This window comes from Anabas testudineus, chromosome 1 (genome assembly GCF_900324465.2).
Source record: "Anabas testudineus chromosome 1, fAnaTes1.2, whole genome shotgun sequence".
Taxonomy (NCBI): domain Eukaryota; kingdom Metazoa; phylum Chordata; class Actinopteri; order Anabantiformes; family Anabantidae; genus Anabas; species Anabas testudineus.
The window spans coordinates 19,232,589-19,376,767 of record NC_046610.1 but is presented as its reverse complement, the minus strand read 5'-3'; the positions used below and the strand labels follow the sequence as shown (position 1 = coordinate 19,376,767).

At 40.3% G+C, this 144,179-nt stretch overlaps 6 protein-coding genes, 2 long non-coding RNA genes and 2 pseudogenes across 9 annotated transcripts in view; 1 reads left to right on the top strand and 9 right to left on the bottom strand.

Moving 5' to 3' along the window:
* LOC113161865 (tektin-4-like) overlaps positions 1-4,088 on the bottom strand; it is a 6,607-nt gene extending 2,519 nt beyond the window's left edge. Inside the window, exons 1-5 of the mRNA XM_026359678.1 lie at positions 3,526-4,088; positions 3,292-3,378; positions 3,041-3,176; positions 2,804-2,958; positions 2,588-2,712 (exon numbers count right to left, since the gene is read on the bottom strand). Of these exons, the coding sequence (XP_026215463.1) occupies positions 2,588-2,712; positions 2,804-2,958; positions 3,041-3,176; positions 3,292-3,378; positions 3,526-4,088 (1,066 nt within the window). The remainder of the gene's footprint in view (positions 1-2,587; positions 2,713-2,803; positions 2,959-3,040; positions 3,177-3,291; positions 3,379-3,525) is intronic.
* On the bottom strand, positions 2,383-4,205 carry LOC113162447 (annotated as a pseudogene).
* Positions 4,206-17,869: 13,664 nt separating this feature from the next.
* LOC113162461 lies at positions 17,870-18,020 on the top strand. The gene is made up of 2 exons (XR_003298824.1): positions 17,870-17,920; positions 17,962-18,020. It is a non-coding gene; the product is annotated as an uncharacterized LOC113162461 (long non-coding RNA).
* A 19,408-nt stretch (positions 18,021-37,428) lies between these two features.
* Positions 37,429-46,693, bottom strand: LOC113161860 (tektin-4-like). The gene is made up of 5 exons (XM_026359674.1): positions 46,511-46,693; positions 38,029-38,216; positions 37,863-37,949; positions 37,575-37,747; positions 37,429-37,529 (listed from the first exon to the last, which is right to left on the bottom strand). The coding sequence occupies exons 1-5, from the start codon at positions 46,691-46,693 to the stop codon at positions 37,429-37,431; spliced, it is 732 nt and encodes a 243-aa protein (XP_026215459.1).
* Positions 46,694-51,591: 4,898 nt separating this feature from the next.
* LOC113162440 (polymeric immunoglobulin receptor-like) lies at positions 51,592-94,000 on the bottom strand. Its single transcript, XM_026360573.1, has 6 exons — positions 92,914-94,000; positions 92,296-92,625; positions 91,679-91,999; positions 88,703-89,026; positions 87,671-87,991; positions 51,592-52,116 (listed from the first exon to the last, which is right to left on the bottom strand). The coding sequence occupies exons 1-6, from the start codon at positions 92,954-92,956 to the stop codon at positions 51,764-51,766; spliced, it is 1,692 nt and encodes a 563-aa protein (XP_026216358.1). The 5' UTR covers positions 92,957-94,000; the 3' UTR covers positions 51,592-51,763.
* Positions 70,109-73,802, bottom strand: LOC113162445 (annotated as a pseudogene).
* On the bottom strand, positions 74,445-83,714 carry LOC113162454 (CMRF35-like molecule 3). 2 transcript variants are annotated; one of them, XM_026360585.1, is made up of 5 exons: positions 83,662-83,714; positions 81,495-81,824; positions 75,673-75,765; positions 75,312-75,563; positions 74,445-75,203 (listed from the first exon to the last, which is right to left on the bottom strand). In XM_026360585.1, exons 1-4 carry the CDS (start codon positions 83,702-83,704, stop codon positions 75,412-75,414), a joined length of 618 nt encoding a protein of 205 aa, XP_026216370.1. In that variant the 5' UTR covers positions 83,705-83,714; the 3' UTR covers positions 74,445-75,203; positions 75,312-75,411. The 2 variants fall into 2 exon arrangements, 1 of the variants encoding a protein (XP_026216370.1); XR_003298821.1 differs by lacking the exons at positions 81,495-81,824; positions 83,662-83,714 and adding an exon at positions 77,882-77,922.
* Positions 94,001-96,556: 2,556 nt separating the features above from the next.
* On the bottom strand, positions 96,557-134,182 carry LOC113161859 (polymeric immunoglobulin receptor-like). Its single transcript, XM_026359673.1, is given in 6 exon segments — positions 96,557-96,909; positions 106,282-106,602; positions 107,349-107,669; positions 131,477-131,794; positions 132,000-132,335; positions 134,121-134,182. Coding segments are annotated over 6 exon segments (1,692 nt in total). The 5' UTR covers positions 134,164-134,182.
* LOC113162459 lies at positions 98,375-99,216 on the bottom strand. The gene is made up of 3 exons (XR_003298823.1): positions 99,106-99,216; positions 98,538-98,608; positions 98,375-98,414 (listed from the first exon to the last, which is right to left on the bottom strand). It is a non-coding gene; the product is annotated as an uncharacterized LOC113162459 (long non-coding RNA).
* On the bottom strand, positions 113,973-116,545 carry LOC113162457 (tektin-4-like). Its single transcript, XM_026360590.1, has 8 exons — positions 115,904-116,545; positions 115,330-115,400; positions 115,063-115,206; positions 114,897-114,983; positions 114,654-114,789; positions 114,402-114,556; positions 114,090-114,305; positions 113,973-114,007 (listed from the first exon to the last, which is right to left on the bottom strand). The coding sequence occupies exons 1-7, from the start codon at positions 116,426-116,428 to the stop codon at positions 114,092-114,094; spliced, it is 1,332 nt and encodes a 443-aa protein (XP_026216375.1). The 5' UTR covers positions 116,429-116,545; the 3' UTR covers positions 113,973-114,007; positions 114,090-114,091.
* Positions 134,183-144,179: the final 9,997 nt, after the last annotated feature.

The window sequence follows — 144,179 nt, the reverse complement described above, 5'->3', positions numbered from 1 at the left end:
GACAGGTGAACACTAAACGTCAAACATCAATTCAGTAGCTTTAAATGACCTTTATCTTTCCTGATTTTAATCTGTGTTTTACTTCTTATATTCTTACCTTCAATATGTCCATCCATCCATCCATTTTCCACCGCTTATCCGGGGCCGGGTCGCGGGGGGAGCAGCTTAAGCAGAGATGCCCAGACTTCCCTCTCCCTAGACACCTCCTCCAGCTCTTCCGGGGGGACACCGAGGCGTTCCCAGGCCAGCCGAGAGACATAGTCTCTCCAACGTATCCTGGGTCTTCCCCGGGACCTCTGCCTGGTGGGACAGGACCGGAAAACCTCCTCTGCAAGGAGTCCCGGGGGCATCCGAAACAGATGCCCAAGCCACCTCAACTGGCCCCTCTCCTCACCCTATCACTAAGGGTGCGCCCAGCCACTCTGCGGAGGAAACTCATTTCGGCCGCTTGTATCCGCGACCTTGTCCTTTCGGTCATGACCCAAAGCTCATGGCCATAGGTGAGGGTAGGAACTTAGACCTGACCGGTAAATCTTTTTCACCACGACAGACCGGTACACCGACCGCATTACTGCTGCCGATGCACCAATCCGTCTGTCAATCTCGCGCTCCCTTTTTCCCTCACTTGTGATGATCCTGCGGTCCCCAAACCGGATCCCCTCCGGCCCCTGGCTGCGCCTAGAAATCCTGTCTATAAAAGTAATGAACAGGATCGGTGACAAAGGGCAGCCCTGTCGGAGTCCAACGTGCACCGGGAACAAGTCTGACTTACTGCCGGCAATGCGAACCAAGCTCCTACTACAGTCATACAAGGACCGAACGGCCCTTAACAAAGGGCCCCAAATCCCGTATTCTTGAAGTACCTCCCACAGGATGCCACGAGGGACACGGTCAAATGCCTTCTCCAAGTCCACAAAACATATATAGACTGGATGGGTGAACTCCCATGAACCCTCGAGCACCTTGGTAAGAGTATGGCTGGTCCAGTGTTCCACGGCCAGGACGAAAACCGCATTGTTCCTCCTGGATCCGAGGTTCGACTAGCGACTACCTAATTCTCCTCTCCAGCACTCTGGCATAGACTTTCCCAGGGAGGCTGAGGAGCATGATCCCCCTATAGGAGGACAGAGTCCCCAGGCGGACCACCTTCCAGTACCCCTTCCAGAGACCCAATGAAAGCCGGGTACTCTACACTGCTATTTGGCCCGTAGGCACAAACAACAGTGAGAGACCTATCCCCTACCCGAAGACGCAGGAAAACAACTCTCTCGTCCACCGGGTAGAACTCCAACACATGGCAGCTGAGGTGGTGGGCTATAAGCAAACCCACCCCTGCCCGCCGCCTCTCACCATGGGCAACTCCAGAGTAGAAGAGAGTCCAACCTCTCTCAAGGAGTTGTGTTCCAGAGCCCAGACTGTGTGTGGAAGTGAGCCCAACTATCTCTAGCCGGTACCGCTCAACCTCCAACACAAGTTAAGGCTCCTTTCCACCCAGTGAGGTGACATTCCATGTCCCAATTGCCAGATTCCTTGTCCAGGGATTGGGTTGTCGAGGCACGTCCACACGGCTGCCACCTAATCCACACTGCACCGACCCCCTATGCGCCTTCTTGCGGGTGGTGGGCCTACGGGAAGGCGGTCCCACGTCGCTCCTTCGGGCTAAGCCCGGCCGGGTCCCGTGGGAAAGATCCCAGCCACCAAGCGCTCGTCTACGTGCCCCAACCCCAGGCCTGGCTCCAGGGTGGGGCCCCGGTGACGCCAATCCGGGCGACGTAACCTACCTTGATGTTATCTTCATCATAAGGGGTTTATGAACTGCTCTTAGTCTGGCCCGTCGCCTAGGACCTGTTTGCCTTGGGAGATCCTACCAGGGGCAACATAGCTCCTAGGGTCATTCGGACACGCAAACCCCTCCACCACAGTAAGGTGGATGTTCGGGGAGTTCGGGCAGTTCACTATGTACAGATTAATTATTTGTACCCTCAAAGTGTATCGAAGTTGTTTTCTGCTGCTACCTTTTTATCAACCATACAGAACATCACAAACTTTAAAGAACTCTTGTTTAGATTTAGGGTAATATCTGATTTTATGCAATAACAAGATGCAGGAGGAGTAAGTTACAGACTTGAATACAAGAAGTAAATAACCAGCAACAGAAAACCACTTAAACAGGCTCAGGACAGTAGAATAAGGAAGAGAAATGACTCTTAATATTGCTCATTTTATTGAAGTATAACAAGTTTTGTCTTTGTAACACTCTCTGACAGACAACTACCGCAAGTCCAAAGTTATGAGGGAGGTTCAGTGTCCATCAATTGTTCATATGAGCTCAGGACCAGAACAACATGAAGTATATCTGCAGAGGAAACCAGTCGTCCACGTGTCTGCAGCAGGTAGATTTACTACAGACACTGTAGATAATCAGAAAATGTGATCAGTGATGATGACGTACAGAGAACATAATTTCGTGAAAACTCATCATCATGCTTCATTTACCTTTAGTATCCTGACAGTGTGGAGACTGTTGGGTATCGTTTACGGTGAGTCATGCACTTGTCTCTATCAATGAACAGTGAGTGAGTTTTACAGTTAATGTCTTTCTCTAGAGCCATGCGTGACTCCTCCAGGTGGGACAGGGAGCTTCTGACCTCGCTCAGCTGCTGGTTCAGAGACGTCAGAGTGGCATCAATTTGTCTCACCTCCCCCTCCAAACTAGACAGAAGCAGCAAGACAGGAGATGAACAGGAAGGTGAGACAGCACATGTTTTCAGATCTGTGTGTGTGTGTGTGTGTGTGTGTGTACCTGAGCTGGGGTTCATCCCTGCAGAGCTCCATGTTGGGTCTGAGAGAGCGAAGGTAAAGTCTGGACTGAGCTACTCTCAGTGGAGCCTCTTTGTTGTTGATGGCCTTCTGTAGAACCAGAATATTCCTCTCCTGGACCCCGATCTGCTTCAAGATCTGTACACACATGGTCACACAGTTAATAACCAATCAATAAATCACTCTGACTGACTGACTGACTGTCTGTCTCTCTGTGCACCTTTGTAAGCTTCATCTCCAGCTGAGTCTTGGCCTGTACCAGCTCCACACAGCGCTGGCTGAAGGCTTGGTCCACCTTGGAGCACTGGACTCTCAGATCCTCAGTGGTGTCCTGCAGCACCTGCTCCACCAGCAGTCTGACACACAAACAGCTTAATTAAGTTCACTGAAAACTTGAAATCATTTACCACAGTGACGCTTTGAGCTCCCATCACACTGATCTTCATCATCATTACTCTGCAGCACTCTGACCTGAGACTGTTGGTGGCCTGTTCCTCCTGCAGGGCCTTGTTCAGGTTGTCCTGGCTGAACTTCATCCACGACGAGCGGTTACACACTCTGCATCAAACCAGAAGACACAGAGTGTAACTGTATTATTGTGTAATTGCAGATTCACAGACTCATTGCTCACACTCACTGGTCCTGCATGGCAGCTGAGCCTGGGTGGTGCTTTGTGTGATTAAATATCGTTCAAGTTTATAACACTTCACTTCTCTAATGTTCACTGTCCTGTCAATGTTCACCTTTATCAGCTCCTCCTCCACTGTGTCCTGTACCAGGTCTGGTCCCAGTCTTCTTGTCCTGCAGTTCAGATTATCTGTGGTGATGGCGTACGGAGTCTCTGTGGCGTCCAGCGCCTTCTCCAGCCGCGTCTTCAGTGCCAGCAGTGTCTCTGTGTCGGTCAGCAGATGGTCGATGTGCCGCTGCAGCTCAGACTTCCAGTAGTGGATGTCTTGTAGTCTTTCTCCCAGAAGACGTGTTCCTTCAGCCTGGGTCTTCAAAGTGGCTTCCTCTGTGTCCTGGTACAGAGTTCTGGACTCTCTCTGGATACTTTGAGCCTCGTGGTGGTCAGTTCCAGCCTGTTGGAGGATACTGTGATAGTTGGAGAACCACTCAGCTGGGGTGTATTTAGCAGAGCGGTACCCCGTTGTACCTGAGCCTGAGGAGGACTGCAGGACCTCCAGTCCTACATGAGACTCTTTCAGGACCCCCTGAGCCACAGCTCTGCTGTCATAGTGTGGCCGTGAGACTAAAACCTCAGAGCTCATTTTATGACAGCTCAGTTACTGACACAAAGCTGACGACCTGCTTTAAGAAGACTTTAGTGCACAGTGTCAACAGTCCTGCTCCAGAACAAGTGGTGTGTTTGTTTGGTGTTGCCTGGTTACACATGTTGGCAGCAGCAGCTCCAGCAGCAGCTTTGTCTCAGGTGACTAGTTAACAAAAGAACCTGTGAATGAATCAGTCACATCAAGATCTACAGACAGATGGTTGGTTCAGTGTGGAACAGCAAGATCAGTTCATTTGTGTTTTCTGTGCACTGAAGACAAAAATCAGTAGAATAACTGAATCAATAGAGGAGGAATGAACCAGAGATGAATCCTAAAGTTCATATATTAACTTCACTGATACATTTTTGAACATCATGAAACTTGATTTGGGGAATATCTTAGAGTAGAAATAAAAGAACAAAGTATAGTTTAAATTCATATGAAACATTGGCATTATGTTCACATTCACTGCATTCAAACTGCTGGATACAAGTAAATGTTAATTCATTATAATGATACACTGATCAAATGTCTAATACATAATTTACTTAAACAGCAGCAGCAGCTCCCTTTGACACGTCAACTAAAGGTATGATCTCTGTTTAATGTATCAGCCCGTGTGTTTTACAGGAAGTGGTCAAGATCAGAGATGTTCTGAAAATAACTACAGTACAGCTCAGGTTGTCGAGCAGATCTAGTCAAACTCTGTTAAACTCCCTGATGTGAAAGATAAACCGAGCAAACATCTTGATTGTAATGCAGATCCTGATCATTTGGGGGCAAAAAGTAGAATGAATGATTCAATGGGATAACAATGGACATATGTACATCTGTATCAAGTTTTTGAAGAGGTTATAATATTACTTTACTAATGTGGAGTAGATGTCTTCTGTTGCTCTGAGGCTTTGGTACACACTACGGTCATATTCAGGTTCTTTATCATTCTTATGATTGTTGCTCTGCTGCTCATACAAACCCAGCTCTGAACCAGATAAAGCTTCTGAATTAACATGAATCTAAAGAGAAAGAATTGTTTAAATGAATGAAACAGCACAGGTACACAGAGGAGGTTGTATGACCACAGTCTGTTTTTCAGTTTGTGTGATCCAGAGTTTGATATTCACCTTTCTCATTTCTTCAGTCATAGCTCTATTGAGTCTAGTGTCCATTAACACTCACAAGCAAGACTTCATGACTTTATGAATTTCTTACATAAAATAAAAGAACTCATAACTATTACAGAAAGAATTGATCAGATCCTTCGTGCGAACGACATGGATTTACTTATGGATTTATTGTATGCAAGTTAATGTATCTGAATGTTTCTTAGACCCCATCCCAACAAGACTGCTCAAAGGTGTCTTACCTTTGATCAGCATGTCTATATTAGATCAGATTAATCTATCTTTACTAATAGTCTACATACCACAGGCTTTTAAGGTTGCTGTAGTTAAAACTCTAATCAAAAAGCCTACTCTAGCCAATTATGGACCAATTTCTAATCTGCCCTTTATCTCTAAAATTTGAAAAGCAATTATGTGACCACCTGCATAGGAATAATTTGTATGAAGATTTCCAGTCAGGATTTAGAGTACATCATAGTACAGAAACAGCACTGGTAAAGGTCACTAATGATTTTCTTTTAGTATCAGACAATTGACTTCTCTCTATACTTGACTTAAAACTTTCCATTTTTATAAAATGGCTAAGATGAACCATCTCTTATTTATGCTGCTGTATTTTAGTCATCTGGGGGACCTCTACTGATACACTGAGCTCATCTTCTCTCTCCTCTCCTCTGTCCATACAAATGCCACCATTGCATGTCATTAACTTTTGTGTCCTTTCTCTCCCATATTTGTGCTTCCTCTACTCTGTCTGTCTCTCTCTCTCTGTACTTTTCTGCAGGTATCCTCAGTCTTGGAGCTGTATATCTCCGGAGTCCAGTTACTGTTCCTACCGACCTGCCCAATGTTTTTGTTGCTTGTTGTTGTTTTTTGTTGTCCGTTGTTCTTTTCTCTCTCCTCTTTCCACTCTTCCCAACCAGTTGAGGCAGATGACCGCACATCCTGAGCCTGGTTCTGCTGGAGGTTTCTTCCTCTAAAGGGAGTTTTTTCTTTCCACTGTTGCCTAATGCTTGCTCAAATAGGATTGTTTGGTTTTCTATGTATTTTCTTTTATTCATTTATATACTGTAATGTGCCTTGAGATGATTTCTGTTTTAATATGGCGCTATCCAAATAAAATTGAATTGAATTGAATTAGTGAGTGTAACATCTGAAAACATACAGAAAGCACAATGGATATCTGTTATCACCATCTGAAGAACAAAAAGGAGAAGAATCAGCAGACTGTGTGAATTCTTGTTTCATTTCCTGTGTCACTGACACCAACACGTTAACACACAAACCGTTGATGTGTTTACTTGGAATATGTGTTGTTTGTGATTCAACCTGTTTCACAGTGATGGTGGAGATCAGAGATGGGCTTGTCTTCTGTGGAAAGACTATCAAAACAACAAAATTTTCTTTTTTGTTTCATATAAGTGTAAACATGTTTTTATACCATATGACATATGTATAACAGGATATAAAAGGAGAAACAGAGATGAGCAAGGCTTTCCACATTGTGGTTTGGCCATGTCCCCTACACATAGACAATCTCTTGATGATTGTCATCTTTTGATGACATTATGTACTATAAACATTTATATATATAGGTTTTTTCCTAAATTTGTTCTTATGAACAGTTCTAAGAAAAATGTAGTTCTGAATCTTATAATTTTCCTCATACCTCTCTTCGTATAGTTGATAATTCTCATTGTCCTCGTAGTTGAGCTCTATTTGTTACTATTAAGCATAGGTAAATGCTCCGTCGGTGCACATACAAAATGCATGAATCTGAAGGGCCACGTGTACAAACGGGCTCTCAAACAGAAATCAAGAAGGGAAGTGAATGTGATGTACACAATGTGAACTTTTATGTTTCATCTTTTTAAAATGAGTATTTACATTTTTTTTGACAATGCTAATATACTAATGATGTTTAAAATCTTCACCGTCTTAGTTTAACATACTAACATTTAATTACCACTAAAGTCAGATAAAATGAGACTCAACTGTTCAGACTGAGGTTGCATTGTAAAACATCTGATACGCATTTGATTTAGGAACATATGAAGGTTGCTCAGGTCTGATTTTAAAATACATCAATAAAAGAATCACATCACATCTTTCAATAGATAAAAGGGCCCAGATCAGTTTATTTAGTTTTGGAACAATGGATTCACAGAGAAATGAAGGAAAAGGTCGAAGAAGTATAGGTGGAGAAGCATAAGAACAAGGAAGGGCAATGAAATTTGAGCCACTTTATTTGACCATGTCCTTGTCCATTGTATGACTATGAGGGACGTTCATCATTAGAACCTTCAGAGTGCTGTACTCTGCTGTGACAACATATACTGTACACTGTTGCACTCTGCTACCAAAAGTAATTATTTTAGTAACTTAATCATCTGATTTGAGACTAAAATCAGCCTCTCTGATAATTCAGTTATTCTGTAATAAAATAGATTTTCATAGTAAAAATGATAATGAAATGATTTTAAAGTAAATATAAGAGAAAATATTTCTTTAAAATGTCCTGTTGTTGATCCAACACCTGAACCAACCATCAGAGAGAGCAACCGCAGCCCCTTGTTTCAAAATCTGCAGCCAATTTGGTCTCGCAAGTTTATCATGGATTAGTGTACATGACGTCAGAGAAGGTCGGGATTATGTCGAACAGAAAACTAGACTAACCTAATTATGCACTCCGCACCAACCACAGGCAATTGAATCTGCATAGAACATGTTTATCTCAAACAAGCCTTTATATACGTTAAACATCTGAATACAGCTGCACACATACAGTATGACAGTAAATGTACTCTGTTTCTCTCCATCCTTCTCTTTTAATCTATTAAAGTATGGAAGTGATATTATTATTATATTTTGGATATTTAGCTGAACACTGAAACTGTTTGTCTTAATAAGTGTAAAAGTTAAAGTCAAAGGATTAATTATAGGTTGCAGCAAAGGATATGAAAGAGATAAATATATTTTATTCTAATTTTAAAACACAGATCTGAACACATAAAGACAGGTACAAATAAAGAGAACAAGGAAATTGAACCACAGTGGTTTTTATGGTGTGTTGATCATCTGTTAATGATAAAGAAGGAAAACTGTGACCCAACAATAACATTTGTAGATATTGTTCATCTCTTACAGACACGACTGTAAACTTCATTACAGTACATATATTCTGTTGTGTTAAAGTTTCCATACATCTCGTTCTACTGGACTGTTTCGTCGTACTGGCTCCAGGTGCTCTGCTGGTTGGACGTCCTTATCTTTGAGTAAACTACAACGTCATTATTTTCAAGAGTCTAAAAAAGAATAAAGAAAATCAGTGAACTTAGTGTCAAATCAGTGTCATTTCATTTGTTATGTGTTTCATAGGAAGACGTCCTGTAAAACACAGATCAGATTACTGTGAAGTCCAGTGAAACTGTTCATTATCCAGATCAAAGTCTAAAGCCATGCTTTTAGCATATGCTAACATCTTCATGGTAAAATGCTCACAGTGACAATGCTAATATACTAAAGATGTTTATCATCTTCACTATCTTAGTTTAACATACTAACATTCACTAATTACCACTGAACACAAAATACATATGAGGCTGGAAAGACATTAGTTGTACAGGACTTTTTGGTTATAAGTCACATTACAGGACAAATGAAAGTTTTAACATGATGATAACACTAAATGTATTATACTTCATCCTGCTGAGACTTAAATGACTGTTCAAACTTTAACAGCAGTAGTTGTTAAGACATTTGAGACTGACACTGCCATCCATGTAGTCAAGCTGCTGACATGACTTTTATATTTTCAATTTAAAGCTACTTTAGAGTTTCCTGCAGAGATTTATAGTAAACAGAGAAAAACACTGGTCATGTCTCTGATGACCTACTGAGTTTTCCTCTAATGACATCACCAGGATTAAACATCCACTTGTTTCTGAGAAACATGAAAATCTGATGTTTGTATGTTTATAATATTTCCACCAGTTGAACTTGTTCACACTTCTGATCTTTCCTCAAACACCACCAGGTAAATCTAACTTGTAGACAGAGGATTATTCAGCAGACTGCAGTGAAATGTGCTCAGCACCGTCACAGTCTTAAACTAACCCATTGATTTTGATGATCCCACTGTTTGTACAGTCCTGATCATTGGTGCCTTATTCTTCCCCACATATTTGTAATGTGCACAACATTAAATCCATCTGGTGGCTTTAATGATGGTCACCATTGACAGTCTGACCAGTCTATAGCTATGCAGCTCCACACACAGCCAGCTGTGATGCACTGCACATTGTGACACCTGTCAATCACGGCAGCATCGCATTTTTCCATGCTGAAAATCACCAGGTGGATTTAATGCTGCAGCTGATCAGTGTAGATTGTAATGAACATTTCAGTCTTGTGTGTCCACTAGCAGTGGTTTTGACTTTGATTTTCTTACATCAGCTTCTTCTTCATCTGCGGCTCTGGTGGTTGTTCTGTTCTCTCTGGCTGCAGTTCCTGGAAACAGCACAGTACAAATGTAAAGTTTGTTTATATTCACATGTATGTGCATTGCCTTTGTGTATGTGTTCATGTTTCTGTTTGTGTGCATACATTTGTACTGTATGTAAAACATACCTTGCACTTTGTGACATTTGTATTTATAAATTACAACCAGGGCAAATATCAGTATGAACATCAGTGCAGCCGGTACAATGAAAACCACAGGGTTAAAGACCACATCTGTAAAAAAAGATAATGTAAAAATATCCTTCCTGATAACTCAGAGTAGCAGCATGTTCCTCATTTATCTGATGACATTTGTTCTATTATTCACACACAGTAGCAGAAGTAACACCACATATGAGAAATGTAGCATCACTGACTTAATTAATGTGTGTTTTAATACAGCTGCTAGTTTATCACAAATACACACAGGATCAGTTTTGTTACTCAGGTGGACGATATGATCATTTACACTCATTTCCTGGACTACTTCCTGAATACATACTGGATCCCCACACTGTGACCATACCCACTACGTGCATTGTTTGTAGGTCAGCTGGTTGTACTGCTCCCTCATATAATCAGCTGCATTGTAACTGTGTTGCTCTTTTACCTAGTGACAGTTGAATCTTGGTGTAGTTTCCAAAAGTCCACTGTGAGTCTGAACCACACCAGTATGTCCCAGCATCACCTGCTTTCAGCTCTGTGATGGTCACTGAGAAAGAACTGGAAGAAACATCATCTAGCAGAGTGAACCTGACGTCAGTCTGTCCTGAGCTGTTTTGACTGGTCATCATGTCTGTACAGTTTCTGTGGTGGTCTCCCTTACAGAGGAACTTCCTGTTTGTCCCATGTTGTGGTGGATAGGGACACTGCATAGTTAGTGGACGTCCCACAGTGCCGCTCAGTTTGTTGGACTTCACACAGCACCACTCTGTGAGACAGAAGAGGCTTTGAGCAAAATGACCTAATAAAACATCAGCTTTCAAAGTTTAGTGATGAACAAACAAAAACTCCATTTACTTTATGTACATTTCTATTGATGTGAAACAACAGTGACTCAACTTTGTGATGAGGTAGATCTGTGACCTCTCACCTCTGACCTCCAGATCAACAGCAGAGAAAACATCCAGTCCTGTGTTTCTCTTTACTCCCCAAAGGTAGAACCCAGAATCCTTTTGGGTCAAACTGGTAATGGTCACTGTGAATTTTGACTCTTTGTCATCAGTCAGACTGAACTGTGTGTTTTGTCTGTTGTTAGAGGTGATTAGTGCCTGCTGCAGACATGAGGACGGCTGGTTTCCTCTGCAGATGTACTTCGTGTTGTTCTGGTCCTGAGACTCATATGGACAACTGATGGACACTGAACCTCCCTCATAACTTTGGACTTTGGTGGAACTGTCACAGCAGGTGTTTTCTGACATTAACAATAAATAAAGAAAGCACATACTGTTACAAACACAGAAGCGAGCCAGATCCATTAAATCTCTGTCAAACAGGAGAGATGAGCAACATTTTATCCTTTAAATAATTATTTATTAATTATAAGTATTTTCCACATGACCTAAGTGTGGAATCTTTGTCATCTTTTGGTCCTTTTGTCTGCTTTAAACTGTGACCTCTCACCTTTGACTTCCAAATCAACAGCAGAGAAAACATCCAGTCCTGTGTTTCTCTGGACGCCACAAAGGTACGACCCAGAATCCTTTTGGGTCAAACTGGTAATGGTCACTGTGAATTTTCTTGACACCTTGTCCTCAGTCAGACTGAACTGTGTGTTTTGTGTGTTGTTAGAGGTGATTAGTGCCTGCTGCAGACATGAGGACGGCTGGTTTCCTCTGCAGATGTACTTCATGTTGTTCTGGTCCTGAGACTCATATGAACAACTGATGGACACTGAACCTCCCTCATAACTTTGGACTGTGCTGGAACTTCTGCAGCAGGTGTTTTCTGACATAATAATAATAAATCACTTAGGAGACAATAATGTACAGACAAATTCAGCATTTGCACCTCCCAGAAACAAGTCTGAGCAAAATATATAGATATATATTAACACTGATAGAAATGTATGCATGTTATGTTTAATCTTTACTTTAAATATTTGACTTATTTTGACAAATCATGCAAATTATGCCGTCATCACTTTTAAAGTGTGACCTCTCACCTCTGATTTCCAAATCGACAGCAGAGAAAACATCCAGTCTTGTGTTTCTCTTTACGCCACAAAGGTACGACCCAGAATCCTTTTGGGTCAAACTGGTAATGGTCACTGTGAATTTTCTTGACTCCTTGTCATCAGTCAGACTGAACTGTGTGTTTTGTCTGTTGTTAGAGGTGATTAGTGCCTGCTGCAGACATGAGGACGGCTGGTTTCCTCTGCAGATGTACTTCATGTTGTTCTGGTCCTGAGACTCATATGGACAACTGATGGACACTGAACCTCCCTCATAACTTTGGACGTTGGTGGAACTGTTACAGCAGGTGTCTGTCAGAGAGTGAAACAAACAGACAGTATTTATTAGTATTTTTTCTTGTGTAAAAGTAACAATTGTAATATTTATAACATTTTATTAAAATACAGGGGTATTAGTTTAAAAAGTGTTTAGTAACTGCAGGCACAATAACATCAGTGGATTATTGTTACTAGTTATTATATATATAGATAGTGGTTAGTGCCACTGACTTCGGTATGGAAGGGTGTGGGTTCAATCCCCGTTTAGGACAATATCCTATATCCTACCTGTCTACCTCGTATAATGAGAGTTAGAAACACAAAAGTCAAACTGGCTCGGACGTCGCACGGGTCAACAAGGTCCGCGTCAGGTGTTGGGGAACCAGGGCAACCTGATAAGAAGTGGGCTACTGGAACAAGGATAAGACATTCATGGACAAGAGATGAGAATAGGGAACTCTTGTAGGTAGGAATGCTACAACACAAGTAACCCTAGTGAGCGGGGCTACATGAAGAGGATGTGGGAACTATGGTCACTCCTAAACCCATCATCTAGACTAACACCAGACTAGTAGCACAGTGCTCTAACATCCACAAGAAACACCTCGTGTCACAACTAGAGATTGATAAGGTACAACACAAATGCTACAGCAAGGGGGAGCCAGGACGACAGGTCAGCGGGGAGATATTACAATCATCCTCCCCACAATCAGAGTTAGGGTTCCAAGCCCCAATAACAGACCTTAATGCAAGGGCAGCTGACCTAAGATTGAAGATCATGGCTAAGATGGACACCTGGAACCCTCGAGTCCAGTTACCAAGAATTAGTGAAGTACCTTCTGAAAGTCTGCTAGAAGATGTGAATGCAGCACTACAAACAATACCAATTCTGACCATCACTGAGACCAATCAGCTGATATAAAGCACAGGAACTGTGATCCTTGAGGTACTTGGCTATAAGATCAACGCAAGCCACAAGGTGCATTATCCTCCATGGAAACGGAGATTGTAGGCTAACATCAAGGCAACACGGAGAGAAGTTAGCCAACTATCAGAACCACAGAAAGGCATCATGAAGAAGAACCAGGTTCTTAAGGAGTACAGTAACATTACCATACCTGAGGCCTTGGAGACTGCCAAGCACACAGCCCTGGCTACCCGGCTGAAGAGATACACCAGAGAAGTTGAAACCAGGAGAATAAACAGGATGTTCTCCACTGAGTCATCCAAGGCGTACTCACAGTGGCAGGGTAATAACATGAGAGCAGACCCACCAAGGCTGGAGACTGAACAATATTGGAAAAACATAGGGGAGAAGGAGGCATCACATAACAGCAATGCCCAGTGCCCATTGGGGTTGTAAGGAGGAAGCTCCTTACAATGCACGCAGGATTTCACCCCTAATCCAGCACCCTGAGACTGTACACTAAGTGGAAGGAAGGAGGCCAAGGATTAGTGAGTGTCAAAGCCACTATCCAGGATGAAACAACTAAGCTCCATGAATACATCAGGAAGATGGCTCCAACTGACGGCGTGTTTAGCGAATACCTCAGGCAACAGGCTCCAGAGGAGCAAAGTAAGGAAGAGGAGTAACCCTCATGGAAGGACAAACCCCTGCACGGTATGTACCACCGGCAGATAGAAGAAGTGGCTGATGTCGACAAATCCTACCAGTGGCTGGACAAAGCTGGACTGAAAGACAGCACAAAGGCACTAATCCTAGCAGCACAGGAGCAGGCTCTGAGTACAAGAAGAAGAGATAAAAAATGTGATGTGTAAGGTGAAGGCCTAAGTGGTACCTGTGGTAATAGGCACACTGGGGGCTGTAACTCCCAAGCTGGGAGAGTGGCTCCAGCAGATCCCAGGAACAACATCAGAGATCTCTGTCCAGAAGAGTGCAGTCGTAGGAACAGCTAAGTACATCACATAACAAATTGGTCATGATATCACTATTTGATATCACTATTTGTTATTATTGCATTAAATATCTAAAAATAAAAGTGATCCACACTACCAATTAAAAGCTCATTATATATAAATAAAAAAAAAAAAATATATATATATATATATATATATATATATATATATATATATATTTATCTATATATATTTATCTATCTATCTATATATATATATGTATATAGATAGATAGATAGATACACCCATTATATATATATATTATATATATATATATATATTTTTTTTTTATTTATTTATATATAATGAGCTTTTAATTGGTAGTGTGGATCACTTTTATTTTTAGATATTTAATGCAATAATAACAAATAGTGATATCATGACCATCCAACAAAAGCTCAGTCTTTCTAAGTAAAGATGAGCCACAGGTTATTACTTTCTGACAACCTTAGTGAGAAAATTGTCAATGAGCTCAAAAAGAATATTTCTAAATGTAACATTATAAAATTAATTATTAAAATGTTAGCCTCAGTCCCAACTTTTTAAAATTGATTAATCTTTACAAAAGACAATTTGAGTAGATCAGTAAAAATACTAAAAATCTTCTCTTTGTACTTTTATCGCATAAATAAAATTAAAAGTTTTAATTGTAATGTAGTAAAACATCCTAACTTCTCTAGAATGGGACTTTGTACAATATTAATTTACAAAGTAAATACATTTGTCACATCAGTGTAGTGGAGGAGACCATGTCTTATCATAGAAGTATATTTAACAAAGAAGTGTCTCATTACAAATACCTAACATTGTAGATAATTTAATTTATTATTCTGTGATCCCATACTCATAATAAATTATAAGGTCAACCAGTGAAAAATGGTTGTGGTGTTGATTAACAAAATAATGAATTTTAATTGACAACAGTATAGAAATTTGATATGGAGTTTATTTACCTCTGACAATATTAAGACTGACTGACATTTTTTCCACACCATTTTAAATACATATTACAATAACATAACAATTTGTTATTACCTTTCTCCACCTTCAGTTCGACTTCAGAAGGGTAGTAATCATATCCGCTCCTCGTCACCCCACACCAGTATTTCCCAGCATCGTTTTGATTAAGATTAGAGATGGTGGCTGTGAAAACCCGTTTGTTTGTGTCATCACTGATGGAGTATCTGTTGTTGTGTGTTTGTGTTGTTGTGATCAGAACATCATCATTCCTGCTGCATTTGTATCTGCACAAGTACTTCTCATAAGACTCATATCCTTTGTCATAAGAGCAGGAAACTTGAGCTTGTTTCTCTTCATATCCGAACACATGGATAATCTCTGCTGCACCGGTCACTACAACAAAAAACAATGTGAACTTAAAAAAAAAAAACCTGATATTTTTTAAAATTTTAGGTTCATGAATATTCTTATAATCTGTATATATATGTATAAAGACACATAAAAAACTAAAATGAAGGCACTATTATTCTAAATAATGTTTGTAAAAATACAACTAAAGGTATTTGTTCAATTCAAAGAACTTACTGAAGAGTGTGAGAAGCAGAATTTGAAGGCACCACATCTTCATCTTTTGTGAGCAAAGAGAAACTACAAAAATAAGTTATACTAACATAGAAATGTTCCACCCACAACTTGTGTCAGTGTGCCATGTAAATGCTGAACTGTCTCACTAGTGCACTTTGATCATCAGAGTGTTTTTAGAGATGCATTCTCACAAACTCACATCCTGAACTCACTTCCTGAGAAATTATAACAGTCATTTCATATCAGTCAAACCGACTGAGGTGGTACAAAGAAAACAAACTCACCTTCATTAGAATCCACTTAGACTATAGTTAATAAATATAATGTTTATCACTGCAGGACGTGAAAGATGATGATGATTTTCAAGTTAAACAGTGCACATATTGTACATGTTATAATGCCTCTTTATGCAAGAGTTCATCTGGCTTCAAGACCAGAGATGGTGGCTGTGAAAACCTGTTTGTGTCATCACTGATGGAGTATCTGTTCTTATGTGCTTCTGTTGTTGTGATCAGAACATCATCACTTCTCATAAGACTTGTATCCCTCGTCATAAGAGCAGGAAACTTTAGCTTCTTTTCCTTCATATCCAAACACATGGATAATCTCTGCTGCACTGGTCACACAACAGAGATAAACTACAACAAGAAAACAACACGAATTGTAAAAGGGTTTTAGGCTTTACATTAATTAAGCTTGTTTACAGTTGTCAGTGAACATACTGTATGTATATGTCCATATGTGTATATACATACTGCATATGTGTATATGTATACAGTATACTGAATACACTGTTCGAAAAAACGTTTTTAAACACTTTTTTATCAGAGATGAAGCCAGTTAAACTTCAGTTTCAGTTGCTTTGACGTTAATGAAAGAAACAACAGGTGAACTAAAGGGGCAATGTGACAATCCCCTTAGAGGTTGCACAGGCAGTTCAACTCCTCCAGGACAGCACATAAATATTGTAGCAGCCGAGAGGTAAAGCACATATGTTCTTTGGTGTTTGATGCTGCTGTTCCAGTTGTTGCTATTATGTGTTGTGTGGTTCTCTTGGTTGGTTCTTTTATTGTTTAGTGTACATAGTTGAGGGACATCAAGTGTACTTGGGGGGAGAGTTGATAGGGGAACACCAGGAAAAAGAGGCAGGAAGACAATGATTTCCAGGCTGTGAAATACTGAACTGAGATCTGCTGTCACTGTCTTGTGTTTGAGAATAAAAAAAAAAAAGTTGTTCACTCAGAGGCTCATTGGTCACATTGGTGTCAGAAGTGGGATATTTAACCTGCTTTGTTAGACCGGGAAAGAGTGAGCCATGGAAGAGGAACTGTGGGAGCGAGCTGTGCTGGAAAGCAGCATGCTTCTGGATAGGCTAATGTGGGGGAGATCAACGCGGGGCTCCCACGACCCAGCGGCTCCGGCTTCACTTACACACAACGAACAGAGCACGTCAGTCGAGTGGAACAGATTAGAAAAGTCACTTTATTTTATAATTATTATTTTTAATAATGTTGCAAATTGTATTTATTATTGTTTAAATTTAATTTAGCATTTGTGAATTTTATCTTATTGAGCAGTTTTCATTTGCACTTTGTTTGTCCCTTTTGGGGATATGTATTGCTGCACATCGCCTTTTATGTACCTACTTAGTTTCCGTACCTCCGGAGTCTCCGTGTCTCGTCCCCCTCCCCCTTCCCTCACACTGCCGCTGGTGTGTAGGATCGCAGGTGGTGCTAGTTTGCTAATTTCTTTATAGAATAAGTTATTTATTATGGTGTTTCGACTGTATAACGTTTGCTTTTAAACTTAATATGACATTGAGCAATTTTTGTTGAGTTTTGACCGCAAGGATAAGTTTTATAAACGTTTTTGTTTTACTCTTTTGGCTCCACTAGCAGTACAGCAGGCCGCCATTGTTGTGTGTCGCAAAGTAGCTATGTAGCGTTTTCATTGTATTTCTCACTGAAAACTTTATTTTTGTACATATAGGGGTCAGATGTGCAGGACAGGCCAGAAAACTATTTGTTTTATTGTCTTCTGCAGGTATGTTTCTTTCCATTTTGTTTTTATGTCTGTTATTTATATCCCGTCATCCAACCACATGCAATTCTTCGTTTTGGTAATAGTTTAGTTTATCTGAGTGTATTTTCATGGTTTTTCCATACAATTGTGAAGAAAATTGTTAATATTTGTAATATTTGGTTTGCAGAATATAAAGAAAAAAATGTTTTCTTTTGTAATCAGCTGCTTTTGATTATAAATATACTATGTAAAGTATAGATTGCAGCATTGTATAGAGCCTGTAATAATTGTTGGAAATGTATTTTATGAGAAAAGACCCCCTTTCCCTCACACTGCCGCTAGGCATCGCTGAGGGGGTCAGATGTGCAGGACAGGCCAGAAAACAATTTGTTTTATTGTCTTCTGCAGAGTGAATAAATCAAAGGAAAACAGAAATCATCGTAGCTATCGTTTGTATCGTTTCCATACTCCGTTTCCACCGCGGGGAAGACAGCGGCTGCTTCTACTGTGGTGAACTGGGATATTTTGCCCTGATTGCTGAGAGCCAAGGCTGAGCCACGGCAGGGAAACGGCAGTAGAGTGAGGCAGTGAGGGGGCACTCACTCCAACCATTACACCCCTCCCTGGGAACTTTCACACAGTGGGTTGCTGTGGATTTATTAAAGGACTGTATTTAGCGGAGCGGTGCAAGTCTGGGAGCATAGCAGAGAGATCAGCTACAGGAGTTGTTAGCAGAGTTTTTGGACATTTTTGCTACACGTGATGAAGCCACAACATCAACACCGGTCAGGCCCAGCCCATCCGCCTACTGCCCCTGTCCAAGCGCCAATCGGCAGCGGAGCTAATCACCGCCATGGCGTCATGCTTTCACGATCGGCCAGGGACTGTGGCAGTTCTGGGTCATGCCATTGGCCTCATAATGCTCCCACCACCTTTGAGTGCCTCATGGAACAAATGCTGAAGGACATTTCCTGTACCTGGACCATCTGCTGGTGCACACCAGAGACTTTGAGGGCGAGCTTGCAAACCTGCGGGAAGTCTTCACTGTCATCTGTCAGGCTGGCCTCTGGCTGAACTCGGCAAAGTGCAATCTGCTGGCCAGAGAAACTGCGTTCCTGGGACACGTGGTCAGTGCACACGAGGTGTCCACAGATCCGGCCAAGGTAACTGCAGCGGGCTGACACCCACCTACTGGCTGTGTTTACTCTGCGCAAGATTACGACTTTGAGGTTCAACATCGACCCCTTCCTGAACTGCCACCTTATTGTGGTGGAGGGGTTTGCGTGTCCGAATGACCCTAGGAGCTATGTTGCAGAGGGCTTATACCCCTGGTAGGGTCTCCCAAGGCAAACAGGTCCTAGGCGACGGGCCAGACTAAGAGCAGTTCATAAACCCCTTATGATAAATACAAAATCAATGACTGTTACGTCACCCGGATTGGCGTCACCGGGGCCCCACTCTGGAGCCAGGCCCGGGGTTGGGGCATGTAGGCGAGCACTTGGTGGCCGGGATCTTTCCCATGGGACCCGGCCGGGCTTAGCCCGAAGGAGCGACGTGGGACCGACTTCCTGTAGGCCCACCACCCGCAGGAAGGAGCATAGGGGGTCGGTGCAGTGTGGATTGGGTGGCAGCCGTGTGGAGGTGCCTCGACAACCCAATCCCTGGACAAGGAATCTGGCAATTGGGACATGGAGTGTCACTTCACTGGGTGGAATAGAGCCTGAACTTGTGTTGGAGGTTGAGCGGTACCGGCTAGAGATAGTTGGGCTCACTTCCACACGCCGTCTGGGCTCTGGAACACAACTCCTTGAGAGAGGTTGGACTCCCTTCTACTCTGGAGTTGCCCATGGTGAGAGGCGGCGGGGAGGGGTGGGTTTGCCTATAGCCCCCCTGCTCAGCTGTCATGTGTTGGAGTTCTACCCGGTGGACGAGAGAGTTGTTTCTCTGCAGTTGTTTCTCAGGTCTAAGTTCCTACCCTCACCTATGGCCATGAGCTTTGGGTCATGACCGAAAGGACAAGGTCGCGGATACAAGCGGCCGAAATGAGTTTCCTCCGCAGAGTGGCTGGGCATCTGTTTCGGATGCCCCCGGGACTCCTTGCAGAGGAGGTTTTCCGGTCCTGTCCCACCAGGCAGAGGCCCCGGGGAAGACCCAGGATACGTTGGAGAGACTATGTCTCTCGGCTGGCCTGGGAACGCCTCGGTGTTCCCCCGCAAGAGCTGGAGGAGGTGTCTAGGGAGAGGGAAGTCTGGGCATATTTACTTAAGCTGCTCCCCCGCGACCTGGCCCCGGATAAGCGGAAGAAAATGGATGGATGGTTCAACATCCACCGGGGCAACAGCACAGCAACGCTGACGCCCTCTCCTGATGACCTTGCGCTGCAGAGGAGTTTCATCACTGCCAGTGCCAGGAGGAGCGGGAGTGGGGTCCTGAGGCACCCAGGCCCCATTTGGGAGTAAATAGTGCAGAGGCAGAGAAGCCGTTCACTGAGGAACAGTTACGTCACCACCAGAGGGCTGATCCTGTACTGGTAATGGTGAGAGGCTGGGGAGGGGCCCGAGGTGAATATCCTCCACTCCCAGTAGGGCAACTTGGAGCTTCACGACGGCGTGCTGTACCGACGATGGCAGGTGCCAGACTGGGGGTCGGACCAACTGCAGCTCGTGGTTCCTCGTGGTGCTCCAACTAGTCCATGGAATGGGGGAGGTGGTCTTCTGGGTACAGGTGCCTGGTCAGAGGCGGAGGGTGGTGCCGCAGCGGGCTTGGCACATTACCACCCGCTTGCCCCGACTGAGGATGATGAAAAGGTCTCCCCTGGTTACAATGACAGAGACATTGCCAGACATTAGGGGTGAAGATCATGAGATACCAGTGCGTCAAATGCGCCTGCCTGATCATTTAAGGGACTTTGTAGTATGGACTGTGTCATGGTTCTGGCCTCATCCCCATTCTGTTGGCATTTTTTGTCTCGCCCTGGTGTTTCCCTCGTCTCCCTTCCTTCAGTCTCCAATCACTGGACTCCTAATTGACTCATTCATTTCACCTGTGTGTTTCTTTGTTCTATAAGCTTCCTTCAGTCTTCTGTTCAGTGCTGGTTCGTTGTATTGTGTTGTGTTGTGTTTCGGGGAGGAAATATGGAAACTGGTTAGTTGGTAAAACTGTTTGAACCATCTCACAACATGTCTGGCTTCTTTGAAGGCCTTTAGTGATGCAAGAGAAGAAGATGGTTGGAATTGTCTTTAGAAAATATCCAGTAATGTGAACAGTCAGGGGAAATTAAGCCAAAATCTCCCGCCCTTAAAGTTCAGATTCACGTTTATCATTCAACACTTCCATAAGTTTGACATAAAGAGAAATTGAAGGTTGTTCTATTTGTTATCCTCCTGGATGTAAACAAGACCAAATTATGGTGAACATTTGAAGATTTTAAACTGCACAAGCTGGGGACAGTGTTTCAACCCTATCACAGGATTTGTGCACCATTTCCTGTTTTAAAAACATACAGTCCACCAAGTTTACCACAGACATTAACACATTAACAGTGATGACTCTTAAACATTTCGAGAAAATGTTCAAAGCTGAACTGTTTGAAACAGGGGTCCCATTAAATCTACCAAACACAGAATACCACTAAACTAACATCATGCCTGTGGTCGAACGTGGAGGTGGCAGTGAAATGTTGTCGGGATGCAAACAAAAGAAATCAGGACAGCAACGTAGACCTGGACATGTCCCTCAGTTACATACAAACCATTTTGAACGTTAAACTTTTACAGCTACTCTGGTAGTGTCGTGTCAGTACAGGAAGTTCTGATGGGAAAAATATCAACAGGTATACACTCGAGGTACTCACATCAACAGTGGCAGCACAAAGTGTATGGGATTCTTGCATCGCAATTAAGCAGAAGGCTGTCATGGAGGCATCTGAATCTGTACCAAACACATCACCCTACACACGTGCACATACACGGAAACATGTCAGAACCATCATGATCACTACTATCATCATTATTAAACACTTCTATGTAGTGTTATTGATTTTGTCACAGGCTTTTGTTTAACATTGAGATAAGATACTTAAAGAATCAGTGCATGCACAGCTCTCATCTCTCTGTAGGACACCCCTCCTAGTTCTCTAAACATGCCATTAGGTTGTTGGGTGTTGTGAATCAGAATCGTGACAGCATCCCAGATAAAGTCATTCTCCACTGGCACCAGACTGTTTGTCCTGCAGATCTTTGGATCCACATCGTATGTGAGCAGCTATTCTCCACCATGAACTATGTTAAAAACAAACTCCACTCACGCCTCACAGACGACAGCTTACAGTCCTGCATAAAGATGAAAGGGAAATTCGTACAGCTCCAATATGCAGACGCTGTGTCAGAGGTTCAGGAGCAGAAGTCCCATTAACCATGTAAAAGAAATATTTATGTAGAATGTGATGGCCGCACTGGCTGCCACACAAGTGAACTGTGGGTAACCTCAGGTATTGGTTTAGATTTATATACTTTAACTACCATCTCCAGTTTATACATTTAGAAAGATTAAGTGTATACACATAGAAAGTAAATGAAGACAATAGTCAAAGTTTATTTAATATACTTTATTTAGTTTGTTTGCCAGTACATTAGTTTCTATTTGTAGTGCGCACATTTAGTTATCTTCTGAACTGTCATCCTATGTTTAATAATTCTTGCCTGTGTTAATTTATATTGGTTTTGAGTTACCAGTGCAGAGGTGGCCGAGGCTAGTTGCTGCTGTTGCTGCTGCTGCTGCTGGTCATCTCCTCAGGCCAAGGGCAAAGGACGTGGCCCTGAATACAGACCTGTTTTATACAGGAAGATGGCTCATTGGACTGAACCATAGCCTACCACCTGTGAGGGGGATTTAAGTTGGCATGTTGTATACTATGTTGGTCTATGTTAATATTAGTCCTTTGAGGGAGTTGCTTTTGATTAATTTTTTAATTATTTACAACTGAAAAGAATTACTGTTATGTTAGTGGGTTTTTGGTAGTACTAGTTGTTTGTAGTTACCCCCTGTGTGTGTGTCAAATGGTCTGATCAGCCATTATATATGTTCCCTCGTGTGTTTCTTTAGGTAGGTCAGTTGGTTTTTGTTAGTCTGTTTATTCAGTTGAAGTTATGTTTGTCTAGTCTATTTAGTTATATGTGGTTTCTTTTGTTGACCTCTTTTATGGGCCCTAAGAGTTCTTAAGTACCTTGCATAATTTTCCTTTCACATTTTTGGATGAATAAATTCCGTTTTTTGACAATCCACCTGTGTTTCCTCTTGCCTGGCTGCTTGGTCCCTTACATAGATAGATATTTTCCAAATATTTATTTTTCATTATTTAGTGACTTAGGGCATAGTGCTATTTCTTAAATTCAGGTCAAGGCTACGCTACACGCTCCAAAAGCCCGAAGACCATATAAGGATGACGGCTCACAGGATTTTCTGTTTGCTATATGGTTAATTTAAGTTCTGCTTTTTTAATTTAATAAAATTTTCTCTGTAGCACTTCATAAATGTCATAAGAAACACACTATAGTTGTTCATACAAAGTGTAAAGGCAAAAAAAAAAAAAAAGATCTTCATTTTAGATATCAAAAAATATTTGCTCCCACTGTTTTCTTTTCTGTGGTAACTAGGTCCAAATGGCTCTTTGGGTGTTAAAGGTTCCCGACCCCTGTCCAAAATAAGACAAGACAGAGGTTATTTTGTTTAGGCCTAAAAATCTCAGAGACACTATGTCTAATTGCATTCTTACCATAGATGACTTAGTATTGGCCTCAAGTAATACTGTAAGAAATCTCAGAGTTACCTTTGACCAGGATATCTGGTCAAAGGTAACTGCCTTTTTCCACCTGAAAAATATTGTTAAAATTAGGAGCATCCTGTCCCAAAGTGATGCTGAAAACTAGTTCATGAATTTGTTACTTCCAGACTGGACTATTGTAATTCATTATTAATAGTTTGTCCCAATAACTCATTAAAGAGCCTCCAGTTAATCCAAAATACTGCAGCCAGATTTCTGACTGGAATTAGCAAGAGAGATCATATTTCTCCTACGTTAGCTTCTCTCCATTGTCTCCCTGTAAAATCCAGAATTTGATTTAAAATTATTCCCCTTACTTACAAATCCCTTAATAATCAGGCTCCATCTTATCTTAAAGACCTCATAGTTCCATATCTTCCAAGCAGAACTCTCCGTTCTCAGGCTGCAGGTTTACTTGTGGTTCCTAGAGTTTCCAAATGTAGAATGGGAGGCAGAGCCTTTAGCTATCAAGCTCCTCTCCTGTGGAACCAGTTCCCAGTTCAGCCCTTCTCCCACCCCTGTTTTCTCCCCCTGAATCCTCTGGACTTTGCCCCTCTGAACTTTCTACCCATGAGCAGTGATTTTCTGTTGTACTTTGGGTACTTGTTTGCTACTTTGTCTCCTGCCGTTCAGGTAGTTTTACGTTGTTATTTTGTTTTTGTATGCAGCCCGTTTTTGTCATGTCCTCTGACTTCCCCCTTAGTTTCCTGCATTTTGTGTTTACCCTTTAATAAATCTGGTTTCCAATTTCTTTCCCTTAATTGTGACATAAACCTTACACTGTAAAGTGCCTTGAGAGGACCTCTGTTGTTAATTGGCGCTATACAAATACAACTGAATTGAATTGTCAGACCTTCCGCTTTTGTGGTGGGTCCTAGGTTTATCCTAGGTCACAACAAGGCCTGTCCTCATGTGGCGAGAGTATACAGGCACGTCCTGGAGGGTGAAGAAAATGATACTATTGACTGGCCCCCATGCTGAACTGATCTAAATCCAATACTTCTTGGACACTATATTTTATACCAGGTCGCACCTCAGACTGTCCAGGAGCTCGGTGAGGCCCTGATCCAGATCTGAGAGGAGAAGGCCTAAGACACCATTCATCATCTCATTAGGAGCATGTCCTGATGTTGTCAGGCATACAACCATGATGGGGCCATACAATCTACTGAGTACCATTCTGAGTTGCTGCAATAAAATTTTAACAAAATGATCTAACCTGCCACATCATCTTTTGACTTTCACTTTCAGATTAGTTTTTGCATTCATGCCTCTTTATTTTGTTCATTTTTGTTTTCATCAAATATTGTTGCATTCTTTCATTCCTAAAATAATCAGTATAGATATCCAGCATGATTTTTTCATATTGATATCTGATTTTTTGACTAGCATATTATTTGAATTTGCATATAGAAACCTGATAAATTTACTAGTTCTGTTTAAGAACTTACTGAAAATGATGAACAGCTGGATCTTTTCTTTGAGAGGAAATTACAAATAAAAGGATTCTTTTGTTGTAGAAGAAAAATGTTCCACCCACAACTCGTGTAAGTGTGTAATGCAAATGCTGAACCATCTCACTTCTGCATTCTGATCACTGAAATGTTATTATCTATGAATCTATACTGACAAATTAATTTCCTGATTGCTGATCTGGGTTTCTAAAAGTGAAAAAGTATGATGGTTATGTCTGTTAATGTTTATTTTACAGCATCGGTGCAGGGTAAACCAAACCCACTACAAAGAAACCACTCCCCCAATCTATAAGTGCCCACACCTCAATCAAGACCACACACCACTCTACTACAGCTCCAGGTGCCACAACGAACACTTAATGAGAAAAATCACACATGGTCAGAATTAAAAATTAGCCAGGCTAAATACCAGGCTTTCAAGTCCACCCAAAAATCGAGCAGCATGGTTTGTGCCTTTCCCGGGAACATCTCTGGACTTACAAGTCAATATACAAACAATAAAACATTACATCAATCAACCAGCACTTAATTAAATAAAAATTTTATTAAATGTTATGATATACCTCAGCACTCAATTCAAGGAATCAACTATCCTATACAATTGAAACAGCTTCTCTATAAAATTCCATCAGTTGTTTTTAAAATTGTTTAAAATACAAATACGTATAAACAATAATACTCAAAGCCTCCACTTACCAGAGACACCGTTACGCCCTATATACAGGGTGCTGTATTGAACCAGCTTCCCTGGATTTCTTACTAACACATGATAATGAGGCCAACTATCATTTGACACATGAAGGTATAGTTGGTAGGTATAGTATGAATTAACACAGATTAATTTATTACTTAATCTATGTTGACTAAGCTAACAATGTAGAACCATTGTCCATGAAACCCCAGCAGCATCCACAGCATGAGGAGGTCTCTGTATCTCTGTGTTTGGTAGGTGTCCTCCCTGTTGTTCATCCTATTGATCCCACACACCATGACACCAAGGGAGAGACATGCATCCTTCGTGGTCACAGGCTATTCAAACACAGTAGCAGAAGTAACACCACATATGAGAATTGTAGCCAAAGCTCAATGAACTTGACAGTGGTTTAACCTATTGGCAGACCAGAGACCAGTCTTCAATGCTATAATTTTTCATGGGTGCAGAGAAGTGGCAAGATAATAAGGGGCAAGGGTGCAGATTTTGATAGTTGTCAGATTTCTGGGACAGGATGGTGTCAACTTAAACCATGAACTTCTTCTTGGGATCTGAATGTTCATAGATAAACTTGTAATAATGCTAGTTAAAATACCTTTTGGGCCAGGGTTTATGAGGAGCACCAATAGCCAGATTTCTGACTGGACTTAGCAAGAGAGATCATATTTCTCCTACGTTAGCTTCTCTCCATTGTCTTCCTGTAAAATCCAGAATTAAATTTAAAATTCTTCTCCTCACTTATAAATCACTTAATAATCAGGCTCCATCTTATCTTAAAGAACTCATAGTTCCATATCTTCCAAGCAGAACTTAAGGTAGACAAAGACAATCTCATTCAACATATCTCCCAAAACCCAAATGTAGATGGGAGGCAGAGCCTTTAGCTATCAAGCCCCTCTCCTGTGGAACCAGCTCCCAGTTCAGGTTCGGGAGGCAGACACCATCTCTATTTTTAAGACTAGACTTAAAACTTTCCTTTTATATAAAGCTTATAGTTAGAGATGGATCAGGTGACTCTGAACTATCTCTTAGTTATGCTGCTATCGGTTAGTCTGCTGGGGGAACTCTACTGATAAACTGAGCTCCTCTCCTTTATCCTTTCTTCTATATCAATTCAAATGCCACGATTGCATGTCATTAACTTTGTGTCTTTTCTCTCCAGTAGTTGCGTTTCATCCTCTCTGTATTTTTCTGCATTTTGGGTATTTAGCTGAACACTGTAACAGCTTGTCTTAATAAGTGTAAACGTTAAAGCCAAAAAAAAAAATTACAGGGAGTGCAGAATTATTAGGCAAGTTGTATTTTTGAGGATTCATTTTATCATTGAACAACAACCATGTTCTCAATGAACCCAAAAAAAAACTAATTAATATCAAAGCTGAATATTTTTGGAAGTAGTTTTTAGTTAGTTAGTAGAGCTATTTTAGGAGGATATCTGTGTGTGCAGGTGACTATTATTGTGCATAATTATTAGGCAACTTAACAAAAAACAAATATATACCCATTTCAATTATTTATTTTCACCAGTGAAACCAATATAACATCTCAACATTCACAAATATATATATATAAGTTTATTTTGGCATTCAAAAACAAAACAAAAACAAATCAATGACCAATATAGCCACCTTTCTTTGCAAGGACACTGCCATCCATGAATTCTCTCAGTGTTTTGATCTGTTCACCATCAACATTGCGTGCAGCAGCAACCACAGCCTCCCAGACACTGTTCAGAGTGGTGTACCGTTTTCCCTCCTTGTAAATCTCACATTTGATGATGGACCACAGGTTCTCTATGGGGTTCAGATCAGGTGAACAAGGAGGCCATGTCATTAGTTTTTCTTCTTTTAGACCCTTTTTTGCCAGCCACGCTGTGGAGTACTTGGACACGTGTGATGGAGCATTGTCCTGCATGAAAATCATGTTTTTCTTGAAGGATGCAGACTTCTTCCTGTACCACTGCTTGAAGAAGGTGTCTTCCAGAAACTGGCAGTAGGACTGGGAGTTGAGCTTGACTCCATCCTCTCCATCCTTTTCTTGACACCTTGTCATCAGTCAGACTGAACTGTGTGTTTTGTGTGTTGTTAGATGTGATTAGTGCCTGCTGCAGACATGAGGACAGCTGGTTTCCTCTGCAGATGTACTTCACGTTGTTTCTCTCCCCCATAACTTTGGACTTTGGTGGAACTGTCACAACAGGTGTCTGTCAGAGAATGACAATGAGGCAATATCAATTCAATATCCAATATCAAATTAGTTCACCATGAGGTCACTTTGAAAACACTAGCATTCATAACTGTTCACTAAAGTCAGCACAGCTTGAGTTCAGTTAACACACAATTCCCCAGGTGAAACACTCCATTCAGACTGCAGGTCTTAATGCTCAATTCAGATTTTTTTAACTGACATCCGATTTGTGCAAATTTATGGGTAAAATGTGACATATAAAAGTATATAAAATATAAAAGCTTAGAGTGCACAGGTGGCACATGAGCATCTATCTTCAATGGAGAGAAACATACAGAGAGGCAGAGGAGGAAGAGTTTGTGCAAGAGGTGGTGGATGAGGAAGAGCAAGAACAAACATCAGTGATGAAATTTGAAGGATGGGATGACAATGAGAGGAGCAGGACAAAGAGTCCAACCCAGTTTAAGAAGGTTCTCTTTGGCCGTCATCATCAAGACATTCAGAGAAGAGAACAGGTTTCAATTGTTTCTAGCTGTACAGCATTTGACATACAGCAAACTACCCTGTCCATAGAAAGTCACACACTCTAATATTTAGCTTTAGTAGTCAGCAGACCTCATGTTTTGGACACATAATGTTGCTGAACCTGGACCTGACCAACTGCAGCAACCCCAGATCATAGCACTGCCCCCACAGGCTTGTACAGTAGGCACTAGGCCCAATGGGTGCATCACTTCACTCTCCTCTCTTCTTACCCTGATGCTCCCATCACTCTGGAACAGGATAAATCTGGACTGATCAGACCACATGTCCTTCTTCCATTGCTCCAATCCAATCTTTATGGTCCTTAGCAAATTGAAGCCTTTATTTGGTTTTCTTAAGGCTAAACAACTGTTTAGTTCCAATCCCTTAAGCTCCCTTCGCACATTGTGCGTGTGGAATTGCTCTTACTTTCACTATTAAACATAGCCGTGAGTTGTATTGGGTTTTTTTTTATGTTTAAGTGATTCAAGATTTTTTTACTGACCACATTTCCTCCTCAAAGATGGTGGTTGCCCACTATCCTTCCAGTTTTTCGTAATGCATTGGATAGTTCTTAACCAAATTTTAGTAGTTTCATCAATCCCCTTAGATTTTTTTTGTTTATTTGTTTTTTTGCTTGATGCATGTCTATAACTTGACCCTTCTAAAACAGATGGTGCTTCAAAATAATGCCATCCGAGTCCATGAGATCCAGCAGAGAGTGACTGACACAGTGTGTCTCTTTCAACTTGACCATGTTTTACAACGCAACAGACTTTACATGAAACAAGTGTACAGAGTACCCTTTGGGTACAACTCTGCAAGAGTCAAATATCCCAGTATGTGCAAGTAAGAGTAACCTACACACACTTCAGAACTGATGCTTCCAGTGCAATTTTATGCTCACAAGCCCACTGATCCTGTAGGCTAGTAATTGCAGTTGTTACTTTTGCAGATGTCTATCTTCATCTAGTGTACTAAACTATTTATCTATTTCTATAGAGTGATTGAACTTTATTCCATGAAAAGGTCTCATGAATACATTTTCATAGTTGAAGCAGGGTTCAATCTGGTCCAAGGAGGTAGAGAGGCCGGCACAAGTCCCTGGCCAACGTGGTGGCAATGTCACAGTTTGTGCTGTCATAAGTAACTGGGAGGTTCTCCATAATCATGCAAACCTGGGGCCATATATGAACATCTTATATTTCTGGGTGGTCTGCAGGATATTATGGCTGCATGTGCAGTGGATCCTGTTTACGTCATAGTTTGGGACATAATACACGAGTGGTTCACCAACAACCAGCACTTCAAAAAGATTTTCCTTCAACCTTACAGCCTCTTTCTGAATCCAATAGAGGAGTTTTTCTGTGCATGGTGGTGGAAGGTCTGATGACATATCTGCTTAAAAGCTGGATTCGGCACACCAGAGTGTTTCCCCCCTGATGTCTGTGATATGGATGAACTCCTCTGGCCAAACCCTGCACAATGATATGATGTTGCAGAATGACTCTCAATTACAGTGGTTGTGCAGTAATGTGGTTTGTGTGTTTTATTAGTAAAGAGCTTAATGTAGATATCGCTTTAACTGTGAAAATTGTTTAGGTCGAAGAAGTATAGGTGGAGAAGGTTGAGAACAAGGAAGGGCAAGGTTAATGAAATTTGAGCCACTTTATTTGACCATGTCCTTGTCCATTGTATGACTATGAGGGACGTTCATCATTAGAACCTTCAGAGTGCTGTACTCTGCTGTGACATCATATACTGTACACTGTTGCACTCTGCTACCAAAAGTAATTATTTTAGTCACTTAATCATCTGGTTTGAGACTAAATTCTGCCTCTCTGATAATTCACAGTTATTCTGTAATAAAATAGATTTTCTTAGTAAAAATTATAATGAAACGATTTTAAAGTAAATACAAGAGAAAATATTTCTTTAAAATGTCCTGTTGTTGATCCAACACCTGAACCAACCATCAGGTGAGAGCCAGGCGTTTCCCATCATACCCTGAGGTTTTGCAGTTGGTGGAGAGCAACTGCAGCGCCTTGCTCCAAAATCTGTGGCCAATTTGGTCTCACAAGTTTATCATTGATTAGTGTACATGACGTCAGAGAAGGTCGGGATTATGTCGAACAGAAAACTAAACTAACCTAATTATGCACTACGCACCAACCACAGGCAATTGAATCTGCATAGAACATGTTTATCTCAAACAAGCCTTCATATACGTTAAACATCTGAATACAGCTGCACACATACAGTATAAAAATAAGTGTACTCTGTTTCTTTACATCATTTTATTTTTAATCTATTAAAGTATGGAATTGATATTATTATTATTATTATTATTATTATTATTATTATTATTATTATTATTATTATTATTATTATTATTATTATTATTATTTTGGATATTTAGCTGAACACTGAAACTGTTTGTCAAAATAAGTGTAAAAGTTAAAGCCAAAGAATTAATTATTGGTTACAGCAAAGGATATGAAAGGAATAAATATATTTTATTCTAATGTTAAAACACAGATCTGAACACATAAAGACAGGTACAAACAAAGAGAACAAGGAAATTGAACCACAGTGGTTCTTACAGTGGAATAAATGTTGATCACCTGTTAATGATAAAGAAAGAAAAATGTGACCCAACAATAATATTTGTAGATATTGTTCATCTCTTGCTGACACGACTGTAAACTTCATTACAGTACATATATTCTGTTGTGATGACGTTTTCATGCATCTCGTCCTGCTGGGCTCCACCAGCAGGACGCTGGTTGGACGTCCTTTTCTTTGAGTACACTACAACGTCATCATTTTCAAGAGTCTAAAAAAAAATAAAGAAAATAACTAGTCATTTCATTTGTTATGTGTTTCAGAGGAAGACGTCCTGTAAAACACAGATCAGATTACTGTGAAGTCCAGTGAAACTGTTCATTATCCAGATCAAAGTCTAAAGCCATGCTTTTAGCATATGCTAACATCTTCATGGTAAAATGCTCACAGTGACAATGCTAATGATGTTTATCATCTTCACTATCTTAGTTTAACATACTAACATTCACTAATTACCACTGAACACAAAATACATATGAAGCTGGAAAGACATTAGTTGTACAGGACTTTTTGGTTATAAAGTCACATTACAGGACAAATGAAAGTTTTAACGTGATGATAACACTAAATGTATTATACTTCATCCTGCTGAGACTTAAATGACTGTTCAAACTTTAACAGCAGTAGTTGTTAACACATTTGAGACTGACACTGCCATCCATGTAGCCAAGCTGCTGACGTGACTTTTATATTTTCAATTTAAAACTACTTTAGAGTTTCCTGCAGAGATTTGTGGTAAACAGAGAAAAACACTGGTCATGTCTCTGATGACCTACTGAGTTTTCCTCTAATGACATCACCAGGATTAAACATCCACTTGTTTCTGAGAAACATCAGAATCTGATGTTTGTATGTTTATAATATTTCCACCAGTTGAAATTGTTCACACTTCTGATCTTTCCTCAAACACCACCAGGTAAATCTAACTTGTAGACAGAGGATTATTCAGCAGACTGCAGTGAAATGTGCTCAGCACAGTCACAGTTTTAAACAAACCCATTGATTTTGATGATCCCACTGCCTGTACAGTCCTGATCATTGGTGGATTATTCTTCCCCACATATTTGTAATGTGCACAACATTAAATCCATCTGGTGGCTTTAATGATGGTCACCATGGACAGTCTGACCAGTCTATAGCTATGCAGCTCCACACACAGCCAGCTGTGATACACTGCACATTGTGACACCTGTCAATCACGGCAGCATTAAATTTTTCCATGCTGAAAATCACCAGGTGGATTTAATGCTGCAGCTGATCAGTGTAGATTGTAATGAACATTTCAGTCTTATGTGTCCACTAGCAGTGGTTTTGACTTTGGTTTTCTTACATCAGCTTCTTCTTCATCTGCCGCTCTGGTGGTTGTTCTGTTCTCTCTGGCTGCAGTTCCTGAAAACAGCACAGTACAAATGTACAGTTTGTTTACATTCACATGTATGTGCATTGCCTGTGTGTATGTGTTCATGTTTCTGTGCATACATTTGTACTGTATGTAAAACATACCTCGCACTTCGTGACATTTGTATTTATAAATTACAACCAGGACAAATATCAGTATGAACATCAGTGCAGCCGGTACAATGAAAACCACAGGGTTAAAGACCACATCTGTAAAAAAAGATAATGTAAAAATATCCTTCCTGATAACTCACAGTAGCAGCATGTTCCTCATTTATCTGATGACATTTGTTCTATTATTCACACACAGTAGCAGAAGTAACACCACATATGAGAAATGTAGCATCACTGTCTTAATTAATGTGTGTTTTAATACAGCTGCTAGTTTATCACATATACACACAGGATCAGTTTTGTTACTCAGGTGGACGATATGATCATTTACACTCATTTCCTGGACTACTTCCTGAATACATACTGGATCCCCACACTGTGACCATACCCACTACGTGCATTGTTTGTAGGTCAGCTGGTCGTACTGCTCCCTCATATAATCAGCTGCATTGTAACTGTGTTGCTCTTTTACCTAGTGACAGTTGAATCTTGGTGTAGTTTCCAAAAGTCCACTGTGAGTCTGAACCACACCAGTATGTCCCAGCATCACCTGCTTTCAGCTCTGTGATGGTCACTGAGAAAGAACTGGAAGAAACATCATCTAGCAGAGTGAACCTGACGTCAGTGTGTCCTGAGCTGTTTTGACTGGTCACCATGTCTGTACAGTTTCTGTGGTGGTCTCCCTTACAGAGGAACTTCCTGTTTGTCCCATGTTGTGGTGGATAGGGACACTGCATAGTTAGTGGACGTCCCACAGTGCCGCTCAGTTTGTTGGACACACAGCACCACTCTGTGAGACAGAAGAGGCTTTGAGCAAAATGACCTAATAACACATCAGCTTCAAAGTTTAGTGATGAACAAACAAAAACTACATTTACTTTATGTACATTTCTATTGATGTGAAACAACAGTGACTCAACTCAGTGTGTGATGAAGTAGATCTGTGACCTCTCACCTTTGACCTCCAGATCAACAGCAGAGAAAACATCCAGTCCTGTGTTTCTCTTTACTCCACAAAGGTACGACCCAGAATCCTTTTGGGTCAAACTGGTAATGGTCACTGTGAATTTTCTTGACACCTTGTCATCAGTCAGACTGAACTGTGTGTTTTGTCTGTTGTTAGAGGTGATTAGTGCCTGCTGCAGACATGAGGACGGCTGGTTTCCTCTGCAGATGTACTTCATTTTGTTCTGGTCCTGAGACTCATATGGACAACTGATGGACACTGAACCTCCCTCATAACTTTGGACTTTGGTGGAACTGTCACAACAGGTGTCTGAGAGTGTAAAAAACAGACAATATTTATTATTTATACTTAAATAAATAATTAAATAATTATAATATTCATGACTTTTTTCTAAAATACAGAAGTATTAGTTAAAAAGTGCTCAGACACAATAACCGTATCAGTGGATTATTGTTACTAGTCCATTTATATATAAGCAGCTTTTAATTGATAGTGTGGATCAGTTTTAACAATCTTTAATTTGATAATTCAATAAAAACTATAATATGTGATTTGATATTTAGCTTGAACCTTTGTTCATCAGAGAAAAGAATAAATATTAACATTGTATTTGTATAATATACCTCAGTAACAAATATAAAACATTTTAGGATAGACCACATTAGACAGCTTAGAGAGGTTTATAAAATTAAAAAGATGATTCCAAAATTGATAACAAATGGTGACATTACGACCATCCACCGAGAGCTCAGTCTTTCTTATTCATAATAGCTGGAGCTTATTACTTTCTGTCAATATTTGCGAGAGATTTGTCAATGAGCTCAAAGACAATAAATATGCAATATTACGAAATGAGTAGTTCTTTTAGATTCTAAATTTCATTATAATGTAAAGAATCAGGGGCGAAGGGGCAGATACCTCTATTGAATGTGCTCGACCTGCGTTAACGTCTCAGCTGCTGTTGTATAAAGATCCATCGTGCTATAATGTTGAATACAGTCACATACAGCCAACCTGAAACTCTACTGTGTAAGGATGAAGCTGTACATCAACTCTATTCAGAAACAAGTTCAAAGAACAAGACCATCCAGACTGTTGTCAGCTAAAGATGAAAGTCTTTTTAAAACTGATTCATGTTTACAAAAGACAATTTGAGTAGATCAGTGAAAACACACAAAAAAAAAAAAACTAACTTCAATATAGAGTTAAATATGACATAATTTCTAATTACCTTTCTCCACCTTTATTTCGACTTCAGCAGGGTAGTAATCCTTTAGGATTCCACTCCTCATCACCCCACACCAGTATTTTCCAGCATCGTTTTGATTAAGATTAGAGATGGTGGCTGTGAAAACTCGTTTGTTTTTGTCATCACTGATGGAGTATCTTTTTTTACGTCCTTGTGTTGTTGTGATCAGAACATCATCATCACTGCCACAGTTGTTTCTGCACAAGTACTTCTCATAAGACTCGTATCCTTCATCATAAGAGCAGGAAACTTTAGCTTCTTTTCCTTCATATCCAAACATATGGATAATCTCTGCTGCACCGGTCACTACAACAAAAAAAAAAGTAAACTTTAATTTATTGAATTTTATTCTATATAATGCTTCTGTTTGCATAGATACAAATAAAAGGTAATTGTTTAATTCAAAGAACTTACTGAAGAGGATTAACAGCAGAATTTGAAGGCACCACATCTTCATCTTTTGTGAGCAAAGAGAAACTACAAAATAAGTTATACTAACATAGAAATGTTCCACCCACAACTTGTGTCAGCGTGCCATGCAAATGTTGTCTCACTAGTCTACTTTGAGTCTTTTTCGAGTTGCATCTCTCAAACTCACTTCCTGATTTCTGATCTCTATGTGTGAAATAGAGAAATTATAACAGTAATTCATTCTCATATTCTCATATCAGTTAAACTGACGGAGGTGGTACAAAGAAAACAAACTCGCCTTCATTTGAATTCACTTACACTATATGTTACGGGCCCAGGAATGGTACCACAGCAACAATGGCCGAGACACAATCTGGAAAACACAGGAAAGTTGTAGCAGCAATGAAGACACAGAGCGCTCAGTTCATCCTCCAGACTGCATCTTTATCAAATAGTCAGAACAGTTACATTCTCCACAGTACATACAATATTTGTGTCTTTTCCATTCTTTATAACTGAAATTTGTGCTCACACTGTCCATAACCTCATTTCTTGACATTTTCTTGTATAACCCATTTTATTCTAAGAAATATTCTTTTTCAGTTAAACAAAAGTGCACACCATGACTAGTGGTTGAGGACATACTATCATCACATAGTAGAATTCACAGTGTTACTTGACTGTACTTAAGCATACTACCTACACATGCTTGACTTTACTGGACTAAAGCACTTATTTTTTGACACAAGTATCACTGATGGAAACGTAAAACCTCTCAATACATTCACAGAAACTGAACTCTTAATTGTAATAAACTATACATTTATATACTTCCATAAATTCTCAAAAAGTAGAGCATTGTGAGTTTATAAGACTTTTCCCACGTCAGTAAGTGAACAGGAGCCGAATCCTTACACAGTGCACAAACCTGCCTGCAAGACAACGCTCAGGTACACAATACCCTGTAGTGCCACATAACTCTCCAAAAGTAACCTTAAAACAACGTAATTACACAAAATAAAAGTTTGAGACGTAGTTTCTGTCTGTTTTCAACCCAATACTAACCTGGAAAACACGGAGCACTCAGTTCATCCTCCAGACTGAGGGTGAGCGGAGGAGTCCCCCGAAAACAAGCGAGGTGCAACTGCTCCGGTTTACAAAGGTTCCTACCTGAGGTGCTGCTCATACTTATTGTTTTAATACACAATAAATATGAAAACCCTGTGTGACATAATTATCACTACTCCTTTTAAAGTGACCAAATCATTTAGCTTAAAAAAAAAAAAAAAAAATTACCAAAGAAGTGGTCACACAATTTTGGGTGCAACACATATAGTTAATAAATATAATGTTTATCACTGCAGGATGTGAAAGATGACGTCAGCTTCTAGTTGGTATATTGTCAAAGTAGTTCAGTCATCAAATGTTTTTTGACATTTCTGCCACCAAGGGGCGCTCCAACCTAATGTCTTTACACTGAGAGGTAAATAGTACATGAGTGCAATGATAAATGGATTATAAAGTCCATACAGTATCTTGTATGTTTTCTTTGTATATATGTTTACATTAGTAAGTTATTAACATAATGTTTATCTAAATGACACAGTTACTACTTGTAGTGCCAGAAACCCATTTGTATGCCTCATGAAGTAAATTAGTTAATATCTTAAAGTGACCACATTATGCTTATTCAGGCTCTATCTCTGATTCTGGAGCTTCACTGATACAGAATTATATGATTTTCAAGTTAAACAGTGCAAATATTGTAACTTTTATATTGATAATCTTACAGGAGTACAACATGTTTTTTTCTTTGTAACACTCTCTTACAGACAACTGCTCCAATGTTTCCACTCAAGTCCAAATTTATGAGGGAGGTTCAACAACAGTAAAGATAAAAAACCACAGCTGACCCCACACAAACTGACTCATTTGTTCTTTTCAGTATCCTGACAGTGTGGAGACTGTTGGGTATCGTTTACGGTGAGTCATGCACTTGTCTCTATCAATGAACAGTGAGTGAGTTTTACAGTTAATGTCTTTCTCTAGAGCCATGCGTGACTCCTCCAGGTGGGACAGGGAGCTTCTGGCCTCGCTCAGCTGCTGATTCAGAGACGTCAGAGTGGCATCAATTTGTCTCACCTCCCCCTCCAAACTAGACACAGAAGAAGCAAGACAGGAGATGAACAGGAAGGTCAGACAGCACATGTTTTCAGATCTGTGTGTGTGTGTGTGTGTGTGTGTGTGTGTGTGTGTGTGTGTGTGTACCTGAGCTTGGGTTCATCCCTGCAGAGCTTCATGTCTGGACTGAGCTACTCTCAGTGGAGCCTCTTTGTTGTTGATGGCCTTCTGTAGAACCAGAATATTCCTCTCCTAGACCCCGATCTGCTTCAAGGTCTGTACACACATGGTCACACAATTAATAACCAATCAATAGATCACCCTGACTGTCTGTCTGACTGTCTGTCTCTCTGTGCACCTTTGTAAGCTTCATCTCCAGCTGAGTCTTGGCCTGTACCAGCTCCACACAGCGCTGGCTGAAGGCTTGGTCCACCTTGGAGCACTGGACTCTCAGATCCTCAGTGGTGTCCTGCAGCACCTGCTCCACCAGCAGTCTGACACACAAACAGCTTAATTAAGTTCACTGAAAACTTGAAATCATTTACCACAGTGACGCTTTGAGCTCCCATCACACTGATCTTCATCATCATTACTCTGCAGCACTCTGACCTGAGACTGTTGGTGGCCTGTTCCTCCTGCAGGGCCTTGTTCAGGTTGTCCTGGCTGAACTTCATCCACGACGAGCGGTTACACACTCTGCATCAAACCAGAAGACACAGAGTGTAACTGTATCATTGTGTAATTGCAGATTCACAGACTCATAGCTCACACTCACTGGTCCTGCATGGCAGCTGAGCCTGGGTGGTGCTTTGTGTCTGGACTCCTGTTACTGTGTCTCCCACAGTGGTCATCAAAGCTGTAGGCCTGGTACTTATCAGGTTCTTTATCATTCTTATGATCGGTGCTCTGCTGCTCATACAAACCCAGCTCTGAACCAGATAAAGCTTCTGAATGAACATGACTCTAAAGAGAAAGAATTGTTTAAATGAATGAAACAGCACAGGTACACAGAGGAGGTTGTATGACCACAGTCTGTTTTTCAGTTTGTGTGATCCAGAGTTTGATATTTACCTTTCTCATTTCTTTGGTTTCCTCAGTCTTTGTTATGTTTCTGTTCACACTGACTTCTAAACCTATCACTTTACATTTGTAAACTATGACTAGAACAAATGTAAACCATCATGTTAGTGAGTGTAACATCTGAAAACACACAGAAAGCACAACAGATAACTGTTATCACCATCTCAAGAACAGTGTACAAGACAGTGTGAACTCTCTGATGTCAAATACACACTAACCATTAATATGTTTATTTGGGATATGTGTTGCTTGTGATTTGAGCTGTTCCACAGTGATGGTAGAGATCACAGTGCTGGTCTTATGTGGAAAGACTGTGTCAAAAACAACATTTGTTAGGACTGCTGACTATTGGAGCAAATTCACTAAAGACTACATCTTCACATTTGAGACTTTTCAGTTTTTACCCTGTTCAACATCAGAAAGATCAGATCCTACTTTTCGGACTATACAACACAACTCATTGTGCAGGCTCTGGTCATATGTCGGCTCAATACTGCAATGTCATACTGACGGTGTTACCAGGATGCACCATCAAACCCCTCCAGATGATCCAAAGTTCAGCAGTATGTCTCAGTTTTGATCAGCCTAAAAGGACACATTACACCACTTTTCAAATCTCTGCACTGGCTTCCTGAAGCTGCCCGCATCAGATTCAAAGCCCTGACCTTTGCCTACAAAGTGGTCAACTTAACAGCATCAGCTTACCTGAACTTCCTGATCCAGGTCTACAATCCCTTGTAGACAGACACTTGTCTTGTGTTCACCTCACCTAAGAAAAAAGCTCCCTGGCAAAGCTTTTCAGCTCAGTGGTTCCATGATGGTGGAACGACCTGCCCTCTTCTGCACACTCAGCTGCCTCTCAACTTTAAAAAACTTGCTGAAAATAGAACTCTTCTAAATCTTTCTCTCCACTTAAATCTGTCTCTGCACTGTCCTTACCGTCCTGTCAATTACTGTTATTAGTTGCACCTCTTCTCAGCCTCCCTCAGTCAAAAAGTCCTCCCCCCCCCGTCACATGGTGATTGCCATATTGGCTTCCACCATTTTGTATTTCCCAGTCTTCAACTCCCAGAGTTCCCTGTATCCCCATGTCTGGTTCCTGTATCGTTCTACCATCACTTTTGTTACAATAAGCTCCTTTAATCTACTTGTATATGGCATTTAGTGGTGGGCAAATGAAGCCTCAAGAATCACTGAGGCTTTCCTAACAACTGTGTCGAAAAAGGTTCAAAGCTTTAAGGCCTCAGTGACGGTGGCATCTGGTGGACAACTGAAGCCATAGCATCCTCTGGTACTGTTTCAATCCCACGACAGCAATAAAAGTTCAGAAAAGTCTGTGTGGTCATTCAAGTGTTTTGTTCATTCATACCAAATACTGATTATATAGTCATTATGCTCTCTCTCATACTCTAAAACACATTCCACATTAACCCAAAGAATCAATGCAAATTAAAACATGGGTTAAATGTTGGTCAAGGGTTTATTAGGGTTTATTATCCCTATCAGCATTAGAGATCCTTCCTACTCTGCAAATAATCAGTGTTTGAATTCAGAAACATTGTTTATTTTTTTGTGTGTTTTTATAGAAAACCTGTAAAGATAATAGTTTGTCAGTTAAGGACTTGTATGGTTGATTTGAAAGGATTATTTACAAAAGCAGAAGCAGTTAGTTGTCTTCACAGGTTTTTATTGAGAAATAGAATTTTTTCTACACTGCCACACTGCAAGTGTCAAAATGATCCCAAACTTTAGAACATCTCTTATTGGTGGTACTCGCCATGAAACTTGCCAAAATACTCCCACTCTCCAAATCTCTGTCTCCTCACAACCTCATTTGAAGCATAATGAAGCATCTTAAATAGCTGGTATAGCACCAAACACTCAAATCTGTAACACCTGTCCAGCTGTCACTGGATCAGAATGTATTGAAATACACTGAAACACAATGAGCCAATGAAACACAGGTGTTTCGATACAAGCTCCGATACAGTGATTCGAATCACTGCGCTTCAGGAAGAGTGACACAAGCTCCGAAGCCTCGGTATTTTTGCCCATCACTAATGGCATTATAATTGTGTCCACTAAAACCAAAATTATGTGTTAATTGTATGATTTTTACACAAAATTATTTGGTATAGGAAAAAGCAGGTGTGTTCTACAATAATAATAATAATAAACCATTTAGGAGACAATAATGTACAGACAAATACAGCATTTACACCTCCCAGAATCAAGTCTGAGCAAAATTATATAGACATATATTAACACTCATAGAAATATATTCATATTATGTTTAATCTTTACTTTAAATATTTGATTTATTTTGACGAGTCATGCAAACGTAATTGTCATGGTGTTAGGATCAGACTCCATGACCAGAGAGGACTCAAAAGACAGGATTAGTTAAGAGGGCTTATTACAAAAGAGAATATAATTTGAGGAGCTCCAGTGATGTCACAGCTGAAGAGGGGTGACTTCAGATGTAGGTGGAGGTCTATGAGAGGAGACAGGGTTAGCCGGAGTAACACAGTAGAATACTGATGTAATGAGAAGAGTTTATGACCTGAGTGAGAGCGGCGAGGTGAACCGGGAAGGGAGGAGTGGCGATGATCCAGTAGCTGTGTAGACGTGAGAGGGGGGAGTCAGACAGAGACAGGTTACAGGTCAGGCAGGGTTCATATCAGAAAGTATTCTGAAGACAAGTACTGATTAGTCTCTCACGTCAATGTGAGACTCTCTAGCAAACTGGCAGACCTGCTAATAAAGGGACAGGGCAGACACAGGTTCAGGCAATCTGCAATCAACAGGTCACCTGACAGAGGAGGGAGAAAACAAGGAAATCAGGGGCAGACAGGCAGGAGGAGCTGGAATCATGACATTCTTAGTCTGTTTTTGGGTCAAACTGGTAATGGTCACTGTGAATTTTCTTGTTATCTTGTCATCTTGTCATCAGTCAGACTGAACTGTGTGTTTTGTCTGTTGTTAGAGGTGATTAGTGCCTGCTGCAGACATGAGGACGGCTGGTTTCCTCTGCAGATGTACTTCATGTTGTTCTGGTCCTGAGACTCATGTGAACAACCGATGGACACTGAACCTCCCTCTTAACTTTGAACTTTACTGAAGTTTTTCATTACAGTTCATTCTATTGTAAAAAAAAAAAAAAAAAATCAGGGGCTGGAAGGTTCAGGATCAGAAGATAAATCTCTGTGTGTAAAGGGAAGATGCCACTAATGAATGTGCTCGACCTGCGTTAACGTCTCAGTTGCTGTTGTATAAAGAGCCTAATCATGCTGTAATGTTGAATTCAGCCACACAGGCTTGGGAGGAATAAACCACTGAAATGCAACCTAAAGCTCTACTGTGCAAGAATAAAGACATACATTAACTCTATTCAGAAACAAATTCAAAGAACAAGACCATCCAGACTGTTGTCAGCTGAAGATGGAAAAAGTCAACAGTGCTACAACAGAGTGGCTCCACAAACACAGAGAGTCTGTACTTGACCGGCCTGTCTGCAACAAGCCTCATTCCCAACTTTTTAAAATTCATTCATGTTTACAAAAGACAATTTGAGTAGATCAATGAAAACACAAAAAATCTTCTCTTTGTACTTTTATCACATAAATAAAATAAAAAGTTTTAATTGTAATGTAGAAAAATAGGTGCCGAGGTGCCATTATTCTATACAATGCTTGTGTTTGCATAGATACAAATACATGTAATTGTTTTTCAATTCAAAGAACTTACTGAAGAAGATGAACAGCAGAATTTTAAGGCACCACATCGTCATCTTTTGTGAGCAAAGAGAAACTACAAAATAAGTTATACTAACATAGAAATGTTCCACCCACAACTTCAGTCTGTCAGTGTGTCATGTAAATGCTAAACTGTCTCATTTGGCACTTTGCTCATTTTTTTTTAAAGTTAAAACTCACTTCCTAATTTCTGATCCTTATGTGTGAAACAGAGAAATTATAACAGCAATTCATTCTCATATTAGTTAAACTCACTGAGGTCACTGCTGAGTTTGCTAGGAATACCCCTGGAATACCCTATGGTTGTTGGCATGTTTGGCTGGAAAAGCTTCCACACACTTTGACTACTACTATCACCAGGCAGTATCTTTTCCTTCTGCTTGTAATAGCTCTATAAAATCCATTATGAGGTGTTAAAATGGTCTTTCTGTGTGCTGCTTGTTGTGTGTGTGTGTGTGTGTGTGTGTGTGTAATTTGTCCTGCATTGTGTGTAGCACAGGTCATGCAAGCTTTACAGTGTTTTTTTCTGCATACACAGAAAAGCCTTTTGTATACCAATGTTATGTGAGTGTTTCTAGGATCCCTCCTTTTCACACGCGGTCTAACCCATGTGTCAATTTAGCAAAATGTGGAAAAAAGGGAAAGAATGTGGAGTTAATGTCTTCTGTTGCGTTGTGATTTGACCAGTGATGTTGAGAGCTCACAGTGCTGGTCTTCTGTGGAAAAACTGTATAAAAAACAACAGCATTCCTTAGGACTGCTGACTATTTTGTTTCATATAACTTTGTAAGCATCAGAGCTCGATTTTTTCTGATACAGCTTTTGAATTAACATGAATCTCAGGAGATAACATTGATCAAGTGAACAAAACAGCACAAGTATACAGAGGAGGTTGTACAACACATTTACCATCTCATCATCTCAAGTGGGAAATCTTGTTGTTTGTTTATGCTTTTTTGGCTACTTCAGGCTTCCAGTATTGTGTTTTGGCCATGCCCCCTGCACACAGACAATCAGACCCATAAAAATGCATGAATCCGAAGGACTGTTTGTACACACAGGGCTTTCACACAGAAATCAAGAAGGGAAGTGAATGTGATGTCTACATTGTGAACTTTAGTGTTTATTCGTTTTAAAATCCCTATAACGTTTTGTAAAAATATTCAAGAATGACTTTACTTTCAAAAAACATGATTTTAATTCTTGCAAGACAACTGTAGAATCAATGAACATGAAATAGACAATTATTTTGCACAAGCATGTTGGCAAACAAAATAGTGGTCTTGAGTGTGCATAGATGTTGTTTTTACCTAAGAACAAATCCCAAATAAAAAGCATTTGTCATCAGAATCTTCATCAAAAACTGTGTAAGTGGGCTTTAGGAAGACATTTATTTTTAAGAACACTTTAATACTGACAATGTTTGACACAATTTAATAACTTCTAGATGCAGCTTTTCAAACATTAGTGAGTCTCTGCTTTACTTCTAACGATCTGACTCTCTAAGAAGCGTCTATTCTACCTAGTCATGTTACTGACAAGTTGCCAGTAATTCTAACTAGCTGCAAAATGTTCTTCCAGGTCTACTCAGTACCACTCCTATTACCTTTCCAGTCTTTTTGTTGTCTTTGTCCCCAACATCTGAGATGTGTTGCTGTCATCAATTTCAAATTCTCATCAGTTGTTTTAAAATGATACACCTGTTGATTGATCTACAGTACTTTTGAAAAAAATCTGAATGTCACCGTTTCGGCCTGGCACCCGGCCAGCCTTGGATTTTTCCCTCTCCCTCTGGACTCCGCCCACTAGCCACTTCTCCCCCTCTGCTCCCCGTAATCAGCTGCATATTGACTCCACCTGTTTTTCCCTCACTCTACAAAAACTCTCCTCAGGCTTTTTCCCCCATGTCAGATCGTCGTCATTCCCCTGCCAGCTACTTAACCTGCCAGCTAAACCCTGCCTGCTCTCAACCTGCTCTCAGGCCTGCTCTCAACCTGCTCTCAGGCCTGCTCTCAACCTGCTCTCAGGCCTGCTCTCAACCTGCTCTCAGGCCTGCTCTCAACCTGCTCTCAGGCCTGCTCTCAGGCCTGCTCTCAGGCCTGCTTCTGCTCGTCCTCCTCACCCCTGTCTGCTTCCCCCCTGTATTCTCTGGACTTTGCCCCTCCTCTGAACTTTGGCCATTGTTACCTGGTCTTATGTGAGTGTTTTCCTGCCATTGAGCAGTGGTTTTCTTTTGTACTTTGGTTTCTGGTTTGTTACTTTGTTCTCTGCCATTTTGGTAGTTTTATGTTGTTACTCTGTCCTTGTGTTTCTGCCTGTTTTTGTAGTGTCTGTTGACACCCCCCTTAGTTCCCTGTTGTTGTAGTTTTCTCTAATAAATCTTGTTTTCAGTTCATACTTGCCTAGTCCCTTTCCCTTAAACTGTAACAGAACGATCTGACCATAACGCAGCCATGGATCCCCGTGATCCCTTAAAGGGCCGACCAAACCTTCCCCCCTGTCCCTGTTTCAAGCGTTATGGGCTTTTTCCCAAGGCGCTGGGGGCAGAGTACTTAGACCTGCGTGGTGCAGCGGATTATTTGTTTAAATGCCTGGACTCAGCAGGAAGGCTAGAGCTTGTCACATCCATCACCAAATGTCTCTCGTAAAGACACCAACAAACAGCCTTGGATAGATGTCAGTATTTGTAGTTGTAAAGCTGAGTGTAGGAAAGCTGAGCGGAGATGGAAGAAAACTGGACTTCAAGTGCATTGTGAAGCTATGAAAGAAGCATTACTCCACTACAATACAACAGTAAAGAATGCAAGAGCTAAATACTTCTCAGACCTGATCACTGCTCACTGCCATAATCCTAAGTTTTTATTTCAGACTGTTGACAAGTTATAAACCCAACCCCTCCTAGCATCCCAGCTGAAAGTGATGCAGATTGTGAGAAGTTCTTAACCTATTTTAATGATAAAATAGAATAAATCAGAGCTTCTGTTATCCCCAACTCCTCACCAGTCATAGTCTCACACCCTTTTAGAGAATGCACTTTAAGCCAGTTTCCTCCCATGACCTTTTTTGAGCTACTACAAACTCTCTAAAATGAAACCATCTTCCAGCCCAGTTGATGTCATCCCAATTAAGTTCTTAATCTCGATCATTGATTCGCTTGCTCCCTCTCTCCTGATTATTTTAAATATTTCTCTGTCCACTGGGACTGTGCCAGAGTATTTTTAAATTGCATGTGTGCAACCTCTTCTGAAAAAAACCTGGTCTGGATCTCTCATCCCCCGAAAACTACAGACCAATCTCCAAACTACCCTTCATATCAAAGATTTTAGAAAAGTACGTGTCTAAACACTTATTTCTAGCTGCAGACAACTATAACATCTTTGACGAATTGCAATCTGGTTTTGGCAAACACCACCATGAGTGTATAAATGAGATAAAAAAACTTGATGTCTCAAAATTTCCTGCAGCTGAATTCTGACAAAACAGAAATAGTTGTTATCAGTCCACAACGTGTAGCCAAACACATTCTGCCCTGCACAGATTCTCTCTTAGATAATTCAAAGCCCACTGCAAAAAGTCTTGGTGTTTGGTTTGATAGTGAACTTAACTTTGAGCTTCATGTCACAAAGCTTGTCCAGGCATGTTTTTATCATCTTAGAAATATCTCCAAAATACGTTCAATTCTTTCTTTTCATGACACTGAAGTAATCTTACACGCATTTATTTCCTCACGCCTCGACTATTGCAACAGTCTGTTCACCTGTCTCAGCCAGAAATCTATTAATCAGCTCCAGATTGTTCAGAATTCAGCTGCAAGACTCTTACCTAGAAAAAGAAAATACGATCACATCACTCCTGTATTAGCTTCCTTACAATGGCTGCCAGTATGTTTTAGGATTGATTTTAAGACTTTATTAATAACTTTTAAAGCTCTGCATGGTCTTTCCCCCAACTATTTATCCCAGCTTTTAAAGCCTTATGTGCCTGCACGTAGCCTGAGATCCTCTGGTAGAAATCTTCTGTATGTCCCTGATGTCAGAATGACTACTAGAGGTGACAGAGCCTTTTCAGTTAGAGCCCCTAAACTCTGGAACAGCTTACCCGAGGAAATAAGATCAGCTGACTCAGTAACATCTTTTAAAACTCTCCTTAAAACATACCTCTACCGGCAAGCCTTTTGCGATCTTCTGTAAGCTAAAACAAATCTGTCCTTGGGAAGACTCTCCATTAGATTACAATGTCTTTACGTTGGAACTGGTCTTCCCAAGGACCAATGTGGTAGTTGTTTGTATTATTGTTTTGTTTGTATAGCTGTTTCCTGCTCCCCAACCGGTCGAGGCAGATGGCTGTTTAACTTGAGCCTGGTTCTGCTGGAGATTTCTTCTCGGCCGCTCAGGCTCCAACTTCAGCTCCTGTTCCTGTCACCTGTCCTGTTCCGGCCACCGCTTCAGTTCCTGATTCAGTGCCTGTTGTGGCAAATGCACCAGTCCCTACTGGCACCACCACCACAACAGCTGTCTTCCTGCCGTTGGAGCATCCAGGCGTCTGCTCCAGAGCTGGCTCTCCAGGCGTCCGCTCCGCATTAAAGTCATCCAGCTCCTCTGCCATGTGGGCTGACAGTTTATTTAGCTAGTTTGTGTGTTAATACTGTGTTTCAAATGAATTACTATATTACTGCATTAATAATTTCACTAAAGACATATACTGTCACTATTGTAGAGAGCTGTGTGTACCTCCTAGTATACAGTAGTCAAATGTAGGAACTGGGAGCAGGGGGTCTATGCTCCTCGGGCCGACACTTGATGGTCTCTGGTCTATCACATCAACAAGGTTATTAATAGCGAAATCTGTTTAACAGCAGACATCTGAGCTAAAAGCTAAAAGAAAAGTCAGTACAATCTGTCTCACTCTCTCTATAATGAAGTATGGCAGGATGAGTCCACTGACTGTACAACAAGATCTGTCTGAATAATACACACTAGTTCACATATCAAACACCCCAACACCTTCCATTGAATACTACATATTTTTTTATGGTCATCTCTGTATTCAATCTTTATTATTTTACTCTACATTATTATACAGTGACGTTGTTTTTTGTTATAAGGTAAGTATTCAAAATGAATTTGGACCGACGTGTCCCTAAAATGTATTTAATTAATTGAGTACAGTGTCAAGAAAAACTTTGTGAACCTTTTGGAATTGTATGGTTTTCTGCATTTATTTGTCCTAAAATGTGCTCTGATCTTCATCTAACTCACAACAATAGAAAAACACAGTCTGCTTAAAATAATAGTACACAAACGTATGTTTTCATGTTTTTATTGAACATAACATGTAAACATTCATAGTGCAGGGTGGAAAAAGTATGTGTGTATCTAGCCTAATGACTTCTCCAAGAGTTAATTTGAGCCAGGAGTGGGCCAACCTTGAGTCCCATCAGTGTGATGATATTGGATGTGTTGCTGAAAGCTGTCCTGCCCTTTAAAAACACACACCAGTTTTGGGTTTACTGGTTTCAAGAAGCACTGCCTGATATGAACCATGCCTTGCAGAAAAGAGCTTTCAGAAGACCTACGATTAAGAATTGTTCACTTGCATGAAGCTGGAAAGGATTACAAAAGTATCTCCAAAAGTCTTGATGTTCATGTGTCCACGGTAAGACAGACTATCTACAAACCAAAAATTTGTTGTTGTTTGGAAAAAACACACAACACTATTTGCGGAGAAAAAAAGGCACAGCACACCAACATCAAAACCTCATTCCCACTGTAAAACATGGCAGAGGGAGCATCATGGTTTGGGGCTGCTTTGCTGCCTCAGGGCCTGGACGGATTGTTGTCATTGATGGAAAAATGAATTCCAGAGTTTATCAAGACATTTTGCAGGAAAACGTAAGACCGTCCGCCTACTGAAGCTCCGCAGAGGATGGGTGATGCAACAGTCACAGACAATGACCCAAAGCATACAAGTAATTCAACAAAAGAATAGCTTCAACAGAACAAAATACACCTTCTGGAGTGGCCCAGTCAGAGTCCTGACCTCAACCCAATTGAAATGCTGTGGCATGACCGTAAGAGAGCGATTCACACCAGACATCCCAAGAATATTGCTACACATGAAACAGTTCTGCTACACATACAACCAGATCGTTGTGCAGGTCTGATCTGCAACTACAGGAAATGTTTGGTTGAGGTTATTGCTGCCAAAGACGGGTCAACAAGTTATTACGTGCAAAGGTTCACATACTTTTTCCACCCTGCACTGTGAATGTTTACATGTTATGTTCAATAAAAACATGAAAACATATATCTTCTTTTCTTTCGGCTTTTCCCATTAGGGGTCGCCACAGCGAATCATCCTTTTCCACCTAACTCTATCATGGTCATCTTCTACCCTCACACTAGTCAACTTCATGTCCTCTGTTAACACATCCATATATCTCCTCCTTGGTTGTCCTCTTGCCCTCCTGCCTGGCAGCTCCATCTCCAACATCCTTCTATCAATATATTCACTATCCCTCCTCTGCACATGTCCAAACCATCTCAGTCTGGCCTCTCTGACTTTGTTGCTAACGCAGGCAACGTGAGCCGTCCCTCTGATGTGCTTGTTCCTTATTCTGTCTAACCTCGTCACTCCTAAGGAGAACCTCAACATCTTCATCTCTGCTACCTCCATCTCAGCCTCTTGTGTCTTTCTCACTGCTACCGTCTCTACTCGCCTCTTCACCTCTTTTCCACACTCTCCATCACACTGAACTGTTGACCCCAAGTACTTAAACTCCTGCACCTTCTTCACCTCAGCCCCCTGTAACCTAACATTTCTACCTTGATCCCTCTCGTTTAGACACATGTATTCTGTCTTACTACGACTGACCTTCATGCCTCTTCTTTCCAGAGCAAACCCTTCACCTCTCTAGCTGTTCCTCTACCTGCTCTCTACTCTCACTGCAAATCACAATGTCATCCGCAAACATCATTGTCCAGGGAGATTCCTGTCTGACCTCATCTGTCAGCCTGTCCATCAACATAGCAAACAAGAAGGGACTCAAAGCTGATCCTTGGTGTAGTCCCACCTCCACCTTGAACTCCTCTGTCTGACCTACAGCACATCTCACCACCGTCATACTTCTCTCATACATGTCCTGAACTACTCTGACGTACTTCTCTGCCACTCCCGACGACCTCATACAGTACCACAGCTTCTCCCTCGGCACCATGTCATACGCCTTCTCTAAATCTACAAAGACACAATGCAGCTCCTTCTGACCATCTCTGTACTTTTCCATCAACATTCTCAAGGCAAAAATGGCATCAGTGGTGCTCTTACGGGGCATGAAACCATACTGCTGCTCACAAATCTCCACCTTCTTCCTAAGCCCGGCTTCCACTACTCTTTCCAACAGGTTCATTGTTTGGCTCATCAACTTTATTTCACTATGAAAACATATAATATAATAATATTATAATACTATTATTTTAAGCAGACTGTGATTTTTTTATTGTTGTGACTTAGATAAAGATCAGAGCACATTTTATGACAAATTAATGCAGAAAACCATAAAATTCCAAAAGGTTCACAAAGTTTTTCTTGCCACTGTATATAATTAATTAAATACATTTTTAATTACATGACAGTATTAATCTCAAGATGAAGATGAAGAGTAAATAGATCATTTATATTTTGGGTATTTAGCTGAACAGTTAACAATAACATAAATTTGGATCATCAGTGTGGACGTTGTTCATCTCATCATTGTTGACTGTAAACTTCATTACAGTAAATATCTTCTGTTCTGTTGAAGTTTTCATACATCTCGTCCTGCTGGGCTCCACCTGTTTTGTCGTACTGGTTGCAGGTGCTCTGCTGGTTGGACGTCCTTTTCTTTAAGTACACTACAACGTCATCATTTTCATAAATCTAAAAAAAGAATAAAGAAAATCAGTGAACTAGTCATTTCATTTGTTATGTGTTTCAGAGGAAGACGTCCTATAAAACACAGATCAGATTACTGTGAAGTCCAGTGAAACTGTTCATTATCCAGATCAAAGTCTAAAGCCATGCTTTTAGCATATGCTAACATCTTCATGGTAAAATGCTCACAGTGACAATGCTAATATACTAATGATGTTTATCATCTTCACCATCTTAGTTTAACATACTAACATTCACTAATTACCACTGAACACAAAATACATATGAGGCTGGAAAGACATTAGTTGTACAGGACTTTTTAGTTACAAGTCACATTATCGACAAATGAAAGTTTTAACGTGATGATAACACTAAATGTATTATACTTCATCCTGCTGAGACTTAAATGACTGTTCAAACTTTAACAGCAGTAGTTGTTAACACATTTGAGACTGACACTGCCATCCATGTAGTCAAACTGCTGACATGACTTTTATATTTTCAATTTAAAGCTACTTTAGAGTTTCCTGCAGAGATTTATAGTAAACAGAGAAAAACACTGGTCATGTCTCTGATGACCTACTGAGTTTTCCTCTAATGACATCACCAGGATTAAACATCCACTTGTTTCTGAGAAACATGAAAATCTGATGTTTGTATGTTTATAATATTTCCACCAGTTGAACTTCTGATCTTTTCTCAAACACCACCAGGTAAATCTAACTTGTAGACAGAGGATTATTCAGCAGACTGCAGTGAAATGTGCTCAGCACAGTCATAGTTCTAAACAAACCTATTGATATTAATGATCCCACTGCCTGTAAAGTCCTGATTATGATGATGATGATGCATTATTCTTCCCCACATATTTGTAATATGCACAACATTAAATCCATCTGGTGGCTTTAATCATGGTCACCATCGACAGTCTGACCAGTCTATAGCTATGCAGCTCCACACACAGCCAGCTGTGATGCACTGCACATTGTGACACCTGTCAATCACGGCAGCATTACATTTTTCCATGCTGAAAATCACAAGGTGGATTTAATGCTGCAGCTGATCAGTGTAGATTGTAAAGAACATTTCAGTCTTATGTGTCCACTAGCAGTGGTTTTGACTTTGGTTTTCTCACATCAGCTTCTTCTTCATCTGCCGCTCTGGTGGTTGTTCTGTTCACTCTGGCTGCAGTTCCTGGAAATAACACAGTACAAATGTACAGTTTGTTTACATTCACATGTATGTGCATTGCCTGTGTGTATGTGTTCATGTTTGTGTGCATACATTTGTACTGTATGTAAAACATACCTTGCACTTTGTGACATTTGTATTTACAAATTACAACCAGGACAAATATCAGTATGAACATCAGTGCAGCCGGTACAATGAAAACCACAGGGTTAAAGACCACCACATCTGAAAAAAAGAAAAATGTAAAAATATCCTTCCTGATAACTCACAGTAGCAGCATGTTCCTCATTTATCTGATGACATTTGTTCTATTATTCACACACAGTAGCAGAAGTAACACCACATATGAGAAATGTAGCATCACTGAATTAATTAATTAATGTGTGTTTTAACACAGCTGCTAGTTTATCACATATACACACAGGATCAGTTTTGTTACTCAGCTGGACGATATGATCATTTACACTCATTTCCTGGACTACTTCCTGAATACATACTGGATCCCCACACTGTGACCATACCCACTACGTGCATTGTTTGTAGGTCAGCTGGTCGTACTGGTCCCTCATATAATCAGCTGCATTGTAACTGTGTTGCTCTTTTACCTAGTGACAGTTGAATCTTGGTGTAGTTTCCAAAAGTCCACTGTGAGTCTGAACCACACCAGTATGTCCCAGCATCACCTGCTTTCAGCTCTGTGATGGTCACTGAGAAAGAACTGGAAGAAACATCATCTAGCAGAGTGAACCTGACGTCAGTGTGTCCTGAGCTGTTTTGACTGGTCACCATGTCTGTACAGTTTCTGTGGTGGTCTCCCTTACAGAGGAACTTCCTGTTTGTCCCATGTTGTGGTGGATAGGGACACTGCATAGTTAGTGGACGTCCCACAGTGCCGCTCAGTTTGTTGGACTTCACACAGCACCACTCTGTGAGACAGAAGAGGCTTTGAGCAAAATGACCTAATAAAACATCAGCTTTCAAAGTTTAGTGATGAACAAACAAAAACTCCATTTACTTTATGTACATTTCTATTGATGTGAAACAACAGTGACTCAACTCAGTGTGGGATGAGGTAGATCTGTGACCTCTCACCTCTGACCTCCAGATCAACAGCAGAGAAAACATCCAGTCCTGTGTTTCTCTTTACTCCACAAAGGTACAACCCAGAATCCTTTTGGGTCAAACTGGTAATGGTCACTGTGAATTTTCTTGACACCTTGTCATCAGTCAGACTGAACTGTGTATTTTGTGTGTTGTTAGAGGTGATTAGTGCCTGCTGCAGACATGAGGACGACTGGTTTCCTCTGCAGATGTACTTCAAGTTGTTCTGGTCCTGAGACTCATATGGACAACTGATGGAAACTGAACCTCCCTCATAACTTTGGACTTTGGTGGAAATGTTGCAGCAGGTGTTTTCTGACATAATAATAATAAACAATTTAGCAGACAATAATGTACAGAAAGATACAGCATTTGCACCTCCCAGAAACAAGTCTGAGCAAAAATATATAGACATATATTAACACTCATAGAAATGTATGCATGTTATGTTTAATTTTTACTTTAAATATTTAAATTAATTTGACAAATCATGTAAATGTTAAATCTTGGTCTCTTTTTGTCAGTCAAATTTTAGCCCTGTCATCACTTTTAAACTGTGACCTCTCACCTTTGACTTCCAGATCAACAGCAGAGAAAACATCCAGTCCTGTGTTTCTCTTTACTCCACAAAGGTACGACCCAGAATCCTTTTGGGTCAAACTGGTAATGGTCACTGTGAATTTTGACTTCTTGTCATCAGTCAGACTGAACTGTGTGTTTTGTGTGTTGTTAGAGGTCATTAGTGCCTGCTGCAGACATGAGGACGGCTGGTTTCCTCTGCAGATGTACTTCGTGTTGTTCTGGTCCTGAGACTCATATGGACAACTGATGGACACTGAATCTCCCTCATAACTTTGGACTTTGGTGGAACTGTCACAGCAGGTGTCTGTCAGAGAGTGTAACAAACAGACAGTCTTATTTATTATTTATACTTATATACTTTATAATGTTAATATTCATGACTTTTTTGTAAAATACAAAGGTATTAGTTTAAAAAGTGTTCAGTATCTGCAGACACAATAACATCAGTATCAGTGTATTATTGTTACTAGTGCATTTATATATAATCAGCTTTTAATTTTAGTGTAGATCAGTTTTAACAATCTTTAATTATATCATGCAATGAAAAACTATAATATGGGATTTGGCATTTAACTGGAACCTTTGTTTATCAGAGAAAAGTATAAATATTAACAGCGTATTTGTATTTTATACATCAGTAACAAATATAAAACATTTTAGGACAGACCTCATTAGACAGCTTAAAGAGGTTTATAAAATATTCAAGGATGTTTCCAAAATTGATAAAAAAAAAATGTGACATTTTGACCATCTACCAAAAAGTCTTTCCAATTCATAATAGCTGAAACTTATTACTTTCTGCCAATATGCTTAAAGAGAATAAATGTCAATGCAATATTACAAAATGAGTAAGATTTTTAGATTCTAAATTTCATTATAATGTGAAGGATCAGGGGAGAAAGGGCAGATACCTCTATTGAGTGTGCTCAACCTGCAGCTGCTGTTGTTTAAAGAACCATGGTGCTATAATATTGAATACAGTCATATACAGCCAACCTGAAACTCTACTGTGCAGGGATGAAGCCGTATATAAACTCTAATCAGAAACAAGTTCAAAGAACAAGACCATCTAGACTGTTACTGTTACACAGTATGAAAAAGTCAACAGTGCTACAACAGAGTGGCTCCACATCCACAGAGAGTCTGTACTAGACCGACCTGTCTGCAACAAGCCTCAGTCCCAACTTTTTAAAAATGACTGATGTTTACAAAAGACAATTTGCATAGATCAGTGAAAACACTAAAAACTAAGTTCAATATAGATATTTTTTCCACACCTTGTTAAATATGAAATAAATATGAAAAATTTCTAATTACCTTTCTCCACCTTTATTTCGATTTCAGCAGGGTAGTAATCATATCCACTCATTGTCACCCCGCACCGGTATTTCCCAGCATCGTTTTGATTAAGATTAGAGATGGTGGCTGTGAAAACCTGTTCGTTTGTGTCATCACTGATGGAGTATCTGTATTTACTTCTTTGTGTTGTTGTGATCAGAACATCATTATCCCTGCCACAGTTGTTTCTGCACAAGTACTTCTCATTAGATTTGTATCTTTTGTCATAAGAGCAGGAAACATTAGCTTCTTTTCCTTCATATCCAAACACATAGATAATCTCTGCTGCACCGGTCACTACAACAAAAAAAAAACATGAGAACTTAAGAAAACAAAAAATGAATTTATTGAATTTTATTCTATATAATGCTTGTGTTTGCATAAATACAAATAAAGGTCACTGTTTAATTCAACAAACTTACTGAAGAGGATGAACAGCTGAATTTGAAGGCACCACATCTTCATCTTTTGTGAGCAAAGAGAAACTACAAATTAAGTTGTACTAACATAGAAATGTTCCACCCACAACTTGTGTCAGCATGTCATGCAAATGTTGAACTGTCTCACTAGTGCACTTTGATCAGCAGGGTTTTTTTAAAGATGCATCTCTTCTGACAAACTCACTTCCTGATTTCTGATCTCTATGTGTGAAACAGAGAAATTATAACAGTAATTCATTCTCATATTCTCATATCAGTTAAACTGACTGAGGTGGTCTTGAGCTCCTTCACGATCACCCAGTCTCCAGGTTGGAGAGAGTGCAGTGGTAATAACTCTATGAAATCCATTATGAGGTGTTCAAATGGTCTTTCTGGTGGTGGGTGTGCTGCTTGTTGTGTGTCTGTGTGTGTGTGTGTGTGTGTGTGTGTAATAGGTCCTGCATTGTGTGTAGCACAGATCATGCAAGCTTCACAGTGTTTTTGTGCATACACAGAAAAGCCTTTTGTATACCAATGTTATGTGAGTGTTTCTAGCATCCCTCCTTTTCACACGCTTTCTAACCCATGTGTCAATTTAGCAAAATGTGGAAAAAAGGGCGAAGTTTGTACCCATGGGCCTGTAAAGGAACAAAAGTCATCTTAGGTTAGTTAGTGGGTCCTGATTTCTCTTCCACACTCTCAGTAAATGGTTTAGTCGGGTCAGGTAGTCCTAAGCTGGGTGCAGACTGGAGAGCTATTTTAAGGTCAGAAAAAGATTGTTTAGCCTCAGGGGTCGACTATGACGTGGTTAAGGGTGTGTGGGCTGAAGTAGTGAGAGCCCCTCTGTGCAACAATTTTTATCAGTTCTGCCTGCCACTTTCCCGCCATCATCTTTTCTACCTGCCTCTTTGTTAATTCTTTTTCTCTCTTCTCTAATCCTTCTTTATGTATTTTCAACTCCTTGAGGCCCAATGAACATCCACTAGGAAACTCAGATTTGTTGTTGTCTTCTGTTGTTCATTCAGACATTCCACACATTCATCACCATATTTTCTCATCATAAGATTTTACAATCTCACTCTTTGTAACATCTTCCCTTGTCTGACCTGACTCCATTTCTGTGGAGCCTCCCTTGTATATATACTAAGATATAATTCTCAGAATAAATTCCGCAATCAGAATGAATTCCATACCATTTACTAATTAGTTTTGTGCTTAACAAAACTAATTCTTCAGGTCTTCACAGATCGAAGAAAAGACCAAAGGATTTACACAATATTACACAGTATGAAATGTGTGAAATGCACGAAAAACAATATTTTTTCTCCTTATCCTTTTTTTCTCTCTTTCTTGTTTATTTTAACTCAGACTTCAGTCCTTTAGGGTTTGTTGAATGTTGCCAGTAGACAACCTTGTGCGGAGTGAAACAGTCCCCCCTTTGTTTTGTCCAAGGCAGGTGGAGGCTGGAGACTCTGATCTTCAGGGTATTCACCCCCGGTTCACTCTGTTCAGGCGCTCACTCGCGACATCCAACTTCTGACACCAAATTTGTGGAGCAACTTTTTTAATTCATGCTGATTTTTGTTCAAATAATGATGAGAAAAAAGTCTGCTTGTCTTTCTTTATTTGTCACCTGGGAAGAGTTGCACACATCACATTCTGCATGACAACTCTGAAACGGTGTGTGCGCACGCTTCTTTTCTTTGTGCACTTAAGTGCTTGAACAGATTCTCAAAGTCAGATTTCCTAATTTTGCTCTTACTTGTGCATTGTTGCAGGAAGAGGAAAGTTCACTTGTATATCTTATTAACCAGACAATGGGTGCTACTGCTCATGTGATGCCCACTAATGTGTGGTCACATTTATGTGATTATTAATGGATGATGTGGGGTTTTCTTCGTAAAGACCTATTTTCTTACAAGGGGTTAAGTGGTATAATGTCAAGGCAATGTTATTTATTTTGGCAGTGTGAGTCTGTGGTTTACGTCAAAGACCGTAGCCTCTAGCGTGTCTTGCGCCGTCTTCCTCATAATGGCGGAGAGCTCAGCGGAGGAAAGCCACATCTCCCTGTCTCATCAATTCTTTCCTGTATTTCAGGATTGTAAGGTGTATAAGTTTTGCAAAAATTATGTTAATAAAGAACAAGAGATTATTTTGATGAACAGTTTGTTTGCATTTGTGAGAACGGTATCTGCCGCGAGTAGTGACAATAGCGGCCGTATTTGCTAGCAAGCATGCTATTAGGGGATAAATGATTAGCTTGGGCCACATTTCTTCACTAATAGTTGTGCATCTACACAGTGACTCCGACTCCTTATATACAGTACATTCATTTTCATGTTTGAAATCAGTTGAGTAAAGTGTGAATTTAACAGTTTGAACTTGGTTAAGATTTGTTTATTAATGCATAGTACATGTCCAAGTAATACTGAATAGTATTTTTGTTGTAGTGCCTGTAGGAGGTAAATAGAACCAAAACCTTAGTTGGATAGCTGAGAAAAAAGAAGTGGGAAAGTAAGATAAGATGAGCTCCACATGGAGTTAGTATTCCATTGTGTTTGTTTTGTGAACGTGTATAAAAACACAATGTGCAGTGATAACACTGAAAATTGATAAAATGTACAGTATTAAGTGACAAAGTTGCATGAATTAATTGTGCTCAACAAAGAAAAGCCAGATCTCCGTGTCTCATCAATTCTTTCCTGTATTTCAGGATATGTATAGCTGCTTACAGGTGCTGCAACCTTGTACCCGTAACACTCACAAATTTGTTTTGGTTTGTATGTGGTTCTGTATTCCCTTTACAGAGGTGGTGGATATAATATTACCACAAATCAATTTATGTGGAGTAAATGTCTTCTGTTGCGTTATGATTTGTTCTGTTCCACAGTGATGTTGAGAGCACAGTGCTGGTCTTCTGTGGAAAAACTGTATCAAAAACAACAGCATTTCTTAGGACTGCTGACTGTTTTGTTTCAAAAGAATTGAAAGAATTGTTCAAGTGAATAAAACAGCACAAGTATACAGAGGAGGTTGTACAACACATTTACGTATCACCATATCAAGAACAAAAAAGTGTGAAATCTTGTTTGTTTATGCTTTTTTGGCTACTTCAGGCTTCCAGTATTGTGTTTTGGCCATGTCCCCTGCACACAGACAATCAGACCCATAAAAATGCATGAATCTAAAGGACTGTTTGTACACATGGGGCTCTCACACAGAAATCAAGAAGGGAAGTGAATGTGATGTCTACATTGTGAACTTTAGTGTTTATTCATTTTAAAATCACCATATTTTGTAATATTATTCAAAAAAACATAATTTTAATTCTTGCAAGACAACTGTAGAATCAATGAAAATAAAATAACCAATTATTTTGCACAAGCATTTTGGCAAAGAAATTGTTGTCTTGAGTGTGCATACACAGCAAAATCGCCAGTGTCAAATTAACTCTGACAGTGTTAAATTTAACACTACAAAAGTGTCTATATGTGTCCACTCTTTTAAGTGTTAAATTAACCCTTTCAAAAGTGTTAAATATTTCACACTCGCTCAGTGTTCTTTCAACACTGTATGGAGTTAAAAATTAACACTGACTAACACCGAGCAAGTGTGGACAAAATTTAACAACAGTGTTAGTGTTTGAATTTAACACTAAGTGTTAATTTTGTGACACCAATACTAGGGTAACTGTAACTATTAACTTTGAGAGTATAGAATGCTGTGGACAGCCAGTGCCCCCTACAGCCACCCCACATGTCTATCAGTTACAAAAAAATACAATACAACAATGTACACAAAAATATTTTGTATTTAAATATCTAGGTACACAACAACTGAACTGGTAATGGGAGTTAAATAAAATTACACCATGGGACAATGTATATTTTGTCATCATGGCCATGTGAAAATTGCCTATCATAAGGGCTGTAGTACACCAGGTCATCCACACAGATCAGTCTGAAGGTGTCTGCTTGGTCCTCAATACTAGAGGCATTGAAATGATGATCATCAAAATACATGTTACAAGTTAGAAGGTAAGCATTGTCTTCTCTAACAATTATGTTGAGAATTCTAAAGAACAAAGGCATCCCATTTTCAACACCAAAACATACAGACATGTACATACACACACACACAAAAACACATTGCAAAGCATATAAAGCAACCTTAAGCTGCCAGCAAGTCATGTTGTTTCTTACCAAGCCTGGTGTATCCAGGAATCTTGGAAAATTGTCTAGGATGGTACAGACTGTAGCTGGGTCTTGAACTATCTTTTGCCTGTGCTGAAATTTTGCCCTCATTTTGTCCTTGACAAGCTTCATGTCAGTTAAATGCCTTATCACTGACATAGCTTCTTTGCATTCATCACCTGACAACTGCTCCACAATTAAACGCATGCTGCGAGGCGTTTTCGGGCTGTCTTGAAGAGTGGACCTTAATGTCTTGATCTCTGCAGCTGAGTTGTGCTGGACAGTTTTCAGCCTCCATGCCAGGTAACCAGAATCATCATAGAAATGTTCCTAATAATTAAAAGCAGGACAAAATAGTATTATTTTATTATCATTACCTAAAGGAACAATGATGAAGTGACATTTGCCTGAATGACCCGGATAAACCTCATGATGACGCCAACAACTTCACTGTTGGATAAGAAAGCAGCAGAAATAATCCTTTCAGCATGGCTGTACCTTAAGGTCAATACTTACATAACCATTCTTTGAATCTGGGTCCTTCAAGCTGGGGACAAGGTTGTGATGCCATTCTCTTTAATACAAAGCAAAGCTAAAGGCTGCTAGTATTAAGTGTGGCTAGCGAAGCTATTGCTACACCTGAAACTACTCCACCAGCCACTACCTAAAGTTCTTTATAAGTTACAAGGAGTTATCCATGTATTCTACTTGCCATTTTTAACCGACTCTTAAAGCCGTTATAACTTAGCACACTCACCTATTCTCTGTCCAACCCGCTTGCTCCTCTCCTCGTAGCTTCCAGTTTGTAGCTTCCAAGTTCACCATAGGCTTCGGCGTTTGCAAGTGAAGAACAGAAAACTTGTATTGTATAGTGTATATTACTTGTATTATTATTAACTGCTTTCATTACGATGCCAACATCGACTTAAATCTAAACTTTGATCAAATAAAACTTACCGCAGCAGCAGCAGCAGCACAAAACCTTTTAGTTTTTACCTAAGAACAAATCCCAAATAAAAGGCATTTGTCATTAGAATCTTCATTAAAAACTGTGTAAGTGGGCTTTAGAAAGACATTTCTTTTTAAGGGGTTCATAAACCCCTTATGACGAGTGAAAGATCAAGGTCGGATACGTCGCCCGGATTGGCGTCACCGGGGCCCCACCCTGGAGCCAGGCCTGGGGTTGGGGCACGTAGACGAGCGCCTGGTGGCTGGGATCTCTCCCACGGGACCCGACCGGGCGCAGCCCGAAGGAGCGACGTGGGACCGCCTTCCCGTAGGCCCACCACCCGCAGGAAGGCGCATAAGTGGTCGGTGCAGTGTGGATTGGGTGGCAGCCGTGTGGAGGTGCCTCGACAACCCAATTCCTGGACAAAGAATCTGGCAATTGGGACATGGAATGTCACCTCACTGGGTGGAAAGGAGCCTGAACTTGTGTTGGAGGTTGAGCGGTACCGGCTAGAGATAGTCGGGCTCACTTCCACACACAGTCTGGGCTCTGGAACACAACTCCTTGAGAGAGGTTGGACTCTCTTCTACTCTGGAGTTGCCCATGGTGAGAGGCGGCGGCCAGGGGTGGGCTTGCTTATAGCCCCCCAGCTCAGCTGCCATGTGTTGGAGTTTTCCCCGGTGGACGAGAGAGTTGTTTCCCTGCGCCTTCGGGTAGGGGATAGGTCTCTCACCGTTGTTTGTGCCTACGGGCCAAATAGCGGTGTAGAGTACCCAGCTTTCATAGGGTCTCTGGAAGGGGTACTGGAAGGTGCTCCGACTGGGGACTCTGTCGTCCTCATGGGGGATTTCAACGCCCACGTGGGCAATGACAGTGATACCTGGAGGGGCGTGATTGGGAGGAACGGCCTCCCTGATCTGAACCCGAGTGGTGTTTTGTTATTGGACTTCTGTGCTAGTCACAGCTTGTCCATAACAAACACCATGTTCAAGCATAAGAGTGTCCATCAGTGCACGTGGCACCAGGACACCCTAGGTCGGAGGTCTATGATCGACTTTGTGGTTGTGTCATCTGACCTCCGACCATATGTCTTGGACACTCGGGTGAAGAGAGGGGCTGAGCTGTCAACTGATCACCACCTGGTGGTAAGTTGGATCCGATGGCGGAGGAGGGAGCGGGATAGACCTGGCAGACCCAAACGTATTGTGAGGGTCTGTTGGGAACGTCTGGTGGAACCCTCTGTCAGAGAGGTCTTCAACTCCCACCTCCGGGAGAGCTACAATCAGGTCCCGAGGGAGTCTGGAGACATTGAGTCCGAGTGGACCATGTTTTCCACCTCCATTGTCAATGCGGCTGTTCGGAGCTGTGGCCGTAGGGTCTCTGGTGCCTGTCGTGGCGGCAATCCCCGAACCCGGTGGTGGACACCGGAAGTAAGGGAAGCCGTCAAGCTGAAGAAGGAGTCTTATCAGGCCTGGTTGGCCTGTGGGACTCCGGATGCAGCTGATGGGTATCGGCAGGCCAAACGTGCCGCAGCCCGTGCGGTCGCAGAGGCAAAAACTCGGACCTGGGAAAAGTTCGGCGAGGCCATGGAGGAGGACTATCGGTCTGCCTCAAGGAAATTCTGGCAAACTGTCCGGCGCCTCAGAAGGGGAAAGCAGTTTCCCGCCAACACTGTTTACAGTGGAGGTGGGGAGTTGCTGACTTCGACTGGGGACGTTGTAGGACGGTGGAAGGAATACTTTGAGGATCTCCTCAACCCCGTCGTCACGCCTTCTGTTGAGGAAGCAGAGGCTGGGGACTCGGAGGTTGATTCGTCCATTTCCCTGGTCGAAGTCACCGAGGTAGTCAGTAAGCTCCTCGGTGGCAAGGCACCAGGGGTGGATGAAATTCGCCCCGAGTACCTTAAGTCTCTGGATGTTGTAGGGCTGTCTTGGCTGACACGCCTTTGCAGCATCGCGTGGAGATCGGGGACAGTACCTCTGGACTGGCAGACCGGGGTGGTGGTTCCTCTTTTTAAAAAGGGGGACCGGAGGGTGTGTTCCAACTATAGGGGGATCACACTCCTCAGCCTCCCTGGGAAAGTCTATTCCAGAGTGCTGGAGAGGAGAGTTAGGCCGCTAGTCGAACCTCGGATCCAGGAGGAACAATGCGGTTTTCGTCCTGGCCGTGGAACACTGGACCAGCTCCATACTCTTGCTAGGGTGCTCGAGGGTTCATGGGAGTTCGCCCATCCAGTCTACATGTGTTTTGTAGACTTGGAGAAGGCGTTTGACCGTGTCCCTCGTGGCATCCTGTGGGGGGTACTCCGGGAATACGGGATTCGGTACCCTTTGTTAAGGGCCATTCGGTCCTTGTATGACCGGAGTAGGAGCTTGGTTCGCATTGCCGGTAGTAAGTCAGACTTGTTGCCGGTGCATGTTGGACTCCGACAGGGCTGCCCTTTGTCACCGATCCTGTTCATTACCTTTATGGACAGGATTTCTAGGCGCAGCCAGGGGTCGGAGGGAATCCGGTTTGGGAATCACAGGATTTCATCTCTGCTTTTTGCAGATGATGTTGTCCTGTTGGCTTCATCAGACCGGGACCTCCAGCAGGCACTGGGGCGGTTTGCAGCCGAGTGTGAAGGGGCTGGGATGAGAATCAGCACCTCCAAGTCCGAGGCCATGGTTCTCAACCGGAAAAAGGTGGTTTGCACCCTCCAGGTTGGGGGGGAGATCCTCCCTCAAGTGGAGGAGTTTAAGTATCTTGGGGTCTTGTTCACGAGTGAGGGAAATAGGGAGCGTGAGATTGACAGACGGATTGGTGCATCGGCAGCAGTAATGCGGTCGGTGTACCGGTCCGTCGTGGTGAAAAAGGAGCTGAGCCAAAAGGCAAAGCTCTCGATTTACCGGTCAGTCTACGTTCCTACCCTCACCTATGGTCATGAGCTTTGGGTCATGACCGAAAGGACAAGGTCGCGGATACAAGCGGCCGAAATGAGTTTCCTCCGCAGAGTGGCTGGGCGAAACCCTTAGAGATAGGGTGAGGAGCTCAGTCACCCGGGAGGAGCTCGGAGTAGAGCCGCTGCTCCTCTGCATCGAGAGGGGCCAGTTGAGGTGGCTTGGGCATCTGTTTCGGATGCCCCCGGGACGCCTCGTAGGGGAGGTTTTCCGGTCCTGTCCCACCGGGAGGAGGCCCCGGGGAAGACCCAGGACACGTTGGAGGGACTATGTCTCTCGGCTGGCCTGGGAACGCCTCGGTGTCCCCCCGGAAGAGCTGGAGGAGGTGTCTAGGGAGAGGGAAGTCTGGGCATCTCTGCTAAAGCTGCTCCCCCCGCGACCCGGCCCCGGATAAGCGGAAGAAAATGGATGGATGGATTTCTTTTTAAGAACACTTCAATACTGACAATATTTTTGACATAGTTTGATAACTTATAGATGCAGTCTTTTACAGATTAGTGAGTTTCTACTTTACTTCTAACAGTCTGACTCTCTAAAAAGCTTTTATTCTACCCAGTTATGTTACAGACAAGTTGCCAGTAACCCTAATTACTGTAGCTGCAAATGTCACAAATTAAGGGGTATGGCAGGTATGAACTGAAACAGGATTTATAATAGAAAACTACACAAAAACAGGTAACTAAGGGGGGTGTCAACAGACAGAAAACACAAAAAGTCCAGAGTACAGAGGGGCAGAGTCCAGAGGATCCAGGGCGAAAAGAAAACAGAGTTGAGGAAGATGGCTCGGAGCAAGGCTAGGAGCAGGACTGATAGCAGGAGCAGTACTACATCTACTACAGAAACAGGTAGATTGCAGGCTGGTAGCTGGTCGATAGCTGGTCGATAGCTGGTTGATAGCTGGCAGGTGAACGACAACAATCTGACAGAGGGGAGAAGACTGAGGAGAGTTTACGTAGAGAGAGGGAGACACAGGTAGGGCCAATGTGCAATCAATTACTGGGAGCACAGGGAGAGAAGTGGCTGGTGGGCAGAGACCAGAGGGAGAGGGAGAACTGGAGAAAATCCACAGCTGGCGAAACGGTGACAGCAAAATGTTCTTCCAGGTCTTCTCACTACCACTCGTACTACCTTTTCAGTCTTTTGTTTTTTTTTGCCCCCAACATCTGAGATGTGTTGCTGTCATCAATTTCAAATTCCCATCCGTTTTTTAAAATGGTACATTTTCTCAGTTTAAATAGTTGATAGACTCCCCATTCTCATTATCACTGTTAACACTGTGTTTGAAATGAATTACTATATTACTGCATTAAAAATTTCACTAAGGTCTTATACTGTCACTACTGTAGAGTGCTGTCTGTACCTCCCAGCATACAGTTGTCAACTGTAGGAACTGGGAGGAAGGGGTCTGTGCTTGTCAGGCTGACACTTGATGATCTCTGGTCTATCACCTCAACAAGATTATTAACAGCAAAACCTGTTTAACAGCAGACGTCTGAGCTAAAAGCTAAAAGAAATGTTTAAATTCTCTAAATTAGAGAAATGTGTCTCACTCTCTCTATAATGAAGTATGGCAGGATGTGTCCACTGACTGTGCAACAAGATCTGACTGGTTCACATATCAAAAACCCCAACACCTTCCACTGAATACTGCATATAATTTATTGCCATCTCAGTATTATAATTAGTATTACTATTATTTTAATTTTTTTAATTTTTTCATTATTTTACTTTACATTATTACACAGACAGTGACATTGTTTTTTTTTTGTTATATTCTAAGTATTGAAAATTAATTTGGACTGAAATATATTTATATGCTTTCACAGATAAAATGTAACTATGTGAATAATGACAGCATTAATCTCAATAGATAAAGAGTAAATAGATCATTTATATTTTGGGTATTTAGCTGAACAGTTAACAGTTTGTTATATTACCAATAATAATAAAACAAGTTTGGATCATCAGTGTGGACGTTGTTCATCTCATCATTGTTGACTGTAAACTTTATTACACTAGATATCTTCTGTTGTGTTGAAGTTACATCTCGCCCTGCTGGGCTCCACCTTTTTTGTCGTACTGGTTGCAGGCGCTCTGCTATTTGGACGTCCTTTTCTTTGAGTACACTACAACATCATCATTTTCATAGATCTAAAAAAGAATAAAGAAAATCAGTGAACTAGTCATTTCATTTGTTATGTGTTTCAGAACAAGACGTCCTGTAAAACACAGATCAGATTACTGTGAAGTCCAGTGAAACTGTTCATTATCCAGATCAAAGTCTAAAGCCATGCTTTTAGCATATGCTAACATCTTCATGGTAAAATGCTCACAGTGACAATGCTAATATACTAAAGATGTTTATCATCTTCACTATCTTAGTTTAACATACTAACATTCACTAATTACCACTAAACACAAAATACATATGAGGCTGGAAAGACATTAGTTGTACAGGACTTTTTGGTTATAAGTCACATTACAGAACAAATGAAAGTTTTAACATGATGATAACACTAAATGTATTATAGTTCATCCTGCTGAGACTTAAATGACTGTTCAAACTTTAACAGCAGTAGTTGTTAAGACATTTGAGACTGACACTGAAAATCACCAGGTGGATTTAATGCTGCCGCTGATCAGTGTAGATTGTAATGAACATTTCAGTCTTATGTGTCCACTAGCAGTGGTTTTGACTTTCATTTTCTTACATCAGCTTCTTCTTCATCTGCGACCGCGGTGGTTGGTCTGGTCACTCTGGCTGCACATGTATGTATTGCTTGTGTGTATGTGTTCATGTTTCTGTTTGTGTGCATACATTTGTACTGTATGTAAAACATACCTTGCACTTTGTGACATTTGTATTTACTAATTACAACCAGGACAAATATCAGTATGAACATCAGTGCAGCCGGTACAATGAAAACCACAGGGTTAAAGACCACCACATCTGAAAAAAAGAAAAATGTCAAAATATCCTTCCTGATAACTCACAGTAGCAGCATGTTCCTCATTTATCTGATGACATTTGCTCTATTAGTCACACACAGTAGCAGAAGTAACACCACATATGAGAAATGTGTGAAACTAATTAATTAGTCAAACGTCAAGCATGCTTAAAAGACACAAAGGCCTGGATGTCCTCCAATTTCCTTCTCCTAAATCCAGACAAGACAGTTTGGGCCTAAAAATCTTAGAGACATTATGTCTAATTACGTTCTCACCCTTGATGACTTAGTACTGGCCTAAAGTAATACTGTAAGAAATCTCAGAGTTACCAGGATATCTCCTTCACTTCATACATCAAAGAAATCTCTTGAACTGCCTTTTTCCACTTGAAAAACATTGCTAAAATTAGGAGCATCCTGTCCCAAAGTGATGCTGAAAAACTAGTCCATGCATTTGTTACTTCCAGACTTGACTATTGTAATTCATTATTAGGATAGGATGTCCCAATAACCCATTAAAAAGCCTCCAGTTAATCCAAATGCAGCAGTCAAAGTTCTGACTGGAATTAGCAAAAGATTATATTTCTTCTACGTTAGCTTCTCTCCATTGGCTCCCTGTGAAATCCACAATTGAATTTAAAATTCCATCTTATCTCAAAGACCTAATTTTCCCAGCAGAACTCTACGTTCTCAGGCTGCAGGTTTACTTGTGGTTCCAAATGTAGAATGGGAGGCAGAGCCTTTAGCTATCAAGCTCCTCTCCTGTGGAACCAGCTCCCAGATCAGGTTCGGGAGGCAGACACCGTCTCTACATTTAAGACTAGACTTAAAACTTTCCTTTTTTATAAAGCTTATAGTTAGAAATGGATCAGGTGACTCTGAACCATCTCTTAGTTATGCTGCTATAGGTTAGCCTGCTGGGGGAACTCTACTAAGCTCCTCTCCTCTAGCAATGAAAATGCCACCATTGCATGTCATTAACTTTGTCTTTTCTCTCCTGTACTTGTGTTTCCTCCTCTCTGTCTCCCTCTCTCTGTACTTTTCTGCAGGTATCCTCAGCCTGGAGCTGCACATTTCCAGAATCCAGTTGACCTGCCCAATGTTCTTGCTGCTTGTTGTTCTTTTCTCTCGTCTCTTTCCACTCACCCCAACCAGTCGAGGCAGATGGCAGCCCACTATGAGCCTGGTTCTGCTGGAGGTTTCTTCTTCTAAAGGGAGTTTTTCCTCTCCACTGTTGCCTAAAGCTTGCTCAAATGGGATTGTTGGGTTTTCTGTATCATTTTTTGTATAATTATTCTCTGTAAGGTCTTAAACCTTAAACGCTGTAAAGTGCCTTGAGATAACTTCTGTTGTGAATTGGCGCTATACAAATAAAACTGAATTGAGATGAATTTAATTGAAATGTAGCATCACTGTCTTAAATAATGTGTGTTTTAATACAGCTGCTAGTTTATCACATATACACACAGGATCAGTTTTGTTACTCAGCTGGACGATATGATCACTTACACTCATTTCCTGGACTACTTCCTGAATACATACATTCCAAAACTCCACCGTGAGTCTGAACCACACCAGTATGTCCCAGCATCACCTGCTTTCAGCTCTGTTATGGTCACTGAGAAAGAACTGGAAGAAACATCATCTAGCAGAGTGAACCTGACGTCAGTGTGTCCTGAGCTGTTTTGACTGGTCACCATGTCTGTACAGTTTCTGTGGTGGTCTCCCTTACAGAGGAACTTCCTGTTTGTCCCATGTTGTGGTGGATAGGGACACTGCATAGTTAGTGGACGTCCCACAGTGCTGCTCAGTTTGTTGGACTTCACACAGCACCACTCTGTGAGACAGAAGAGGCTTTGAGCAAAATAACCCAATTGTTACTAACGAGCTAACTAGTGGACCCAGTTGCAGAACGACAGCAGAACAACAGAGAGTGATTTCCCACAAAAGATTTATTAACAGGAGTAATACAAATAAATGCAGAACAGACGTGATGTAATAAAATAAAAATAAAAAAAAAAATCTCAAAAGGAGAATCAAACTAAAAAACACTGCAAAAGGCAGGCAAACTAGGAACTCACTAGTCTAAATAATAAACAAAAACAGCAAACACTATACTAAGGAAATTGAAATCACAGCAGAAGCTGGAACTACGAGAAACAAAAAACACAGCAAAATGCTGGAACAAACTACAAAGCAAAACCTATAACTAACAAACAGACTGACTTCACTAACAAGACTTACGAACCATGGTGACCAAAGCTAGAGGTCAGAGAAAAGGTAAATGGAGGAGGCAGGGAACAGACGAGGTCGACAGTAGTCACACTAGTAAATGACAAACACACAGACAAGGACTTAAATACAAGACACACTAATGATTAACACAAAACACCTGCTAAAAACACACATCTGTTGCCACTCAAACCAGCCAAGACATGTCCCCGGAAGTGAGGGAAACAAACAGAAAACAAAAACAAAGATACAGAGACCTCCGGGGACACTGCCTCAGCTGGCCGGAGGAGGGAAATGCAACACTAATAACACATCAGCTTTCAAAGTTTAGTGATGAACAAATAAAAACTCCTTTTACTTTATGTACATTTCTATTGATGTGAAACAACAGTGATTCAACTCAGTGTGTGATGAGGTAGATCTGTGACCTCTCACCTCTGACCTCCAGATCAACAGCAGAGAAAACATCCAGTCCTGTGTTTCTGTGGATGCCACAAAGTATTATTTCTCAATATGCAGGCACTGTCACGGTCCCAACTCTCAACTGTGCGTGTGTGTGTGTAAATTTAACATTACAATAAAGTTAGGTTTTTCATTACAGTTCATTCTGTTGTGAAAGAAAATTCAGGGGCTGGAAGGATCAGAGGAGAAATCTCTGCGTGTAAAGGGCAGATGCCACTAATGAATGTGCTCGACCTGCGTTTACATCTCAGTTGCTGTTGTATAAAAAACCATCATGATATAATGTTGAATACAGCCACACAGGCTTGGGAGGAATAAACCACTGAAATACAAACTGTAACTTTACTGTGCAAGCATGAATCCATACATTAACTCTATTCTGAAACAATTTCACAGAACAAGACCATCCAGACTGTTGTCAGCTAAAGATGAAAAAGTCAACAGTGCTACAACAGAGTGACCTTTATTTCGACTTCAGCAGGGTAGTAATCTTTTCCACTCCTCGTCACCCCACACCAGTATTTCCCAGCATTGTTTTGATTAAGATTAAAGATGGTGGCTGTGAAAACCTGTTTGTTTGTGTCATCACTGATGGAGTATCTGATTTTATGTGTTTGTGTTGTTTTGATCAGAACATCATCATCAATGCCGCAGTTGTTTCTGCACAGCAGGAAACTTTAACTTCTTTCCCTTCATATCCAAACACATGGATAATCTCTGCTGAACTGGTCACTACAACAAAAAAGTGAACTATTGAATATTATTCTATATAATGCTTGTGTTTGCAGAAATATAAATAAAAGTCATTGTTTGATTCAAAGAACTTACTGAAGAGGATGAACAGCAGAATTTGAAGGCACCACATCTTCATCTTTTGTGAGCAAAGAGAAACTACAAAATTTAGTTATACTAACATAGAAATGTTCCACCCACAACTTGTGTCAGTGTGTAAATGTTGAACTGTCTCACTTTGAGAGAGTTTTTTTAGTGTTGCATCTTTTCTGACAAACTCACTTCCTGATTTCTGATCTCTATGTGTGAAACAGAGAAATTATAACAGTAATTCATTCTCATATTCTCAAATCAGTTAAACTGACTGAGGTGGTACAAAGAAAAAAAACTCACCTTCATTTGAATTCACTTAGACTATAGTTAATAAATAGTTGGTATATTGTCAAAGTAGTTGCAGTCATCAATTGTTCACATTTCTGCCACCAAGAGGTGCTCCGACCCAATGTCTTTACACTGTGAGGTAAAAGTACATGAGCGTAATTGTAACTACCTTATACACTCCATACAGTATCTTGTATTTGTTCTCTCTGTATATATGTTTACATTAGTAAGTTTTTGAATGTTTATCTAAATGACACAGCTACTTCTAATGACAGGAACCTATTTGTATGCCTCATGAAGTAAATTTGTTAATATTATACATATTAAATCCACATTATGCTTATTCAGGTTCTATATTTGATTCTGGAGCTTCACTGATACAGAATTATATGATTTTCAAGGTAAACAGTGTAAATATTGTACTAACTCCTAACCCTTTGCATGAAGTTTATTTTCATAAGATCCATCGTGGCACCTCCTCACACTCTCTCTAAGAACAGAGACTGAGGGCAGCTCCACATTTAAAACAGGCAAGATATTTCCATGTGAATTTACAATCACAGATTACTGTATAGTAAATTACTGTTTAGTAAATAACTGTATAGTAAATCCATGATTAGTTTCATTTGAGAATATGTCTTTATTTCTCCTTATTTTGATCATTCACAGCTATTTACTTTTCAGTCCAGCTTAGCAAAGAAAAGACATGAAACATATTGTAAGATGAGATAGATGGTCTTTAAACACGTTTTACACAACTTTAAAATCTACAGCATACAAAGTTATGTTAATATATAACTAATTGTAATGTTTACTAACTGAAAAATAATCCTACACTGGATGTTTCTGCTGCTTTTGAGGTGGAAGAGATTCACTGTAATGAGATGTGACAGGAGATGAGCTAGTGAGACTCAATAGCTCGCTCTAGTGGATTAAAGCATTACGACAGGTGAATGCTAAATGTCAAACATCAATTCAGCAGCTTGAAATAACCTTTATCTTTCCTGATTTTAATCTGTGTTTTACTTTTTATATTTTCACCTCCACTATGTACGGAATTAATTATTTGCATCCTCAAAGTTTATCAAAGTTGTTTCTGCTGCAACCTTTTTATCAACCAGGTGATCGAGAAGGTCACAAACTTTAAAGAACTTGTGTTTAGATTTAGGGTAATATCTGCTTTTATGCAATAACAAGACGCAGGAGGTGTAAGTTACAGACTTGACTACACAGTCACATCAAGATCTGCAGAACAGGGAGGCTAAGAAAGAAAAAGAGAGAAAGATACAAACATGAACAAAGCGTGAAATAAAACTAGAACATCTAGTGTATTCAGAAAAAGTCTCTTCTGCAACAATGAATTCACCTATTTGACAACACATACTGTTTGTGACTCAAAGGAAAAAGCTGCAAATAAACACATTTACTGCAACTGCAACATAAATATATTGCACTTTTATAAGTATGAGGGATTTATAGGTAAATATAGAATTTGATGCAGCATGACTGAAGTAAAGTTGTTTAATGTGGCTAATATGATCTAATAACAACAATCCAGTACTACAACATTGATAATGCTGCAAACACTGAGCACTTTCACTTTTTCACCACATTTAGCCACTACAGGCACTATAGATAATCATAAAATATGTGCTCAGTGTACATAAATGATGAAGTACAGAGAACATAACTTCATTAAAACTCATCATCTTGCTTCATTTACCTTCAGTATCCTGACAGTGTGGAGACTGTTGGGTATCGTTTACGGTGAGTCATGCACTTGTCTCTATCAATGAACAGTGAGTGAGTTTTACAGTTAATGTCTTTCTCTAGAGCCATGCGTGACTCCTCCAGGTGGGACAGGGAGCTTCTGGCCTCGCTCAGCTGCTGGTTCAGAGACGTCAGAGTGGCATCAATTTGTCTCACCTCCCCCTCCAAACTAGACAGAAGCAGCAAGACAGGAGATAAACAGGAAGGTCAGACAGCACATGATTCAGATCTGTGTGTGTGTGTGTGTGTGTACCTGAGCTGGGGTTCATCCCTGCAGAGCTCCATGTTGGGTCTGAGAGAGCGAAGGTAAAGTCTGGACTGAGCTACTCTCAGTGGAGCCTCTTTGTTGTTGATGGCCTTCTGTAGAACCAGAATATTCCTCTCCTGGACCCCGATCTGCTCCAAGGTCTGTGCACACGTGGTCACACAATTAATAAACAATCAATAAATCACCCTGCCTGTCTATCTGACTGTCTGTCTGACTGTCTGTCTCTCTGTGCACCTCTGTAAGCTTCATTTCCAGCTGAGTCTTGGCCTGTACCAGCTCCACACAGCGCTGGCTGAAGGCTTGGTCCACCTTGGAGCACTGGACTCTCAGATCCTCAGTGGTGTCCTGCAGCACCTGCTCCACCAGCAGTCTGACACACAAACAGCTTAATTAAGTTCACTGAAAACTTGAAATCATTTACCACAGTGAAGCTTTGAGCTCCCATCACACTGATCGTCATCATCATTACTCTGCAGCACTCTGACCTGAGACTGTTGGTGGCCTGTTCCTCCTGCAGGGCTTGTTCAGGTTGTCCTGGCTGAACTTCATCCACGACGAGCGGTTACACACTCTGCATCAAACCAGAAGACACAGAGTGTAACTGTATTATTGTGTAATTGCAGATTCACAGACTCATAGCTCACACTCACTGGTCCTGCATGGCAGCTGAGCCTGGGTGGTGCTTTGTGTCTGGACTCCTGTTACTGTGTCTCCCACAGTGGTCATCAAAGCTGTAGGCCTGGTACTTATCAGACCAGTCCAACTCTAACATGTGCTTGGCCTCTCTGTTCAACCTGACACACACATCAAAGATAGATAGATACTTTATTACAGCCTGGTCAATTCAGACGTCTAAAGGACATTTTATGAATGACGTACATGTCAGGAAATGTACGTTTCTGTAAAGAGACACTCACTTGATCTGAGTGACAACCTGAGCTGTAGTTCTCTTCAGAAGGTCCTGGACGCTCCTGATCAGGTCCACTTCCTGTAAAACACAGTCCCACTGAGCCCTCTGCTGGAGCTGCTTTACTGTAACACTGAACTCAGTATGAGACACTTGATCCAGAGAAAATTACTGTGAGCACACAACTGAACTGTTGTTGTAAAGACTGCAGGTAATTGTTCATTATTATTATTATTACACCAGTTTAATGTGTTTATTTTATAATTTTCTCACCAAAAAATCGACTTTACTATAACCTTAACCAAACCATTAAAGGACAGAGGGATACTGTCTTGTGTGTGTTTCTGATCAGACTGAATCTTACATCTCTCTATTAAATATCAGCGGATCTCAAACATTTGTTCATTTGGACTCAGTTAATTCATCATCAGAATAGTTGCACATTAATCTTCTGTTGACTGACAAGTGGAAAGTTGAATTGTTTCATCTCTTATATTATTTAGTTCAAGCAGTTGAATGATTAATTAAAGTCTTTATAAGTTCATAGATTAAATATTGTGTAAGTTTATAACACTTCACTTCTCTAATGTTCACTGTCCTGTCAATGTTCACCTTTATCAGCTCCTCCTCCACTCTGTCCTGTACCAGGTCTGGTCCCAGTCTTCTTGTCCTGCAGTTCAGATTATCTGTGGTGATGGCGTACGGAGTCTCGGTGGCGTCCAGTGCCTTCTCCAGCCGCGTCTTCAGTGCCAGCAGTGTCTCGGTGTCGGTCAGAAGATGGTCGATGTGCCGCTGCAGCTCAGACTTCCAGTAGTGGATGTCTTGTAGTCTTTCCCCCAGAAGACGTGTTCCCTCAGTCTGGGTCTTCAAAGTGGCTTCCTCTGTGTCCTGGTACAGAGTTCTGGACTCTCTCTGGATACTTTGAGCCTCGTGGTGGTCAGTTCCGGCCTGTTGGAGGATACTGTGATAGTTGGAGAACCACTCAGCTGGGGTGTATTTAGCAGAGCGGTACCCCGTTGTACCTGAGCCTGAGGACGACTGCGGGACCTCTAGTCCTACAGGAGACTCTTTCAGGACCCCCTGAGCCACAGCTCTGCTGTCATAGTGTGGCCGTGACACTAAAACCTCTGAGCTCATTTTATGACAGCTCAGTTACTGACACAAAGCTGACGACCTGCTTTAAGAAGACTTTAGTGCACAGTGTCAACAGTCCTGCTCCAGAACAAGTGGTGTGTTTGTTTGGTGTTGCCTGGTTACACATGTTGGCAGCAGCAGCTCCAGCAGCAGCTTTGTCTCAGGTGACGAGTTAACAAAAGAATCTGTGAATGAATCAGTCACATCAAGATCTACAGACAGATGGTTGGTTCAGTGTGGAACAGCAAGATCAGTTCATTTGTGTTTTCTGTGCACTGAAGACAAAAATCAGTAGAATAACTGAGTGAACATTAAATAAAAGAACAAAGTATAGTTTAAAATTCATATGAAACATTTTGAACCTGGCATTATGTTCACATTCAGTGAATTCAAACTGCTGGATACAAGTTAATTTTAATGTATTACAATGATACACTGATCAAAGGTCTAATATATCATATATATATAATATATATATATGTAAACATATATCAGTCCAGGTGTTTTACAGGAAGTGGTCAAGGTCAGAAGTGTCCAGGATGTTCTGAAGATAACTACAGTACAGCTCAGGTTGTCGCTAAGATCTAGTGCGTGTCAAACTCTGTTAAACTGCCTGATGAATTCTTATGTTTGCTGAGTGTTTGTGTCTGTAAACTCGTATTCACATTGTGGAGACTCAGCACAAGAATGGACCTAAATATATTTCTTTACACTAGTTTATATATTCTTTATTTGAAAGTTGAGACAGTAGAGAGTAAGAAAAATGCAAACAGGAAACAAACCATGATGTCATGGTTTGGTATGTGTCTAATCATTCAGCCACCAGATACCCACAAATGTGTGTTACAATGCATGAGATTGAGGTTAAGAGGGAACTACAGAACCAGTCCTCTCACAGATTTACACAGATTGTTGCATTTGTTTAATGGAATAAGAAGCAGTTTTATTAACTTGTGGTGAAAATAAAAAATAAAAACATGGCTTGAGATGCTTCATGCTTCTATAAAGTGAACAGACTTTCCTACATTTTCTCTGTCACTCAGCAGACAGACAAATACTCATGTATTCAGTCTTTGTTGTAGAAGTATTTTTCCTGCAGTGAGTCAACAACACATTCATGCAGTGCTGTTTGGTTGGAGAGAGTTAGATGAGGTTAAAGTGGAGATTGATGCAATTAATTACTACACTGATTGTGTATGTAGTGTATTTTGATAAGCCTTTGTTTAAAGCACATTGGCTAAAACCTCAGTATGTAGAGCAGCAGCCCAGGGGAGAAACATTCAGAACTGGTAGCTGCCCAGTATAACCAGTCTCACACAGTTATACAGCTGCATGTTCCCTGAGCATCAGTAATTTGCCTCTTCAGGTTCAGTTCAACTTAGTTAATCTATTTAGCTTGAAATCACAACAAAAATCATCTCAAAGCACTTTAAATTTTAAGGTTAAGAGAGAACATTGATTTTCCAGTAACCCTGCTTTTCCAGAGGTAGTGGTTATAATTATTACTTTGCTAATGTAGAGTAGATGTCTTCTGTTGCTCTGAGGCTTTGGTACACACCATGGTCATATTCAGGTTCTTTATCATTCTTATGATTGGTGCTCTGCTGCTCATACAAACCCAGTTCTGAACCAGATAAAGCTTCTGAATGAACATGAATCTAAAGAGAAAGAATTGTTCAAATGAATGAAACAGCACAGGTACACAGAGGAGGTTGTATGACCACAGTCTGTTTTTCAGTTTGTGTGATCCAGAGTTTGATATTCACCTTTCTCATTTCTTCAGTTTCCTCAGTCTTTGTTATGTTTCTGTTCACACTGACTTCAGGTCCTGGAGACACACATGCAGCACAACACACTGAGTCACAGTTAAGTGAGTTTGAATGCTCGTGCATTTTGTGTGTGATACAAACCTTTCACTTTACATTTGTAAACTGTGACTAGAACAAATGCCAGCAGCAGCAGCAGCAGCAGCACAACAGTGGACACAATGTAAACCATCATGTTAGTGAGTGTAACATCTGAAAACACACAGAAAGCACAACAGATAACTGTTATCACCATCTCAAGAACAAAAAGGAGAAGGATCAGCAGACAGTGTGAACTCTCTGATGTCAAACACACACTAACCATTAATATGTTTACTTGGGATGTGTGTTGCTTGTGATTTGAGCTGTTCCACAGTGATGGTAGAGATCACAGTGCTGGTCTTCTGTGGAAAGACTGTGTCAAAAACAACATTTGTTAGGACTGCTGACTATTGGAGCAAATTCGCTAAAGAATACATCTACACATTTGAGACTTTTCAGGTTTGGAACCCTTTTTTGTATCATGTGGTTTTTAGTCTTTTTTAAACCTTTTTAAATATATTCTGACAGGACACAAAAGATCAACAAAGATCCACTAAAGCTGGATGTTAGGTGAAAATGTTGCATACTATGCTTCATGGCTTCTCAACCTCTAAATCACCAATAGCACAAAGGTGATTTGTTCAGATGTATGTATTTGCACAGCCAGTAGCAAGGTGCTCCTAAACCTTTTTTGCGATTCATTATATTGCTAAAGCAGCTGTCAGACAGTAATGGTAAATAAGTTGCACTTATATTGCGCTTTTCTAGTTTCCTTAACAACTGGTTTCTCATTCTTGTTCCATCCATTCAACAACAGGAGTCAACAACAAGCACAAACTGAATAAGAAAACAAAATACCTGCTGATGTTTAACTTTCCACCATTATGACACAAACACATTAGCACTGACAACACACTAAGAAGGTGAAGACTATCATTATCACAAATATGATTTCATTCATTTGAATTCTAACAATGAAACAATGTGTAGATTGTTGTGGGCCACACAACAAATAAACTCCACAAGGGAACTGGATAATTTAATAACAGAAAAGAGACTGACTAAAGACAAACTAAACAAGAACATAAAGTAATTCAGGACAAAGCATAACTGAACAGTAGAAGTAGAAAAACTGGAGTAAAGATCACAATGAGTAAGGTTTAAATAACTAGAGGAAATATTTAAGAACTACAGTCACAAAACACAAAACAGGGAAATAAAGATCACTCCATTAGGAAGAAGAAACTAGACAAATAATATGAGGCAAATAAAACAACACAAACTGAACAGAAATACTTCAAGTACCAACAGACTGAAAGGAGGAGGAGCGTGGAAAGAAAAGTGGGACAGTGGCAAAGTTGTGGATCATGACAGTCAGACACATTAACACTGTAGAATTCATACCATTTTAACTTTGTGACACACCAGCACGTGCCAGACATATTTATTTTGATGTTTCTCTCCTTTAATCCTAGAACATCTGAGGTGGTGGACCAGTGATGGGGACAGTTTACTACCGCCCCCTTCATCTGGCCCTAAGATCCCTGCTTCCCCCACAGTTTCTCTCTCCTACTGAGCCAGAGCCAGAAACTCCCCTGCTCTGCCTCCTCAGCTTATCGTGGCTCTCAGATTTGTGCCTCTGATGACTTAAGACTCTAAGAGGCTGATCTGTTCTCTCCCTCGTTGTTCCCTTCCCTGCTCGGACTGTTTCGACCTCTTTAGTGTTCTGACCTGGATTGTCTTTCTGTTGTGGATTTTGCCTGCCAGACCTCTATTGTACTGTTTCACTGTGTACTGTATGACCTGGATTGCCCCTGACCTCCAATATTAGCCTGTTGGATTTATTGTTTGGACTGCCTTTGTACATCAACCAGGACTGTTTTCTCACACTGTGTTTTGGACATTGGATTTCATCATATTCTGTGTTAAAGATTGGAATGTTTTCTTATTGTGCTTCTGCAATGCTCTTGTTGCTCTCCTGGACACTCTCCACCATTTGTCAGCTGCCATTCCTGACATTCACCATCTCCATCCTCCTCTGTTCCACGTGCTCCCCATTGGTCGGCAATCTTGTCCTTCCCTTCCCGTCACAATTACTGTTATTAGTTACACCCCTTCTCAGCCTCCTTCAGTCATCAAGTCCTTACCTCCCGTCACATGGCGATTGCCATATTGGCATGACACATGGTGTCCATGCACCATGTGTCATGTCTGGTTCCTGTATCATTCTACCATCATTCTTCTTACAATAATCTCCTTTAATTTACTTGTATCTGGCATTATAATTGGGTCCACTAAAACTAAAATGTATTTGTTAATTGTGTGATTTTTACACAAAATTATTTGGTATAGGAAAAATTTTCTGAACGTGCAATTTTTAAAAATAAATACACATTTCTCATAGTAAGACTCATACTGAGGTAGAAAAAGAAATCCTCTCAGACTGTGTCTTGAGAGGATTAACAGACAACAAAAATGTGACCTCTCACCTCTGACCTCCAGATCAACAGCAGAGAAAACATCCAGTCCTTTGTTTCTCTTCACTCCACAAAGGTACGACCCAGAATCCTTTTGGGTCAAACTGGTAATGGTCACTGTGAATTTTCTTGACACCTTGTCATCAGTCAGACTGAACTGTGTGTTTTGTCTGTTGTTAGAGGTGATTAGTGCCTGCTGCAGACATGAGGACAGCTGGTTTCCTCTGCAGATGTACTTTGTGTTGTTCTGGTCCTGAGACTCATAAGGACAACTGATGGACACTGAACCTCCCTCATAACTTTGGACATTGGTGGAACTGTGGCAGCAGGTGTTTTCTGACATACAAAATGAATAATCACAGATTCTTACAGACATGGAGTACTGTATAGAAAGATTCAGGAAATATTTTGAAACTTAATATCTGAGCAACACATTTTTAATAATGAATGTATTTTAACAAATGATGTAATTGTGGAATCTTTGTCAGTTTTTTATTATTCATTTTTTTCTGCTTTAAACTGTGACCTTTCTGTCACCGTTTCGGCCTGGCACCGGTCAGCTGTGGATTTTCTCCAGTTCTCCCTCTGGTCTCTGCCCACCAGCCACTTCTCTCCCTGTGCTCCCAGTAACTGATTGCACATTGGCTCCACCTGTGTCTCCCTCTCCCTATATAAACTATCCTCAGTCAGATTGTTGTTGTTTCCCAACCTGGTGGTGGGCAAATTGTGTCGAAAAAGGTTCAAAGCTTTAAGGCCTCAGTGATGGTGACATCTGGTGGACAACTGAAGCCATAGCATCCTCTAAAGGGCATGACTGAAGCTCTGGCACTGTTTCAATCCCATGACAGCAATAAAGGTTCAGAAAAGTCTGTGTGGTCATTCAAGTGTTTTGTTCATTCATACCAAATAATGATTATATAGTCATTAGAATAAAATATGCAGATGCTCTCTCCCATACTCTAAAACACATTCCAGATTAACCCAAAGAATTAACCCAAATTATAATATGGGTTAAGTGTTAGTTAAGGGTTTATTAGGGTTTATTATCCCTAACAGGATTAGAGATCCTTCCTACTTTGCAAATGATCACAATGTTTGAATTCAGTGTTTTTACGTAAAACCTTTAAAGATAATGGTTTGTCATTTGAGGTTAATTTGGAATGATTATTTACAAGAGCAGCCAAGTTAGTTGTCTTCACAGGTTTTTATTGGGAAATATAATTTTGTCTACTGTCGCAGGCTTCAGTCGGCTAATGCCTGGCACGCAAGTGTCGCAGTGTCTATGTTATGAGATCAAAATGATCCCAAACTTTAGAACGTCACTAATTGGTCGTACTCGCCATACGTACTTAGAAGAGCAGCGTCTCTACTTCCTGAGGAAGCTGAGGAAAGCCCATCTGCCGCCCCCCATCCTGACTACATTTTACAGGGGGACCATTGAGAGCATCCTGAGCGGCTGCATCGCTGCCTGGTTCGGGAACTGCACCGTTTCGGATCGCAAGGCCCTACAGCGGATAGTGAGGACAGCTGAGAAGATCATTGGAGTCTGTCTCCACTCCATCACGGACATTTACACAACACGCTGCATCCGCAATGCTACCTGCATTGTGGATGACCCCACCCACCCCTCACACCCAATCTTCACACTTCTGCCATCAGGGAAGAGGTTCCGGAGCATTCGGGCCCTCACAACCAGACTGTTGAACAGCTTCTTCCCTCAAGCCATCAGGCTCCTCAACACACACACAAAAAAACTGAACTGAGCACACACATACACACACACACACTTGATTTGACATGTTCAACTTGCTGTTCTTGCACATAATTTCCACCATCGTTTTTATAGTACCTCAGATATAAATTGTACGTCTTCAGACGTCTGTCTGCACTTTTTCTTTGTGTTCTTGCACTGTTTACACTAGGTTGCACAGGATGCACTTTATGTGGCTAGGACTACTTAGCAGTCCTCAGCCCCATGTTCTGTCTTGTTAATGTCTTACGTGGCACCATGGTTCTGGAGAAATGTTGTCTCATTTCACTATGTACTGCTTCAGCTATATGTGGTTGGAATGACAATAAAGCTTGTTGACTTGACTTGACTTGACTTGAAACTTGCCAAAATACTCTGACTCTCCAAATCTCTGTCTCCTCACAACCACATTTGAAGGATAATGATGAATCTTATATAGCTGGTATAGCACCAAACCACTCAAATCTGTAAAACCGGTCACTGGCTCAGAATGCATTGAAATGCAATGAGCCAATGACACACACTGAAAGACTCTGAGCCAATAAGAAGCTTAGAAACATTTTCAAGGAACGAAGCGCAAAACGAAACAGCAATGACGTTCGAAGCTTCGAACGTGACTCTGGTGTTTCAATACAAGCTCCGATACAGCCTCTGTATCATTTGCCCATCACTACAACATGCTCCCAACCTGCTATTGCTGAAAACAGAACTCTTCCGCATCTTTCGTTGCACTAAACAAAAAAAAACAAAACAGTTTTGGATAAAACTGTAAGTCGCTTTGAATGAAAGCGTCTGCTAAATGACTAAATGTAAATGTAATGTAAATGCTATCAGCTCTGCTCCTGCTACCAGCCCTGCTCCTAGCCATCCTCCTCAGCCCTGTTTTCTCCCTCTCTGAACCCTCTGAACTCTGAACTTTTTGTGAGCTGTCATTCCTTTCGCCCCTGTCAGATCATCGTCGTTTACCTGCCTACTACAACCTGCCTTCTCTAACCTGCCTTCTCTCAACCTGCCTGCTCTCAGGCCTGCTCCTGCTCGTCTTCCTCAGCCATGTTTGCTTCCCCCATGGATCCTCTGAACTTTGGACATTGTTACCTGTTTTCAGTGAGTTGTTTTCCTGCCATTGAGCAGTGGTTTTCTGTTGTACTTTGGTTTCTTGTTTTGTTACTTTGTTCCCCGCCTCACTGGTAGTTTTATGTTGTTACTTTGTCTTCGTGTTTTCTGCCTGCTTTTGTAGTGTCTGTTGACACCCCCCCCCCCCCCCCCCTTAGTTCCCTGTTTTGTGTAGTTTACTGTAAATAAGTCCTGTTTCAGTTCGTCCCTTTTCCCCTTAAACTGTGACCTCTCACCTCTGAACTCCAGATCAACAGCAGAGAAAACATCCAGTCCTGTGTTTCTGTGGATGCCACAAAGATACGACCCAGAATCCTTTTGGGTCAAACTGGTAGTGGTCACTGTGAATTTTCTTGACACCTTGTCATCAGTCAGACTGAACTGTGTGTTTCGTCTGTTGTTAGAGGTGATTAGTGCCTGCTGCAGACATGAGGACGGCTGGTTTCCTCTGCAGATGTACTTCATGTTGTTCTGGTCCTGAGACTCATATGAACAACTGATGGACACTGAACCTCCCTCATAACTTTGGACTTTGCTGGAATTGTCACAACATGTGTCTGTCAGAGTGTGTAAATAAGGCAATATTAATTCAATATCCAATATCAAATTAACAATAAAAAAACTGATATTTTACATTGACAAATATAGTAAAAAAAAACACCATCAGTACTGCATCAAAAATGCTATAAAACTTAAATCTGTGATTTGTCAGTTTGCTTGAAGATTTTCTTATTTGACAAAATATAAAATATTTCTAATTACCTTTCTCCACCTTCAGTTCGACTTCAGCAGGGTAGTAATCTTTTCCACTCCTCGTCACCCCACACCAGTATTTTCCAGCATCGTTTTGATTAAGATTAGAGATGGTGGCTGTGAAAACCTGTTTGTTTGTGTCATCACTGATGGAGTATCTGTTCTTGTGTGCTTCTGTTGTTGTGATCAAAACATCATCACTGCTGCAGTAATTTTTGCACAAGTACTTCTCATAAGACTCGTATCCCTCATCATAAGAGCAGGAAACTTTAGCTTCTGTCTCTTCATATCCAAACACATGGATAATCTCTGCTGCACTGGTCACACAACAGAGAGAACCTACAACAAGAAAACAACATGAAATTGTAAAAGGGTTTTAGGCTTTAAATTAATTAAGCTTGTTTACAGTTGTCATTGAACATGCTGTATATATATGTACATATGTGTATATGCATACTGTATGTGTGTGTATATATATATATGGACTGCTCAAAAAATTAAAGGAATACTTTTTAATCAGAGTTTAGCATCAAGTTGTCACCGTTTCGACCTGGCACCCAGCCAGCCTTGGATTTTCCCCTCTCCCTCTGGACTCTGCCCACCAGCCACTTCTCTCCCTCTGCTTCCAGTCACTAATTGCACATTGGCCTCACCTGTGTTCCCCTCTCTCTACAAAAACTCACCTCATTCCTTTCACCCCTGTCAGATCGTCGTCGTTTACCTGCCTACTACAACCTGCCTTCTCTAACCTGCCTTCTCTCAACCTGCCTGCTCTCAGGCCTGCTCCTGCTCGTCTTCCTCAGCCATGTTTGCTTCCCCCATGGATCCTCTGAACTTTGGACATTGTTACCTGTTTTCAGTGAGTTGTTTTCCTGCCATTGAGCAGCGGTTTTCTTTTGTACTTTGGTTTCTTGGTTGTTACTTTGTTCCCCGCTTCATTGGTAGTTTTATGTTGTCACTTTGTCTTCATGTTTCCTGCCTCCTTTTGTAGTGTCTGTTGACACCCCCCTTAGTTCCCTGTTTTTGTAGATTTCTCTAATAAATCCTGTTTGAGTTCATACCTGCCTCGTCCCCCTTCCCCTTAATTGTGACACAAGTCAGTTAAAGGGGGGGTTGTTGATCAGTATCAGCTGCTTTGATGTTAATGAAATAAACAACAGGGGCAACATATTTTCTGACTGTTTTTTCACTAGTTGTGCATTTGGATAGGATCAGTGTCACCACTGTAGCACGAGGTGATACCTGGACCCTACCGAGGTTGCACAGGCAGTCCAACTCCTCCAGGATGGCTCATCATTATGTGCCATTGCCAGAAGGTTTGCTGTGGCTCCGAGCACCATCTAACCAATCAGCAGAAGTGCTAGAGTCCTATAAAATTAGCTCCAGCAGGCCACTGGTGTGAATGTCTCTGACCAAACAATCAGAAACAAACTTCATGAGTCTGACTTGGAAGCCCGAAGTCCTCTAGTTGGCCCTGTGTCCACTGACTGGCACTGTGGAGCTTGATAGGCATTTTCCAAAGAACACCAGAATTGGCAGGTTTGGATGAAATCCTTGGACCTATTGTCAGACCCTACGCTTTTTGGTGGGTCCTGGGTTTCTCCTAGTTCACAACAAGGCCTGTCCTCATGTGGCGAGAGTACAGGCACTTCCTGGAGGGTGAAGAATAATATTGACTGGCCCCCATGCTCAACTAAACCAACCTAAATCCAACAGAACTTGGACACTATATATTTTTTGCACCTCAAACTGTCCAGGAGCTCAATGATGCCCTGGTCCAGATCTGAGAGATAAAGGCCTAGAACACCATTTATCATCTCATTAGGAGAATACCCTGATGTTGTCAGGCATACAACCACGTTGTGGCCATACAATCTACTGAGTACCGTTCTGAGTTGCTGCAATAAAATTTTAACAAAATGGACTAACCTGGCACATCATGTTTTGACTTTCACTTTCAGGTTGTTTTTGCATTCATCCCTCTGTATGTTGTTAATTTTCATTTTCATCAAATAATGTTGCATCCTTTCATTACTAACATAATACCCAGTCCATATCAGTATAAATATCCAGCATGATTTTTCCTCATTGAGATCTGATGTGTTTTTGAACAGTGTATTATTTGTATTTGCATATAAAAACCTGATAGATTTACTAGTTTTGCTAAAGAACTTACTGAAAATGATGAACAGCAGGATCTGAAGGCACCACATCTTCATTTGTTCGCGAGGAAAGAGGAATTACAAATGAAATGATCCTTTTGTAGAAGTTATTCTAACAGAAAAATGTTCCACCCACAACACGAGTCAGCGTGTTATGGAAACACTGACCCATCTCACTTCTGCATTCACGGAAATATTATGTACGTATCTAAACTGACAAATTCATTTCCTGAAAATGAATTTAAAAGTGAAAAAGTATGAGGGCTATGTCTCTTAAAGTGAACAAACTCAAGCTCATTTGAATCCAGTTAGACTATAATAGTATATATAGTTTATGAATTTAATCTATACATCACTACAGGACATGAAAGACTAACCTCCTTTAGTTTAGTTGCTATATTGTCAAAGTAATTCAGTGATAGGTACTACAGTGATGCAGTGGTTAGTACTGACATCTCACAGCAACAAACATGTTTTATTTTACTAATTTGAGCTGTCACCAGTCTGGAACAATGTGTTGAGTGTAGTGGACCAAAATTAGAAGATTAGAAGTGAGGTAAAGAACACAGAGACAGTTCACAAGGGAACTGGGTAACACATTCATAACAGAACAAAAAACATCTCCTTCTCTTTTGAAACTTAGAAAAAAGGTTTTAATGAAATCGATGGCAGCAACACAAGTCCCAACAACAGGGTGTGACAGGGCTATGTTTACCAATGTGCAGCACCTGAACTCTTTTGCTATGAAGCCGTGCTACTGTCATAGATGCCATACGGACTTCAGCATTGTCCTGCTGAAATATGTAAGGCCTTCCCTGGAAAACATGTCATGTGGATGGGAGCATATGTTGCTATTGTAGCCTTAGTGTCCCCCTAAACCCCCTCATTATTAAAATCAGCAGAAGCCAAAATATCCAGTTCAAGTTAAAAGCAAATTTTACTAATTTCTAAAAGTAACTTTAAAGGAAACCACCTGTCCTGTTAACCTGAATAGAATAGATAATAGAAAACACTTAAGAGGGACAGCACAGTATGAAACCAGAAGCAGGGTAAACCAAACCCACCACAAAGAAGCCACTCCCCCAATCTATAGGTGCCCACACCTCAGCCTCACTCCACTACTGCTCCAGGTGCTACACCAAACATTTCTGTCCTAAGTACACCCACTGGCCAACAGGAAATCCTACAGGAGACAGAGGGACCAATTGTGGTAATTTAAATAAAACAAGATAAAAAGAAACCAGAAAAATTGCACATGTTCAGAATCACAAATTTGTCAAATACCAGGCTGTCAAGACCACACAAATAGAACTTGCACTAGCACATGACAATGAGGTCAACTACGCCTCATGTGAGGCCTCTTATTACCTAATCTGTGTCAATTAAGCTAATAATTCAGAACCATTGTCCGCTGAGTTGGGAGTAATACTCACAGCTTTAGGGGTACCTGCCTTTGAATATTCCCCTGCACTAGGTTGGAATAAATGGGGCACGGGTGGTGGGGAGAATTTGTGTGCTGTACCTACATTTCTGCGTCTTGTTATTCTTATGGGTTGCCCACTAGCTTGAGTGCTCACTGGTTCCTCCATTGTTGCTGGGTATTGGCTGACTTGTAGAAGGAAATATGAATGTACAGCTTTACTAGGCCAAAGGGGACTTTGCGATGACGTACCTGTCTCATAGGTTAGCAGGCTGTCCGGGTTTATGCTTGTGAACCACAACAATTGGTGCCGTTTCCTTTTGCTCACTGTCTAGAATATACTCTGGAAGTCCCTAGTCCACTGTCATTCCAATATTTTGTTGTTCAGCAAAGCGCTGTTCAGCTCTGAGTTTTTGCTTTGCTCTCCATTCACCTTTCAGAGAGACAATGGTGTAAACTAAACTTTATACAACGTAGGGTCCCAAAAATCTTGAATTTTCCAGTGCCCTCTCTTGCTCCTATCCTTCCAAGGATGGGCCCATGTCTTTGACCTTACTATTATGCATCTCAGTCTTGTAATCTACAGCTCTTTGAAGTTGTTGTCGTGTTCTCTAGTAGACCACTGTTATTCTCTCCTCGTGATTTGCTATCCAATCAGGTAATGCTCCTTGTTCTGGTTCCACGAGTCACAGCATGATGTCCAAAAGTAGATGTGAACATTGTTGGCATTAAACAAGCACTAAACAAGGCCCAATTACAGGGTCAGCAGCCTGAAGGGCTGCTACAGTCTCTTTGGAATACACTCCTGATCCGTTTTTCGCAAGCCTCGGCTAGCATATGCAATTGGTCTAACTGCCACATACACATAACCCTTCCATTATCTTCCTGAGACAGGACAGATAGTAGCTAGCATTTTTTTATAGTATAACAGGCTTGAGAGGTTTGTATAAGCCAAAGCAGGGGCTGTAGTAAACTTTTGAAAGGCACCTTCGCAATCCTCTTTCCAATGATCCTTTAGCATCAAGGTTTAATTTGAATTATGGTGCAACAATGAGGCTAAACTACATAGCACGACCATAATTTTTGCGAAGCCTGAAACAAAGCGTTGATAATCGTTTGCAAAGCCTAAAGATACTTTGAGTTCTTTGATGCTGCTGGGCACCTTCCAATTTTATCAGGGTCTGTGGAAACTCTGTGAGATGACACCACATGACAGATATTTAACTTCCTTCTGGAACAGGCAGCATTTGTTCAATTTCACCCTCAGGTTCTCACTCTGGAGAAGCTGCAATACCATATCCAGCCTTTGTGAGTGCTGTTCAAAAGAGGATGAAAAGACTCATCCAGAAACATAAGACTGTTACAAAGACCAAATGGAATGCCACTAAATAAAAAAAATACCAAAGGGGGTCTTTTACCAACCAAAACAGTACAAAATGCATATGGACTACAACTTTCTCTGGTCACTTGTGTCATCCAACAATTGTTGTATGTGCTTTTTCTCTTCTTATATTGAGAGGGTGGAATGTCAGTGGGGGCTTTCTCAGTGGGATCTCATCTGATAAAGGAATATGATGTTCTATAAATTCAGCTGGGTAGTAATCCTTTCTACAGTATATCTCTTCACCCCACACCAGTATGTCCCAGCATTCTTATGATGAAGATTGGAGTCACTGTTAAGACTCTTTCACTTTGCAAAAATATAAAGGAACTTCCCCCAGAAAGAAACAGGTTCTGAAGGCTCAGCATCTTGAGTACTTAAAGAAAGGGCTGATGTTTTGTTAATTTATGCTACTCTGCGAATGTGTACACTCAGTATGTGTGAACAAACTTTACAGATAATAAAATCACTCAGTTCCTCATTCTCATTATCCTGTTGATTCATCTACTTTTATAAACCTGATAATAATATGTAATTAATATGAGTTCTTCAAATTGACTGTTCAAAAACCGCCAAGGACGACCTGGCTGGTTGCTCTGTGCACTCTGGCTGCAGTTCCTGAAAACAGTACAGTACAAATGTACAGTTTGTTTACATTCACATGTATGTACATTGCCTGTGTGTATGTGTATATGTTTCTGTTTGTGTGCATACATTTGTACTGTATGTAAAACATACATTGCACTTTGTGAAATTTGTATTTATAAATTACAACCAGGACAAATATCAGTATGAACATCAGTGCAGCCGGTACAATGAAAACCACAGGGTTAAAGACCACCACATCTGAAAAAAAGAAAAATGTCAAAATATCCTTCCTGATAACTCACAGTAGCAGCATGTTCCTCATTTATCTGATGACATTTGTTCTATTATTCACACACAGTAGCAGAAGTAACACCACATATGAGAAATGTAGCATCACTGTCTTAATTAATGTGTGTTTTAATACAGCTGCTAGTTTATCACATATACACACAGGATCAGTTTTGTTACTCAGCTGGACGATATGATCATTTACACTCATTTCCTGGACTACTTCCTGAATACATACTGGATCCCCATACTGTGACCATACCCACTACGTGCATTGTTTGTAGGTCAGCTGGTCGTACTGCTCCCTCATATAATCAGCTGCATTGTAACTGTGTTGCTCTTTTACCTAGTGACAGTTGAATCTTGGTGTAGTTTCCAAAAGTCCACTGTGAGTCTGAACCACACCAGTATGTCCCAGCATCACCTGCTTTCAGCTCTGTGATGGTCACTGAGAAAGAACTGGAAGAAACATCATCTAGCAGAGTGAACCTGACGTCAGTCTGTCCTGAGCTGTTTTGACTGGTCACCATGTCTGTACAGTTTCTGTGGTGGTCTCCCTTACAGAGGAACTTCCTGTTTGTCCCATGTTGTGGTGGATAGGGACACTGCATAGTTAGTGGACGTCCCACAGTGCCGCTCAGTTTGTTGGACTTCACACAGCACCACTCTGTGAGACAGAAGAGGCTTTGAGCCAAATGACCTAATAACACATCAGCTTTCAAAGTTTAGTGATGAACAAACAAAAACTCCATTTACTTTATGTGCATTTCTATTGATGTGAAACAACAGTGACTCAACTCAGTGTGTGATGAGGTAGATCTGTGACCTCTCACCTCTGACCTCCAGATCAACAGCAGAGAAAACATCCAGTCCTGTGTTTCTCTTCACTCCACAAAGGTACGACCCAGAATCCTTTTGGGTCAAACTGGTAATGGTCACTGTGAATTTTCTTGACATCTTGTCATCAGTCAGACTGAACTGTGTGTTTTGTCTGTTGTTAGAGGTGATTAGTGCCTGCTGCAGACATGAGGACGGCTGGTTTCCTCTGCAGATGTACTTCATGTTGTTCTGGTCCTGAGACTCATATGGACAACTGATGGACACTGAACCTCCCTCATAACTTTGGACTTTGGTGGAACTTCTGCAGCAGGTGTTTTCTGATATAATAATAATAAACCACTTAGGAGACATCAATTTACAGAAAGATACAGCACCTGCACTGAGCAAAATTATTTAGAAATCTATTAACACTGATAGAAATGTGTTTGTTATTTTTAATTTTTACTTTAAATGTGTGACTGTTTTTGACAACTAATACAAATGTAAAATCTTTGTCATCTTTTAGTCCTTTTTTCTGCTTTAAACTCTGACCTCTCACCTCGGACCTCCAAATCAACAGCAGAGAAAACATCCAGTCCTGTGTTTCTCTTTACGCCACAAAGATACGACCCAGAATCCTTTTGGGTCAAACTGGTAATGGTCACTGTGAATTTTCTTGACTCCTTGTGATCAGTCAGACTGAACTGTGTGTTTTGTCTGTTGTTAGAGGTGATTAGTGCCTGCTGCAGACATGAGGACGGCTGGTTTCCTCTGCAGATGTACTTCATGTTGTTCTGGTCCTGAGACTCATATGGACAACTGATGGACACTGAACCTCCCTCATAACTTTGGACTTTGGTGGAACTGTCACAGCAGGTGTTTTCTGATATTAAAAAAAAACAAAAACAAAGATCCTCACAAACACAGACATAGAATACACACGTAAAGGAAAAATTTGTAAATCTCAAACAGGAGAGCTTAGCAACATTTTATTCATTAAATAATTAATGTATTAAGTGTGGAGTCTCTGTCCGTTGTCTTATAGTCCTTTTGTGTTACTTTGGCTCTAAGATCGACTTTTCCTTATGACATCCTCTACATTTTCCATTAATGCTGTACATTGGTTAATTAGAATGTAGGGTGTGTTTTGGATTTATTCTTAAACAATATGACAAACGTTTGCTTCCTAGTGTTTTTAATTAGGAATACTGACTATTGACTTCTGAGGCATCAGAGTTTCGGCAGGAGGCTGTCTTGCACTTAGTTTAGGCTCAGTACAGCTTTTTCGACTATTATATTTGAAGTTGCATTATTGACAAGTTAAATTTTTGGATCATAGAAGTTTGCAGGACATTCCTGTGCATTATCTTTTTGTGTTTTTCCGTCGATATGCTGTTTTATTGTGAAACAGGAGGATTGTTCAGTGTTCCCTTGAAGTCAAATAAAACATCATCTACAATTCTGAGTGGATCAGTGAGTAACCTCTTAAGTTGAAAAGGATGCACAGGATTTGTAATGAATAGAATCACGCTAAGAACACAGACAAACTAACAAGGCAACCAAAAAGCTGGAATGCTGGATAAGATACTGAAGCATCTCCAAGTTGCCTTTCATCTCTAAAAATCTGGAGAAAATTGTTTATGCACAGTTTAAATCTTTTTTAGTTGAGCAAAATCTTTTAGAGGTTTTTCAATCTGATTTTAAAACCATGCATAGCACAGAGTCAGCATTGCTAAGGGTTTTTAATGACATTCTCCTGACAACTGATACTGGTGATTTTGTGACCCTTGTTTTGCTGGATCTAACTGCTGCTTTTGATACTGTGGACCATAATATTTTATTATCTCGGCTGCAGCATCTGGTGGGCATTCATGGTACCGCTTTGGAATGGTTTAGGTCCTTTTTGGCGGACAGAACCAAAAGTGTGAACATTGCTGGTTCTGAATCAACTTCAGCTTCCCTGTTATATGGAGTTCCTCAAGGGTCAATTTTAGGGCCTCTTCTTTTTTCCCTTTACCTTCTTCCTCTGGGTTCCATCCTGAGGAAGCATGGTATTTCTTTTCATTGTTATGCTGATGACAGTCAAATCTACATGCCACTGAAGAAAAGTGAGGACTTCTGTATAAATTACTTCTGTCTTGCATTGATGACATTAAGGAGTGGATGGCCCTACATTTTTTAAAGTTTAACAATAAAAAAAACCGAGGTGATGTTAATCGGTCCAAATGGCTTCGGTAAACCCTCCCTGGTTGACCTTGGCCCTTTGGCACAGTTTGAGAAGCAGATTGTGTCAAACTTAGGTTTTAAGATGGACTGTGATTTCAAATTGGATCGTCAAATTAGTACAGATGTAAAGTCTGTTTTTTTCCACCTTAGGCAGCTGGCTAAGGTAAAGCCTTTAGTTACTCGGCAGCACTTTGAAACAGTAATCCATGCCTTTATTATATCACGGCTGGATTACTGTAATGCACTGTATTTCGGAGTAAATCAATCTCCCCTTCATTGTCCATTTTTAAAACTTACTTGAGGACTTATTTTTATTCCCTGGCTTTTAATTCAGCATGAAAACTCTGTGTTTGTTCCTTTGTTTTATTCTTTTGTTTTTATTGTCGTCTTATTTATTTTTCATTGTTTTAAGTATCGTCTTAATTGCTTGTTTTTCTTTTGACTAGCTGTGTACAGCACTTTGGTCAGCTAAGGCTGTTTTTAAAGGGCTTTATAAATAAAGGTGAGATGAGTTGAGTTGGGTTGAGTTGAGTTGAGTTGAGCTAAAGGTTGATGTTAAAGCTGATGGAAGGTTTGCCTTTGGAAAGTTGACAAGGACTCAATAGCGGATGGCTCAGAAGCTGCAGTTAGCAATCTCTGGTAAACAGGATAGCTGAGCTACATTTGACTCCTTAAACAATGTATCCTACCAAATGATATGCAGTAAGTGTGGAATCTTTGTCAAACGTTAGCCCTGTCATCACTTTTAAACTATGACCTCTCACCTCTGACCTCCAGATCAACAGCAGAGAAAACATCCAGTCCTGTGTTTCTCTTTACTCCACAAAGGTACGACCCAGAATCCTTTTGGGTCAAACTGGTAATGGTCACTGTGAATTTTCTTGACAACTTATCATCAGTCAGACTGAACTGTGTGTTTTGTCTGTTGTTAGAGGTGATTAGTGCCTGCTGCAGACATGAGGACGGCTGGTTTCCTCTGCAGATGTACTTCATGTTGTTCTGGTCCTGAGACTCATATGGACAACTGATGGACACTGAACCTCCCTCATAACTTTGGACTTTGGTGGAACTTCTGCAGCAGGTGTTTTCTGATATAATAATAATAAACCACTTAGGAGACATCAATTTACAGAAAGATACAGCACCTGCACTGAGCAAAATTATTTAGAAATCTATTAACACTGATAGAAATGTGTTTGTTATTTTTAATCTTTACTTTAAATGTGTGACTTTTTTTGACAACTAATATAAATGTAAGATCTTTGTCATCTTTTAGTCCCTTTTTCTGCTTTAAACTCTGACCTCTCACCTCTGACCTCCAGATCAACAGCAGAGAAAACATCCAGTCCTGTGTTTCTCTGGACGCCACAAAGGTACGACCCAGAATCCTTTTGGGTCAAACTGGTAATGGTCACTGTGAATTTTCTTGACACCTTGTCATCAGTCAGACTGAACTGTGTGTTTCGTCTGTTGTTAGAGGTGATTAGTGCCTGCTGCAGACATGAGGACGGCTGGTTTCCTCTGCAGATGTACTTCATGTTGTTCTGGTCCTGAGACTCATATGGACAACTGATGGACACTGAACCTCCCTCATAACTTTGGACTTTGGTGGAACTGTCACAGCAGGTGTCTGTCAGAGAGTGTAAATGAGGTAATATCAGTATTATACTAGCAATGTAATATGTTTAAATGTTTTAAAAGTATCACACAGAAATATATGAAAAAAGCCAATATCATTAAGCAACTTTAAATTGTTAATGTGGATCAATTGTTAATGTGGATCAATTTTAAAGACATAATTGTAAAAAAATAAAATAAAAGGTCTAATATCTGATTTGTCAACTTGCTTGAAGCTTTTCTTATCTGATGTTACAGAGTCAAAGTAAGACTGATGGTTTATCAGTGATGAAAATTACTTTTATTTACCTGTCACCACCTTCAGTTTGACTTCAGCAGGGTAGTAATCATATCCGCTCCTCGTCACCCCACACCAGTATTTCCCAGCATCGTTTTTATTAAGATTAGAGATGGTGGCTGTGAAAACCTGTTTGTTTGTGTCATCACTGATGGAGTATCTGTTTTTACTTCCTTGAGTTGTTTTGATCAGAACATCATCACTGCCACAGTCGTTTCTGCACAAGTACTTTTCATAAGACTCGTATCCTTCATCATAAGAGCAGGAAACTAGAGCTTCTTTTCCTTCATATCCGAACACAGAGATAATCTCTGCTGCACCGGTCACACAACAGAGAGAACCTACAACAAGGAAACAGTATGAATTGGTAAAAGGACACTTCCTGAAAACTGATCATGCTGAATTTTCTAATCTCAGATTTATGAAGCCTTAAAAACTGGATACAGTGTGTGCATTTTAAATGTATATTTAATGTGCTGTTTTCTTTTCTTATGTCATCTTGAGTCCATAACACTTTTATTATGCTGTTGTAAAACAGGTATCCACTTATTAATAGTATAATATTCTGCCATTTACTGTTTGTGGTTGCATATAAAAAGCTGGTAAGTCTAATAGTTTAAAGAACTTACTGTAAAGGATGAACAACAGGATTTTAGGCCACCACATCTTCATGTTTGTGAGGAAAGAGAAACTACAAAACAAGTTATTCTATCAGCGAACCCTTCCACCCACAACTTCAGTCTGTGTGCCATGCAAACACTGAACCTCTCACTTCTGCATTTTGATCCTTTAAGTTTTTCTATGATTTCATGCATCTATTGTGACAAAGTCATTTCCTGATTGCTAATCTATGTTTCTAAAAGTGAATTATGAGAGTTGTGTCTCTGAAACTAACTGAGGTGTGAAGAAAACAAACTCACCCTTATTTAAATCCAGTCAGGCTGTAGTTTGTATATTTAATGTACACATCACTAACTTACACTAACTAAAGACTTACCTCCTTTACTTTTTCACTGGCATATTCTTAAAGTAGATCAGCCATCAAGTGTTCACATTTCTGCCACCAAGGGGCGCTCTAACCCAACATATTTACACTTGCAACTGCAGAATAACTAGTGTAACGGGGGTTCCGGGCCATAAATTCATTTCTATGCCTCATATGATGGTTAATATTTAAACATAAATAATAATTATAGTAGTACTATACCTATAGTTTTCATATAGTTCCAGTCCTACACACTAAGAAGTAACGAGACCTTACTTCAAGTATAACTTCCAGCACCACTTCCTGTGAAGACAGCTCTCTCAAATATTACGGTTTTACTCTTAATACTCGTACAATTGCCCCCCTGTGGAAATCAAACACACTTTCAACCTAAAATATTGCACCACCTTTTAAAACCAGCGTCCCCACCCTGTCCAGTGCATTATAAAATGCCAATGGTGGTGTATGTGGGTGTAAGCGTGCGTGTGAATTTTTCCTGAGCTCAGCCATTCCCTCGACTCCCGCTGACTGCTCAGCTGTGCCTCTCACATACTGCAGCACAAACTGTATCTCACACACTCTCATGAGGTTAACATCAGGAACTCTTTGCAGAGGGATGAGTGTGTCCTGAATCAAGGGTGGGTCGCCATGATGGGTTAGACCAGGGGTGTCAAACTCAATTGCACAGGGGGCCAAAATCCAAAACATATTTTAGGTCGTGGGCCGAACAGGATAAACATTTATTGAACACACTAAAACTTTTAAAACTTAACAAAAACTTATTTTGCTCTCTATAAAAACATATCCTGTCTAAATTATACAAGTTAGAAATGAAGTAAACATTAAAAGAACAAACATTAAAAAAATGTCTTCAATCTTATGTCATTTTATATAAAAAATAAACTTAAATTTTAAATATCCCAAAAGATTTTGCTCTCCATAAAAAATATATCCTGTCAAAATTATACAAATTCAAAATATGAACATGCTGCATAACAAAACCTGGAAATATAAATAAAATTTGTGCTTTTCAGCAATAACAAATCAAATCATTCAGTCTTTGCTCTTCAGTCATTTTATCAGAGCTGCATCTGTTTTTGTCAACAAGTTTGTTTATATTTGTTGTGAGGTTCTGTGTTGTGGAGATTCTCAGGATGGACTGTAGGTTCTCACCAGTGAGACGACTCCTGTGTGCTGTTTTGTTAGTCTTCATCACTGAGAACAGCTTCTCACTAAGATTTGTTCTACCAAACATAAAGAAGGTTCGAGCCTCATGTGGACGGAGTTGGGACATTTCTGCAGGAATGGAGTGAATAAACTGTGCGGGTCCTGCAGTGTCCTACTTTACCTTCAGTCATTACACTGCAGCTCAATCAGCTCCATCTGAATCTGCACAGGTGCAGTTTACACATAAACAGCAAATGTGTTGTGAAGCAACTCCAAATTCTTTTCTTGTTCGACAAAGTCACCAAAGCTCCGTGAGAACTCAGTTTATCAGCAAAGTGTGTATTTGAGAACATCGTTGTAACGATATGGTTCAACATTACTTGGCATCTTGAGGACCAGCTTCATAACTTTAAGCATCATAAACTAGATTTGATTAACGTGGAATGTGTTCAGCAAGGCAGCTGAAGCGCTGCATTATGGGATCTGTAATTTAATGTGTTACCAGCGCTTCATGTCGCCGGGCCATTAATAACAATAATATAGAAATGATCTCGCGGGCCGGATATAATTACACGCCGGGCCGGATGTGACCCGCGGGCCGTGAGTTTGACACCTATGGGTTAGGTGTTGCTATGGTGTGTTGGGTTTTCTGCTGTAGGGCCTGTTTGCATGTCGACAGTGTGCAGGACACGTGTGCTGTGATCGTCTCAAGCTACAACCCAAGACACACACACTCACACACACACACACAATCTAGTATCTAGTGTGAGTGGGGGCACTGTTATATATAGGCGACCTCTCAAGTGTCCAAGGTCTTGACTTCGTTAATGTCTCCTACTGTATCTCACTCTTCTGGCTTTTTCTTTATTTATTCATATAAATACAGAAGCATTACACATATCACGAAAACAAATTCAAATTAACTAAATGAAGTAAAACAACTATGACTAAAGGTTTTAATACAAAACCTATCTCACAGCGAGAGGCATGAGTATCCAGCCTGGGAAGGATTAACCAAAAAAAACAACAACAAAAAAACAGGATGATGAAAGATCAAGTTTTGATGTTTGGCTCCTACCAGAGACTGAAGGTCGCCACAGTGCAGCTGCTTCAGTTTTGACCAGTCTTCTTTAAAACTGCCTCTTTTGAATATTACCACATTAATGGAAGTGCACATGGGTTTGAAGCTCTTTGCTGCTGCATGTGTCTCACTCCCTGTAGTGTTGGCGTTAGTAGTAATGATGTAGCACTGCAGTGTGTGTGTGTGTGTGTTTAGGAAAATTCCATCCATTCTTGTTCTTCCTGAGGAAAGAGACGAAGCAAACTATCACACACCCTCCTTACTGCTAACAGTGCTTCTCAGCTCTCCAACTGTTAACAGACAGCTTTCTTCTGCTGTGAGGCTCCATCACTGCAGTGAGTGTTCTGTCATTTAGTGTATTGTTTTATCTTTAAACTGTTAAAGTTTACATGAACTTCTTTTCTGAAACTAAAAGGAAAACATTGGCTACTGAACTGGACCTGGATGTCTTCTATAATTGTTTCCTTCTTCTCAACTCTTTTTCAATGGCACGTTCACACACACACACAAAGACAGGGAATTAACTGGACAAATCGTGATAAACACAAAAGCAGGTCAAAGGATTGCTTTTTATTTTCTGTAAATAAAAAGAGACCCTCTCAACTCGTTAGCAAAACATACAAACTTCAGAAATAAAGACTCACAGAGCTGCATACTGTACACTTCTGTCAGAAGACTCCTTAATTTTAAAACCAAGCTTTTTACAAAGCAAACTTTCATTTGGAAAATGATCACACAATCATTATCATCGAAACAGTAAAAACTTGAACTAATTAGGCACATTTCTAATTTGAGCTCCTGCGTCTCTCCTTCGTTCATTGATTTGTAGCCATTTCCTCACACAGTATACAAGTCCAGTCAAATGGGGACATTTCAGTTTAGGCAGATCACTGACTACTAAAATGTTCCAGTCGTCTTCTCTGTTGCAAAGTAAAGAGCCCACAGAAGTAGCGTTTAATAATGAGCAGCGTCTCTGACAGCCTCAAAGCTAATGTTGCATTGTTTGTAGGTCAGCTGGTCGTACTGCTCCCTCATATAATCAGCTGCATTGTATCTGTGTTGCTCTTTTACCTAGTGACAGTTGAATCTTGGTGTAGTTTCAAAAAGTCCACTGTGAGTCTGAACCACACCAGTATGTCCCAGCATCACCTGCTTTCAGCTCTGTGATGGTCACTGAGAAAGAACTGGAAGAAACATCATCTAGCAGAGTGAACCTGACGTCTGTCTGTCCTGAGCTGTTTTGACTGGTCACCATGTCTGTACAGTTTCTGTGGTGGTCTCCCTTACAGAGGAACTTCCTGTTTGTCCCATGTTGTGGTGGATAGGGACACTGCATAGTTAGTGGACGTCCCACAGTGCCGCTCAGTTTGTTGGACTTCACACAGCACCACTCTGTGAGACAGAAGAGGCTTTGAGCAAAATGACCTAATACCACATCAGCTTTCAAAGTTTAGTGATGAACAAACAAAAACTCCATTTACTTTATGTACATTTCTATTGATGTGTAACATTACAGAGAGCTGAGGTGAAGAAGGTGCAGGACTTTAAGTACTTAGGGTCAAAGAGCAACAGAGAGTGTGGAAAAGAGGTGAAGAGGCGCTTTAATAAAAGAGCATCAGTGAGAACAAAGGAAAGGTGTTGAAGAAGGTGGTGAGACTAGCGATGCTGTACATGAGACAGTGGTACTGGAGAAAAGACAGGAGGCAGAGCTGGAAGTACCAGAGCTGAAGATATTGAGGTTCTTATTCGGAGTGATGAGAATGGATAGGATCTGCACTGAGTCCATGAGAGGGACAGACCACGTCAGATGTTTTGGGGATACAGTGAGAGGTCAGATTGAGGTGGTTTGGACATGTTCAGAGGAGAGATTGTGAACATATCTGTAAACGGATACTGAGGTTGAAGCTGCCAGACAGAAGGTGTAGAGGAAAACCAAAGAGAAGCTTTATGGATGTAGTGAGAGAGGACGTAAAGTTAGATGGTGTGAGAGAAGAGGACGCAGAGGACAGGAAAGGGAACAGCTCAGTCGAAAAGAAGAAGATAGTCTGTACATCAAAGTCCTCACTCCCTCAATCTTAACCTAACTGTACTAACTCCTAACCCTTTGCATGAAGTTTATTTTCATAAGATCCATCGTGACACCTCCTCACACTCTCTAAGAACAGAGACTGAGGGCAGCTCCACATTTAAAACAGGCCAGATATTTCCATGTAAATGTACAATCACAGATTACTGTATAGTAAATAACTGTATAGTAAATTATTGTATAGTAAATAACTGTATAGTAAATAACTGTATAGTAAATTATTGTATAGTAAATAACTGTATAGTAAATAACTGTATAGTAAATTATTGTATAGTAAATAACTGTATAGTAAATAACTGTATAGTAAATCCATGATTAGTTTCATTTGAGAATATGTCTTTATTTCTCCTTATTTTGATCATTCACAGCTATTTACTTTTCAGTCCAGCTTAGCAAAGAGAAGACATGAAACATATTATTAGAAGAGATAGATGGTCTTTAAACACGTTTTACACAACTTTAAAATCTACAACATACAAAGTTATGTTAATATATAACTAATTGTAATGTTTACTATCTGAAAAATAATCCTACACTGGATGTTTCTGCTGCTTTTGAGGTGGAAGACGTTCACTGTAATGAGATGTGACAGGAGATGAGCTAGTGAGACTCAATAGCTCGCTCTAGTGGATTAAAGCATTAGGTGAAGGCTAAATGTCAAACATCAATTCAGCAGCTTGAAATGACCTTTATCTTTCCTAATTTTAATATGTGTTTTACTATTTATATTTTCACCTCCACTATGTACTATTTATGTATGTACTTATCAGACCAGTCCAACTCTAACATGTGCTTGGCCTCTCTGTTCAACCTGACACACACATCAAAGATAGATAGATATTTTATTACAGCCTGGTCAAGTCAGACGTCTAAATGACATTTTATGAATGACGTACATGTCAGGAAATGTACGTTTCTTTAAAGAGACACTCACTTGATCTGAGTGACAACCTGAGCTGTAGTTCTCTTCAGAAGGTCCTGGACGCTCCTGATCAGGTCCACTTCCTGTAAAACACAGTCCCACTGAGCCCTCTGCTGGAGCTGCTTTACTGTTACACTGAACTCAGTATGAGACACTTGATCCAGAGAAAATGACTGTGAGCACACAACTGAACTGTTGTTGTAAAGACTGCAGGTAATTGTTTATTATTATTATTATTACACCAGTTTAATGTGTTTATTTCATATTTTACCATAAAACCATAAAAGGACAGAGGGATACTGTCTTGTGTGTGTTTCTAATCAGATAGAATCTTACATCTCTCTATTAAATATTAGTGGATCTCAAACATTTGTTCATTTGGACTCAGTTAATTCATCATCAGAATAGTTGCACATTAATCTTCTGTTGACTGACAAGTGGAAAGTTGAATTGTTTAATCTCTTATATTATTTAGTTCAAGCAGCTGAATAATTAAAGTCTTGATAAGTTCATAGATTAAATATCGTTCAAGTTTATAACACTTCACTTCTCTAATGTTCACTGTCCTGTCAATGTTCACCTTCATCAGCTCCTCCTCCACTGTGTCCTGTACCAGGTCTGGTCCCAGTCTTCTTGTCCTGCAGTTCAGATTATCTGTGGTGATGGCGTACGGAGTCTCGGTGGCGTCCAGCGCCTTCTCCAGCCGCGTCTTCAGTGCCAGCAGTGTCTCGGTGTCGGTCAGAAGATGGTCGATGTGCCGCTGCAGCTCAGACTTCCAGTAGTGGATGTCTTGTAGTCTTTCTCCCAGAAGACGTGTTCCCTCAGCCTGGGTCTGCAAAGTGGCTTCCTTTGTGTCCTGGTACAGAGTTCGGGACTCTCTCTGGATACTTTGAGCCTCGTGGTGGTCAGTTCCGGCCTGTTGGAGGATACTGTGATAGTTGGAGAACCACTCAGCTGGGGTGTATTTAGCAGAGCGGTACCCCGTTGTACCTGAGCCTGAGGAGGACTGCGGGACCTCTAGTCCTACAGGAGACTCTTTCAGGACCCCCTGAGCCACAGCTCTGCTGTCATAGTGTGGCTGTGACACTAAAACCTCAGAGCTCATTTTATGACAGCTCAGTTACAGACACAAAGCTGACGACCTGGTCTAAGAACACTTTAGTGCACAGTGTCAACAGTCCTGCTCCAGAACAAGTGGTGTGTTTGTTTGGTGTTGCCTGGTTACACATGTTGGCAGCAGCAGCTCCAGCAGCAGCTTTGTCTCAGGTGACGAGTTAACAAAAGAATCTGTGAATGAATCAGTCACATCAAGATCTACAGACAGATGGTTGGTTCAGTGTGGAACAGCAAGATCAGTTCATTTGTGTTTTCTGTGCACTGAAGACAAACATCAGTAGAATGACTGAATCAATAGAGGAGAAATGAACCAGAGATGAATCCTAAAGTTCATATATTAACTTCACTGATATTTTTTGAACATAATGAAACTTGATTTAGAGGTTTTCTTAGAGAACTTAAAGAAACACAGGAACAATGTACAGTTTAAAATTCATATGAAACATTTTGAACCTGGCATTATGTTCACATTCACTGAATTCAAACTGCTGGATACAAGTTAATGTTAATTCATTACAATGATACACTGATCAAATGTCTAATATGTTATTTACTTTAACAGTTAAACAGCAGCAGCAGCAGCTCCCTATGACACGTCAACAAGAGGTGTGATCTATGTTTGATGTACCAGCCTGTGTGTTTTACAGGAAGTGGTCAAGATCAGAGATATTCTGAAAACAACTATGGTACAGCTCAGGTTGTCGATCAGATCTAGTCAAACTCTGTTAAACTGCCTGATGTGAAAGATAAACCGAGCAAACGTCCTGATTCTAATGAAGATCCTGATGATTTGGGGGCAAAAAGTAGAATGAATGATTCAATGGGCGAACGATGGACATAAGTATATTTATTTACACTAGATTATATTTTGACCTCTTTTGGTAGTTGATAGGACAGAGAGTAAGAAAAATGCAAACAGCAAACAGACCATGATGTCATGGTGTCACCCACGAATGTGTGGTGTGTGTAAGAGTCTGCTGATAGTGATAAAACCACAGTGATGCCTTAAAGATGCTAAAGATCCCGAACAGAGATGTGTTATGGTGAACAGCAGTGGTGTATGTGTGTGTGTATGTTTAGGTGGGGGGCTTCCGTATCAGGTTTTTGAAGATTATAATATTACTTTGTTAATGTAGAGTAGATGTCTTCTGTTGCTCTGAGGCTTTGGTACACACTACGGTCATATTCAGGTTCTTTATCATTCTTATGATTGGTGCTCCGCTGCTCATACAAACCCAGTTCTGAACCAGATAAAGCTTCTGAATGAACATGAATCTAAAGGGAAAGAATTGTTTAAATGAATGAAACAGCACAGGTACACAGAGGAGGTTGTATGACCACAGTCTGTTTTTCAGTTTGTGTGATCCAGAGTTTGATATTCACCTTTCTCATTTCTTCAGTTTCCTCAGTCTTTGTTATGTTTCTGTTCACACTGACTTCAGGTCCTGGAGACACACATGCAGCACAACACACTGAGTCACAGTTAAGTGTGTTTGAATGCTCGTGCATTTTGTGTGTGATACAAACCTTTCACTTAACATTTGTAAACTGTGACTAGAACAAATGTAAACCATCATGTTAGTGTAGCCAGGCTGACAAAAGTCATAGCTCTATTGAGCCCAGTGTCTAATAACTCTCACCAGCATGAATTCATGACTTTCTTAAATATAATGAAAGAACTCATAACTATTACAGAAAGAATTGATCAGATCCTTCATGCGAACGACATGGATTTACTTATGGATTTATTGTATGCAAGTTAATGTATCTAAACCTTCAAAATGTCTCTTAGATCCCATCCCGACTAGACTGCTCAAAGGTGTCTTACCTTTGATCAGCATGTCTATATTAGATCAGATTAATCTCTCTTTACTAATAGTCTACATACCACAGGCTTTTAAGGTTGCTGTAGTTAAAACTCTAATCAAAAAGCCTACTCTAGCCAATTATGGACCCAATTTCTAATCTGCCCTTTATCTCTAAAATTCTTGAAAAGCAATTATGTGACCACCTGCATAGGAATAACTTGTATGAAGATTTCCAGTCAGGATTTAGAGTACATCATAGTACAGAAACAGCACTGGTAAAGGTCACTAATGATCTTCTCTTAGTATCAGACAATTCTCTCTATGCTCATTTTGTTAGACCTTAGTGCTGCATTCAACACTATAGATCACAACATTTTAGGCTGGTTTAAATTATATCTATCAGATAAATTCCAGTTTGTACATGTTAATGATGAGTCTTCCATGCACATCAAAGTTAGTTACAGAGTTCCACAGGGTTCTGTGTTTGGACCGATTCTTTTTACTTTATACATGTCTCCCTCAGGCAATGTTATAAGGAAACACTATACATTTCTATTGCTATGTAGATGATAACGTGGCCTGGTGGGTTAATGGGTAGAGCATCAGCCTGGGTAGCGCTCCTGGTTCAAACCCCGACTCTGTTGCCAGTTGTGTCTTTGAGCAAGACACTCCACGCTAACTTCCTGGGAGCTGTTTGTAGCTGCCCACTGCTCTCCCCTCAGGGGGAACATGTTACAAATTTAATATGTGACATACGATAAAATAAAGCCTTCTTCAAATGATACCCAGCTTTATTTATCTATGAAAGAGGAAGAGACTTATCAATTAACTAATCAATCACATACATGTCAACTAATCAAATTTGATGTATTACTTCATACATAACACACATATCTTGAACTGCCTTTTTTCACCTGAGGAATATTACTTAAATTAGAAGCAACATTTCCCAAAGTGATGCTGATAAACTAGTCCATGCATTTGTTACTTCCAGACTGGACTATTGTATTATTATTATTAATAGGATGTCCCAATAACTGCTTAAAAAAATGCTGCAGCCAGAGTTCTGACTGGAAATACCAAGAGAGATCATATTTCTCCTACGTTAGCTTCTCTCCATTGGCAACCCTCTAAAATTCAGTTTAAAACACACATATAAATCACATAGTCAAGTTCCGTTATCTCTTACAGACCTCATAGTACCAAATGTTCCAGCAGAACCTTCTATTCTCAGACTGCTGGTCTACTTGTGGTTCCTAGAGTTTCCACATGTAGAATAGGAGGCAGAGCCTTTAGCTATCAAGTTCCTTTCCTGTGGAACCAGCTCCCAGTTCAGGTTCAGGAGTCAGACACCCTCTCTATTTTTAAGACTAGACTTAAATCTTTCCTTTTTTATAAAATGGTTCAAATGAACCATCTCTTATTTATGCTGCTATAGGTTCGTCTGCTTGGGGACCCGTTACTGATACACTGAGCTTATCTTCTCTCTGCTGTCCTATCTCCTCGTCTATCCATACAAATGCCACCATGGCATGTCATTAACTTTGTGTCCTTTCTCTCCCATATTTGTGCTTCCTCTACTGTGTCTCTCTCTCTCTGTACTTTTCTGCAGGTATCCTCAGTCTTGGAACTTTATATCTCCAGAGTCCAGTTACTGGTCCTACCGACCTGCCCAATGTTTTTGCTGCTTGTTGTTGTTTTTTGTTGCCCGTTGATCTTTTCTCTCTCCTCTTTCCACTCTTCCCAACCAGTCGAGGCAGATGGCCACCCACCCTGAGCCTAGTTCTGCTGGAGGTTTCTTCCTCTTTCCACTGTTGCCTAATGCTTGCTCAAATAGGATTGTTTGTTTTTCTATGTATTTCTTATTTATTTATATACTGTAATGTGCCTTGAGATGATTTCTGTTTAAATATGGCGCTATACAAATAAAATTGAATTGAATTGAATTAGTGAGTGTAACATCTGAAAACATACAGAAAGCACAATGGATATCTGTTATCACCATCTGAAGAACAAAAAGGAGAAGAATCAGCAGACTGTGTGAACTCATTGTTTCATTTCCTGTGTCACTGACACCAACACGTTAACACACAAACCGTTGATATGTTTACTTGGAATATGTGTTGTTTGTGATTGAACCTGTTTCACAGTGATGGTGGAGATCACAGGGCTTGTCTTCTGTGGAAAGACTGTATCAAAACAACCAAATTTTCTTTTTTGTTTCATATAAGTGTAAACATGTTTTTATACCATATGACATATGTATAACAGGATATAAAAGGAGAAACAGAGATGAGCAAGGCTTTCCACATTGTGGTTTGGCCATGTCCCCTACACATAGACAATCAGATCAGATTCTCAGAATCTTTTGATGACATTATGTACTATAAATATTTATATATTCTAAGTCTTTGTAATTCAACGTTAAGGAACAGTGCAAAATTCACCACCATACCCTTGGTTTTCTTCGCAAGGTGGTTTTGCCGACACCTGGCCACAAAGTTCTGCGTAAGTCCTCTGTACTCTGCGTCTTCATCATCAGTGATCAGGCCGACAATCGCAGAAATCATCAGAGAACTTCTGCAGAACACAGCTGCCCGTGTGCCTGAAGTCTGCAGTGTAGAGGAGGGGGAAGGGGGCCAGAACAGTCCCCTGGGGGGCTCCCACACTGCAGGTCAGCCGGTCAGACATACAGTCCCGGGCTCTCACAAACTGGCTTATTTTATGAGATAGTCCAGAATCCACTCTGTAAGATCAAGGTCCACACCAGCCCTCTCCAGTTTGTCTTTCAAAAGCACCGGCTGGATGGTGTTGAGTTAATCTGTTATGCAGTTTGTGAGGCCACTGATGTCCTCCCCATGTGGGTCACAAAGCTCCATCCACACAGTGGTGTCGAAACAGTCCCTGAGAGCCTCCTCCTTATAGTTGATAATTCTCATTGTCCTTATAGTTGAGCTCTATTTGTTACTATTAAGCATAGGTAAATGAATGCGATGTACACAATGTGAACTTTGATGTTAAAATCTTTTTAAAATGGGTATTTACATTTTACATTTTGGGTATTTAGCTGAACAGTTTAACATTTATTAAATACATTATTATTAAATGTTATTAACAATAACAATAATACAAGTTTTGATCATCTGTGTGGACGTTGTTTATCTCATCAATGTTGACTCTAATCTTCATTACAGTAAATATCTTCTGTTGTATTGAAGTTTTCATGAATCTCGTCCTGCTGGGCTCCACCTGTTTCGTCGTACTGGTTGCAGGTGCTCTGCTGGTTCGACGTCCTTATCGTTGAGTACACTACAACGTCATTATTTTCGTGAGTCTAAAAAAAAATAAAGAAAATCATTTCATTTGTTATGTGTTTCAGAGGAAGACGTCCTGTAAAACACAGGTCAGATTACTGTGAAGTCCAGTGAAACTGTTCATTATCCAGATCAAAGTCTAAAGCCATGCTTTTAGCATATGCTAACATCTTCATGGTAAAATGCTCACAGTGACAATGCTAATATACTAATGATGTTTATCATCTTCACCATCTTAGTTTAACGTACTAACATTCACTAATTACCACTGAACACAAAATACATATGAGGCTGGAAAGCCATTAGTTGTACAGGACTTTTTAGTTATAAGTCACATTACAGGACAAATGAAAGTTTTAACGTGATGATAACACTAAATGTATTATACTTCATCCTGCTGAGACTTAAATGACTGTTCAAACTTTAACAGCAGTAGTTGTTAAGACATTTGAGACTGACACTGCCATCAGACAGCAGACTGCAGTGAACTGTGCTCAGCACAGTCACAGTTTTAAACAAACCCACTGATTCTGATGATCCCACTGCCTGTACAGTCCTGATCATTGGTGGATTTTTCTTCCCCACATATTTGTAATTTACACAACATTAAATCCATCTGGTGGCTTTAATGATGGTCACCATGGACAGTCTGACCAGTCTATAGCTATGCAGCTCCACACACAGCCAGCTGTGATGCACTGCACGTTGTGACACCTGTCAATCACGGCAGCATTACATATTTCCATGCTGAAAATCACCAGGTGGATTTAATGCTGCAGCTGATCAGTGTAGATTGTAATGAACATTTCAGTCTTATGTGTCCACTAGCAGTGGTTTTGACTTTGGTTTTCTTACATCAGCTTCTTCTTCATCTGCGGCTCTGGTGGTTGTTCTGTTCTCTCTGGCTGCAGTTCCTGAAAACAGCACAGTACAAATGTACAGTTTGTTTACATTCACATCTATGTGCATTGCCTGTGTGTATGTGTTCATGTTTCTGTTTGTGTGCATACATTTGTACTGTATGTAAAACATACCTCGCACTTTGTGACATTTGTATTTATAAATTACAACCAGGACAAATATCAGTATGAACATCAGTGCAGCCGGTACAATGAAAACCACAGGGTTAAAGACCGCCACATCTGAAAAAAAGAAAAATGTAAAAATATCCTTCCTGATAACTCACAGTAGCAGCATGTTCCTCATTTATCTGATGACATTTGTTCTATTATTCACACACAGCAGCAGAAGTAAAACCACATATGAGAAATGTAGCATCACTGTCTTAAATAATGTGTGTTTTAATACAGCTGCTAGTTTATCACATATACACACAGGATCAGTTTTGTTACTCAGCTGGACGATATGATCATTTACACTCATTTCCTGGACTACTTCCTGAATACATACTGGATCCCCACACTGTGACCATACCCACTACGTGCATTGTTTGTAGGTCAGCTGGTCGTACTGCTCCCTCATATAATCAGCTGCATTGTAACTGTGTTGCTCTTTTACCTAGTGACAGTTGAATCTTGGTGTAGTTTCCAAAAGTCCACTGTGAGTCTGAACCACACCAGTATGTCCCAGCATCACCTGCTTTCAGCTCTGTGATGGTCACTGAGAAAGAACTGGAAGAAACATCATCTAGCAGAGTGAACCTGACGTCAGTGTGTCCTGAGCTGTTTTGACTGGTCACCATGTCTGTACAGTTTCTGTGGTGGTCTCCCTTACAGAGGAACTTCCTGTTTGTCCCATGTTGTGGTGGATAGGGACACTGCATAGTTAGTGGACGTCCCACAGTGGCGCTCAGTTTGTTTGACTTCACACAGCACCACTCTGTGAGACAGAAGAGGCTTTGAGCCAAATGACCTAATAACACATCAGCTTTCAAAGTTTAGTGATGAACAAACAAAAACTCCATTTACTTTATGTACATTTCTATGGATGTGAAACAACAGTGACTCAACTCAGTGTGTGATGAGGTACATCTGTGACCTCTCACCTCTGACCTCCAGATCAACAGCAGAGAAAACATCCAGTCCTGTGTTTCTCTTTACTCCACAAAGGTACGACCCAGAATCCTTTTGGGTCAAACTGGTAATGGTCACCGTGAATTTTCTTGACTCCTTGTCATCAGTCAGACTGAACTGTGTGTTTTGTCTGTTGTTAGAGGTGATTAGTGCCTGCTGCAGACATGAGGACGGCTGGTTTCCTCTGCAGATGTACTTCATGTTGTTCTGGTCCTGGGACTCATATGGACAACTGATGGACACTGAACCTCCCTCATAACTTTGGACTTTGGTGGAACTTCTGCAGCAGGTGTTTTCTATCAAAATAATATTAATAAAAGTACTTAAGAGACACAAATTTACAGAAAAACTTGAATCTAGTTCAAGATCCTAGTAACAAATCTGAGCAATATTATTTAGAAATCTTTTATTATTGATAGAAATTCTTGTATGTTATGTTTAATTGTTACTTTAAATGTTTGACATATTTTCAGAACTTATGCAAATGTAAAATTGTTTTTTTTGTCAGTCATCTTTTAGTCCTGTTTTCTGCTTTAAACTTTGACCTCTCACCTCTCACCGCCAGATCAACAGCAGAGAAAACATCCAGTCCTGTGTTTCTCTTCACTCCACAAAGGTACGACCCAGAATCCTTTTGGGTCAAACTGGTTATGGTCACTGTGAATTTTCTTGACTCCTTGAGATCAGTCAGACTGAACTGTGTGTTTTGTCTGTTGTCAGAGGTGATTAGTGCCTGCTGCAGACATGAGGACGGCTGGTTTCCTCTGCAGATGTACTTCATGTTGTTCTGGTCCTGAGACTCATATGGACAACTGATGGACACTGAACCTCCCTCATAACTTTGGACTTTGGTGGAACTGTCACAGCAGGTGTCTGTTAGAGAGTAAAACAAACAGACAGTGTTATTTAGTATTTATACTTTTGTAAAAGTAACAATATCAATATTTTTAGAATTTCACCTAAATAAAATACAAAAGTATTTCTTTAAAAAGTTCTCAGTATGCAGGCACTGTCACAGTCCCAGCTCCCAGCTGTGTGTGTAAATTTAACATTACAATAAAGTTAGGTTTTTCATTATAGTTAATTCTGTTGTGAAAAAAAATTCAGGGGCTGGAAGGATCAGAGGAGAAATCTCTGTGTGTAAAGGGCAGATGCCACTAATGAATGTGCTCGACCTGCGTTAACGTCTCAGTTGCTATTGTATAAAGATCCATCATAATATAATATTAAATACAGCCACATACAGCCAAACTGAAACTTTACTGTGCAAGGATAAAGCTGTACATCAACTCTATTCAGAAACAAGTTCAAAGAACAAGACCATCCAGACTGTTGTCAGCTAAAGATGAAAAAGTCAACAGTGCTACAACAGAGTGGCTCCACATACACAGAGAGTCTGTACTTGACCGGCCTGTCTGCAACAAGCCTCAGTCCCAACTTTTTAAAATTGATTAATCTTTACAAAAGACAATTTGAGTAGATCAGTGAAAACACTAAAAATCTCCTCTTTGTACTTTTATCACATAAATAAAATAAAAAGTTTTAATTGTAATGTAAAAAAATCCTAATTTGAGTTTGTACAATATTAATCTATACAGTAAATAAACTTGTCACATAAGTGTAGTGGAGGAAACCATGTCTTTCCATAGAGGTATATTTTAATAAAGAAGTGCCTCATTACAAATACCATGTAACATGTAGATAACTGAATTTATTATTCTGTGATCCCATATTCATAATACATTATAAGGTCAACCAGTACAAATCAAACAAACCGGTGTTGATTAACAAAATAATGAATTTTACTTTACAACAATATTGAAATTTGGCATAGAGTTTATTTACCTCTGACTATATTCAGACTGATTGATAATTCATAGGATATTGACATCACAAAGTGATGAAAATAATTTCGAATTACCTTTCTCCACCTTCAGTTTGACTTCAGCAGGGTAGTAATCCTTTCCACTCCTCGTCACCCCACACCAGTATTTCCCAGCATCGTTTTGAGTAAGATTAGAGATGGTGGCTGTGAAAACCCGTTTGTTTGTGTCATCACTGATTGAGTATCTGTTTTTACTTCCTTGTGTTGTTGTGATCAGGACATCATTTCTGCCGCAGTCGTTTCTGCACAAGTACTTCTCATAAGATTCATATCCCTTGTCATAAGAGCAGGAAACTTTAGCTTGTTTCCCTTCATATCCAAACACAGGGATAATCTCTGCTGCACCGGTCACTACAACAAAAAATAAAAAAAAGAAAGTGAACTTTAATTTATTAAATTTTATTCTATATAATACTTGTGTTTGCATAAATACAAATAAAGGTCATTGTTTGATTTAAAGAACTTACTGAAGAGGATGAACAGCAGAATTTGAAGGCACCACATCTTCATCTTTTGTTTGAAAAGAGAAACTACAAAATACGTTATACTAACTTAGAAATGTTCCACCCACAATTTGTGTCAGCGTGTCATGTAAATCCTGAACTGTCTCACTTTGAGAGAGTTTTTTGATGCATCTATTCTGACAAACTCACTTCCTGATTTCTGATCTTTATGTGTGAAACTGAGAAATTATGACATTAATTCATTCCCATATTCTCATATCAGTTAAACTGACTGAGGTGGTACAAAGAAAACAAACTCACCTTCATATGAATCCACTTAGACTATAGTTAATAAATATAATGTTTATCACTGCAGGACGTGAAAGATGATGTAAGCTTTTAGTTGGTCTATTGTCAAAGTAGTTCAGTCATCAAGTGTTTGTCATTTCTGCCACCAAGGGGCGCTCCAACCTAATGTCTTCACACTGTGAAGTAAATACTACATGAGTGTAATGGTAACTACATTATAAAGTCCATACAGTATCTTGTATTTGTTCTCTCTTTATATATGTTTACATTAGTAAGTTTTTGACATAATGTTTTTCTAACTGACACAGTTACTACTTGTAGTGCCAGGAACCAATGTGTATGCCTCATAAAATAAATTAGTTAATATTATATATATTTTATCCATATTAAGCTTATTCAGGTTCTATCTTTGATTCAGGAGCTTCACTGATATAGAATTATGTGATTTTCAAGTTAAACAGTGTAAATATTGTATATGTTCTAATGCCTCTTTATGCAAGAGCTCATCTGGTGTTAAGTCTGAAAAGGCTTGTTTAAGTTCCTGTGTCTTTAAGATCATCCCACTTAGTTTTTATTGGTCAGCTTGTCAGGTGGGTGGAACTATGCTCAGCTGGAATAAAACGGTTCAACTACATAGATTTAAGGTCTGTTCGAGATTAACTGTGTCTCGCCTGGAAAACAGACGAGAGCAGGAAGAGACCTCTCACCTCTGACTTCCAGATCAACAGCAGAGAAAACAGCCAGGCCTGTGTTTCTCTGTCAGAAATTCATCTATATACCATCTAAAGTGATCATTTTATACCTCATGTATGCACATCTTTTATTGTGGAGCTCCACTGATAATTAATTATATCAATTACAAGTTAAAACAGTCCTAATATTGTATATGGAGGGTACATGGTGTGTCTTCAAGTGTAAGGTGAAGGAGACGTGGTGGTGGAATAAGGAAGTTGATGTGTGTATAAAGAGAAAGAGGTTAACTAAGAAGAAAAGGGACACTGAGAGGACTGAAGAGTAGACAGAAGTACAGGGAGATGCAGCGTAAGGTGAAGGTAGAGAAGGTGAAGGAAGAAACAAATGACATGAGGACTTGTTTACTAGGTTGGACAGTAAAGAGAGAGAGGTGGATCCGTACAGGTTGGCAAGGTAAGGAGACAGAGATAGGAAGGATTTGTATGTATTGAGAGGTGCCCTGATAAGTGGTGATTGAATGATGGAAGTAGTACTTTGAAAGGTTGATGAATGAGGAAAATGAATAAGAACCAAGAGGAGAAGAGGTGACTGTTGTGGAACAGAAAGCAGCAAAGATTAGTAAGAGTGAGGAGGGAACTGAAGAGGATGAAAAGTGGAAAGGCAGTTGGTCCTGATGACATACTGTACCTGTGGAGGTATGGAAGTGTCTGGAAGAGGTGGCAATGGAGTGGACTAGTTTACTTAACAACAAGATCTTGGACAGTGAGCGGATGCTTGAGGAAATTGTGCTGGTGCCAAGTTTTAAGAACAAGAAAATGTGCAGAGCTGTGGTTCATACAGAGGAAAAAAGCTGATTAGTCACACATTGAAGTTGTGGGAAAGAGTGGTTGAAGCTAGGCTAATGGCAGAGGTGAGCATTTGTAAGCAGCAATATGGTTTCATACCTAGAAACAGTACAACAGATGCAGTATTTGCTCGGAGGATGCTGATGAAGTACAGAGATGGACAAAGGGAGTTGCATTGTGCACCTTCTTCACCTCAGCCCCCTGTAACCTAACGCTTCTACCTTGTGTTCCTCTCTCTTCTGGAAGTGAGTGTTGACTACAGCCATTTCCATCCTCTTAGCAAAGTCCACCACCATCTGTCCTTCCAGATTCCTTTCCTTCACACCAAACCTGCCCATCACCTCCTCATCACCTCTGTTGCCCTCACCAACATGCCCATTGAAGTCTGCTCCAACAACAACTCTCTCTCCTCTGGGGATACTCTCTATGATCTCATCAAACCCACTCCAGAATCTCTCCTTCTCTTCTAACTCACAGCCAACTTGTGGAGCATACCCACTGACTACATTCATCATCACCCCTTCAATTTCTAGCTTTAGGCTCATCACCCTGTGCGAGGCGCTTTTCACCTCTAGAACACTGTTTACAAACTCCCCCTTCAGGATCACTCCTACCCCGTTTCTCTTCCTATCCACACCATGGTAGAACAGTTTGTATCCTCCTCCAATACTACGTGCCTTGCTGCCCTTCCACCTTGTCTCCTGCACACACAGTACATCTACCTTCCTTCTCTCCATCATGTCTGCCAGCTCTCTACCTTTCCCTGTCAATGTGCCAACGTTAAGAGTCCCTATTCTCAAACCTATGCTCCTGCCTTTTCCCTTCTCTCTCTGACCACGGACCCTTCTGCCTCCCCTCTTTCTTCAACCAACAGTAGTCAAATTTCCACCGGCACCCTGTAGGTTAACAGCATCGGTGGTGGTCGTTGTTAACCCGGGCCTCGACCGATCCGGTATGAAAGTCTTGTTGATGATTCGCATAGTTATTTTGGCAATTTTTACGCCGAATGCCCTTCCTGACGCAACCCTCTCTATTTATCCGGGCTTGGGACCGGCACAGAAGCAACCCCTGTGGTTAGATTCATGTTTAATCTGGTGATGGACATAGATTTCCATGGACTATGATGTTAACAGATGACATTGTGATCTGTGGTGAGAGCAGAGAGCAGGTAGAGGAAAATCTAGAGAGGGGTGGAGGTTTGCTCTGAAAAGCTGAGGAATGAAGGTTAGCTACAACAAGACAGAATACATGTGTGTGAATGAGAGGGAAACAAGTGAAATGGTGAGGTTACAGGGAGCAGAGGAAAAGAAGGTGAAGGACTTTAAGTACTTAAGGTCAAAGCTTCAAAGCAACAGAGAGTGTGGAACACAGGTGAAGAAGCGTTTTAATAAAAGAGTTTCAGCAAGAACAAAGGAAAGGTGTTGAAGAAGATGGTGAGACCAGCGATGCTGTTCTACTTAGAGACAGTGACACTGAAGAAAAGACAGGAGGCAGAGCTGGAAGTACCAGAGCTGAAGATGTTGAGGTTCTCTGTGGGAGTGATGAGGATGGATAGGATCTGTACTGAATCCATCAGAGGGACAGACCACGTCAGATGTTTTAGAGATAAAGTGAGAGGCCAGATTGAGGTGGTTTGGACATATTCAATTGGATGCTGAGGTTGAAGCTGCCAGGCAGGAGTTGTAGAGGAAAACCAAAGAGGAGATTTATGGATGTAGTGAGAGAGGACGTGAAGTTAGTTGGTGTGAGAGAAGAGGACGCAGAGGACAGGAAAGGAAACAGATCAATTGAAAAGAAGAAGATAGTCTGTGCGTCAAACTCCTCACTCCCTCAATCTTAACCTCACTGTACTATTTAATTTATTTATTTTTTCTTTTTTTATTATTTGTCTTTATTTCTCCTTATTTTGATCATTCACAGCTATTTACTTTTCAGTCCAGCTTAGCAAAGAGAAGACATGAAACATATTATTAGAAGAGATAGATGGTCTTTAAGCACATTTTACACAACTTTAATATCTACAACATACAAAGTTATGTTAATATATAACTAATTGTATACTTTACTAACTGAAAAATAATCCTACACTGGATGTTTCTGCTGCTTTTGAGGTGGAAGACGTTCACTGTAATGAGATGTGACAGGAGATGAGCTAGTGAGACTCAATAGCTCGCTCTAGTGGATTAAAGTATTACGACAGGTGAATGTTAAATGTCAAACATCAATTCAGCAGCTTGAAATAACCTTCATCTTTCCTAATTTTAATATGTGTTATACTATTTATATTTTCACCTCCACTATGACAGATTAATTATTTGTACCCTCAAAGTTTATTGAGGTTGTTTTCTGCTGCTACCTTTTTATCAACCAGGTGATCCAGAACGTCACAAAGTTTAAATAACTGTTGTTTAGATTTAGGGTAATATCTGCATTTATGTAATAACAAGACACAGGAGGTGTAAGTTACAGACTTGAATACAAGAAGTAAACTAACCAGCAACAGAAAACCACTTAAACAGGCTCAGAACAGTAGAATAAAGAAGAGAAATGACTCTAAGCTGATTACAAGACAAAAATATTAAATTACTGAGCGTGAATTTAAATAGATTAAATATTGACAGATTAAATATAGATTTGATGCAGCATGAATGAAGTAAAGTTGTTTAATGTGTCTTTGTATCAACATTTAAATGTGGCTAATATGCTCTATTACCAACAATCCTGTACTACAACATTGATAATGCTGCAAACACTGAGCACTTTCACTTTTTCACCACATTTAGCCAATAACATTTATTTTTATTTTGTATTGCAGATTTTAATATTGATCATTTTACTGAAGTATAACATGTTTTGTCTTTGTAACACTCTCTGACAGACAACTACTGCAATGTTTACACCAAAGTCCAAAGTTATGAGGGAGGTTCAGTGTCCATCAGTTGTTCGTATGAGTCTCAGGACCAGAACAACATGAAGAATATATTTAAAAGACACCAGCTGTCCACATGTCTGCAGCAGGTAGATTTACTACAGACACTATAGATAATCAGAAAATGTGATCAGTGATGATGACGTACAGAGAACATACATTAAAAATTAATCATCATGCATCATTTACCTTCAGTATCCTGACAGTGTGGAGACTGTTGGGTATCGTTTACGGTGAGTCATGCACTTGTCTCTATCAATGAACAGTGAGTGAGTTTTACAGTTAATGTCTTTCTCTAGAGCCATGCGTGACTCCTCCAGGTGGGACAGGGAGCTTCTGGGTTTGCTCAGCTGCTGGTTCAGAGACGTCAGAGTGGCATCAATTTCTCTCACCTCCCCCTCCAAACTAGACACAGAAGCAGCAAGACAGGAGATAAACAGGAAGGTGAGACAGCACATGATTCAGATCTGTGTGTGTGTGTGTGTGTGTGTGTGTATGTACCTGAGCTGGGGTTCATCCCTGCAGAGCTCCATGTTGGGTCTGAGAGAGCGAAGGTAAAGTCTGGACTGAGCTACTCTCAGTGGAGTCTCTTTGTTGTTGATGGCCTTCTGTAGAACCAGAATATTCCTCTCCTGGACCCCGATCTGCTCCAAGGTCTGTACACACATGGTCACACAATTAATAACCATCAATAGATCACCCTGTCGTTCTGACTGACTATCTGTCTGTCTGACTGACTGTCTCTCTGTGCACCTTTGTAAGCTTCATTTCCAGCTGAGTCTTGGCCTGTACCAGCTCCACACAGCGCTGGCTGAAGGCTTGGTCCACCTTGGAGCACTGGACTCTCAGATCCTCAGTGGTGTCCTGCAGCATCTGCTCCACCAGCAGTCTGACACACAAACAGCTTAATTAAGTTCACTGAAAACTTTTACCACAGTGACGCTTTGAGCTCCCATCACACTGATCTTCATCATCATTACTCTGCAGCACTCTGACCTGAGACTGTTGGTGGCCTGTTCCTCCTGCAGGGCTTTGTTCAGGTTGTCCTGGCTGAACTTCATCCACGACGAGCGGTTACACACTCTGCATCAAACCAGAAGACACAGAGTGTAACTGTATCATTGTGTAATTGCAGATTCACAGACTCATAGCTCACACTCACTGGTCCTGCATGGCAGCTGAGCCTGGGTGGTGCTTTGTGTCTGGACTCCTGTTACTGTGTCTCCCACAGTGGTCATCAAAGCTGTAGGCCTGGTACTTATCAGACCAGTCCAACTCTAACATGTGCTTGGCCTCTCTGTTCAACCTGACACACACATCAAAGATAGATAGATACTTTATTACAGCCTGGTCAATTCAGACGTCTAAATGACATTTTATGAATGACGTACATGTCAGGAAATGTACGTTTCTGTAAAGAGACACTCACTTGATCTGAGTGACAACCTGAGCTGTAGTTCTCTTCAGAAGGTCCTGGACGCTCCTGATCAGGTCCACTTCCTGTAAAACACATTCCCACTGAGCCCTCTGCTGGAGCTGCTTTACTGTTACACTGAACTCAGTATGAGACACTTGATCCAGAGAAAATTACTGTGAGCACACAGCTGAACTGTTGTTGTAAAGACTGCAGGTAATTGTTCATTATTATTATTATTACACCAGCTTAATGTGTTTATTTCATATTTTACCATGAAACCATAAAAGGACAGAGGGATACTGTCTTCTGTGTGTTTCTAATCAGATAGAATCTTACATCTCTCTATTAAATATTAGTGGATCTCAAACATTTGTTCATTTTGACTCAGTTACTAGATCATCAGAATAGTTGCACATTAATCTTCTGTTGACTGACAAGTGGAAACTCTAATTGTTTTATATCTGTTATAAAATTTAGTTTAAGCAGCTGAATAATTAATTAAAGTCTTGATAAGTTCATAGATGAAATATTGTGTAAGTTTATAACACTTCACTTCTCTAATGTTCACTGTCCTGTCAATGTTCACCTTCATCAGCTCCTCCTCCACTGTGTCCTGTACCAGGTCTGGTCCCAGTCTTCTTGTCCTGCAGTTCAGATTATCTGTGGTGATGGCGTACGGAGTCTCGGTGGCGTCCAGCGCCTTCTCCAGCCGCGTCTTCAGTGCCAGCAGTGTCTCGGTGTCGGTCAGCAGATGGTCGATGTGCCGCTGCAGCTCAGACTTCCAGTAGTGGATGTCTTGTAGTCTTTCCCCCAGAAGACGTGTTCCCTCAGCCTGGGTCTTCAAAGTGGCTTCCTCTGTGTCCTGGTACAGAGTTCGGGACTCTCTCTGGATACTTTGAGCCTCGTGGTGGTCAGTTCCAGCCTGTTGGAGGATACTGTGATAGTTGGAGAACCACTCAGCTGGGGTGTATTTAGCAGAGCGGTACCCCGTTGTACCTGAGCCTGAGGAGGACTGCGGGACCTCTAGTCCTACAGGAGACTCTTTCAGGACCCCCTGAGCCACAGCTCTGCTGTCATAGTGTGGCCGTGAGACTAAAACCTCAGAGCTCATTTTATGACAGCTCAGTTACTGACACAAAGCTGACGACCTGCTTTAAGAAGACTTTAGTGCACAGTGTCAACAGTCCTGCTCCAGAACAAGTGGTGTGTTTGTTTGGTGTTGCCTGGTTACACATGTTGGCAGCAGCAGCTCCAGCAGCAGCTTTGTCTCAGGTGACTAGTTAACAAAAGAATCTGTGAATGAATCAGTCACATGGCATTATGTTCACATTCACTGAAGATAACTACAGTACAGCTCAGGTTGTCGCTAAGATCTAGTGTGTGTTACATTTCCCTCCTCCGGCCAGCTGAGGCAGTGTCCCCGGAGGTCTCTGTCTCTGATTTGAGTGGCAACAGATGTGTGTTTTTAGCAGGTGTGTTGTGTTAATCCTTAGTGTGTCTTGTATTTAAGTCCATTTCTGTGTTTGTCATTTACTAGTGTGACTACTGTCAACCTCGTTTTTTCCCTGCCTCCTCCATTCACCTTTTCCCAGACCTCTAGCTTTCATCACCACGGTTTGTAAGTCTTGTTAGTGAAGTCAGTTTAGTTAGTTAGTGAGTTTCTAGTTTACCTGCCTTTTGCAGTGTTCTTTAGTCCGTTTCTCCTTTTTGAGATTTTGTTTGCATTACATTATGTCTGTTCAGCATTTGTTACTACCTCTGTTAATCTTTTATGGGAAATCCCTCTCTGTTTTTCTGCTGTCATTCTGCAACTGGGTCCACTAGTTAACTCGTTAGTAACAGCCTGTCAAACTCTGTTAAACTGCCTGATGACTTCTCATGTTTGCTGAGTGTTTGTCTGTAAATTCGTATTCACACTGTGGAGACTCAGCACAACAATGGACCTAAATATATTTATATTTAGCAGTTGACTATAAATCACAGGATTGCTGGTTCAATTCCCGGCTGCCACGTCACATGCCAAAGTGTGTGTGTGTGTGTGTGTGTGTGTGTGTGTGTGTGTACTGGTTTTCATGTATTGTGGGGACAAAAAATTGTTTTTTCACTCACGGTGTGGGGACGGAAAACGTTGTGGGGACAAAAAATGACGTCCCCAAAAGGAAAACGCTGTCAACTTAATGCTGGAGCCATGCTGATATGTGCCAACATGATTTTTAAGGTTGGCCCAAAAGTTACCTTTTTTCCAAAATGCGTGTGTAGTGTGTGTGTCCACTAGCGCCACCTTAACCTTTGTGACTGCTATTGCACTACCTCCTGTACACACACTCTACTTCCAAATATGGTCAGTCCCACCCACCTACTCAGGTCCCCATTAGGAATGTTTTCAATGGCGACCATTTTAATTGGAGTGTAACCACCGTCGTGGCAAGGTGTGGATGGGAGCTAATCAAGTATGAGCTAACAGCAAACTAAACTCAAAGGTAAGCGATTTTAATTGACTTTTTCTTATATTACTATATGTAATTTTATAAGTACATAGCCAGTGCTCAATGCTTTAGTAGCTCTAAGATATTTATTAGGTGTGGTAGGATAGGCAAAGCTAGCATATTAGCATTGCTTTATTAGCAATCTTTATACATTACAATGACGGGTAGCTAAACTAGGAAAATAATTATGTTTTGCTAGCCATTATACATACTGCCTAGAAAATGCAAATTAGGAAGCAGCAAACTAAACCAAAATTTTAAAGGATTTTTCATATTTATAAGTGCATAGCCAATGCTCAATGCTTTAGCAGCTCTAAAGTATGTGCTAGCTGTGGTAGGGTAGGCCATCCTAGCGTGTTAGCAATCCTTAATTAGCATCCTCTATGCATTATAATGACTAGAGGCTAAGTTAGGAAAATAATTATGTTTTGCTAACTATTATTCATACTGCCTAGAAAATGCACATTAGGAAGCAGCAAACTAAACCCAAATTCTAAAGGGTTTTTCATATTTATAAGTGCATAGCCAATGCTCAATGCTTTAGCAGCTCTAAAGTATGTGCTAGCTGTGGTAGGGTAGGCCATCCTAGCGTGTTAGCAATCCTTAATTAGCATCCTCTAGGCATTATAATGACTGGAAGCTAAGTTAGCAAATCTAGCAATATTTTGCTAGACATATGTTTTGCATACTGTCTTGAAGGTGCATATAGAATATACTGTAGATACTACCAGCTTAAAGATTATCTTAATAACTTATAACCATTGAGGGCTCTGTCAATTTGGCTGTATTGTTATTGAAAAAAAAAAAAAAGAAAACCCAGGGAAATAGATTCATATTTGTTTACGTTTACATTTACATTTACATTTAGTCATTTGGCAGATGCTTTTATCCAAAGCAACTTACAAGTAAGGAACAAGGCAAGAAAACTAAATCTAAGTCAAGGAGAAAAAACATCAAAGCATTCATCAGGTCTATCCTTTGCAAAGAAGGCTAAACAATCATACAAAATGGTTATGGTTATGATAGTGGTGCAGTCTGGAGAGTGTGTAACAAGCTTAAACTGTCTAAGATGGTTAATTAGTGGCATTTTTTGATATGTGTCTGTCTGTTATGACACAGGTTATACTGTGTGTAAGCTGTGTTACTAATACTAGTTTGAAAAACACTGGTCTTGATGTCTGTGCAGCTCTGATTCCTTGTTTCTCAGCTTCTAACTTGTTTTGGCTTACTGGGCAACACATGTAGCTTGTCTGATATAAACAATGATGTCTTTACAGAAGAGAGGCTTACAGGAGAAAAAACAACCTTGCAGACATCAGCTATCACCTAGTTTTTATTATGTTTGTTTTCTATATGTGATAAATGTGAAAAAAAAACCTCAGTCATGAGGCACTTAATGAGTCTGATTGGGCTGATTGGTATGTTGTATGCATTGTGGACAAAAGAAGTGCTGATAACGAGTATTTGTTTCCGTTTTGAAAGAGTAAAGTCTTTATCAAAATATAATTATGTTTAAATGTTTAATTTTGACATCTTTGCAGATATGTCCAAGTAGGGAGGGTGTGCAGCCAGCAGAAGTGTCCCATGCTGCTTCAACCTCAGAAGTAGAAATGGTTGAGCCTCATTGTGCACTCAGCAGTCCAAAAGAGGTATGCTTGTGAACAGCACTTGATACAGTACTGATACTGTGTGTTTCATAGCAGATATTTAGTTGTATTCTAGTTTCAGTCAGAATAGCTAGACATTTAGAAGTGATGTGTCTTGAACGCTAATCATCATGGATCACAGGCAACACATTAGAAGCTCAGTTTTGATTTTAATTTTGGCAGAATTCCACTGAATTATTGGACATTTACGATGTCCCCACAATGCACTTTAATACTGTATTATCCAATTTTAGTGTGAAGTCCAAGTAAAAGAATCACAGATGAAGTCCCCATAAGGGCCCACATCAAGTGTGTGAAGTGTCCCCAGTAAGCATGTTTGCACTAGTGTGTGGGAACACAAGATATGCTGATACAGAATTTGATGAATTTTGAGGATATTTGTATCTATTTTGAATATTTGTGTTTTTGATTGAAGCCTTTATCAAAGTATAAGTTTGTTGAAATGTTTGATTTTGACATCTTTGCAGATATGTCCAAGTAAGGAGGGTGTGCAGCCAGCAGAAGTGTCCCATGCTGCTTCAACCCCAGAAGTAGAAATGGTTGAGCCTGAATGTGCACCCAGCAGTCCACAAGAGGTATGCTTGTATTCAATACTTGACACAGTACTGATACTGTGTGTTTCATAGTTTTGAAGTAGGTTAATAAATGGAGTTAGCAGATATTTAGTTGTATTCTAGTTTCAGTCAGAATAGCTAGACATTTAGAAGTGATGTGTCTTGAACGCTAATCATCATGGATCACAGGCAACACATTAGAAGCTCAGTTTTGATTTTAATTTTGGCAGAATTCCACTGAATTATTGGACATTTACGATGTCCCCACAATGCACTTTAATACTGTATTATCCAATTTTAGTGTGAAGTCCAAGTAAAAGAATCACAGATGAAGTCCCCATAAGGGCCCACATCAAGTGTGTGAAGTGTCCCCAGTAAGCATGTTTGCACTAGTGTGTGGGAACACAAGAAATGCTGATACAGAATTTGATGAATTTTGAAGATATTTGTTTCCATTTTGAATATTTGTGTTTTTGATTGAAGCCTTTATCAAAGTATAAGTTTGTTGAAATGTTTGATTTTGACATCTTTGCAGATATGTTCAAGTAAGGAGGGTGTGCAGCCAGCAGAAGTTTCCCATGCTGCTTCAACCCCAGAAGTAGAAATGGTTGAGCCTGAATGTGCACTCAGCAGTCCAAAAGAGGTATGCTTGTATTCAGTACTTGACACAGTACTGATACTGTGTGTTTCATAGCAGATATTTAGTTGTATTCTAGTTTCAGTCAGAATAGCTAGACATTTAGAGGTGATGTGTCTTGAACGCTAATCATCATGGATCACAGGCAACACATTAGAAGCTCAGTTTTGAGTTTAATTTTGGCAGAATTCCACTGAATTATTGGACATTTACGATGTCCCCACAATGCACTTTAATACTGTATAATCCAATTTTAGTGTGAAGTCCAAGTAAAAGAATCACAGATGAAGTCCCCATAAGGGCCCACATCAAGTGTGTGAAGTGTCCCCAGTAAGCATGTTTGCACTAGTGTGTGGGAACACAAGATATGCTGATACAGAATTTGATGAATTTTGAAGATATTTGTTTCCATTTTGAATATTTGTGTTTTTGATTGGAGCCTTTATCAAAGTATAAGTTTGTTGAACTGTTTGATTTTGACATCTTTGCAGATATGTCCAAGTAAGGAGGGTGTGCAGCCAGCAGAAGTGTCCCATGCTGCTTCAACCCCAGAAGTAGAAATGGTTGAGCCTCATTGTGCACTCATCAGTCCAAAAGAGGTATGCTTGTAAACAGCACTTGACACAGTACTGATACTGTGTGTTTCATAGTTTTGAAGTAGGTTAATAAATGGAGTTAGCAGATATTTAGTTGTATTCTAGTTTCAGTCAGAATAGCCAGACATTTAGAGGCGATGTATCTTGAACGCTAATCATCATGGATCACTGGCAACACATTAGAAGCTCAGTTTGGATTTTAATTTTGGCAGAATTCCACTGAATTATTGGACATTTACGATGTCCCCACAATGCACTTTAATACTGTATTATCCAATTTTAGTGTGAAGTCCAAGTAAAAGAATCACAGATGAAGTCCCCATAAGGGCCCACATCAAGTGTGTGAAGTGTCCCCAGTAAGCATGTTTGCAGCAGTGTGTGGGAACACAAGATACGCTGATACAGAATTTGATGAATCTTGAGGATATTTGTTTCCGTTTTGAATATTTTTGTTTTTGATTAAATCCTTTATCAAAGTATCATTTTGTTGAAATGTTTGATTTTGACATTTTTGCAGATATGTCCAAGTAAGGAGGTTGTGCAGCCTTCAGAAATATCCTATGCTGCTTCAACCTCAGAAGTAGAAATAGTTGAGCGTGCATGTGCACCCAGCAGTCCACAAGAGGTATTATTCTATTCAGTACTTGACACAGTACTACAGTGTTTCATTTGAAGTAGGTTAATAAATGGAGTTAGCATATATTTAGTTGTAATCTATTTTCAGTCAGAATAGCCAGCAGTGCTTGGGGAATCTTCTGGCTTCTTTTCCATTACACCTTCTTCTAGAGGTAGGTTCTTAGGACCAGGCACCTAGTTTTGTCCTCCCTCCTCTCTTAAATCTATAGCTACATTGGGGGATGGCCTATCTGGCATGTGCTTAAAATGTTGACCTGAATCCCTGTGAGACTGAATAGAATAGTTTTAGTTATGATTTTATATATAGGACAACTAGTAGAGAACACTGTTTCATCTAGTGAAGATGAGGAAATCATTCCAAAACAAAAGAAATCCAGGTCACAATCTACAGATTGTGGAGAGGCCATTGACCAAGTCTGTTCTGTTAAGGCCACTTGAAAAGGTTAATTATTTAAGTATTAAATTCATAAAACTCAGCTCAACACTTACAAAAGTGTGTGCTTTTACCACAAATGATCTCAGAAGTTGACAGAGGAGACATTGTGATCCTGAGTAAGAAGGATTTACTTGCTGTGTAAAATAAATGTTTGTTATTTAAAAGAATCCATCATAACATATTTGTACTTGGACTTGTTCATAGCCTTGATTGATTCATTTTTCTTTTCATTTGTAACAGGTAAGGTTAGAAGAACACCATGGCAGCAATCAGAGGTTGAAGCTGATGCAGTTCATGCACTCTTGCATTGTGCCTGCCAAGACAGATTGTGAAGGGTGCCTAAGGTCTGATCCAGAGGCTCTCAAGAACCGAACCTGGCAGAATGTGACATTTTATGTTCACAACAGCCTACAAAAAAAAGTGTTGTCTAAATATTAAATATATAGACTGGATGTGTAGGTTTGTTTCAAAAAACAATTTTGCACAATTTGGGTCAGGTCTACTGTTATTGTAGCAATTTCATTAGCAGTGGCTCGATTAAAATGTTCAGTGAGCAATTCGGTTTGATTTCTTGGTTATTGAAAACATTTAATTTAAGAGGAGAAATTTGTAAATATGAAGGTAACTTCAATGTTATGCTTTCTAAAATAACACATGCACACAACTGTCTACACATCCAATTAATGAAATGACCCACCCTACACAAACCTACTGTGCATGTTTAGGTCACATGTTTTCACCTATTGTTGTTTAAAATGTTTTGAAACCTTTTAAAGCATAAGTAAGTGGTCAGTGCAATAATCTGAGCACTAATACTTATTAGGTCCCCAGAAGTCAAATTAAGAATTGTGTGAACTATGCAAATTATATGTAAAATAGGTTCCCGATTATGCAAATTCAGTGTTTTCCGGATGTCCCCAGAAAACATGTTTAGAACATCTGTCATCACAAAAGTTTAGAATTGTGAGTATTCGAAGGCGTGTATGAGCTCTCTGTGTAAAGGCAAATTTACCTGATTTTTTTCAGACCTCCAGCTCTTTTAGAAAGGGTAGTCCCCACAAGTCATGGTTAAAAAGTTCGTCCCCTAAAAGCATGAAAACCCGTGTGTGTGTGTGTGTGTGTGTGTGTGTGTGTGTGTGTGTGTGTGTGTGTGTGTAAGTGTGTGTAAGTGTGTGTAAGTGTGTGTAAGTGTGTGTAAGTGTGTAAAGCGTTTTGAGTACCATCTAGGTGGAAAAGCACTATATAAGTGCAGACCATTTACCATGATATTTTCTTTATTTGATAGAGACAGAGAGTAAAAAAAAAATTAAAATGGGAAACAAACCATGATGTCATGGTTTGGTATGTGTCTAATCATTCAGCCACCAGATACCCACAAATGTGTGTTACAATGCATGAGATTGAGATTAAGAGGGAACTAAAGAACCTGTCCTCTCACAGATTTACACAGATTGTTGCATTTGTTTAATGGAATAAGAAGCAGTTTTATTAATTTGTGGTGAAAATAAAAACATGACTTGAGATGCTTCATGCTTCTATAAAGTGAACAGGCTTTCCTACATTTTCTCTGTCACTCAGCAGAAAGACAAATACTCATGTATTCAGTCTTTGTTGTAGAAGTATTTTTCCTGCAGTGAGTCAACAACACATTCATGCAGTGCTGTTTGTTTTGAGAGAGTTAGATGAGGTTGAAGTGGAGATTGATGCAATATATTACTACACTGATTGTGTATGTAGTGTATTTTGATAAGCCTTTGTTTAAAGCACACACATTGAAAAAAAAAAAAAAAAAAAGTAGAGCCTCTCAGTATGTAGAGCAGTGGACACAATGTAAACCATCATGTTAGTGAGTGTAACATCTGAAAACACACAGAAAGCACAACAGATAACTGTTATCACCATCTCAAGAACAAAAAGGAAAAGGATCAGCAGACAGTGTGAACTCTCTGATGTCTAACACACTAACCATTAATGTTTATTTGGGATGTGTGTTGCTTGTGATTTGAGCTGTTCCACAGTGATGGTAGAGATCACAGTGCTGGTCTTCTGTGGAAAGACTGTGTCAAAAACAACATTTGTTAGGACTGCTGACTATTGGAGCAAATTCACTAAAGAATACATCCACACATTTGCAACTTTTCAGTTTTTGGAACCCTTTTTTTGTATTGTATATGATTTTTAGTGTTAAAAAATATTCTGACAGGACATAAAATGAGAAATAGATATGGGCAATAACCTGCAACATAATTCACTAAAGCTGGATGTTAGGTGAAAATGTTGCATACTATGCTTCATGGCTTCTCAACCTCTAAATCACCAAGAGCACAAAGGTGATTTGTTCAGATATACGTATTTGCACAGCCAGTAGCAAGGTGCTCCTAAACCTTTTTTGCGATTCATTATATTGCTAAAGCAGCTGTCAGACAGTAATGGTAAAAGAGTTGCACTTATATTGCGCTTTTCTAGTTTCCTTAACAGCTGGTTTCTCATTCTTGTTCCATCCATTCAACAACAGGAGTCAACAACAAGCACAAACTGAATAAGAAAACAAAATATCTGTTGATGTTTAACTTTCCACCATTATGTTGATGTTTCTGTCCCTTAATCCTAGAACATCTGAGGTGGTGGACCAGTGATGGGGACAGTTTACTACCGCCCCCTTCATCTGGCCTTAAGATCCCTGCTTCCCCCACAGTTTCTCTCTCCTACTGAGCCAGAGCCAGAAACTCCCCTGCTCTGCCTCCTCAGCTTATAGTGGCTCTCCTCAGATTTGTGCCTCTGATGACTTAAGACTCTCAATGGTAATGGGTGGAAACTCCAACCTCTACAAGGAATGCGAGTGTCCTCCACTAGATGTGGAAAAAAAAGGATACTTATGCATAGTGAAGTGAACGATTATGAAATGTCAGATTTACCCTGTTCAACATCAGAAAGATCGGATCCTACTTTTTGGACTATACAACACAACTCATTGTGCAGGCTCTGGTCATATGTCGGCTCAATACTGCAATGTCATACTGACGGGGTTACCAGGATGAGACATCAAACCCCTCCAGATGATCCAAAGTTCAGCAGTATGTCTCAGTTTTGATCAGCCTAAAAGGACACGTTACACCACTTTTCAAATCTCTGCACTGGCTTCCTGAAGCTGTCCGCATCAGATTCAAAGCCCTGAACTTTGCCTACAAAGTGGTGAACTTAACAGCATCAGCTTACCTGAACTCCCTGATCCAAGTCTACAATCCCTTGTAGACAGACACTTGTCTTGTGTTCACCTCACTTCAGAAAGAAAAAAGCTCCCTGGCAAAGCTTTTCAGCTCAGTGGTTCCATGATGGTGGAACGAACTGCCCTCTTCTGCACACTCAGCTGCCTCTCAACTTTAAAAAACTTGCTGAAAATGGAACTCTTCTAAATCTTTCTATCCACTTAAATCTGTCTCTGCACTTCGTCCTTACCGTCCTGTCAATTACTGTTATTAGTTTCACCGCTTCTCAGCCTCCCTCAGTCATCAAGTCCTTACCTCCCGTCACATGGCGATTGCCATATTGGCTTCTGCCATTTTGTATTTCCCAGTCTTCAACTCCCAGAGATCCCCGTATCCCCACGTTTGGTTCCTGTATCATTCTACCATCATTCTTGTTACAATAATCTTCTTTAATTTACTTGTATCTGGCATTATAATTGGGTCCACTAAAACCAAAATTATATGTTAATTGTGTGATTTTTTTTTTTTACACAATTATTTTTGAAAAATGTATATTTTCTGAACGTGCAATTTTTTTTTTTAATGAATATGCATTTCTCATACTGAGATTACCAGCGGAAGACAAATGTGACCTCTCACCTCTGACCTCCAGATCAACAGCAGAGAAAACATCCAGTCCTGTGTTTCTCTTTACTCCACAAAGATACGACCCAGAATCCTTTTGGGTCAAACTGGTAATGGTCACTGTGAATTTTCTTGACTCCTTGTCTCAGTCAGACTGAACTGTGTGTTTTGTCTGTTGTTAGAGGTGATTAGTGCCTGCTGCAGACATGAGGACGGCTGGTTTCCTCTGCAGATGTACTTCAAGTTGTTCTGGTCCTGAGACTCATAAGGACAACTGATGGACACTGAACCTCCCTCATAACTTTGGACATTGTTGGAATTGTCACAATATGTGCCTGTCAGAGTGTGTAAACATTAATTCAATATCAAATTAACAGTAAAAAAACTGATATTTTACATTGACAAATATAGTAAAAAAAAAAAAAAAAAGAAAATGGCTCAGTAAATGCAGGCATTATAAACACAGTTTGATTCCTTTAACTCACTCAAAAAAGGTTGGACCAGCGCCAAAGTAAGACAATGTTGATAACAAGTTGGTAACAAGGGATGGTGATGATTGGAAATAAAAGGAGCATCCACTAAAGGCACAGCCTTTTCAAGCAAAGATGGTCAGAGCTCATCACTTTGCACTTTGTGAGAGAATTGTGAAATAGTTGAAAAACAGTATTTGTTAGCGCTGGTTTTGCAGAAATGCCGCTGAGTTCTCTGAGCATGTTGTTATGTCAGATGAACCAAATGACAGTAAAAACATCCTCTGTGGTCACATGAGACCACATTTCAGTTTATTTTTGGTTAAAATAGACATTAGGTTTTTCGCGCTAGAGACCATTCAGACTGGCGTCAAAAGGTGAAAAAAACTCATGTGCGATTGTATGAGGATATGTGTGAAGGTAATATCAGCAATTATGAGAATATTGGGATTTTAGAAAGACATATGCTGCCATCAAGGCAAGTCAGTTTATTTACCTGTGACTATATTTAGTCTGACTTCAGGGTAAATATTTTTTCCACACCTTGTTAAAAATGACACATAAGAATAGTGTTAAAATTTATAGGATACTGACGTGACAAATCGATATAAATTATTTCTAATTACCTTTCTCCACCTTCAGTTTGACTTCAGCAGGGTAGTGATCCTTTAGGATTCCACTCTTTGTCACCCCACACCAGTATTTCCCAGCATAGTTTTGATTAAGATTAGAGATGGTGGCTGTGAAAACCTGTTTGTGTCATCACTGATGGAGTATCTGTTCTTATGTGCTGCTGTCGTTGTGATCAGAACATCATCATTACTGCTGCAGTTGTTTCTGCACAAGTACTTCTCATTAGACTCGTATCCTTTGGCATAAGAGCAGGAAACTTTACACATGGATAATCTCTGAAAACAATGAGAAATAGATTAAAACTGATGTTTGTTTATTTTAGGTTTATGAAGACACAAACACTATATGTATTTTTTTTCAACCTCAGTGTACTATTATTTTATAGTACACAATGCTTGTGGTTGCATAAATAAAAATAAAGATCTTTGTTTAATTCAAATAACTTACTGAAGAGGATGAACAGCAGAATTCGAAGGTACCACATCTTAATGCTTTTGTGAGAAAAGAGAAACTACAAAACGGATTATATAACATTAAATAACATAGAAATGTTCCACCCACAACTTGTGTCAGTGTGCAAGGTAAATCCTGAACTCTGTCATTAGTACACTTTGATCATCAGAGTTGATCGAACTCTACTAGTTATACATCTGTTCTAACAAACTCACTTCCTGATTTCTGATCATTATGTGTAGAATAGAGAAATTATAATAGTAATTCATATTCTCATATCAGTTAAACTGACTGAGGTGGTACAAAGAAAAGAAACTCACCTTCATGTGAATTCACTTAGACTATAGTTAATAAATATAATATTTATCACTGCAGGATGTGAAAGATGATCAGCTCCGTCAGCTTTTAGTTGGTATATTGTTAAAGTAGTTTAGTCATCAAGTGTTCACATTTCTACCACCAAGGGGAGCTCCAACCTAATGTCTTTACACTATGTATGTATACATTAGTAAGTAATTCATATGTTTATTTCAATGACACAAGCAGCTATTTATGCTGACAGCAAAAAATACTCACATCCTGTGAGGTGGGATACAGAATAAATAAAATTCTATTGTGTACTCAGCTTCCAATAACTTTTTTATTTGTCTGTTTGTTATTAAAAAGCCACACAGGAGATGGTGTGTTTCTGGTTTAACCTCCATACAACTTAAATATTCCACATTAAAATTGTAAAATTACAATGAAACACAGTAACGTCAATGTCAGTTTGCTGATTAAAGTTTAAATGAAAAACATAGATATACATTTAATTATTGATCTGTCAGATTTGTATTAGTCAGGGCCGAAACATCCGTGCAGATGTTATTTTAGTCACTTAATCATCTAGTTTGAGACTAAAATCAGCCTCTCTGATAATTCAGTTATTCTATAATAAAATAGATTTTCATAGAAATTTTCATGAAAATTATGATGAAATGATTTTAAAGTAAATACAAAATTAAAGAAAATATGTGTCATTGAACAAACAGCTAACAGAAGATTGCCAGATAGCTTAAAAAGAGCAATACAATTATAAAAGTGCAGAAAAACACAGCAAATTAGCAAAGGAACACCAAAAGTAAGCAATAAACATTTTGAACGTGTTGTTAGAGGTGATTAGTGCCTGCTGCAGACATGAGGACAGCTGGTTTCCTCTGCAGATGTACTTTGTGTTGTTCTGGTCCTGAGACTCATAAGGACAACTGATGGACACTGAACCTCCCTCATAACTTTGGACATTGGTGGAACTGTGGCAGCAGGTGTTTTCTGACATACAAAATGAATAATCACAGATTCTTACAGACATGGAGTACTGTATAGAAAGATTCAGGAAATATTTTGAAACTTAATATCTGAGCAACACATTTTTAATAATGAATGTATTTTAACAAATGATGTAATTGTGGAATCTTTGTCAGTTTTTTATTATTCATTTTTTTCTGCTTTAAACTGTGACCTTTCTGTCACCGTTTCGGCCTGGCACCGGTCAGCTGTGGATTTTCTCCAGTTCTCCCTCTGGTCTCTGCCCACCAGCCACTTCTCTCCCTGTGCTCCCAGTAACTGATTGCACATTGGCTCCACCTGTGTCTCCCTCTCCCTATATAAACTATCCTCAGTCAGATTGTTGTTGTTTCCCAACCTGGTGGTGGGCAAATTGTGTCGAAAAAGGTTCAAAGCTTTAAGGCCTCAGTGACGGTGGCATCTGGTGGACAACTGAAGCCATAGCATCCTCTAAAGGGCATGACTGAAGCTCTGGCATTGTTTCAATCCCTGAACTAATAAAAGTTCAGAAAAGACTGTGTGGTTATTCAAGTGTTTTGTTCATTCATACCAAATAATGATTATATAGTCATTACAATAAAATATGCAGATGCTCTCTCCCATACTCTAAAACACATTCCAGATTAACCCAAAGAATTAACCCAAATTATAATATGGGTTAAGTGTTAGTTAAGGGTTTATTAGGGTTTATTATCCCTAACAGGATTAGAGATCCTTCCTACTTTGCAAATGATCACAATGTTTGAATTCAGTGTTTTTACGTAAAACCTTTAAAGATAATGGTTTGTCATTTGAGGACTTGGTTAATTTGGAATGATTATTTACAAGAGCAGACAAGTTAGTTGTCTTCACAGGTTTTTATTGAGAAATATAATTTTGTCTACTGTCGCAGGCTTCAGTCGGCTAATGCCTGGCACGCAAGTGTCGCAGTGTCTATGTTATGAGATCAAAATGATCCCAAACTTTAGAACGTCACTAATTGGTCGTACTCGCCATACGTACTTAGAAGAGCAGCGTCTCTACTTCCTGAGGAAGCTGAAGAAAGCCCATCTGCCGCCCCCCATCCTAACTACATTTTACAGGGGGACCATTGAGAGCATCCTGAGCGGCTGCATCGCTGCCTGGTTCGGGAACTGCACCGTTTCGGATCGCAAGGCCCTACAGCGGATAGTGAGGACAGCTGAGAAGATCATTGGAGTCTCTCTCCACTCCATCACGGACATTTACACAACACGCTGCATCCGCAATGCTACCTGCATTGTGGATGACCCCACCCACCCCTCACACCCAATCTTCACACTTCTGCCATCAGGGAAGAGGTTCCGGAGCATTCGGGCCCTCACAACCAGACTTTTGAACAGCTTCTTCCCTCAAGCCATCAGGCTCCTCAACACACACACAAAAAAACTGAACTGAGCACACACATACACACACACACACTTGATTTGACATGTTCAACTTGCTGTTCTTGCACATAATTTCCACCATCGTTTTTATAGTACCTCAGATATAAATTGTACGTCTTCAGACGTCTGTCTGCACTTTTTCTTTGTGTTCTTGCACTGTTTACACTAGGTTGCACAGGATGCACTTTATGTGGCTAGGACTACTTAGCAGTCCTCAGCCCCATGTTCTGTCTTGTTAATGTCTTACGTGGCACCATGGTTCTGGAGAAATGTTGTCTCATTTCACTATGTACTGCTTCAGCTATATGTGGTTGGAATGACAATAAAGCTTGTTGACTTGACTTGACTTGACTTGAAAACTTGCCAAAATACTCTGACTCTCCAAATCTCTGTCTCCTCACAACCACATTTGAAGGATAATGATGAATCTTATATAGCTGGTATAGCACCAAACCACTCAAATCTGTAAAACCGGTCACTGGCTCAGAATGCATTGAAATGCAATGAGCCAATGACACACACTGAAAGACTCTGAGCCAATAAGAAGCTTAGAAACATTTTCAAGGAACGAAGCGCAAAACGAAACAGCAATGACGTTCGAAGCTTCGAACGTGACTCTGGTGTTTCAATACAAGCTCCGATACAGCCTCTGTATCATTTGCCCATCACTACAACATGCTCCCAACCTGCTATTGCTGAAAACAGAACTCTTCCGCATCTTTCGTTGCACTAAACAAAAAAAAACAAAACAGTTTTGGATAAAACTGTAAGTCGCTTTGAATGAAAGCGTCTGCTAAATGACTAAATGTAAATGTAAAGTAAATGCTATCAGCTCTGCTCCTGCTACCAGTGGTTTTCTGTTGTACTTTGGTTTCTTGTTTTGTTACTTTGTTCCCCGCCTCACAGGTAGTTTTATGTTGTTACTTTGTCTTCGTGTAACTAGTTCCCTGTTTTGTGTAGTTTACTGTAAATAAATCCTGTTTCAGTTCATACCCGCCTGGTCCCTTTTCCCCTTAAACTGTGACCTCTCACCTCTGACCTCCAGATCAACAGCAGAGAAAACATCCAGCCCTGTGTTTCTCTTTACTCCACAAAGGTACGACCCAGAATCCTTTTGGGTCAAACTGGTAATGGTCACTGTGAATTTTGACTCCTTGTCATCAGTCAGACTGAACTGTGTGTTTTGTCTGTTGTTAGAGGTGATTAGTGCCTGCTGCAGACATGAGGACGGCTGGTTTCCTCTGCAGATGTACTTCATGTTGTTCTGGTCCTGAGACTCATATGGACAACTGATGGACACTGAACCTCCCTCATAACTTTGGACTTTGCTGGAATTGTCACAACATGTGTCTGTCAGAGTGTGTAAATAAGGCAACATTAATTCAATATCCAATATCAAATTAACAATAAAAAAACTGATATTTTACATTGACAAATATAGTAAAAAAAAACACCATCAGTACTGCATCAAAAATGCTATAAAACTTAAATCTGTGATTTGTCAGTTTGCTTGAAGATTTTCTTATTTGACAAAATATAAATTATTTCTAATTACCTTTCTCCACCTTCAGTTCGACTTCAGCAGGGTAGTAATCCTTTAGGATTCCACTCCTCGTCACCCCACACCAGTATTTTCCAGCATCGTTTTGATTAAGATTAGAGATGGTGGCTGTGAAAACCTGTTTGTTTGTGTCATCACTGATGGAGTATCTGTTCTTGTGTGCTTCTGTTGTTGTGATCAAAACATCATCACTGCTGCAGTAATTTCTGCACAAGTACTTCTCATAAGACTCGTATCCCTCGTCATAAGAGCAGGAAACTTTAGCTTCTGTCTCTTCATATCCAAACACATGGATAATCTCTGCTGCACCGGTCACACAACAGAGATAAACTACAACAAGAAAACAACATGAAATTGTAAAAGGGTTTTAGGCTTTAAATTAATTAAGCTTGTTTACAGTTGTCATTGAACATGCTGTATATATATGTACATATGTGTATATGCATACTGTATATATATATATATATATATATATATATATATATATATATATATATATATATATATATATATATATGCACTGCTCAATAAAATTAAAGGAATACTTTTTAATCAATCAGAGTTTAGCATCAAGTTGTCACCGTTTCGACCTGGCACCCAGCCAGCCTTGGATTTTCCCCTCTCCCTCTGGACTCTGAGGTGAAACTCACCTCATTCCTTTCACCCCTGTCAGATCGTCGTCGTTTACCTGCCTGCTACAACCTGCCTTCTCTCAACCTGCCTGCTCTCAGGCCTGCTCCTGCTCGTCTACCTCAGCCCTGTTTGCTTCCCCCCTGGATCCTCTGAACTTTGGACACTGTTACCTGTTTTCAGTGAGTTGTTTTCTTGCCATTGAGCAGCGGTTTTCTTTTGTACTTTGGTTTCTTGGTTGTTACTTTGTTCCCCGCTTCATTGGTAGTTTTATGTTGTCACTTTGTCTTCATGTTTCCTGCCTCCTTTTGTAGTGTCTGTTGACACCCCCCTTAGTTCCCTGTTTTTGTAGATTTCTCTAATAGATCCTGTTTGAGTTCATACCTGCCTCGTCCCCCTTCCCTTTAATTGTGACACAAGTCAGTTAAAGGGGGGGTTGTTGATCAGTATCAGCTGCTTTGATGTTAATGAAATAAACAACAGGGGCAACATATTTTCTGTTGTGCATTTGGATAGGATCAGTGTCACCACTGTAGCACGAGGTGATACCTGGACCCTACCGAGGTTGCACAGGCAGTCCAACTCCTCCAGGATGGCTCATCATTATGTGCCATTGCCAGAAGGTTTGCTGTGGCTCCGAGCACCATCTAACCAATCAGCAGAAGTGCTAGAGTCCTATAAAATTAGCTCCAGCAGGCCACTGGTGTGAATGTCTCTGACCAAACAATCAGAAACAAACTTCATGAGTGTGACTTGGAGGCCCGAAGTCCTCTAGTTGGCCCTGTGTCCACTGACTGGCACTGTGGAGCTTGATAGGCATTTGCCAAAGAACACCAGAATTGGCAGGTTTGGATGAAATCCTTGGACCTATTGTCAGACCCTACGCTTTTGTGGTGGGTCCTGGGTTTCTCCTAGTTCACAACAAGGCCTGTCCTCATGTGGCGAGAGTACAGGCACTTCCTGGAGGGTGAAGAATAATATTGACTGGCCCCCATGCTCAACTAAACCACCTAAATCCAACAGAACTTGGACACTATATATTTTTTGCACCTCAAACTGTCCAGGAGCTCAATGATGCCCTGGTCCAGATCTGAGAGATAAAGGCCTAGAACACCATTTATCATCTCATTAGGAGAATACCCTGATGTTGTCAGGCATACAACCACGTTGTGGCCATACAATCTACTGAGTACCGTTCTGAGTTGCTGCAATAAAATTTTAACAAAATGGACTAACCTGGCACATCATGTTTTGACTTTCACTTTCAGGTTGTTTTTGCATTCATCCCTCTGTATGTTGTTAATTTTCATTTTCATCAAATAATGTTGCATCCTTTCATTATATAATAATAATACCCAGTCCATATCAGTATAAATATCCAGCATGATTTTTCCTCATTGAGATCTGATGTGTTTTTGAACAGTGTATTATTTGTATTTGCATATAAAAACCTGATAGATTTACTAGTTTTGCTAAAGAACTTACTGAAAATGATGAACAGCAGGATCTGAAGGCACCACATCTTCATTTGTTCGCGAGGAAAGAGGAATTACAAATGAAATGATCCTTTTGTAGAAGTTATTCTAACAGAAAAATGTTCCACCCACAACACGAGTCAGCGTGTTATGGAAACACTGACCCATCTCACTTCTGCAATCACGGAAATATTATGTACGTATCTAAACTGACAAATTCATTTCCTGAAAATGAATTTAAAAGTGAAAAAGTATGAGGGCTATGTCTCTTAAAGTGAACAAACTCAAGCTCATTTGAATCCAGTTAGACTATTATAGTATATATAGTTTATGAATTTAATCTATACATCACTACAGGACATGAAAGACTAACCTTCTTTAGTTTAGTTGCTATATTGTCAAAGTAATTCAGTCATAGGTACTACAGTGATGCAGTGGTTAGTACTGTCATCTCACAGCAACAAACATGTTTTATTTTACTAATTTGAGCTGTCACCAGTCTGGAACAATGTGTTGAGTGTAGTGGACCAAAATTAGAAGATTAGAAGTGAGGTAAAGAACACAGAGACAGTTCACAAGGGAACTGGGTAACACATTCATAACAGAACAAAAAACATCTCCTTCTCTTTTGAAACTTAGAAAAAAGGTTTTAATGAAATCGATGGCAGCAACACAAGTCCCAACAACAGGGTGTGACAGGGCTATGTTTACCAATGTGCAACACCTGAACTCTTTTGCTATGAAGCCGTGCTACTGTCATAGATGCCATACGGGCTTCAGCATTGTCCTGCTGAAATATGTAAGGCCTTCCCTGGAAAACATGTCATGTGGATGGGAGCATATGTTGCTATTGTAGCCTTAGTGTCCCCCTAAACCCCCTCATTATTAAAATCAGCAGAAGCCAAAATATCCAGTTCAAGTTACAAGCAAATTTTACTAATTTCTAAAAGTAACTTTAAAGGAAACCACCTGTCCTGTTAACCTGAATAGAATAGATAATAGAAAACACTCACGAGGGACAGCACAGTATGAAACCAGAAGCAGGGTAAACCAAACCCACCACAAAGAAGCCACTCCCCCAATCTATAGGTGCCCACACCTCAGCCTCACTCCACTACTGCTCCAGGTGCTACACCAAACATTTCTGTCCTAAGTACACCCACTGGCCAACAGGAAATCCTACAGGAGACAGAGGGACCAATTGTGGTAATTTAAATAAAACAAGATAAAAAGAAACCAGAAAAATTGCACATGTTCAGAATCACAAATTTGTCAAATACCAGGCTGTCAAGACCACACAAATAGAACTTGCACTAGCACATGACAATGAGGTCAACTACGCCTCATGTGAGGCCTCTTATTACCTAATCTGTGTCAATTAAGCTAATACTTCAGAACCATTGTCCGCTGAGTTGGGAGTAATACTCACAGCTTTAGGGGCAGAGTACCTGCCTTTGAATATTCCCCTGCACTAGGTTGGAATAAATGGGGCACGGGTGGTGGGGAGAATTTGTGTGCTGTACCTACATTTCTGCGTCTTGTTATTCTTATGGGTTGCCCACTAGCTTGAGTGCTCACTGGTTCCTCCATTGTTGCTGGGTATTGGCTGACTTGTAGAAGGAAATATGAATGTACAGCTTAACTAGGCCAAAGGGGACTTTGCGATAACGTACCTGTCTCATAGGATAGCAGGCTGTCCGGGTTTATGCTTGTGAACCAATACAATTGGTGCCGTTTCCTTTTGCTCACTGTCTAGAATATACTCTGGAAGTCCCTAGTCCACTGTCATTCCAATATTTTGTTGTTCAGCAAAGCGCTGTTCAGCTCTGAGTTTTTGCTTTGCTCTCCATTCACCTTTCAGAGAGACAATGGTGTAAACTAAACTTTATACAACGTAGGGTCCCAAAAATCTTGAATTTTCCAGTGCCCTCTCTTGCTCCTATCCTTCCAAGGATGGGCCCATGTCTTTGACCTTACTATTATGCATCTCAGTCTTGTAATCTACAGCTCTTTGAAGTTGTTGTCGTGTTCTCTAGTAGACCACTGTTATTCTCTCCTCGTGATTTGCTATCCAATCAGGTAATGCTCCTTGTTCTGGTTCCACGAGTCACAGCATGATGTCCAAAAGTAGATGTGAACATTGTTGGCATTAAACAAGCACTAAACAAGGCCCAATTACAGGGTCAGCAGCCTGAAGGGCTGCTACAGTCTCTTTGGAACACACTCCTGATCCGTTTTTCGCAAGCCTCGGCTAGCATATGCAATTGGTCTAACTGCCACATACACATAACCCTTCCATTATCTTCCTGAGACAGGACAGATAGTAGCTAGCATTTTTTTTATAGTATAACAGGCTTGAGAGGTTTGTATAAGCCAAAGCAAGGGCTGTAGTAAACTTTTGAAAGGCACCTTCGCAATCCTCTTTCCAATGATCCTTTAGCATCAAGGTTTAATTTGAATTATGGTGCAACAATGAGGCTAAACTACATAGCACGACCATAATTTTTGCGAAGCCTGAAACAAAGCGTTGATAATCGTTTGCAAAGCCTAAAGATACTTTGAGTTCTTTGATGCTGCTGGGCACCTTCCAATTTTATCAGGGTCTGTGGAAACTCTGTGAGATGACACCACATGACAGATATTTAACTTCCTTCTGGAACAGGCAGCATTTGTTCAATTTCACCCTCAGGTTCTCACTCTGGAGAAGCTGCAATACCATATCCAGCCTTTGTGAGTGCTGTTCAAAAGAGGATGAACAGACTCATCCAGAAACATAAGACTGTTACAAAGACCAAATGGAATGCCACTAAATAAAAAAAATACCAAAGGGGGTCTTTTACCAACCAAAACAGTACAAAATGCATATGGACTACAACTTTCTCTGGTCACTTGTGCCATCCAACAATTGTTGAATGTGCTTTTTCTCTTCTTATATTGAGAGGGTGGAATGTCAGTGGGGGCTTTCTCAGTGGGATCTCATCTGATAAAGGAATATGATGTTCTATAAATTCAGCTGGGTAGTAATCCTTTCTACAGTATATCTCTTCACCCCACACCAGTATGTCCCAGCATTCTTATGATGAAGATTGGAGTCACTGTTAAGACTCTTTCAATTTGCACAAATATAAAGGAACTTCCTCCAGAAAGAAACAGGTTGTGAAGGCTCAGCATCTTGAGTACTTAAAAAAAGGGCTGATGTTTTGTTAATTTATGCTACTCTGCGAATGTGTACACTCAGTATGTGTGAACAAACTTTACAGATAATAAAATCACTCAGTTCCTCATTCTCATTATCCTGTTGATTCATCTACTTTTATAAACCTCATAATAATATGTAATTAATATTACAAAAACCGCCAAGGACGACCTGGCTGGTTGCTCTGTGCACTCTGGCTGCAGTTCCTGAAAACAGTACAGTACAAATGTACAGTTTGTTTACATTCACATGTATGTACATTGCCTGTGTGTATGTGTATATGTTTCTGTTTGTGTGCATACATTTGTACTGTATGTAAAACATACCTTGCACTTTGTGACATTTGTATTTATAAATTACAACCAGGACAAATATCAGTATGAACATCAGTGCAGCCGGTACAATGAAAACCACAGGGTTAAAGACCACCACATCTGTAAAAAAGAAAAATGTCAAAATATCCTTCCTGATAACTCACAGTAGCAGCATGTTCCTCATTTATCTGATGACATTTGTTCTATTATTCACACACAGTAGCAGAAGTAACACCACATATGAGAAATGTAGCATCACTGAATGAATTAATGTGTTTTAATACAGCTGCTAGTTTATCACATATACACACAGGATCAGTTTTGTTACTCAGCTGGATGATATGATCATTTACACTCATTTCCTGGACTACTTCCTGAATACATACTGGATCCTCACACTGTGACCATACCCACTACGTGCATTGTTTGTAGGTCAGCTGGTCATACTGCTCCCTCATATAATCAGCTGCATTGTAACTGTGTTGCTCTTTTACCTAGTGACAGTTGAATCTTGGTGTAGTTTCCAAAAGTCCACTGTGAGTCTGAGCCACACCAGTATGTCCCAGCATCACCTGCTTTCAGCTCTGTGATGGTCACCGAGAAAGAACTGGAAGAAACATCATCTAGCAGAGTGAACCTGACGTCAGTGTGTCCTGAGCTGTTTTGACTGGTCACCATGTCTGTACAGTTCCTGTGGTGGTCTCCCTTACAGAGGAACTTCCTGTTTGTCCCATGTTGTGGTGGATAGGGACACTGCATAGTTAGTGGACGTCCCACAGTGCCGCCCAGTTTGTTGGACTTCACACAGCACCACTCTGTGAGACAGAAGAGGCTTTGAGCAAAATGACCTAATAACACATCAGCTTTCAAAGTTTAGTGATGAACAAACAAAAACTCCATTTACTTTATGTACATTTCTATTGATGTGAAACAACAGTGACTCAACTCAGTGTGTGATGAGGTAGATCTGTGACCTCTCACCTCTGACCTCCAGATCTACAGCAGAGAAAACATCCAGTCCTGTGTTTCTCTTCACTCCACAAAGGTACGACCCAGAATCCTTTTGGGTCAAACTGGTAATGGTCACTGTGAATTTTCTTGACTCCTTGTCATCAGTCAGACTGAACTGTGTGTTTTGTTTGTTAGAGGTGATTAGTGCCTGCTGCAGACATGAGGACGGCTGGTTTCCTCTGCAGATGTACTTCATGTTGTTCTGGTCCTGAGACTCATATGGACAACTGATGGACACTGAACCTCCCTCATAACTTTGGACTTTGATGGAACTTCTGCAGCAGGTGTTTTCTGATATAATAATAATAAATCACTTAGGAGACATCAACTTACAGATACAGCACCTGCACTGAGCAAAATTATATAGAAATTTATTAACACTGATAGAAATGTATTTATGTTATTTTTAATCTTTACTTTAAATGTTTGATTTATTTTGACAACTTATACAAATGTAAAATCTTTGTCATCTTTTAGTCCTTTTTTCTGCTTTAAACTCTGACCTCTCACCTCGGACCTCCAGATCAACAGCAGAGAAAACATCCAGTCCTGTGTTTCTCTTCACTCCACAAAGGTACGACTCAGAATCCTTTTGGGTCAAACTGGTAATGGTCACTGTGAATTTTCTTGACATCTTGTCATCAGTCAGACTGAACTGTGTGTTTTGTGTGTTGTTAGAGGTCATTAGTGCCTGCTGCAGACATGAGGACGGCTGGTTTCCTCTGCAGATGTACTTCAGGTTGTTCTGGTCCTGATACTCATATGGACAACTGATGGACACTGAACCTCCCTCATAACTTTCAAATTAGTACACCAGGTCATTTTGAAAGTACTAGCATTCATTACTCCCCCAGACTGCAGGTCTTTATGCTCAATTCAGTTTTTTTTACTGAGATCCGATTTTGTGTGTGTCTGTACACATTTATGGGTTAAATGTGACATATAAAAGTCAGCTCAGAGTGCACAGGTAGCACATGTGTCTCCATCTTCAATGGAGAGAAACATACAGAGAGGCAGAGGAGGAAGAGTTTGTGCAAGAGGTGCTGGATAATGAAGACCAAGAACAAACATCAGTGATGGAATTCAAGGGATAGGATGACAATGAGAGGAGCAGGACAAAGAGTCCAACGCAGGTTGAGCAGGTTCTCTGTGACTGTCATCATCAAGACATTCAGGGAAGAGAACAGGTTTCAATTGTTTCTCGCTGTACAATATACAGTAAACTACACTGTCCGTCCAAAGAAAGTCATGTACTCTAATATTTCATTGGACAGCCTTTAGCTTTGAAAAAATCCATTGATGGAATAACCTGGTCATTCAGTATATTCAGGTAGTCAGTTGACCTCATTCTTTGGAAACATAACGTTGCTGAACCTTGACCTGACCAACTGCAGCAACCCCAGATCATAGCACTGCCCCCACAGACTTGTACGGTAGGCACTAGGCATAATTGGTGAATTACTTCACCCTCCTCTCTTCTTACCCTGATGCTCCCATCTCTCTGGAACTGGGTAAATCTGGACTGATCAGACCACATGATCTTATGCCACTGATCTACAGTCCAATCTTTATGCTCCTTAGCAAATTCAAGCCTTTATTTGGTTTTCTTAAGGCTACACAACTGTTTAGTTCTAATCCCTTGAGTTCCCTTCGCACATTGTGTTCTTATTACTTTCACTATTAAACATAGTTGTGAGTTGTACTGTTTTTTTTATGTTTAAGTGATCACAATCATTCAAGGTTTTTTTTTACTGACCAAATTCGTCCTCCTCAAAGAGAATAGTTGCCCACTATCCTTCCAGTTTGTCTTAAAGCGCTGCATAATTCCTAACCATATTTTAGTAGTTTCATCAATCTGCTTAGATTTTTTTACTTTTTTTATTATTTTTTATTTTTACTTGATGCAGGTCAATAATTTGACCCTTCTGAAACAGATGGTGCTTCAAATTAATGCCAGCAGAGAGTGATTGACACAGTGTATCTCTTTCAACTTGACCATGTTTTACAACGCAACAGACTTTGCATGAAACAAGTGTACAGAGTACCCTTTGGGTGTTACTCTGCAAGAGTCAAATATCCCAGTATGTACAAGTAAGAGTAACCAACACACTTCAGAAATGATGCTTCCAGTGCAATTTTATGCTCACAAGCCCACTGATCCTGTAGGCTAGTAATTGCAGTTGTTACTTTTGCAGATGTCTATCTTCATCTAGTGTACTAAACTATTTATCTATTTCTATAGAGTGTTTGAACTGTATTCCATGAAAAGGTCTCATGAATACATTTTCATAGTTGAAGCAGGGTTCAATCTGGCCCAAAGAGGCGGAGAGGCAGGGACAAGTCCCTGGCCAACGTGGTGGCAATGTCACAGTTTGTGCAGCCATAAGTAATTGGAAGGTTACAATCATGCAAACCTGGGGGCATGTAAAATTAAACATCTTACATTTTTCTGGGGGGTCTGCAGGATATTATGGCTGCATGTGCAGTGCATCCTGTTTATGTCATAGTTTGGGACATAATACATGAGTGGTTCAAAGCGCTTCAAAAAGATTTTCCTTCCACCTTACAGCCCCTTTCTGAATCCAATAGAGGAGTTTTTCTCTGCATGGTGGTGGAAGGTCTGATGACATATCTGCTTAAAGGCTGGATTCGGCACACCAGAGTGTTTCCCCTCTGATATCTGTGATATAGATGAACCCTGCACAATGATATGAGAGCTAATTGTAGATATCGCTTTAATTATGACAATTGTTTCCTAATTTAATTTACAAGAAACATTTTTTGTTACTGCTACAGTACCACATGGCCTGGATGCTTTGTCCAAGAGTATTTTATGGTGTGTCTAATGAATACTCTGTGGTGGATATGTGTACTTGCTGTGTTTATGATCTGAACACATTGTTTGGTTTTGAACACAGATCACATGGTTTTGAGGTAATAGTTTGGCTTTGATGTAGTTGGATGTTGCATTTGAGAAAATGGGGGAAGGTTTCAAGAAATGTTTTAGCAACTGAGGAAAAACTGTATTGTCCAAAACCTTATTGTTCCTCCATTGACTACCTCCATCACAGCCGTCAGCCATATTTGTTGTTACTCACATTGGTGATATCAAAGTCAGATAAAATGTGTCCCAACTGTTCAGGCTGAGGTTGCATTGTAAAACATCTGATACGTATTTGATTTAGGAACATATGAAAGTGGCTCAGGTTTGATTTTAAATTAATTTGGGCTGTTTAGGCAGCCATAAAAGGATCACATCACATCTTTCAATAGATAAAAGGGCCTAAATCAATTAATTGAGTTTTGGAACAATGGATCCACAGAGAAATGAAAAAATAAGTAGAGGAGGTGGAGATGGAGATGGATGAGAACAAGGAAGGGCAATAAAATTCGAGCCGCTTTATTTGACCATGTCCTTGTCCATTGTATGACTATGAGGGACTTTCATCATTAGAACCTTCAGAGTGCTGTACTCTGCTGTGACAACATATACACTGTTGCACTATGTTACTGAAATGTAATAAACTGCCTCACATTACTTTTACTTAACGTCACCACCTTCAGTTTGACTTCAGCAGGGTAGTGATCCTTTAGGATTCCACTCTTTGTCACCCCACACCAGTATTTCCCAGCATCGTTTTCATTAAGATTAGAGATGGTGACTGTGAAAACCTGTTTGTGTCATCACTGATGGAGTATCTGTTCTTATGTGCTGCTGTCGTTGATCAGAACATCATCACTGCTGCAGTTGTTTCTGCACAAGTACTTCTCATTAGACTCGTATCCTTTGGCATAAGAGCAGGAAACTTTACATGTGGATAATCTCTGAAAACAATGAGAAATAGATTAAAACTGATGTTTGTTTGTTTATTTTAGGTTTATGAAGACACAAACACTATATGTTTTTTTTTTCAACCTCAGTGTACTATTATTTTATAGTACATAATGCTTGTGGTTGCATAAATAAAAATAAAGATCTTTGTTTAATTCAAATAACTTACTGAAGAGGATGAACAGCAGAATCTGAAGGTACCACATCTTAATGATTTTGTGAGAAAAGAGAAACTACAAAACGGATTATATAACATTAAAAAATGTAGAAATGTTCCACCCACAACTTGTGTCAGTGTGCCAGGTAAATCCTGAACTCTGTCATTAGTACACTTTGATCATCAGAGTTGATCGAACTCTACTAGTTATACATCTATTCTAACAAACTCACTTCTGAACCCCAAGTTGCCTCCGGTGAGTCAGGTCAGCTGCATAGCAGCTCTGCCATCGGTGTGTGAATGTGTGTGTGCTTGTGCGTGTGGATGGGTGAATGAGAAGCAGTGTAAAGCGCTTTGAGTGCCTGCTAGGTAGAAAAGCGCTATATAAGTGCAGACCATTTACCATTTACTTCCTGATTTCTGATCATTATGTGTAGAATAGAGAAATTATAACAGTAATTCATGCTCATATTCTCATATCAGTTAAACTGACTGAGGTGGTACAAATAAATGAAACTCACCTTCATTTGAATCCACTTAGACTATAGTTAATAAATATAATATTTATCACTGCAGGACGTGAAAGATGATCAGCTCCGTCAGCTTTTACTTGGTATATTGTTAAAGTAGTTCAGTCATCAAGTGTTCCCATTTCTACCACCAAGGGGCGCTCCAACCTAATGTCTTCACAGTGTTTACAGTAACAGACTGAGCAAATAACCAGAGAATCAGATAACTCACTGGATTCCAGGGGCCAAAAGCAGAGAGACAGGTTCAGGGCAAAATGAGGATCAGGTCTAGTGACCACAGTTCACACTAAGATCATAGTGAGTCAGGATGATTTAAGTGCTGCAGGCTGGCTTCTCTCAGAAGGATTCTGGTGGACAGTGGGGTGACTGTGCATTGGCCTGGGGGAATTACAGCCAGACTGCAACAATGCTAATCACCTTTTATATCCAATAAAGCGAGGGGCAAGTTTTCTAGAATCCTGCATTTCATGATAGGCAGACTTGGCCAACCTGGTATCCCAGACCTGAGCTTGTTCACCCATTTCTTGTAGATTTGACTTGACTGAAGAAGGGCCAGATGAGTTCACCTGCAGGCCAGGTGGCAGCGTCTGACTAAGGTAGCAGCAGAGGGGACCATGACTTCAGCTTCTTGACTGGGAAACAGATAGGTTTGGTTGAGTATTGTTGATACTTGGGCTAGTTGTTGGACTGCAGGTTGAAATCGGAAGAGAGAGGGACAGAGATATTCAAGAGCAGAATTCAGACCAGAATTGAACTGTGAACTGAGACTTTCACAGGGAAGGCCATGCAGCTGGAAAATGTGATAAATTATAAGCTCGATGGTACAATATGAGCCATTTTAGAAAATCTGTCCACAATGGTGAGAGTGGTGGTATTACTGTTGGAGAGAGGCAGGCAAGTGACCAAGTCTAACAAGATGTGAGTCCTCAAGCCCTTCATTGCTGTTTTGTGCCCAGGAGAGGGTGTTCGCTTTCCATTCTTGGCCCCTGAACCAAGGCCCAGTGAGCTTGACAGGGGTTTCACCTATTG

Excerpts from the sequence above, each read along its gene's own strand:
- LOC113161860 (XM_026359674.1), bottom strand. The coding sequence starts at position 46,693 with ATGGCAGAGGAGCTGGATGACTTTAATGCGGAGCGGACGCCTGGAGAG. Across the intron at positions 38,217-46,510 it reads CGGTGGCCGGAACAGGACAG|AGTCATGTTCATTCAGAAGC; the intron begins GTGACAGGAACA and ends CTTTCTCTTTAG. Across the intron at positions 37,950-38,028 it reads TCAGCTGCCATGCAGGACCA|AGTGTGTAACCGCTCGTCGT; the intron begins GTGAGTGTGAGC and ends GGTTTGATGCAG.
- LOC113162457 (XM_026360590.1), bottom strand. The coding sequence starts at position 116,428 with ATGAGCTCTGAGGTTTTAGTCTCACGGCCACACTATGACAGCAGAGCT. Across the intron at positions 115,207-115,329 it reads CAGGTTGTCACTCAGATCAA|GTTGAACAGAGAGGCCAAGC; the intron begins GTGAGTGTCTCT and ends TGTGTGTGTCAG. Across the intron at positions 114,790-114,896 it reads CAGGCCACCAACAGTCTCAG|ACTGCTGGTGGAGCAGATGC; the intron begins GTCAGAGTGCTG and ends TTTGTGTGTCAG.
- LOC113162454 (XM_026360585.1), bottom strand. The coding sequence starts at position 83,704 with ATGAAGATGTGGTGCCTTCAGATCCTGCTGTTCATCATTTTCA. Across the intron at positions 81,825-83,661 it reads CCTGCTGTTCATCATTTTCA|GTTCTCTCTGTTGTGTGACC; the intron begins GTAAGTTCTTTA and ends TTCTTGTTGTAG. Across the intron at positions 75,564-75,672 it reads CCCAAGTAAACATATTAATG|ATGTTACACTCACTAACATG; the intron begins GTTAGTGTGTGT and ends GTGTGTTTTCAG.
- LOC113162440 (XM_026360573.1), bottom strand. The coding sequence starts at position 92,956 with ATGAAGATGTGGTGGCCTAAAATCCTGTTGTTCATCCTTTACA. Across the intron at positions 92,000-92,295 it reads CAAACTGAAGGTGGTGACAG|ACACCTGCTGTGACAGTTCC; the intron begins GTAAATAAAAGT and ends ACTCTCTGACAG. Across the intron at positions 52,117-87,670 it reads CAAGATTCAACTGTCACTAG|AGTGGTGCTGTGTGAAGTCC; the intron begins GTAAAAGAGCAA and ends TCTGTCTCACAG.